The 144,179-nt window shown below is 45.9% G+C and overlaps 1 protein-coding gene across 5 annotated transcripts; it reads right to left on the reverse strand.

Annotated features, from left to right (window-relative positions):
* Nucleotides 1–8,731: 8,731 nt before the first annotated feature.
* On the reverse strand, nucleotides 8,732–82,019 carry LOC140393835 (mitogen-activated protein kinase 14). 5 transcript variants are annotated; one of them, XM_072480347.1, is made up of 13 exons: nucleotides 81,595–82,019; nucleotides 52,370–52,499; nucleotides 50,201–50,259; nucleotides 41,404–41,515; nucleotides 38,043–38,072; nucleotides 37,127–37,201; nucleotides 30,485–30,532; nucleotides 24,798–24,912; nucleotides 22,456–22,527; nucleotides 16,989–17,068; nucleotides 13,421–13,499; nucleotides 11,810–11,983; nucleotides 8,732–9,620 (listed from the first exon to the last, which is right to left on the reverse strand). In XM_072480347.1, exons 1-13 carry the CDS (start codon nucleotides 81,708–81,710, stop codon nucleotides 9,547–9,549), a joined length of 1,164 nt encoding a protein of 387 aa, XP_072336448.1. In that variant the 5' UTR covers nucleotides 81,711–82,019; the 3' UTR covers nucleotides 8,732–9,546. The 5 variants fall into 5 exon arrangements, with proteins under 5 accessions (XP_072336448.1, XP_072336447.1, XP_072336451.1 ...); XM_072480346.1 differs by lacking the exon at nucleotides 16,989–17,068 and adding an exon at nucleotides 17,643–17,722 and having other exon boundaries at nucleotides 81,595–82,017; XM_072480350.1 differs by lacking the exons at nucleotides 16,989–17,068; nucleotides 81,595–82,019 and adding exons at nucleotides 17,643–17,722; nucleotides 80,709–80,729.
* Nucleotides 82,020–144,179: the final 62,160 nt, after the last annotated feature.

Here is a 144,179-nt window from a genome sequence, read left to right on the forward strand (position 1 = left end):
ATCCATACTTCCCGGAGCAAACCGGTGATTATTACAGATTGGGGACCGGACCGATGCTCCCACATGTCTCCTCCATTGCCCCCAGACTCTCAGGGCCACCACCACCACAGGGCTGGTGGAGTACCGTGCCGGCGGTAACTGCAGAGGCGAAGTTACCAAGCCCCCAGACTGGTGCCCTTGCATGAAGCCGCCTCCATACGCTCCCATGCTGACCCCTACTAAGGGCAATTTAGCATGGCCAACCCACCTAACCTGAACATCTTTGGACTGTGGGAGGAAACCGGAGCACCCGGAGGAAACCCACGTCGATGCGGGCAGAACGTGCAGATTCCGCACAGACAGTGACCCAAGCCAGGAATCGAACCTGGGACCCTGGAGCTGTGAAGCAACTGTGCTAAACTGTGCTACCGTGCTGCCAATGAGCTGAGCGGTCACACGAAAGGTGGCTCCTACCAGGAATCTTATTTATTTATTCTTAATTTTAGAGTACCCAATTAATTTTTTCCAATTAAGGGGCAATTTAGCGTGACCAATCCACCCATCCTGCACATCTTTTGGGCTGTGGGGGCGAAACCCAAGCAAACACGGGGAGAATGTGCAAACTCCACACGGACAGTGACCCAGAGCCGGGATCGAACCTGGGACCTCGGCGCCGTGAGGCAGCAGTGCTACCCACTGCCCCACCGTGCTGCCCTGGAAACTTATTTTTTCACCTTTTTAACCCAAGGAACAGGCACCAAACCTGTAAAAAACCAAACCAACTAACCACCCTCATCAACAACTCACCTGATTTGGGATGCCAGTGAACCAACAGACAGGTCGCAAGGGGAGAAAAAACAGAAAGACCCCAACATCAGAGGTGGAGGACCCGTGTGGCAACACAAATCTGAACATGATGGATCCAGCAGTCGCTAATGCTGTCCCAGTCATCGACGGAGTAGCTGATGGAGTTCACCTCTCCAAAAGCATAGAGAGAGGTAATGGATAACCTAATGTTGGTGATGAAGACGGCAATCGAGACCGCACTGGCCCCCTTACACAATGATGGGCAGGGTGGAGCGACAACTGGAGGCCCAAGGAGCGGTGATCCAGAAAGTGGAGAAAGCGGTCACCGAGCAAGACGGACGGATCGCCTCGCTCGAGGCCGAGACAACAAGGATGGCAGCAACCCAAGAGACACCAAAGGCCAAGATAGACAACCAAAAAAACAGGTCCTGGTGCCTAAACCTCTGGATCGTCAGGCTACCAGAGGGCACAGAAGGTAGGAATCCAACCGAGTTTGTATCAAAGGTGATTGGGAAACAAGTCGGGAGGAAGGCTTCACCAAACCCCAGCGGTAGACTGAGCACACAGGCCACTGCACCAAAAGCCAAGACAGTGGGAACCACCATAGGCAATAATCGTAAGACTGCACAATACCAAGATAAAGAACAAATTCTGAGTTAGGCAAAGAACACGCGGTCGTGCAAATGGGAAAGACGCACCATCCTATCTACCAAGACATCGGGGCTGACCTGGCCAAGCGGAGTTCAATGGGGCCAAAGCGGCCCTCTTTTAAAACAAGGTGTGATTTGGCATGCTATACCTGGTGAGACTTTGGGTCACATACAAAGACAGGGATAATTTCTTCACGCCGGAAGAGGCAAATGATTTAGTGCAAAGAAACTAACAGGGAAGAAAAACTGAACAGGATGGCGCAAAACTATGGACCTCTCTGAACGGTGGGGGCGGCGGCGGAAATATACGTCTCACTGATCCCAAAGAAAGACAACGACCCAACAGAGTGTGGGTCATACAGACCCATTTCACTCCTAAACACCTCCACAAAAGTCCTAATGAGACCACTGGAGAGTTGCTTGCCAGAAGATCAGACCAGGTTTGTCAAGGGCAGATAGCAGACGGCAAACATCAGACACCTGCTGAGCGGGGTCATGTCTCGACCCGGGGAGGAGACACCAGCGATGATCATCGCCCTGGATGCAGAGAAGGCATTCAAGCGGGTGGAGTGGAGGTACCTCACAGAGGACCAGGAATGGTTTGGGTTTAAGCTAGTGTTCACCTCGTGGGTGAAATAGCTGTACAGCACTCCCATGGCGAGTGTACGGACGGACGGCACCTGATTACCTCCAGCGGCACAGTCACAAGGCAGGGATGTCCACTGCTCCCCGCTGTTGTTCGCTCTGGCAATTCAGCCACGCTCAGATCAGAGGGGTGCAGAGGCATTCAAAGAGGTGACAGGGAAGTCTCTCTCTCTTTGTGGATGGCCTGCTGCTTTACGTCTCAAACCCCCTAGCCAGCATGGGTAAGATAATGCAACTCCTGAGGGAGTATGGAGCCTTCTCCACTGACTGAATTTCCAATTTCCGAAAAAGCACAGGAAATTTCAGTGGACGTCAGAATGTCAGGAGGCATTGGATAATCTGAAGACTGTTAACCACCACACCAGTGTTGATGATACCTAATTATGCCAAGCCATTTAAGGTGGCAATTGATGCGAGTAATATGGGTGTTGGTGCTGTACAGCTGCAGGAAGACAACAAAAGAAGCAAAAGACCAATTTGTTATTTTTCTCGGAAACTAAATATTCATCAAAAGAAATATTCGACCATCGAGAAGGAGACAGTGTGTTTGGTATTGGCATTACAACATTTTGATATTTATGTTGGTAACAATTCATTGGAGACAATTGCATATACAGGCCATAATCTATTAAAATGTTTGAACAAGTTTAAAAAACAAAATGCAAGACTGCTCAGTTGAAGTTTAGTTTTTAAAAATATATTTTATTCCAAATACAGAAGAGTTCACAAATATGAAACACACTAAAAGATATTACAAACAATTTGCCAGTTTTGTTTTATAAACTAATTATAACCCCAAATAAAACCCCCGGTCCCCACCCCACCCAAACAAACAAATCTTTAAAGCAGCAATGAACGGCCTCCACCTTTAGTGAAACCCTTCCTCCGACCCAAGGGCATGCTTGATTTTTTTCTAGTCGCGGGAACTCGGCCACATCCCCCAAACATGCTGAGGCCTTGGGTGGCACCACCCACTTCCATCCAAGTAGGATTCGTCGCTGGGCAATCAGAGGCGAAGGCCCAAGGTATTGGCTCCCTTCCCCTCCAAAAGCTCCGGCGAATCTGACATCCCAAAAATCACCTATAGCTTGTATGGCTGAGGCTACCTTCTCACAAAGCTGGTCTGCCAGGAGTGCCGTATCTCACCGCCATGGGGGCCACTGGGCTCGACCTGTCTCAGCATCATAGTCACATAATGTGGTGCGTGGTCGGATAACACTATCAGTGCACACTGCCTCCACAATCCCCAGGAGAACCGATTTCCCCAACACAAAGTATATTCAGTATGCCGTGCATGTGGGAGAAGGAAAACTCCGTCTCTCCTGGATGACAAAACCTCCATGGGTCCACCCCCCTCCCTTTTGTTCCATAAACACTACTGCCATCTCCGACGTTACTAAAGACTCGGGCTCAATCTGTCCTTCCTTAGGTCAAACACAGTTAAAATCAGCAGCCCCCCCCCCCCCCAAATCAGTTGATGAGAGTTGTGGTCCGGGATGGCCGGTAACATGTTCTAAATAAATTCCGTGTCATCCCAATTTGGAGCATAAATGTTGACTAAGACTACCAACGCCCCTCCCCAAGATCCCCCTCACTATTTTGTACCAGCCCCCTGGATCCCGGCGCCCCCGCCAAGACCCCCCTGCCCCCCCCCCCCTCGAATCCTGACGCTCCTGCCAAGACCCCACTCACCATTACGTACTGTCCCCCCGGATCCAGCACCATACTGCGTGCCCTAAAGGCCACTCACCTTTTTATTAAACAGGATAGCTGCCCCTCTCTACTTCAAATCAAAATTTCAGTGGAATGCCTGCCCCACCCATCTGATCCCTTACCCTCAAATGTCTCCTGCAAAAAGATAACATCCACTTTCAAGCTCTTCAAATGCACAAATACCATGGATCTTTTGACCAGGCCATTTAACCCCCTCACATTCCAGGTAATCATCCAAACAGGGGCTCTCTGATCCCCCCCCCCCCCTCCCAAATTAGGATTCATGATCCCTACTTTGTGAGGAGATCCAGCCAGATTCAGGCCCACCTGTTTCGGGCCCATTCAAAATGGCCACCACTACCACCCTGTCCCAAGCCTAACCAGATACATGCGCCACTAGCATTCTTCGCTCCCCCCTCAACATCCTAACCACCCCCCTTGAACAACCAACCCACCCAACCAATTCTGACCCCCCCCCCCAATGAGAACCTAACCCAGGCACCCCCACCTGCAGCCCCCTCCCTCACATTGCTCTCTTTTACTAGCTTCCTGACCCCCATTTGGAAAACCTGAGAAAGAACCCCACCCAAACAACCCTTCACCCCACTCCTCCAACCGCAATAGTGCAAACCAGGAAGAACAAACTCAAACTCCCTCTTGCCGAGACCCCATACCCCAAACTCCCAATGAGAAAAACACAGAACTCAAAAATAATCCCAACATCAACCATGGTGAAGAACCAACAGATGAACATGTGTTACACAGAGGTGTCACATGAACGTGCTATTTGAATGTCTGGATCTTTTACATCCGAACTGTACATCACTGCAAACCATGTCACAAAGTTGTTCGCCTCCTCTGGCTTATTAAAATAATTTTCTTTGTTCTTGAACATGACCCAGTTTTACCAGGTACAGCATCCCGAATTGGACTTTGCTCCAAAAGAACGCCGACTTGCCCGTGTTAATTGGCCATGTCGGTTCCAATGTCCTGGTATATGCATATGGAGTGACCCTTCTAGCTCGTCTCTTGTGGACCTCACCCACCTCAAAATCCGCCACTTCTCCAAGTATTTATGTAACTGAATGATTACCGCCTATGGCGGATCCCCGGCTCTCGGCTTCTGACGCAGCTACCAGTGGGCCCGATCCACCTCTGTGGGCTTCTCAAAAGCCCCCTCCAGACCATCTTCGCCACTTTTTCAGCTAGCCCAATCACTATGGCGAGGTCCTCCTGCCGGTGCTTCCTGAATTCACCAACAATAAACAGCATTGGCATTGGCAAGTGCAACAACAACACTGAGGTCCGCCATATTTTCCTTCACTGCGCCACGAGTGTCCTCCAAATCTTTAGCGGGGCTTTGCTCGATTTAAGCTTTGTATTATAACCCGCCGACATCCCACAGTATAGGAAAACGGGATCTCGGAAAGTTCTTGGGAACAAGACTCAAGGACTAAGACCACAATTTAAAGTGAAGGATATCAACAGAAAATAGTAAGTTTAAACAACATTTTTTTCAATAAAAGGGTGATCGTATTGTGGAACAGATTAGCAAAGTGGCGGACCAGGAAAATAGCAGAGGTTTGAAAAAGGACGAGATTAATTTCAGTTAGGAAATGGGATACAAGGCTAGTAATTCTGTAATCAGGTAAGCAATCAGAGGGCAGTGTCAGCTAGATCAGTGTTCTTCAAACTTTTTTTCCGGGGACCCATTTTTACCAAACGGCAACCTTCGGGGCCCAACCTGGCCAACATTCGCGACCCAAGCCGGCCGACCTGCGCGACCCACCATTTTCTCCTGCCTCGTTTACTGCTGACAAAAATGGAGGAAATTATTTTGGGTCCCTTTGGCCCTCGTACACGATCCTCCAATGGAACCTGTTGGATAAAGGTGAAGCCTTCCGGTGTCGGAAAATATGGAGTCTCCACCTGTCCAAAGTTCGGCATTTTTTTCCTGTAAAGTTTTATCAGATAAAACCCCCCCGAACTTGTAAAAACAAAATTAAATGAATAAAATAAATGAATAAAACCCCCCCCGAACTTGTAAAACAAAAACAAAAAGCTGCGACCATTTAAAATAAAAGCGGATGCAGTGCGCATGAGTGCCCGATGATCTTTCACGCATGCGCAGTGCGGCCGTATTTGTTACATGTTCGCGGCCATTCTGAAGGCCACTTGCAGCCGGCGTTATTAACAGCCGCTGCTGCGGCTGTTCCCTGCAGATTTGCACGATCGGGAGCGCCGTGACGGATGGCTCCGCGACCCTCCCGACACCTGCCCGCAACCCACCCATGGGTCAAGCCCCCGAGTTTGACAATGCCTGAGTTAGATGAATTAGTAATCTCTTTGGCTCAAAAACATTTCACAATGTTGGTAACATTTCAGGTTAAACCAAAATTTTCCATATAACTTTATATCTAACATTTGAGTTTTTATTTGTTTACCATTTCTGTGAGCAGTTAAAATGCATTGTAGGGGCAGCACGGTAGCATTGTGGATAGCACAATTGCTTCACAGCTCCAGGGTCCCAGGTTCGATTCCGGCTTGGGTCACTGTCTGTGCGGAGTCTGCACATCCTCCCCGTGTGTGCGTGGGTTTCCTCCGGGTGCTCCGGTTTCCTCCCACAGTCCAAAGATGTGCAGGTTAGGTGGATTGGCCATGATAATTTGCCCTTAGTGCCCAAAATTGCCCTTAGTGTTGGGTGGGGTTACTGGGTTATAGGGATAGGGTGGAGGTGTTGACCTTGGGTAGGGTGCTCTTTCCAAGAGCCGGTGCAGCCTCGATGGGCCGAACGGCCTCCTTCTGTACTGCAAATTCTATGATTTAATGTTTACATTTTTTTAAATTTAGAGTTCCCAATTTTCCCCCCCCAATTCAGGGGCAATTTAGCGTGGCCAATTCACCCAACCTGCACATCTTTGGATTGTGGGGGTGAAACCCACGCAGACACGGGGAGAACGTACAAACTCCACAGGCAATGACCCGGGGCGGGGGTCGGCGGTGGGTCCTCAGCGCCGTAGACAGCAGTGCTAACCACTGCACCAAAATGCAGTTTAAATGAGATGCCATTACACTTTGCCACCTTCACATCAGAGGTAATTTCTAATCTACCATAAAATGAATCAGAGGATTGCATTCATCTTGGTGGTCAGGCACATATTGCTATGTAATTAAACGTACTGGATTAGATTCAGCGGTTTCTTTTTCTTCATGGCTTACCTGATGTGGTTTTCGGTATTAATGAGCCCAAAGAATCAAATGCTGGCGAATGACAAACCACATCTCATCATTAGCTGCCTCTGGTTTTCCCTCCATGACTTGTGGTCAAACAGAACAAACAAATAAATTGAGTTCTTAACCACAAAATTGCACTGGTGATTTGTAGGCTCTTAAAATCTCAAAAATGATGTAATTCAACCATGATTTCTTGATGTTCTCATTTTTCCCCCTTTCAAGTTTGTTTCACACTTCACTGTGGGCCTTGGCCCTACACCGCAGGCAACACATGAAATTTTATTGACAGATTTCATAGATTTAATCAGGCCCTAAATCAATAATATGTATGTAAAGGAGAACTGCTTGCGACCTGATCAATATTTTGGCATGAATAGGTAATTTTAGAAAAATTTTAGAACGCATATGAACAGTAATGAATTTGAACTCTTGCTAGGCAGGTGGTTAACGAGGAATTTCATGGGGGATGGTACAGAACCGGCTTTTTCAGAGTGGGGGTCGCGACCCATGGGTGGGTCGCAGGCAGGTGTAAAAAGGGTGGCGGTGCATGCTGAAATTAACATAAGCATCCCATCTACCGGGTAGCATCAATAGAATGGCGAACAGAGAGTGCCATGAAAATAGCTTTTGTGACAGGGGATACACGAGAATGCATGGCCCAGGAGCAAGAAGCAGAGTGGATTGGTGGACTGACAGACTTCTTAACAGCAAGCCAGGTGGTTAGTTGTAATTTGGAGCCATCACACGGACAAAACTGCTGACTAAAAGGATATCTGATCATCACCAATGAACCGATTCTTCACAGAACTGAAGTCTTTCAATCAACTAATGTTAAATTGAGCAGCTTTTCAGGATCACCAACCAAGAGACTCAGTCCCCAATTCTGTAGCGAAGTTAGCACAGACCCCTTTCCTGCAAGCCTTCCATATACACATTCTTTCTTGGCCCTCTCACTGGATGGAGCTTTTGGGAAGCCAGATACCAGGTTGGAGGGCAGTGACTGTACTTCATTGGCTGAAAATGACTTTTTCAGATAAATGACTATTTTTTTTCCATAATTCACACAGTCAACCTCATGGCTCTCCTCTACACTTTGAGTATCTCTGTTTTCATAGAATCAGAGTTTTACAGATGAATATCTCTCTGCTTTCTTAGAGTCAGAGTTTTACAGATGAATATCTCTCTGCTTTCTTAGAGTCAGAGTTTTACAGTACAGAAAGAGGCCCTTTGGCCCAACGTGGCTGTGCCACCCATCAAGTGGGTCCCAAAGTTGGCAAAAGTGGGCCCTGGGGAAAATAGTTTGAAGAACATTGGCATCGAGGATAATGTTTCCCCCCCACCATTCACTCAAAGGGGATGTTAGTATTTTAACTACCCGCTTATCCAAATTAAGAAGTCAATGAATGTTATTTGACCACCATCCCTTATTTTTCGGTTTTCTCTGTTTTTGGTTTCAAAAGGGTCATCTTGAAATATGGGAAACACACGCTGGTAAAGCCTAAAATCGACTTGAACTATTTCCATATAAAAAAGTCATCAATGTCATTTGCCATAATTAAACTCAGATTCAAGTATGAAAACAGAGTTTCAGAACTTATAAAACAGTTTCCCGTTCCATCCAATCTTTAATGTTTTTATTCAAAGCTAGATTGCCCCGTTTACAGAAAACCTCATCACAATTTGCCAGGCACAACAGCTACTAGTTTTTGAAAAAGCATTTGAATTTATTTCAGAATAGTTTATTGTATGGTCTTACTACAATGTCACACCTGATAAGTCACAGTTACAACAAAGAACTCTACAGGTATATTGGACAGCTGGAGTAGTTATTACAGTATGGAAAATATTTTTCATAATTCTACTTAACCTTACACAAGAGTGGTGAAGCATTTTAATACAAATAAGTAAATTTACCTAAATCTTTGAATTTGTGCTATAACATTCCCGTTCCAATATCTTATAAACAAAGACATGTGTTCGTTCTTTTAGCTTGTAGTAGTATTGCTGAACAGAGTCAAGTAGGTTTTAAAAATGAAATCACAATAAAAACAATCACCCCTTTATGCTGTAAACAGCAAATACATTTATAAATTAATGTACATCCCATTTGTACTTTTTAAAAAAGTAACAATTACTGCCTGCATTTCTTTCAGGTTTGGGTGGTTTTTGTACATGTCATTGAACATTTAAAATAGTATGCAACTTTGAAAATAAGGCATACAAATACACAGAAGTTTACCAGTTCGAATACAAGTGCTTGCAAGGGATTTAGTTAGCAAACAGAGTTCACAGTGGATGATAACGGCAATATACAAAAAGCTGGCAATTGCCCAGGATTTAGCAAAACATGCAGGATGTAGAAGAATTGTTATAAAAGTTCTATTTTGCCCTCACCCACAACCAATCTGTCATCAAGACCACGATAGGCACTTGATAATATTGGAAAGAACCATCAGTCGAACTGGTTAAGTCCTCACAGTGATGCGATTTAAAAGATCTCAATACAGAAGTCAGGTTTTCATGGCTCCAAGTCCATACTCTCGACTTGTAGCTCTGGTGGCTCAAAGCTGATTACTTCTTCATAGGTTAATCCTGAACATGAAAGAGCAACATCTTAAAAGGTCTTTGTATTATTATGTGAATAAAAATATTGAATGAAAATGAGGCCTTTTACATGGCAGATTTGGTACAAGATGAAATACTTGTACCAAACATGAATACAAATTCAATCTTGTTCTTGCAAATAAGCTCCACTCAAAAAGCAAAGGAGGAAATAAATGTCATTATTTTCTACTATAAGTGTCCATTGCTGCATATTTCTATCATAATCAAAGGGTATTCCTCAGATCAATAATAGAAATTCTTACTGCTTTTATTTTTCTCAAGTTCTTTTTACAATTAAGAAAAGTAACCCAGAATCATACATGGCACAAGACAGGGAATGCACACCAGTCCTCATCAATTTGAGTCAAAGGACTCCTTCAATCTGGTTTTGGAAAAGTCACTTTCATAAAGATCACACATTCACTCCGATCAACAACTCACCCTCATAAAGCATAGATTTAAACAATGTTTACACTATTTTGCACATATAAAGTACAGTTATATACACAGGTACACACTGATGAATGTAAATAGATTTGCTGGAAAAATATCACATTGAGGATGAAGGAACCCAGTACCCAGTGAAGTCTATGGTTTACTTGCAGAGTTAAGAATGGTTTGAAAGGGGCGAGACATTTTATTATGAGTAATTTTGAGTGGGCGATTTTTGGCTCAATTGTGACTTTTCACAAAGGATTATTGTTTTTTTTTTAGTTGCCATGGAAGAGCCTTGCTGCACATGAATCGATTGAAAAATGCTCCACTATAGTGAAGATGAAATTAGCACCCAAGGAATTCAGCAACTTCAATCATTTCTATAAACTTGTATGTCCTGAATATTGGTCAAATTGCTGAGACCGTTCTCAGTTCTGGTGTACATGTACCATTCAAAACTACAAATTGATCATTCTATCACTAATAAATCTTCATAATGGCCTCTCAGCTTGGACAAGTAGGATTGTGCTTAGTTGATTGCAGTTCTATGCTAAACACAAAAGAGGCAGTTTTTGCCTTCAGTAATAAATAAACCTGGACTTAATTGCTTTCTGCTTGTGTTATTAATCCTTTAAACAATTCCCTTAGTGTCTTTATCACTGATTTTTCCCTTTTATTCAGTGTTTTCAAGGGTAATTACAGAACAACAATAAATGTTGGCTTAGCCAGCACCACCCTGTGAAAGAATTTTTAATTTTTTTATTAAATCGCTTTTGACATAAACTTCAACTTCAGCATTTCATCCCATCTGAATATACAGCCTGTCAAAACAAATGTTACATTTTTTTTTAAGAATGGGCCAGATTTTAACTGTGCAAGTGAATGGGTTTGACACCTCACCTGCTAAATCATACAATCACATTAAAAATCTGGCAGAATCTCAAAAAATCTGACACACAAAAATGTACAATGGCATTTGTAAAAAAAAAAATCATCCTGTTGATGTGGTTAGAAATCTATTAACCGAAAGCAAATTGCAAACAGTTTGCAATTTTATAAGGACAATTAAAAATATAGCACAACATTCACCTACATTTGTAGATCAGGTTTTTGGATTAGAAACCTAGTAAAAGGCAACTCCCCATCAATCCTCCGATCTCTGCATTTATGCAGAATTTCAGATCCCTTGGATGCAGCAACTTGGTATTATATCATGAGAGAAAATATCTTCCAATATCCCATAGTTGCTTAGCTTGTGATTGGTTGCAGATTTTAAATTAGGTTTTAGTACATTTTACATTACCGTCAAGCCTCTTTCGAATATGTCAACATGCACTAAAGTAATTTGTAAATTCAAAAAGACAACAGGTACTACAGTTAAGTATTCAAATTTTACATTTTAATGCTATTAAATGAGTCAGCTAAATATATAGGTGGTGTACAATTATGCTGAACTGTACAAAAGATTTCTGGATGAACACGGCAATTTTGCATTAGCGGAGTGCAGTCAATCAAAGCTGCACAGTATCCCTGCTTTCAACACCACTATAATATTGAGTGTCATCAAGTCTATCCAAAAGTAGAGCCACCATATCTCCCCATTTTAGTGGTGAATTTGCTATCTCAGCCTGATGAGCAATGATGACAGGAAAGCAATATTAGAGGCAGCACTGCATAAAGTCTTTGATCTTTGAGCACAATTCTGGAATCACTGCACAAGTAAGAAGAATAGCTTCACTTACTTTTCCATTCTTCTATTTCAAGCTCTCGACTTTCAAACGACTGATCATAAGGATCTGCTTCAGGTTCATCATCTGGGTCATGATACTGAGAGAAATATGAATGAGCCAAAGCTTGTGCCGCTGTGATCCTCGTATCTGTGTCCAGCACAAGCATTTTCTCCAAAAGGTCAACTGCTACATGGGGTAATAAAAATGGTTAATACAAAATTGATGAGGGCTTTTCTTTGTAATATTACAACCACTTGTTTCTTATTCATTAACAAAGTTTCATACATTAACACAAAAAATTTAACTGACAGTTAGCAGGTTACAAAAAGCAATTGTGAAAGAGATATATGCTTTTGTCTCTCTTCTCATCCCCTTACTTCAATGCCAAAAACAACTACTTAAGAAAAAAATACACTAATGTCTGCACCTGCTTATAGCAGGCACAGTGTTAGCATAATATGTCCATTTTGAGCACTGGACTGTAAAACCATGAATTTTAAGAATGGAACTTAGCCCCAGATATCCTACAGATGATTTGAAGTGTAAATCATTGGTTTGGGTGTGGGAGGGGACGGGGGGGTTTATAGAAATATTTATTAAACAAAAGTTTTGATGCTTGGGTCATTTGTATCCCTTTACTGATTTAGACTTTTGAAAGAATGACACCCATGTGGCAATGCCAGTTTTGAGAAAGGATTTGCTGTGATAGGAGGAAAATCAGGAAGCTCGTTATTGTAAGAAATCGCTGTTAAAACCTTTCATCAAAAAAGTATTGACACAGCTCGTTCTCTCTCTGAAAGAAGGATATTCCACAACACCCTCCTGGGCTGGCAAATACAGGGCAGCACAAGTTATTTTTGCTGAAGACATGATTCTGGTGCAGGCTCTGAAACAAACATATTCCTAAACCCAATAAGGTTGGATCTCATGATCAATACCCAAATCAACTGTGAGTAAAGGTTAAACAGGATGTCCTAATAAGCGATAAGCCAGAAGATGGGCTTCATGGGCTTTGGAGTGATTACCTTAAATATCTGCCCCCTGTGAATAGGCAACCAAGTAAACGACTGACATGAAACAACCCAAAAATAGGATATAGAAATGGGTTCTCAATAGTGGGTATAAAGCACTTCAGTTAGCAAAGAGCTTTTCGAAGTGGATCTATGCTGGCTCTGATCTAGCATTTTGGCCAGCTCAAGATAACCGAGAAGAGACTGTCATCTCCAATGACGGAGGTCAGCTTCATCAGCCTGTTTGTCCAAACCAGGACCAATAAATTTTCTTTCCTTATACGAGTCGTTATATCTTCCTGCCTATTTAGCGCATCATATCCAAACTGTTGCTTCTTAATAAACTGTTTTTAAAATTACCTATGGTCCCCTTTTTTAGTAATCTGTGACTCCTGGATCAAACTGTACATGATTATATTGTTAGACATGAGGCAATGACTTGCCCAAAATAGCCAACATATTGAACAAAGACCAATACAGCAAGAAAATGTTGACCTGTCCAAAATAGCCAAAATGCTTAATAAGTATAAATGAAGACTTTGTGATGCAGGAATAGAAAGCTAAGTGGATTTATAAAGATAGAAATGAATACACATATTAAAAATGGCATTACCTTGAGGATTAGCTCCAATGAATACATCTTCAAAGCTCTGCTTTGGCATATGCAGTAAGGATTGTATGTAGTTTCTAGCCTGCATAAATAGTTTATATTGATTATTTATCTTCTATTAAGGAGCAGAGATAATGTATCCTCTCAATCCAATCTGTTATCACTTTTCCTAGATATTTTCTTGAGGCATACTGAACACTATAGCTCATATGAAGCATAAACAACAATATAGATCAATTGGGCTGAATTACCAGTTACTGTGTCATACTCTTGACATAACGAGGTTGCATTTATATTTTGGGAAGCTATTTTAGTTCATGATCATCCAACAAAATCTATTTTAAAGATCAGAAGGATCTTGCTACAAGTCTAATCATAATGTTGTTCTTATGTTGAATCAGTGAAATATAAATTTAAAGATCATTTGAAAAGTAATATCACAAGCTAATATCCAAGAAAAATAAAGTTCAAACATTTAAAAGATTTTTGTAAGCTATAAAATTAGACATGCCGCAATGCAGCCTTAAGAAAACAACCACAACACTCCCCTAACTGGACATTGTCATAGAATTTACAGTGCAGAAGGAGGCCATTCGGCCCATCGAGTCTGCACCGGCTCTTTGAAAGAGCACCCTACCCAAGCCCACATCTCCACCCTATCCCCATAACCCAGTAACCCCACCCAACACTAATTTTGAACACTACGGGCAATTTAGCACAGCCAATCCACCTAACCTGCACATCTTTGGACTGTGGGAGGAAACCGGAGCACCCGGAAGAAACCCACGCACACATGGGGAGAACGTGCAGACTTCGCACAGACAGTGAACCAAGCCGGGAATCGAACCTGGGACCCTGGAGCTGTGAAGCAATTGTGCTAACCACCATGTCATGATACAGGTCATGGACCAAAGATTTGAAATACTTTTGTTGTCAAATTTCTGCAAAAGTGGCAATAGTGAGATTTATCTGATGCATATTATTTTCTGGTCAACTTTTTAAAAAATATTTATTTAACCTGACGTTTTCCTCCAACACAATAATAAAAACTCAATTGAGACAAGTAACGTTTTTTACTTTAATTATTCGCAAAACATAATTTTACCATGTCCAATTTGTTGCAAGGCTCTATTTTGATAAGCAATTTGAAGGCATTTGACAATGTGCTCAAAATTCTTACATACCTGTGTTTGACCACAAAAGCCCACTTACTTTGTTCAGAACCAAGTAATTTTGCTGAATAGATACAAACTTCAGTAAATTTTGAATATCAAAATTTCATTGGACACAGAATAAAACTAAACAAAATAATCAACGGCAAAGTGAAACAGAACTAAAATTAAGATTACGAATCTTCGAAAATTACTCTCTTCACTAGCAGATGTCTGCACCAACAAACATCAGATCAAGTCAAGGACAGATAAGGGTATTCTGCAGAATTAAATGCTTATAAACTGAATGAGATAATGAAGTCTTTTAAGGAAGTCATTAACTCATCATTTTGCATCATTGGTAAAACTAATTAACCCACTAATCACTTGGTGTAAAGCACAAGGAAAATTTTCAATTCAAGGTTCAAAAGGAAACAAGACAACACTGAAAAATCATTTGCATTAGCTCACTTAATGGTTCAATGTGTATGACTGCAGACAAGCTAGAAGTTCCAAGGAGAGAAATAAAAGCTGCTGGAAAGCCCAATTTTAAAAATCTTAACCTGGTACTCAGTAAACCTCCTGTGCCTACCTCTTATGCTGATATCTGTATTGCATGCACTTTGGATTGTAAAGAATGACAAATCAGGATTTGAGATTGCAAATCAAGTGGAAAATGCAACAATGTAGTACTTCTTGTTTTAGTGTTTTAGGACACGTTTTGACTGGGTCAGAGAACGTATTATATTGAAGTGATACTACAGGTAATACTTGGTGTCCCAGATGATATAGCACCTTTCATAACCTCAGGATACCCCAACATGCTTTTCAGCCAATTAAATACTTTTAACAGACGCTCAAATCATCATGAGATGTGGAGACAGGCTTGATGGACAAATAAAATGGTAATTCCCTTAATCAGTTCTGTATCTTGAAATAAATTTGATGTAGTACAAAGTCAGTGCACCTTGCTCATCTTTCGACATGAAAGAATTTCTGTTCTATTCCTAAAGGTTTTTAAACAGATGATTGCAGAAAAAAATTAAACCGGAGAAATACTGGTCAAAACTTTTAACAGCATAAGGGAAATTTAAATCAGTTTTTCTTAATTCAAAGGATTGCTAACTGCACGTATATCGGGGTGCTTCATTCACCATGGTGGCACAGTGGTTAGCACTGCTGCATCACAGCACCAGGGACCCAGGTCCGATTTCGACCTCGGGTGACTGTCTGTGTGGAGTTTGCACATTCTTCCCGTGTCTACATGTGTTTTGTCTGTGTGGGTTTCCTTCGGGTGCTCCAGTTTCCTCCCACAGTCCAAAGATGTGCAGGTTAGGTGGATTGGATATGCTAAATTGTCCCTACGTGGGGTTACAAGGATAGGGTGGGAGATTGGGCCTATGTGAATGTGCTCTTTCAGAGGGTCGGCGCACTCAATGGACCGAATGGCCTCCTTCTGCACAGTAGGGATTAAGAGCATAATTGACTTTTAACCTTCTAATGTGCTGGGACAGAAAGAAACCATTCATCATTATGGTTCATCATAGACAATAATTTCATTTTTCACAGTGACATTAATCATGCTTTCCATGAGCTTTTGAACAATGGTAATTGGATTAGTCTTGTGTAGTTAGCAGAGCCTGGCTTTAGTAATCACAAAACCTCCCATCTTCAAAGGAATCAGTAACATTTTAAACATTTTGACACCATAGGTTGCCTGTAAGCACTGTACATTTAAATGGGATTACAGTGATCTATATAATAAACTGCTTCACACTATTTTAGAAATTTACTCCCCTCAATTTCGGGAAACCTTCTCATTGCCCAAGAAAAATGTGAAAGTGACAGCCCATTTTATTAAAGCTAGGTTCTTTGGTTGTAAAAAATAAATAAATTAGCATGTGAAACAATTGAAGTCCACAAAAAAGCCTCCACTCCAAAAGGCTGTAATGTAACACAAATTATCTGAAAAATGAGAGAATAACTACCCGTGTTCCCAAGACTACAGAAATAAATGTAGGAATCTGAAACACCCAAAATGCCTCAAAATTATTGCTTGCCGTTTTCATTTAAAGATGATTCATCCATATAATTGTCCTGACTTAGAAGTAGGTTTTCTATGTGATACATTTCAAAGAAACATTAGTTTATCAGAACACTACACAGATCATAGAAACTCTATATGGATATGTTGACCCAGTTGTTACACTGAAATTTTACTCATTAGTTCAATTTTGTATTTTGCCCATGCAAAAAAAAAAACCAAGGAAACTGAAGACAATTTATCCTAAACAAATGAGCTGGCAGCTAAGGTAACTGGAAAATTGACACCATCAGTTAAGTGGTCCACTGATCCAAATATACAGAAAAACATTGAAGTCTTCCCTACGAGGAGCTCATTGGCAGCCTGTCTGTCTCACCTCGTGGCTGGGCATCCTGTTAATTAAGGATGCAGGAGGGGTTCCTGTCAATCTCATGATCTGCTGAAGCTGGTTAATATCTTAAACGCCCAGGTCAAGGCGTTTATCCAATTTTCAAAGGGTATTCAAATGATTTGAAAAAGTTTTCAACAACTTTCAACAACCATTGTACTGAAATTTGTATGTCGCTGGTTGTCACGTTAGAAAAAGATAGCAAGATTCAATGGAAAAGGAAAGGCACAAACATGCAGAGGAGGGGGAAGGCCATGATCAATGACACAGCATGCTACAGGGTTAGATTGGTTAGTACCAAATTGATGTTACTGTGTTTTAATTTAGCGTACTTAAAATAAGCAAGCTACAAATATTCAATATTTAAATGTTGTCAAACCTCACACTTAAAAACCTTTAAAATCATATAAACTGAGGTACTTGTGTTATTTTAGGCTCATTATGGATTAGGATAAAACATTACCGACATTACTATTTGTGTATTAACCAAAATCACCACAGCAATGATAAGAGCATTTCTAATAGATAACCAAACCGTGCCAATTAATGTTGGTAAATATGTGCTTTAATCTGCAGTGTTGCAAATTACTTACTAGAACGGTCAATAACTATCAGTGGAAAGTACAGGCAATACAAACTCACAGAATCAGATGATATTTTCATCAAAAGTTCTGGCCCTGGTGTTCCGACGAGCTGCATTATTAGCTTCAACTGATCAATATCTAACATTGTAACATAAAGGAAAACATAGGGGAGAGGTTATAACAAAAACGGCCAATGCATTTTAGAGTTGTAACGATAATGGAGTTCAGAGGAATCTTGAGCCATAAGTGAACATAAATGATGAAAGGCTTCAGTTAACTTCTGAAGATCTGAAGATTGTGGCTTCATAAAATGTACTAATGATTGAGACAGTAAGAGAAAATCTATTTTACTCAGCAACACAATTCAACTCGAGCAATACTTATTCTCATGATTTTATGTGACTACTTCACTAAAGAATTTAAAATATAGAAATTTAGTTTCGGCTATTTTAGCCTGACTGCAAATTTCCGGTATTGTTTATCAGCAGTACTGCTACATGTAAAACAAACAATTATTACATTTTTCAGTCTAGTCTCTCCAAAGGCTCTCCTGATTATTTTTCTTTTGAATAAAGTTTACACAATTTAAACACTGAAACCACTTCAGAACAAATGAAGACATGCTGAACTGATGAGTGGAAAACCGAGAAATGTGCAACTTTTAGGCATAGAATTTCATGATTCTTTCAATGCTTTAAATTTGTAAACTTTTGTTTTAGCTTTGCTTATGTAACTTTGTTACATTTGCAAGATACAAAAAATTGTTATATTACCGATACAACTCTAAACCACTGCCAAAATAAAAATACCCTATTCAGACACACATTTTACTTCATTCTTTAGTTTTCTCCATTTCATTCACCTACTATCCAGGGACCCTTCTACTCCATGCATCACAACCAGGACGGCAGTGAAATGTTAAAACCAACCACTAGAAGGGACTAGATAGCAATCATTAACATTTTCCATTTATGATGCCTAATCTAGTGGCTTGGTGGAAATTCATGGCACTTGAAATTCAGAATCTCAAATGAGACTATACAGGATTTAAGGTAAACACACTTCATTTCATCTTTTGATGCTCCAACTGAAATAAATTTCTGAACAATAAAATGTTTAAGCTTTGCACTCCCATACATCCCAGTGCAGTCTATTGATTCCAGAACAATTCATTCAATGACATTTAAGTATTCTCCAAATGTCAATACAATGATCTACAAAAAAATAAATTTCAGAATTCCCGAAAGTACAGTATATTTTCTATGGCTATTTGAAGCCAATCAATTTTTTAAAATTCATGTACTCCAGCAAGAGAGATCGAAAGAGCATTCTGGTGAAACAGCCAATTCAGGAATTCAATCCAAATTTTCACTAAACATAAAAGCAGAGTGAAAGCAAAAGATTTGTCACAGGAAGTTCCACATCAATTTTCAGAAGTTTTACATTTTAAAATCAGCATTTGAAATGCACAGTAATTCTAATCGTATGTCATTGATATTAAAGAAATTCAAACACTTGCAATGCTATTAGTGTCATTTTATGGTTTACGGTTTCTAATATTTATTTTAAAAATCCAAATTTACTTAAGGTGAAAATGGTCAGATTCAGCATCAATTAAGTGTTAGAATAAATGCCATAAATGCTGCTCCTTTCCGGAGACGTTTACTCAAATGTTGGTATACAAGTCCATTGGCACTGATATCACCCAGTATATCACTCAAATGTTTGTTTATTAAGTGAGGAAATTTTGACATGCTTTTTAATCATTAATGGATTCAGAAGCACTCTGGTCTTTTCCTCAACCACTCCCCCTGCAAACTAATTTTCTAGCAGTTTCTGGATTGTTTTCAACAGGCGAAGTACCCAACATGCCACTCTACAACAGTTATCAGCACAGACCAAGAATTGACTTTGGAAACTGCGTCTGAACAGCTGAGTGCTTTGGTGCTGTTACTCACTAAGTTATCAGGAATCTCTGCAAGGTCTTTGGAATCAAATTATTTACACTACTTACCATCTTTATAAATGTATTTAATAACTATAGGTATTGGTCTTTTCAACTGACATACACTCTATAGCATTATGTCAAAAGTCAAATCCTTACATCATAAGGAAGTTTTAAACTTAAATTTGGCTCCTCTGCAATATTCAGTGTGTAAGCTTGGTTAAGACTGCATGCAAAGGTAACCCAGTTAAATTTTCTTGTGACAAGCTTTAAGAGGTCCAACAAGTAATTAAAATGTTTGTCTGAGCAGGATTAGGGTTAGTAAAGACAAAACACAAAGAATGAGAGTAAATACATGAAACTATGGTTCATGCAGATTTCAAGAAACCTCAAGTGCTGGGTTCACTTCCCTACAACCAATTAAGTGACATGCACAGTTGAGGTCACAGCTGTGGTCTTCCTTCTAAGCAAAATAACTGAAGCAGGAGAGAATGTAAGCATTGAAAAAATAAGTTAATTGCAAAACATTCCACAGTAACAAAGCATTAATCCATGCATAGAGTGTTAACAAACCATTGAACAATTTTATGATTGAATTAAATTTTCAAATTATCTTACACAGATCTGGCACAAAAGTTAGCAATCAACAGAAAATGTGCACAGCTCAAAAATGTATTACTCATAAGTTAGGGAATCACTGTAAAAGGCAAGATAAATGTAATTATAGAACAATGCATATATAACAGCAGTGACAATCCATAGGTTATTCAATTCAATAATCCACTAAAACAAAATCACTGTTAAATATATATCCTAGGATGAAAGACTATCTGCTAAAAACAATTCTGCCGATGTATGGGAATGTTCATCACAAAAAGGTATGTACCAGCAGATTGATCAGGACAATAATTTTGTAAATAAATTAAAGTACAAAACATCAAAAATGATATTATATGGGGTTATTTAAAATCATAAAGGGAACATAATATTCATTCCTATACCATGGATAAGTAATCTCTGAAATATTTATGTTGACAGAAGTTGGAACTGAAGTCACTTACATTTTTGGCAAAATGCAGTCATAATGAAAATAATTGATACTGTTTTTGACTTATGTCAATCAGTGTGTAGTTGGCAGGGTCAGAGCCAAGAACAAAGTTTGGAAAGGTAAATAGTTTTGTTTGGAAACAATATCAGAACATAGGTTGCTGAAACGATCACAAAGCAAACTTAGTTGCAATCTCAAAATCTGACCTAGTTGGGTTCTGCACAATTACTGGAAGGAGAAAAACAATTTCCATCTGAAAAACTGGCTGGTTATGAGAGACTGGTAAAGGGAAACATTATGTTAGAAGATAAAAGCCAAAAGAAAGAGCTGGGAATACCATTAAACCAAAAGAAATTATGTGATTTGATGACTGGAAGGATCTTCTAACCAAGGAGAACCAATCCTATTTGTGGGATGAAGCAACTCCGTTTTTAGGCATATTTTAGTAGAATAGCCCTCAGTGTAGTGATATAATAGTAAACTCTGACAAGCAGTGTGCCAGGATGTTAACTGTTTATGCTTAAACATTTGCAAACTTCAAAGTTAGGCATGTAAAAATGGTTAACTAACCAGTTTTCCACATTTTGCTTTGCTCAAAGCTTTTACAAATGTTTGGTCTTAGCTCAAGTTAGTGTATTTCAGGATAAACTGAACTAAAAGGCAAGAATGCAATTAGTAACTTGTCAGACAATTTGTCAAAAGATACAAAAGCACATCCTCAAAAATGACTATTTCATTTTGTTGAAAGTATTGGAATATAGTACTCAGTAATTTAATATAGCATTTTGAACTGGTGCTGCAAAATGTTAGTTTTGAAAACCACCAAGTCTAAAAATGGCAATTATTTACAAATGTAATAATTATTTTGAATTAAGAGTTAACCAGTTCATGTTTGCCAATATGTATAGGATTTTTAACACAAGTTGAAGGCATTACCATATTTTTTTTGAACGAACAGCTTGCTGACTAAAGCTGGAAAAATATTTGTTCACCAAATTCAAGGGAATATATATTTGCCAGATTAGCATTCACATTACCTTTGACAAAACATTCTAGATCCTTTAAACCAGATTGTGATAGGACATGAAGAGAAGTAGGGCTGAAGAAAATTGGGGACATAACCAGAGCGCAATAAGACAGGTCTTAGGGAGCCTTCTGAAGGTGGAGAAAGGTGGTGGCCTAGAATCAGATCTGAAGGTGGGGAAAGGTGGTGGCCAAGAATCAGATAAATGTGGGTGGGGGGAAATGTAGGTTTACAGGAGATTGTAAAGCAAGGAAAGAAGAATGAGAAATCAAGGATGGAGATCTTAGGTCAATTTATTGTGAACTGGTGAGTCAATGTAGGTCGGCAAAAACCAGATTCCTCGGAATGCAGCATTCTCTGTAGAATAGGACGAAGGTGACTGAGCTCTGGATTAAGTGGAGATAAAATAGAAAAGCCAGGCAGATGGTTCTCCATAATGACCACCAAAAAGTATTTTGAACCTTTTGACAAGGTATTACAGTTTTGTAAAAGTATATTTTGAAATGAAAATGCTAATTACTTCAAAGTAATTTTCAGAATTAAGTAGTTATATGCAAATCATTAACAAGAAAGCAGCAAGAAGCTTAGTTCCCAAGGTACCCATTTTGAAAAGGAACATTGCATTGAATAAACTCATGAAAATAGTGAAATCTGGGAAAACCGTGAAAGGATTTTTGATTCAAGTTGATGTGAATCCAACAAGGAGATAGCTTAAGAGAAGTTAATTAACAAATTCAATGAATGTAATGGCGTTTAGATTGAGGTGAAGTTACTATTTTAGTGAACATTTTTTCCCATTTCAAACAAAAAAAAGTGCTGCTAAGACATATTTTTATAAAAGCATTCAAGGATACGGTCTGTGCCTGGAAATAGAGTCTTTCCTGTCAGTAGTTCTGCCATAATGCAGCCAACAGACCAAATATCAACTGAAAATAGAAAAGATAGATATCAATTAGTATTTTAATTTAATCCTGCATGGACTATTTAAGAATGAAAAAAAAATTACAACACCTAAAATTATCATTTACTTGTACAAATAAAAAAGAATTTTTTCAAAACCAGTTGAAGTGTATTATAATTAAATTGGGCAGCACGGTAGCACAAGTGGATAGCACTGTGGCTTCACAGCGCCAGGTCCCACGTTCGATTCCCCGCTGGATTTGTGCGGAGACTGCACGTTCTCCCAGTGTCTGCGTGGGTTTCCTCCGGGTGTTCCGGTTTCCTCCCACAGTCCAAAGACGTGCAGGTTAGGTGGATTGGCCATGATAAATTGCCCTTGGTGACCAAAAAGGTTAGATGGGGTTATTGGGTTACGGTGGAAGTGAGGGCTTAAGTGGGTTGGTGCAGGCTCAATGGGCTGAATGGCCACCTTCCGCATTGTATGTTCTATGTTCTAAATTTTTAGAAAAATTCTATAGTGTGTAAACTATCAATAATAGCAGTGTTGATTTCAATTAAACCAACATTAGAGTTCTCAGAATGCCAATTGCTATACTGCAGTTAATTTTCAAAAGTTGACAGCTTTGAAATCAGTTGCATCTGCTTGCAAATGCTCCCAGTTAATGACTGGTCTTTTCTTAAAAGTTTTAAAATACAGTTCTCCATCTTAATGGGGACATCTGGTTTGCGACTGATGTGCACTAAATACACAAAATTACTGTATCTACTACATTTCCGTCCAAGACATCGCAAATTTCTTTATTCACAAATCAGGTTGAATCAAATTTCATAGAATTTAAACAATAAATCATAACTGAATACGTGGGTAGCAAATCAATAAAGTGGGAACGAAGGAACTTCAACATTCAAAAAGCCACAGAAAAAAGAACATGAAGGATTCATTACCAATTTAAAAATGAAGGCAAATTGTTCCTTTAAAAACCTCTAATATCAGCCTGGGCTCTCCACTAAAATAAAATTTGCAAAACAGACTTTTACAAAAAATGCTCTGAACCTGCCTATACAAAACAGCTGGTTTAAAATGCCTATCTCTTCCATGGTTGCTCTGTGCCTATGTGAAAAGTTTGAACCTCAAATTCATATAGATTTCCAGACTAATCACCATTGAAGAGACATGGGCTAGCAGGTTACAAAACAGAGCAGCTTCTAGAAGACTGAGAATGCAAAATAATGACTTCATTTAAATAAACAGATAGCAACTTGCAGAAATCTGTACAATTGAGTTGAAACAAGTTTCTGAATAAAAGCATCATGTTTAGGATAATTAAAAGGTTCTGCTTAGATAGTATTATTGCAAAGAAATCTGGTAGAAATGAAAACGCAAGATTAAATTATTTCTTGGCTTTCATCATAAAGTCGCATCTTGAACAGGTGCACAATAAATTGTTTCACTAAATTCCAGGTGTACAAATGTAACTACAAATGTAACTTCAAACAATACAAAATAGAACATTACACTTTGGGAATTTAGCAATCCCCTGGCTTTAATTCACTTACACTAAAAATTCAAATTATGAAAGCAATGCTGTAACCCAAGTGTGCTAGCTCTAATTTCTCAAGTTAATGACATGATTCTGGCAACTAGAAAACTTGAAGCTCACTTTTTTTGCTTTGGCACAGGACATCAAAGGAAAACACTTGGATGCAATGGAGATTTGTAATTTTTTTTATCTACATAAAATCAAACCAGAGCACAGAAGATGGAAAAACCACTTTACCAAGAACATGAGCAGTCAGCATAATCCATCAATAAAAAGGGTGCGGAGAACAAATCAAAATATTTTGTGTGTATAAAATGTGTCCAACATCTTGCAAAGCAAGACTCCCAAGGTCCACCTTCATTAGGTTTGCAGTGCTACAACTTGGTCAGTTGTATTTTAAAAAACTCAAAAACTATTACAGCAGGTACCTGTGCAAACACGCACTGGTCGGGACGAAAATAGAAAACATTTACAAAAACAAAAATGACTAACCCAAGCCTCGGGGTTGCCTAACTGCTTATCCCAATGCAGTAGTCAAAGGAATGTTAGTTGGCAGAGGGAAAACAAAATACAGTGGTTTCCCATAATGTAGAAGTAGGAGACTATGTGCAACAACTTAAAATATGTACAACTGAAAAATTTAAACATCTTTCCCCATGCCAGGATCAAAAATGTCAGCTAATATAAACATTTATTGCTAAGATTTAAAAAAAAGTAGAAACTGAATTGTCTATCACATTGTCGATGCACCTCACCTGTTTGATTGTAATGCATCCAATTTAGCATGATCTCTGGAGCTCTGTACCATCTAGTGGCTACATATCCAGTCATCTCATCATCAGTATGACGAGCCAACCCAAAGTCCAAGATCTAAGCATAAAACAATTGTAGAAAGAACATGGAATTTTAAAATAATTGAAAATTAAAAGTCAAAATTATACCTAGTTTATAGGATCCTGAGAGGTAAGGAGGAAAGAAATCTATGATAAATAGGATGATCTGGAAATCCAATCACTTTATTGGCAGAATATTACATTTAGCCCAGTTTTCCATTAGATTCAGGCAGCAAAATAACAAGAACACTGGGACACTATGAGAAGATAGTGGCATATTTGTAATGTCGTTGGACTAAGAAGCCGGGTTAAGCTCTGGGGACCGGGGTTCAAATCCCACCACGGAATTTAAATTCAGTTATTAAAAATCTGGAATACAAGTCTAGCCTAATAATGTGAACTGTAGACATCACCATCTGGCTCACTACTGTCCTTTAGGGAAGGAAATCTGCCAACCGTACCTGATCATGTGACTCCAGACCCACAGCACTGTGGTTTACTCTTAACAGTCCTCTGAAATGGTAATCAAGGATAGGCAACAAATGCTAGTCATCAATGTCCATCCCACAAAAGAATACGAAAAACTGATGACTCAATTCTTTGGCGGGATTTCCCACCCTCTCCATGGCTGTTATGCAGCAGTGGAGGACGGCTCACCAGCGGCCGATGGCAGGATCTTCTGGTCCTGCCGCTGTCAATGGGGTTTGCTGATGAACGCCCCCTTGTCGCTGCGAAACCCGCGGTGGAACTGTGCCGTTGGCGGGACCATAAGCTCCTGTCAGCGTGAATAGCCAAAAAATCCCATCCCTAGTCTCAAATGGGTAAATAAAGTTCAATCTAAGGAGGGAGCACAATGGTCAAAGTATAGTGTGTTTGCTGCACTATTCAAGTATGCCTGCTGAGTTCATTAGAGAGCAACTAAAGATTTTTGGTCGTAAAATACTATTCAAGAATTATTCCCACTGGTTACAACACATTTGAAGCTCCTGTAAAGTGTACATTGCAAAGTAGTGTACAATTATTTCATTTTCCATTTTCAATACATATATTCCACTTTAAGAACAAAAGGATTGTCCTAACATCTAATTGTTAGAGAGGTGTCAGGTGCAAATTCTCATCCAAATTACCAAGCAGGGTCACATAATTGGAGTACTGACGGGAGGCAGGTGGATGGGCGAGCGCAAGAAAGAGAGAACAGTTGATTATTCTACATGTTAACCAGCATGGAAAACAGACCGCAAAGCTTTCTGCCAACTGCTGCGGAGAACTGCTACTTGATGCACTCTATCTAATGCCACAAGGGTGGCAATACCCTCAGGCCCTTACTAAATACAGGGCTATGACAAACAATGCGTATGAGACAAGAGTTGCCAAGGCGCATGGCTATTGTTTAGAGATTCACATCTCCCATCAGGTGCTTTAACTGGAAGGTTGGCATTGTTCACCCAAGGAAAAAGATTAGAAAAGTTATGTAAGGGCAGCACAGTGGGTTAGCACTGCGGCCTCATGGCGCCGAGGTCCCAGGTTCGATCCCGGCTCTGGGTCACTGTCCGTGTGGAGTTTGCACATTCTCCCCATGTTTGCATGGGTTTCGCCCCCACAACCCAAAAGATGTGCAGGGTAGGTGGATTGGCCATGCTAAATTGCCCCTTAATTGGAAAAAAATGAATTGGGTATTCTAAATTTATTTAAAAAAAAGAAAAGTTCTAAGCGGTGACAAGTATCTGTTTTCACAACTGAGGGAGTGGGGGGTGGGAGAAGAGAGAAGAAAGTTACATGGCACAAACATGCAAAGTAAGCGGTAGAGTTGGGGGGTGGGGGAGAAAGAGAAGAGAAGGAGAAGTAGGCCACTCGGCTCTTCAAGTCTGTTCTGCCATTTAATGAGATCGGGGTTGATCTGATTGTGGCCTCAACTTCACTTTCCTGCCTACGCCCAATCACCTTTCACCCGCTTGCTTATCAAGAATCTATCTACCTCTGTGGATCCATGCCATACTTCGCACCATAAACCTTTCTGCATTCTCTCTTTTCCATATGAAACTAGATAGACCAGAATATTTCAAGTGTTAAATGTGCTTTCATCAATAATATTAAAGATCTGTTGCTATTTTGTTAAAAAAAAACAATGAATGAACGCTCGTTTCATCTCCACAGGTTTTCTCTCTCAGACACCTAACATCCCGTAAGAAAGACATTACATATACGCAAGTTAATTAGAGAAGACATTCCCTCATGTCTTTAAACATTAAATAGAGCCTGTTTCAAGCCATACTATTTAATATAGAAGTGATGTGTTATAAAGCTAAAAAATCTACAACAGCCAAAAATATGCTCACACCATCAGAACGCGAAAACTGATTAATGCAACTTCATGTCTTGTCAGAAATGACTGCTTTGATCTGAACTGTCAAGAAATCCTGGAATATACCTTTACAACTGATCCGGGACATTCAGTTATTTATCACCTGTCAGTTTCCGTGTGCCACAGGGAAAGAGTTGAACAGAAATGAACACCATTGCTATATTCAAAGATTGAATGATATTTTCATTTTTACGATAATTTAATATATTGCGCACGTCAATCTCGGAATCACTTTTGTTTTCCTTCTTTGTAATTATAACTCATGTAAATTTGCTATTAGTTTTAGTCTGCTTAATATGGTCAGTTCTTCATTCCGCATCAGTGAAAAGCAGGTGATGGACAGGCCACAACCTCTAACTCGATTAATTATTAGTCAATTGTCCACTGCTGTCTTCAGATTATGCTTAAATTTTCAAGATCGTATCTTTGGATATAAACTTAAGATGTAACCTTATTGCACTGGGAGAGCAAAACATTGTAATGATGTGCTAACTGCATTACACTGTGTTGTGAAACAAAGGACTGGGCGTGTACAAGGCAAATGCCATGCAGTTGGACCAAAGGAAGTTGTGAAGAAGGATGGCATTGCCAGCCATGTCAAGCAGAGGGGGAGGTAATACCTCCCTGGAAGACTTCATTGCCTTGGATAGAATGAAGTCTTCTTAAAAAAGCAAAATACTGTACATGCTGAGAATCTGAAATTTTAAAATGCGGCAAATATGAGAGAGGGCTGGCAGTATCTGTGGAGTGAGAAACTGTTAACTTTTCCGGTTGATGGCCTTTCATCCTCTGATGATCATCAGCTTGAAACATCTTTGCACAAGATACCGACCAAGCCTCATAAAAGTCCAGTTTTGCCACTCACGTGGTAAGTGGCATATAGCTTTAGAGAATGTTCAGAAGGGCCTTTCAGGTTGAAAATTAATATAAATGTTCTCAGCTACAATGATGGGCTGAGAAGCGTAGATCTTTTACTCTGGAGAAGTACTGATTTTAAATCGATGATTCAGAATTTTTATATAATAAATTACACAGCTTTTTGAGTTAGGGGAGAGGGGCTAGAGTATAAATATTGCAAGCATAGAACTAGGTCAGATGGTTGGAGGTGTTTTCTTTCAGTAGCTGACAAGTTTTTGGTTCATCTGTTGAATACAGATTTGTTGCAAAAATTGGAGAGCTGGAGGGTTTATTGAATGTGACTGACATAGCTAAATAAAGAAGAAAAATGGGTATTATAGGGGATTCTCTGCATATCACTAGGTATTTTGAAATGTTTAATTACTTATCAGGAGCTGGAGAAGAATCCCCCAGAGTATTAATTCTAAACCAATCCAAGGGTTTTTCTGGGAGTTTCTTTTGCCTCTCGAATTAGATCTTTTGGGGAAATGGAGGGGTGTGTCTTGCATAACTTACACCATCAGTTAGAAAAGTCTCATTGAAATAACTGAATTGTTTCTGTCCTTTACTTTATACAAAAATATGCAAATTGCAACATTTTATAAAGAAACATTGTTTGTGAAATTATAACATAGCAAGCTATTAGCACCAAGTGGCTCTGTTTAATTACAGAGGTCTCCATATTGTGATCTAACTTTGGGGTAAGAAACTATTTTTAAAAGTTGATTTGAGGATTGCACTATTATGTGCACTGCAGCATCTTCATGAAGCAAACTAGCCCATAAATACCTCTTCGGTTATGAATCCCACTTCAAAGCACCAATCAAATTAATAAACTTTATATGGTCGGTTTTGCATTCCCTGTCAGTGACAAGCAGGTGATGGACAGGCCACAACCTCTAACTCGATTAATTATGTCAATTGTCCACTGCTGTCTTAATATTATGCTTAAATTTTCAAGATCGGGTCTTTGGATATAAACTTAAGGTGTAACCTTGTTGCACTGGGAGAGCAAAACATTGTAATGATTTGGAGGAAAATGTAACTGGTCTGATTAGTAAGTTTGCAGACGACACAAAGGTTGGTGGAATTGCGGATAGCGATGAGGACTGTCTGAGGATACAGCAGGATTTAGATTGTCTGGAGACTTGGGCAGAGAGATGGCAGATGGAGTTTAACCTGGACAAATGTGAGGTAATGCATTTTGGAAGGGCTAATGCAGGTAGGGAATATACAGTGAATGGTAGAACCCTCAAGAGTATTGAAAGTCAAAGAGATCTAGGAGTACAGGTCCACAGATCACTGAAAGGGGCTACACAGGTGGAGAAGGTAGTCAAGAAGGCATACGGCATGCTTGCCTTCATTGGCCGGGGCATTGAGTATAAGAATTGGCAAGTCATGTTGCAGCTGTATAGAACCTTAGTTAGGCCACACTTGGAGTATAGTGTTCAATTCTGGTCGCCACACTACCAGAAGGATGTGGAGGCTTTAGAGAGGGTGCAGAAGAGATTTACCAGAATGTTGCCTGGTATGGAGGGCATAAGCTATGAGGAGCGATTGAATAAACTCGGTTTGTTCTCACTGGAACGAAGGAGGTTGAGGGGCGACCTGATAGAGGTATACAAAATTATGAGGGGCATAGACAGAGTGGATAGTCAGAGGCTTTTCCCCAGGGTAGAGGGGTCAATTACTAGGGGGCATAGGTTTAAGGTGAGAGGGGCAAAGTTTAGAGTAGATGTACGAGGCAAGTTTTTTTACGCAGAGGGTAGTGGGTGCCTGGAACTCACTACCGGAGGAGGTAGTGGAGGCAGGGACGATAGGGACATTTAAGGGGCATCTTGACAAATATATGAATAGGATGGGAATAGAAGGATACGGACCCAGGAAGTGTAGAAGATTGTAGTTTAGTCGGGCAGTATGGTCGGCACGGGCTTGGAGGGCCGAAGGGCCTGTTCCTGTGCTGTACATTTCTTTGTTCTTTGTTCTTTGTATATGTGCTAACTGCGTTGTGAAACAAAGGACTGGGCATGTACAAAGCAAATGCCATGCAATTGGACCAAAGGAAGTTGTGATTAATTTCAACAATCAAACTAAAGCTCAAGTTTCTAAGATGTTAGCATCTCAAGTTACCCATTTAAGAAGATAGCTATTCTTACTAAAATATGGCAGATGATAACCCTGAAATAAGGATCATTTAGACCCAAAACGTCAACTGTGTGGTGAGAAACAGACCTGCTGAGTTTGTCCTGCATTTCCTGTTTTTATATTAGCAGTTTTTGCATTCTGGTCAAGGGATCCTGCAAGCAAATTGGCCAATAATTTAACTGTTAAAGATATTCTGTCTCCTTACCTTTAGCTCACAATCTTCATTCACTGCTAGATTGCTGGGTTTCAAATCCTGCAACAAGGAATAATTGTTTTCAAATGACTTTGATAGGCTTTTTAAAAAAATATAACTGACTCAAATATATTCTGAACCATTCCATTAAGCACAAGCTAAACGCCAACGGTGAAGAAAGAGCCTGCATAAATGTGGTTCAAGACAACATTCTGCTATTTTGGACCATATTGACAGCTTGACACTAATAATGGTCGTCTTCAAGCTGATTGGCCCAAGTAACCAATAAAGCTTACTTTATTTCACACCTAGTCTTCAAGTAGCAATTGCACATACACTATGATACAATAATTAGTCAAAAAAATTGCAAGTTAATTTAATAATTTTTATTGTCACAAGTAGGCTTACATTAACACTGCAATGAGGTTACTGTGAAAAGCTCCTAGTCGCCACATACCAGCGCCTGTTCGGGTACATGGAGGGAGATTTCGGAACATCCAAATTACCTAACAGCACATCTTTCGGGACTTGTGGGAGGAACCGGAAGAAACCCACGCAGACACAGGGAGAACGTGCAGACACTGCACAGACAGTGACCCAAGCTTTCCAGTAAGTTTCATATTTAAACAATTTTCCAGCTGGCACTACTCCTTGACCAAAGGGAATCAAGCTTTCAGACACCAGCCGACCCTCTTATGGACTGACCTTATTAACACTACATCCCTGTATGCTCTACCTGATGCCGGTGTTATCTAGTTACATGGTGTACCTTGTGTTGCCTCATTATGTATTTTCTTTTATTTCCTTTTCTTTTCATATAATTAATGATCTGCTGAGCTGCTTGTAGAAAAATACTTTTCACTGCACCTTGGTACACGTGACAATAAACAAATCCATCCAATCCACCCATCCATCCAATAAATATCCAACGTCCTCCCCTCACCTACAGTAACTGCCAAGAGAACGCTGTCAATTGAGGGGGCAAAAGGGAAGGAAGTGACCTCCTTGCGTACAAGGTTTCGCACCTGGAAGTACTGAAACTCGTTAATTCTCAGAAGCTTGTATTCACCAGCCAACTTCCCATCTACAAACAAGTCATCAAACCACTCTAATCCCTCCCCCCTCCAAGCCCCAACGTATGAATCCTAAACCGCTGGCACAAAACAATGGTTTTCACAAATTGGGGCAAACACCCAGTTTAGAATGTCACCAAACTGTCCCCATGTTCTCAAGGCCCCCATACTCTTAAGGTAGCCACCACCACCCTGCTGCCAGTCCATTTTAGCCGGCAAAACAGAAGGGGAGCCATGACTAATGCTCTCAAACTGCTGCCCTTAGTCGTTCCTCTCCATCGGTCCCCAAAAGACTCCATTCCTTTTCAATATTCGCTGCCCAATAGTAGTACAACAGGTTGGGCACGACTAGGCCCCCTGACTACCAATCCCTTTGTTAAAAAAAACACGGATCCAAGGGGTCCTTCCCGCCCAAATAAAAGACAAAATCATCTTATTGACTCTCATGAAGAAAGATTTTGGAAGGAAAACTGGGAGGCACGGAAAGAAAACTAGAATTTCTGGAAGGATATTAACTTTGACCGACTGAACCCACCCCGCCACTGTCAGCAGGAGGTTATCCCACCTCTTTAGGTCACCCTTCACCACTTTAACCAGGTCCCCGAAATTTAACTTCTGTAGCGAGGCCCAGGTAATGAAAACTAATGGATGACCTCATGCTATGACCAGAGGCTCAATTGCCAAGCAAACAATAGTGTGGTCAGTGGATACCCTTGTCTCACTCCTCTCCTCAGTTGGAAGCATTTTGAACACAAAACATTTGTACGGACGTTCACAGTGGGGGCCCTATATAGGAGCTGGATCCAAGATATAAATCTAGGCTCTAGGCTAAACCTCCACAAAATCTCAAATAAATACAAAACTCAACCCTGTCAAAAGCCTTTTCCACATCTAGTGAGATAATCATCTCCGACTTCGGGGCTGGAACGGGGAACAAAACAACATTAAACAAGTTCCAAACATTGGCCAACAATTGTCTTCCCTTAACAAACCCCGTCTGCTTGATCCCTGGGAGGCAGGGTTCCAAGCGCCGAGCCAAGACCTTCGCCCAAGAACTACACATCTACGTTAATAATGAAATAGGATGGTACGACCTCCACTCTTTGAGCCACAATCCTGATCTCTCGTCATCTCCTGTGGTCTCCTACCAACCACATGCCCCCCCATATACTGAAACGCCACCTCTGCAAACTTAGAAATATTAATTAGATGGCAAATAACGGAGGCCCCAGCACTGGTTTTTGCAGCACTCAGAGACTGTCAACTTGAAAATATCTTGTTTATCCCTTTTCTTTGCTTGATGTTAAAACATAATTTACCCTGGGCAGCACTGTGGTGTAGTGGGTAGCATGGCAGCCTCATGGCGCTGAGGTCCCATGTTCGATCCCGGCTCTCGGTCACTATCCGTGTGGAGCTTACACATTCTCCCCGTGTTTGCGTGGGTTTCTCCCCCACAACCCAAAGATGTGCAGGGTAGGTGGATTGGCCACGTTAAATTGCCCCTTAATTGGAAAAATGTATTGGGTACTCTAAATTTATTTTTAAAAAGCATTATTTCCCTTTTGTAAAACAATGTTGACTTTGCCTCTCATAGCATTTTCTAGGCACATTCAGACTTCCTTAATAGGAGATTTTAGTACTTTCCCAATGACTGATATCAGGCTAACTGGCCTGTAATTCCTCATTTTCTCTTATCCTTTCTTTAATAGCGGTGTTACATTTACTGCCTTCAAATGCACTGGAGAATTTTCCAGAATCTCGAGATCAGTGCAGCCACTGATCCTGCAGCTACCCCTTTTATAATCCTAGGATGGAGGCCATTAGGTCCTGGAGATTTGTCAAAATTTACTCCTCACATTTCTCTCTACTGATATTAATTATCTTATACTCCCTCGGTTCAACGTCTCGACCATGTTATTATCCCCCATAATAATTTCTCCTGTTTCTGCTTTTAAGGGACTAATGTTTACGTTAGAACAAAGAACAAAGAACAAAGAAAAGTGCAGCACAGGAACAGGCCTACGGCCCTCCAAGCCTTCCAAAATGCATTACCTCACATTTGTCCGGATTAAACTCTATGCTGCCCAACTAAACTACAATCTTCTACTCTTCCTGTGTCCGTATCCCTCTATTCATGTATTTGTCAAGATGCCCCCTTAAATGGCACTATCTTCCCAGCTTCCACCACCTCCTCCGGCAGCGAGTTCCAGGCACCCACTACCCTCTATGTAAAAAACTTGCCTCATACATCTACTCTAACCTTTGCCGCTCGCACCTTAAACCTATGCCCCCTAGTAATTGACCCCTCTACCCTGAGGAAAAGCCTCTGACTATCCACTCTGTCTATGCCCCTCATAATCCTGTAGTCTATATCAGGTCGCCCCTCAACCTCCTGCGTTCCAATGAGAACAAACCAAGTTTATTCAACCGCTCCTCATAGCTAATGCCTTCCATACCAGGCAACAGCCTGGTAAATCTCTTCTGCACCCTCTCTAAAGCCTCCATCATCCTTCTGATAGTGTGGCGACCAGAATTGAACACTATATTCCAAGTGTGGCCTAACTAAGGTTCTATACAACTGCAACATGACTTGCCAATTCTTGTACTCAATACCCCGACCAATGAAGGCAAGCATGCCGTATGCCTTCTTGACTACCTTCTCCACCTGTGTTGCCCCTTTCAGTGACCTGTGGACCTGTATACCTAGATCTCTCTGACTTTCAATACTCTTGAGGGTTCTACCATTCACTGTATATTCCCTACCTGCATTAGACCTTCCAAAATGCATTACCTCACATTTGTCCGGATTAAACTCCATCTGCCATCTCTCCGCCCAAGTCTCCAAACAATCAAATCCTGCTGTATCCTCTGACAGTCCTCATTGCTATCCGCAATTACACCAACCTTTGGGTCGTCTGCAAACTTACTAATCAGACCAGTTACATTTTCCTCCAAATCATTTATATATACTACAAACAGCAAAGGTCCCAGCACTGATCCCTGCAGAACACCACTAGTCACAGCCCTCCAATTAGAAAAGCACCCTTCCATTGCTACTCTCTGCCTTCTATGACCTAGCCAGTTCTGTATCCACCTTGCCAGCTCACCCCTGATCCTGTGTGACATCACCTTTTATACTAGTCGACCATGAGGGACCTTGTCAAAGGCCTTACTGAAGTTCATATAGACAACATCCACTTTCCTACCTGCATCAATCATCTTTGTGACCTCTTCGAAAAACTCTATATCAAGTTTGTGAGACACGACCTCCCCTTCACAAAACCATGCTGCCTCTCACTAATACGTCCATTTGCTTCCAAATGGGAGTAGATCCTGTCTCGAAGAATTCTCTCCAGTAATTTCCCTACCACTGATGTAAGGCTCACCGGCCTGTAGTTCCCTGGATTATCCTTGCTACCCTTCTTAAACAAAGGAACAACATTGGCTATTCTCCAGTCCTCCGGGACATCACCTGAAGACAGTGAGGATCCAAAGATTTCTGTCAAGGCCTCAGTAATTTCCTCTCTAGCCTCCTTCAGTATTCTGGGGTAGATCCCAACAGGCCCTGGTGACTTATCTACCTTAATATTTTTCAAGACGCCCAACACCTCATCTTTTTGGATCTCAATGTGACCCAGACACCCTTCTCCAGACTCAACATCCACCAATTCCTTCTCTTTGGTGAATACTGATGCAAAGTATTCATTTAGTACCTCGCCCATTTCCTCTGGCTCCACACATAGATTCCCTTGCCTATCCTTCAGTGGGCCAACCCTTTCCCTGGCTACCCTCTTGCTTTTTATATACGTGTAAAAAGCCTTGGGATTTTCCTTAACCCTATTTGCCAATTACTTTTCGTGACCCCTTCTAGCCCTCCTGACTCCTAGCTTAAGTTCCTTCCTACTTTCCTTATATTCCACACTGGCTTTGTCTGTTCCCAGCCTTCTATCCCTGACAAATGTCTCCTTTTTCTTTTTGACGAGGCCTACAATATCTCTCGTTATCCAAGAGAGCTACTCTCTTTTTGTATATACAGGTCAAGTATCCTTTATCCGAACGGTTGGTGCTGATTCCATTTTGGATTGCAGATTCCGGATACCACATATAAACTTACATTACAACAGCTTAAGCCTAATCTTGCTATAATTTAAAGTAAAATGACTAGAAAAGATACGCTACTGATTAAATACAGGGTACCTTAAAAATGTTTATTTTCGATGTGTTCACCACAAAAAAAATCGCAAGGCAAACAATGCAGCCAAATAAAGGTCAATGGGGTTCAACGGGAGAGATTTTTGGATGGGTTTGGTTTTTGGATTTGCAGATAAAGGATAATTGACCTGTACTTGAAAAGGTCATGTAGTTTGCATATTCTTGGCTGGTTTACTCATTCTCCCCACTAATTACCAACTTTATCGTGGTCCTTTGCAAATTTCGAAAACACACCCAACCCTCAGGCTTACCGCTATTGTTTGCAACGTTATACAGTTCTTTTAATGTAACTAACCTGTCTCATTGCAGAATACAAGATTTAAAATAGCTTTATACCTAGTTTGTGCCACAATATGTTGTTCCAGGAAACTACTGAAAGCATTCAACAAACTTGTCTACCAGACCACATTTAATAATTTGATTGGTTCAGCCTACTCCTCTCAACTATTACACTGCTTTTGTTAAATGTCCCATTGCTTGCTTAATGTCCTGGCCTGTTAAGAGGCTGAAAACTACTCCCCACTAGCATTTTGTGACCCTTATTATTCCTCATTTCCACCCATACTGATTTACTTCCTGATCTTTGAGCCAGGATCTGTTCTCACTACTGTGCTTAGGTCATCTTTCTCTATCAGAGCTAATCGTCCTTTTCCATTCTGTCCGTTTCTCTGAATTGTATACCTTAGACTATTTACTAACCTTGGTCATCTTGCAAACATATCTTTGCGATGACAATTAGATCTAAACTATTCATCTCTAATTTTTGGCACAAGTGCTTATTCAGATGCTTCATGCATTCAGGTGGGCTTTTTATTTATTTATAAATTTAGAGTACCAAATTCATGCAGGTACTGGGTTATGGGGATGGGGTAGATACACGGGTTTGAGTAGGGTGCTCTTTGTAAGGGCCGGTGCAGACTTGATGGACCGAATAGCCTCCTTCTGCACTGTAGATTCTATGGTTTTTCCAATTAAGAGGCAATTTAGCGTGGCCAATCCACCTATCCTGAACATCTTTGGATTGTGGGGGCGAAACCCACGCAAACACGGGGAGAATGTGCAAACTCCACACGAACAGTGACCCAGAGAAGGGATCGAACCTGGGACCTCAACGCCATGAGGCAACAGTGCTACCTACTGTGCCACCGTGCTGCCCACAGGTAGGCTTTTAAAAAAAACTATTTGCAGTGATCTCATTTGCCGATACATTAGTAATCTCCACCCCTTCCTATTCCACTTTGTCTTTGCCTAAATTGCCACATTATTTTATTGTCTCAACTTCTCTTTAAAATTCTAAATCTCATTTCACCGGAACCCTTCCTCCAACAGACTCAATTTAAAGCCCGATCCACAATTTGGTCAACCTTACCATCAACTCCACTTTTAAAATCCTGGTAACACCGATTGATGCTGATCTTCCATCCTTCTTAGCTTTTACACTGCTCTGGTAATGAATGTGCACTTCACAGTCAAACAGAAATCATACATAGATGCAGATTTTTGGAAGCTTAAAATTAAGGTTTTCAACATATGCCAATCCAAAATTAAATGTTGGGGATCCTGAATGTTCCACTAAGAGGAGGCAGGCATTAATTGTAACATTGCTTTTGAAAGCTTTGTAAACTAGATCTATAGGCAGGCAATGAACGCAGGTTTTGTCAGTGGTTCCATATTTTACTTAATTCATTCTCATACTATCAGTATGGAGAAGGAAAACTAAGACGCTTCAGTTTTTCTTTCCTCTTTTGTGCACATGGCCTTGCTTCACAGATGTTAATGTGGACCACAAGAAAAAGGAAATGGGTATCTGTCGAAACCAACTCCCCTTCCTACTATGCGTTGGTCACGAGACATAATAAAATAAGCAACATTTCTTGGTTTAAAATCAAGAAACAAAATGGCACTGCAGCCGTCATACATAGTCAGCTCAGCACCCGTCCCACTAAAGTCTCTTTTTTCAACCTTCCACAGAAAAATCACAACAAAACATGCAGAAGCAAAGCTGCACTATTAGATTTGGTGAAAAATACACGTCACATACAAATATCTGACAAAATGAGCAACCGTTATCAGATCTTAAACTAATTAACTTATTTGCGACCACACTCATGCACAGATAAAACTATTTGCAGCATTTAAGATGCGCACTAAATGTTAAAAGGGTCAAAGGAATCTGCCATACTGCCTACAGAGATTTGGAAAGGGTCAATAGCTACTGTCCTCTCGATGCTTCAATAGATAGCAGTTAATAAAAGTTAACAAAATTCACAATATGAAATACTTACTCTATGTATGATTCCAGCTGAATGAATATACTGTCAAAGAGGAGAGCAAAATTAGAAACTATTGCAGTTCCTAAGTCAAACATAACTCTACAAATTTGGTGTGCATTTTACATACAAAACGTCATTTCTGATGAAGGAACCTGTGTTAACATAGGTCTTTTGGGCTGTTCATAATTATTGAACTGAAAATACTAAAATCAACTACTTGGCTTATTGTGAATATTAGTGTTGATGTGGTACAATCCTTTGATCTTATTTTGCTATTCGGAATCTATAACTAAATCTTGTATTAGCTGGGAATTAGTAATTTTAACATGGTATTCATTCAACATAAATGGTGCCTGAAGATATGATGATATCTTGTGTATTCTTTTTAAAAATGCCTTACAGCATACCATGACTCGTGTTCCTGTCTGAGCAAAATGTAACCAGTTGTGGTGTGGACCAGCGTGCAAAGTTCAGCACCTTGGAACATGGAGGACATCAAGATGAAGGAAGAAGTCAGACCAATAACGACATCGCTGAGGCTAATATTCAACTTACTAAAAAATAAAAATAGTCTCAACTAAACAGGGACACACACCCATATTAAGACACGTCACTGGGGCAGTGGCTACAAAAACAGACCTGGTCAATGGCCTTTGGAGCTTGTGAGAATGGCTTTCGTCCTATCTTACAAGAGAGAGAAATCACATCCATTGCTGGCAGGTACCCGGAGACACCCTCTGCTGAGGGCAGGAAATGACCACGTGCAAGTGATCCTTGCATGGCCCCAGTGGGATTAATAATCCAATCGGATGACACAATTAAGACATTACCCTATATGCCAAGGTACCAGGGTCAGAAAGGTGTATAAAGTCACAACTCTCAAGGACATTGTTGCTGCAGCCAAGCAGTATGACTTGGTCAGTCATGGGATGTCATGCAGACTGACAGCCTGGTAATGAATTTCAGCATGCATGTGTTACAATCCAACTGGTGTTTTAAGTATATATTACTGCTTAGTGGGTTAATAAAGGTTCGTCACAGAGTGGAAATTATACTCAAATTGTTGTTTCATTAATACTCCGTACGGGGTGCAGACAGAAGGCAGTGAGACCCTCTGTTTACCAGCCTTGCAAAATAATCTCATCAGATCAGAATAGTGAAATTATTAGAAAGAAAGGATACAATATATATATTCTCCAATTCACAACTGCATTCAAAGAATCAAAGCACCATAAAACTGATACGTCTACCATAATATGTTCTTGGTACTAATTGCTTTATTTTCAAGGTTTGAAGAAATAAAAGGGGGTTGATGAAGGTAGTGTATTTGGAATCGGAATATGGACTTTCAAAAGGTGCTTTATAAAGTACCACATAACGAGCTGATTAACAAATTGAACCCTGTGGGATTAAGGAAGAAAGGGAACATGGATTTAAAATTAGCTAAATTATTAGAGATTCGTAGTGAATTACTGCTTTTCAGACTGCAAGAATTCAGTGGTGCCCCCCAAGAATCAATTTTGGAATTAATGTTTTTACAGGAATTATCTGGATTTGGGTATCGATGGTGTAATTTCAAAGTTTGCAGCTGACACCAAATTTGGAAATATAGTACCAAGTGAGGATAGTAGCAGCCTCAGAAAGACAGATTGTGAACTGGGAAATCACATGACAGATGCAATTTTATGCAGAGAAGTTTGAAGTAATGAAGGAACAATGAGGAGACAATATAAACTTGTAGTTAAAAAAAGGGGGTGTAAAACTAAGAAATCTGGGGGCGGGGGGGTGGTGTCACATACATAAATATTTGCAAGTGGCAGGACAAGTGATAATACTGTTGCAAAAAGGCAGAGGCAAAAGAATAGGGTGCTTAAGGAACTAAGGAATCTGTACTAAACCATTATAAATTATAGGTTATGCCTCAGGTGGAATACAACATCCAATTTTGGGCACCACACTTGGAAGAATGTCAAGGCCTTGAACAGAGTGAAGGGGAGATTTACTGGAATGGTATCAGGAATGAGGAGTTTCAGTTATATGAAGAAACTAGAGAAGTTGAAATTGTTTTCTTAAAGCAGAGGTGATTAACAGGCAATTTCATAAGAGTTAGGAGGGATTTTAATAGAGTAGCAGGTAAGTCAGTAAATCAGCAATTCAGATTTAAGATAATTGGCAAATGAACCAGAGGGAAGACGAAGAACAATTATCATACATAGCAAGTTGTAGTAACCTAGCACGGCCTAGATTTAGGCCCGATTAAAATTGGGTATTTTAAATTAAAGAATTCATCCGATTAAATTGGATATCCTAAATCAAAGGATTGGGCATTTTAAAATTATACTGTAGTCAAACGTCAAACAGACTGTTGGAAGTCAGACTTGACCAAAGTCAAATGCACATCCAATACACAAACTGCCAGACTATGTCTATCACCCATCAGGAGATCATCACACCCTATTGATATGCACAGGTCTATTTCAGTAGCCCAGATTGAGCCAGACTTCCCATCACCCAGAGTTTCTCCTGTTACCTTATATGGGAACAGGTTATATGCAGCCCACACCACCAGAGATAGGGGACCTGGGGTGGGTTCAGGTGGCCTGTCAAAAGGTCACTAACCGGACCATTGGCTGCTGAGACCCCTCCTGAGGCATCATTGGCAGAAAGCCAGAGGAAACGGCAAAAGGGTGTGAAGGGGGATAAAAACAGGCACTCTCGGACCCCTCAGAAGCAAAGCTTCGTGTGTGATGTGACCTTGATCAGGTTGGAGAAGTGAAGACCAGACCAAACCTTGACAGAAGGAAGAAAGCAAGGAAGAGACTGCCAGCGAGAGCAACCTTTGTGAAGACGGGCCAGAGGAATTCCAGCGGTCAAATCCATAGTCTACCAAGCCATCTTTATGGGTAGTTTACACTGATCTTGGGTACTTCTTGCACTTTGTGGGTAATACAAGGGTTAATTGTGTTAATAAATATTGTTAAATTTTGACCTTGTGTTTGTGGTTTGTTTCCTCTTTAATAAAGACACTCTAGGTAAACCTTTGAATAAGTAAACTGGTCGAAAGTACCTGATATTTTACAGGTACAACAAAATTATGATCTGGAATGCACTGTCTGAAAGTATGGAGAAGATGGTAGATTCAATAACAACTTTCAAAAGGGTTTGGATATATTGTTCGAAAAAGAAACCATTACAAAACTAATATTCAATTCTTTCCCGATGGCATTCTTATGTGCTGCATAATTCTATTAATTTTGTTCATAAATGTCACAAAGCAACAAGTGCTAAAAAAAAAAGCTACCTCTCTATAAACTTAATCAAATCAGCCATACTCCTGCAACAGTGATTAGATCCAGAAAGGGAAAATTCTCACCTTAAGGCCCCGAAGTATCTGATAAATTAGGAACTGTACATGGTCATCTGTGAGCTTCTGACATTTAACTATATTGTTTAGGTCTGCGCCCATTAGGTTCGTCACCAAATACCTGCATAGAAAACACCAAACTCAAAGTAAGTTACACAGTAGAGAAAAGATTAAACCATGCAGCGTTCTCACATATTTACGTAAATATTTTCATTCTGTGCCATGCCTGGTTGAATTCTGGGATACCACTTCTCATAAGGCAACGTACAGTAACAGCAAGCTTGGTCCCTTACCTTGGGATGAGGAAAACACTGGGGTGAGGAAAACACATTTGTCAATGTAAAGCTCAGAAGCAACTCATAGGCGTTAGTACCTAGAATGTGAATTACAACACCAACGGTATAAAAGCAGTTTGGGATAAGGTTACATGCCTGTGGTAATACTAAAAACAAGTTATGTGCAACTTCATTCCAAAATAAACTCCAGCACAATATAATATGCATTGTTAAAAATGATTTTTCCTCAGTTGGTTAAATTTTTAAAAAACATCGAATTTAATATGGAAATTAAAATTGAATTAAATATGCAAATAAATTAGCACTTCAAACAAGTTTTCCCTTTCTATAATTTGCTTGTTTTTCATACCACTACAGAATCACACATTTGCTGCTTTTAGACAATCAAATCTGTTCCAATTCTTCACCTCTCAAACGGTAACTATTCAGATATAGGTTGAGAGGTGGTAGATTTAAAACTGAGATGAGGAGAAACTGCGTCTCCCTGAAGGTGGTGATTTTGTGGAACTCGCTGCCCCATTGTGAGGTGGAGTCTGAATCATTAAATAGTTTCAAGGAGGTAGATATATTTCTGATTTTTAAAATGGGTTAAAGGGATATAGGGAACAGGTAGAGAGATGAATTTGAGACCAGGAAGAGATCAGCCATGATCTGTTTGAATGGCGGAGCAGGCTTGAAAGGTTGAATTGCCTACTTATGCTCTCAATTCTTATGTTCCTTGAGGTTTAGTTAGGAGCAGGCCATCAGAAGTTAAGTTGTCAAAACAGATCATAAGAGGGAATGAAGCACAGGTGGGAATGGAGCAACAGCATTGTAACTATTGGACCAAATGGCCTGTTTTTTGCTGTGCGTTTATATGTCACTAGTTTACTGCCCCACACTCATTTTTCCTCATACTTTTACACATTAGAACTGGTGAGCCTAATGAATCTCAGATAACTGGAGCCAAAATAAATCTCTCCGGGGTCGGCCCTGCCTCCCTCGCCCTGTGATAGCATCAAAGCTCAGTTTCACGGAGCCGGAAGGTTAAAAGGGTGGGAGCGGAGAGACTGATCCCGGTGGGTTCGGCGGGGCAGCTGCACGTGGAGGAGCGGGGATCGCGACTTGTTCCCCAAGGAGCATCCAGAAACATGAATTTGACATCAACTTTCAGCCCACTGACCTCCATGAAGGAATCTCTCATTGAACTTTGATTTTAGACTCTGGAACACGCATGAGCCACTATTTATTTCTATGTAGTCTCTGCATTGTAATACCTTCTTTCTTTTATCCCTTATTCACCGGGAGAACGTGCAAATTCTGCATGGACAGTGACCCGGGGTCAGGATTGAACCCGGATCCTCGGCGCTGAGAGGCAGCAGTGCTAACATTTGCGCCACTGTGCTGCCCTTAACATTCTTCTTTAAAAACTAATCGCCCACGGCAAACTCGGGGAAGTGATTCAAAATATTCCGCTCAACATAACCAACCTGCAATCAAAATAATTAACCTTTTTTTGCAGTAATTGTTTTTAATATCCAAGTGCAAAATAACAAAAATTGGTACAAGTGTTTGAAAAGAGCTTAAACAGTGAAAAGAATGAAACAACCAGTGGCACAATGTAGGGGAAGAAGTGCACAAGGTGCCATGGAGCTTTTATTCTTCAGAAACCCATTCGATTATTGTAAGAGAGGTCTTTTATGACTGAAATGCCCAAAGAAAAAAAATCTAAGAAGGCTGGGAGCAGAAATTCGTCGATGTAGTCTGAGGCCTCGGAGTTCAACAGCAGTCAGTTTTTGGTTCACTGTGCACTCCACTCACGGCCAATGTTCTTTCCAGTACCTTGGCAAAAGAATTTGAAAAGCACCGGCGAATTGTGCCAGAAGACCTCAAGAAATCAATTGAAGAGGCCTTGGTCCCCCATTTTAGCAGCACTGGAGAAAGGTAATCAGACTGTTCAAGTCCAGGGAGGCACTATCAAGGTGGTGATCAAGGGTACAGAGGTGGCCTTATCGGACCGGTGACCTAAACTAATAGATCGTTGAGATCCAAGTTAAATGACCTGGAAAATAGGTCCAGGAAGCAAAATAATCGGCTTATGGGGTTGCTGGAGGGCCCTTTGCCCACGGAGTATCGGGTATGTTCTGCAAGGGCTGATTCACATCCTCTCCTGACTGAGCCCATCGCACACTTTGGCTGAGGCCTCGTCCTGAAGATCCACCACGTGTGGCGATAGTGAGGTTTCATAGCTTCAAGGAAAAGGAGAGGGTTTTGTGATGAGCAAAGGAACACCATGACTTTAAGTGGGAAAGCCACTCATATCAGGTTCTATCAGGACATAGGTGTGGAGCTAGCAAAGAAGAGGGCAACATTCAATGGAGTCAAGGCTACCCTGTATCAAAGTGGAGTTCGGTTCGGTTTGGTCTACCCAGCTCGGCTCAGTGACTTTTGAGGGAAAGTACCATTTCTTTGACATGTCGGGAGAGGCAGACTCCTTCACTAAAAGACAAGTTGGGCATGTTGTAATTGGGTTTTTGTCTCTGTTGGCAGGCATGTTGCATTGTTTCATTGTTCTCGTTTTTTCTTGTTTTTGGTAGCGTTAGCGTTAAGTTCTTGATTAGAATTGGGGTGTTACACTTTGTGGAGTTCTGTTCATTGTGTTAACATATAGCTTTCTTTCAGTGCGCAAGGTAATTAGGGCTTTGGTATTTTGTTGTTTATAGTTATATTTTTGTTTCTCGGGTCAAGAGCCTCCCTGCTAAATAAGGAATTAGGCAACGGGACAGGTTTTGAAGGGTTCGCTGCAGCTTATTTTGCTCTTGTATTAGGTTTTTTTTGTAGATAATGAGCTTAGAGTTCTTGTTTTGTTTGGGTTTGTTGGACATAGGTTTTAATAGTTTTTGTTTGCCTTGCTTCTATTTGTACTTGGTGTGGGTGGATTCAATCGCAATGGCGGGAGGGGTGGGGGGCAGTTCTCGGACGGTGACTGCAGATTTTTCTTTGTCCACTCTACTGACATGGTTTGGTGGCCACCTTGGGTGGATCTGTCGCTTATCATTTTAAGTGTCCTTTGGTTGATCTCTCTTGGTGGAAAAGGCTGACTCTGGAATTTGTGGGTCGGGGGGGAAACGACCTCCAATTCGTTTGGTCACCTGGAACGTAATAGTTTTAAATGGCCAGTGAAAAGATCGAGGAAGTTGCTCATCAGAAGAGTTTAAACTCTGATGTGGCGTTTTTTCAGTAGACACATTTACAGGTCAGACATCAAACTAGGCTGCACAAGGGGTGGGTAGGGCAGATTTTCCATTCGGGTTTTGACGGTAGGGCCAGGGTGTGCGATTTTCATGAACAAAAGGGTTCAATTTTCTGCTTCCAAGATTTTAGCCGGCCCCAACGGTCGATATGTTGTCTGTGGCTCACTTGTGAGTACCCTGGCTGTCATGGTTAAACATTTACGCCCCTGACTGGGACAATACGAATTTCATTATTCCCCTGCCGGCCTCCTCTCTCTCTCTCTCCAACCCGCACCAGCTTATTTATTTGGGGACCTGAATTATGTATTGAACCCTAGATTGGATCGCTTTATACCTAAATTTCTTGCTCCATCGCAGATGGCCAGGGCTTTGTCGTCTTTCATGACGCAGATGGGGGGGTAGATCTTTGGCGCCTTTTTGCATCCAACCGATAAAGGCTTTTCATTTTTTTCACCTGTCCACCAAGTATATTCGCGTGTCGATTTCTTTGTTTTAGATAGGTCTCTCCTCCCCTCTCCTTAGTGGTGAGAACGGAGTACTCAACAATTGCTATTTTGGAACATGCCCTGCCCCTCATTGATTTGTCGTTAGAATCTGGCCCCTCCCAACATCGATGGAGATTAGACACAACACTGTTATCGGACAATAAAATTGTGAGCATATGTCCACTACCTTAGAGGACTGTGAAAAATGTAATAAAACAGAGTCAATTTCACATTCTACATTGTGGGAGGCAAAGGTGATCCTTAGGGGTGAAGTTATCTCCTATAGAGCACATTTGTTGAGGACAACGAGCATGGAGAAGATGTTGGTGGACTTCACTCTTGAGGTGGACCACCAGTACTCACTTGATCCTATGCTGGACGGGTCGGTCCTGTCCGACCGTTTGGACGGCCTACCCATCCTAACTGTTGAGTTGGATGGAGCGGTGCGTTGGAATCCCCGTTACACCCTGATGAAATTTTACAATGTATTGGATTGATGCAATCTGGCAACGCCCCTGGTCTGCATGGCTCTCTGATTGAATTCTGTAAGAAGTTCTCAGAGTAGCTCGTGTCTTTAATTCTAGACATGTTCAATGATTCCTTATCCCGGGGGTCGTTGCCCTCAACCCTCACTCAAGCCTCTATTTCTGCTTCTGAAGAGGGACAAAGACCCTACTAAGTGTGGTTCATAACATCACATTTAGTGTTTGAATGCATCCATCAAGCTACTTGCAGAGGTGCTGGTGCTTCGCCTGGAGCCTTGCCTCCCAAATTTAATCTCAGAGGTTCAAACGGGCTTAGTGTAGGGCTAGCAATTGTCAGCCATATACACCGCCGTTTAATATTGTCCTTTCCCCTGCCTCAGTGCCCAAACCCAAGTTGATAGTATGTCTGCATCCAGAGTGGAGTGGAAGTATTTATTTGAGATTCTTTTTTAAATTAATTTATGGGATGTGGTCATCACTGGTTAGGCCAGCATTTATTACCCATCCTAAGTTGCCCTTCAGAAGGTGGCGGTGAGTTGCATTTTTGAACCGCTGCAGTCTTTGAGGTGTAGGTACACCCACTATTCTATTAGAGAGAGTTCCAGAATTTTGCCCCGGCAACAGTGAAGGAGCGGCGATATATTTCCATTCAGAGGGGTGAGTGACTTGGAGGGGAACCTCCAGGTGGTGGGGTTCCCAGGTATCTGCTGCTCGTCCTTCTAGATGGTAGTGGTCACGGGATTGTCTAAGGAAGCTTGGCGAGTTACTGCAGTGCATCCTGTTGGTACACATGGCTTCCACTGTTTGTCGGTGGTGGAAGGTTTGAATGTTTGTGGAAGGGGAGCAATCAAGCGGGCTTTGTCCTGGATGGTGTAGAGCTTCTTGAGTGTTACAAAGAACAAAGAACAACGAAATGTACAGCACAGGAACAGGCCCTTCGGCCCTCCAAGCCCGTGCCGACCATGCTGCCCGACTAGACTACAATCTTCTACACTTCCTGGGTCCGTATCCCTCTATTCCCATCCTATTCATGTATTTGTCAAGATGCCCCTTAAATGTCACTATCGTCCCTGCTTCCACCACCTCCTCCGGTAGCGAGTTCCAGGCACCCACTTGCCTCGTACATCTACTCTAAACCTTGCCCCTCTCACCTTAAACCTATGCCCCCTAGTACTTGACCCCTCTACCCTGGGGAAAAGTTGTTGGAGCTGCACTCATCCAGGCAAGTGGAGAGTATACCATTCACTCCTGACTTGTGTCTTGTCGATAATGGACAGGCTTGGGGTGAGTTACTCACCGTAGGATTCCTAGACTTTGACCTGCCCTGGTAGCCACAGTATTAATGTGGCTAGTCCAGTTCAGTTTCTCTTGGGAGGGTTAGTTTTGGCCACAAATGTATTTATTTATTGAATTAGTCTGTTGTATAAGACCCCCACTGCCAGTGTTTGTACGAACATCTTGAACTCTACTTCCCTTTAAACAGGGGCACACGGCAGGGCTGGCCACTGTCCCTACTCTTGTTTGCTCTGGCAATACTGCCGCTTGCAAAATCGTTGAGGTCTTCTGTTAAGTGGAGGGGGATTATCGCTTCTCGGCCTTTTGGCTAAGATGACCGCGAAGTCAGGTGTAATGCCTGGATCTGGTATGTCTCTCTTGTGGGGACCATGAATTGGATTCAATTTAAATTGTTTTTTGGAGCAGGTAAGGAGCTGGATTAGGGGTTAAGCCACTTTATTATGTTGTGGTGCGGCATGATGGTGCAGTGGTAGGGACTGCTGCCTCACGGCGCCGAGGACCCGGGTTCGATCACTGCCCGGGTCACTGTCCACATGGAGCTCTGGCTTTGTAACTCTGATAAAGTAATTTTAAAAAATTCGAAGGGAATTGATCAGGGAGGGGTGGAGCACCAGACGTTCCTTTACGTGGACGACCTACTTCTTTATATTACGGATCCAGCACCCTCCATAGATGACATAATGTGTTTTTTTTTCCCCAATTAAGGGGCAATTTAGCATGCCCAATCCACTTACCCTGCACATCTTTGGGTTGTGGGGTGAGACCCACGCAAATACGGGGAGAACGTGCAAACTCCACGTGGACAGTGACCCAGGGCAGTGATCGAACCCGGGTCCTCGGCGCCGTGGTGCCTACCACTGCACCATCATGCCGCACCACAACATAATAAAGTGGCTTAACCTTTGGCACCTTCTCTGGGTACAAGTTGAACTTAGTTTAGAGTGAATATTTCCCGGTCAACACCTCTGGGAGGAGAGCCCAACCGGGGATGTTACCTCCTTGCCTTGCTAAGACAAGCTTTCGCTATTTGGGAGTCCTAGTGACCCACAGCTGGCCTCACTTCACAAGTTAAGTTACATCAACCTGGTTAGCAGTAGAAAAGCCTAGCCAGAGACAGAAACCCCATCAACAGGAAAGAGGATGGCGCCAAAGGAAAGGAGGGAAACGTTCAATAAGTGGAAAAACCTAAACCGACTGGAATTGGGCAACTGGAATTTCTCAGCTAACTCCTTAAAACTGGCAAAGCTCCCCGCCATGAAGAGGTCACCAAACCGCTCCAGATACGTCGCCTCCCAAGATTTAAATGTCAAATCCAAACCAAGAAAGAAGAGGTAATTATTTCAATAGCGGCTAGCTAACACAAGGAAAGGAGCTTGAAATGCTGTCTATACTACACCCAAATTCTCAGGGAGGAGACCCCCTCTGAATTTGAGGAGAATTTTATTGTTATTATTATTGTCACAAGTAGGCTTACATTAACACTGCAATGAAGTTACTGTGAAAATCCCCCAGTTGCCACATCGCCCGTTCAGGTACACAAGAGGGAGAATTCTGAATGTCCAATTCACCTAACAAGCATGTCTTTTGGGATTTAAGGGAGGAAACTGGAGCACCCGGAGGAAACACATACAGACACGGGGAGAATGTGCAGACTCCGCACAAATAGTGACCCAAGCGGGAATCTAACCCGGGACCCTGGCGCTGTGAAGCAACAGTGCTAACCACTGTGCTACTGTACCGTACAGGTACTAATGGGGGGGGGGGGGGGGGGGGGGGGACGTTAACGGTCAGTAATTATTGCAAGAAGAGTAGAATTAGCGTATGAGCGAGCTTCCATTTGTCCCCAAATGGATCCAGGGTCGCTAAACCACAACAATATATTTTGAATATTGGCTGCCCAGTAATAAAACAATAAGTTGGGGAGGGCTAGGCCCCTGACTGTCTGTCCCTATGGAGCAGAACACTACAGATTCTAGGAGGGTAGGGTTCAAATTATTGGAAAGTGTGAATTGGATCTCATTCTTAATGGTGAGGTGTGGAGTGAGGCCCTCCATAGGGCAAATGCCACATCTTCATGTGCTCGGTTGAGCCAGATTCAGTTTAAGGTCTTGCATGGCATGTCCGACTTGACCAGGGCAAGGATGAGTGGTATCTTCCCCGGTGTTGGGGGAAAGTGCTAGCGCTGTTCTCTTGGGCAGGCATATATATGTAGTGGTCTTGTCTCAAACTGGGAGGCCTTTGGGTTTTATTCTTTGATACCATGTCAGAGATACTCTGTAGATTTGGATCTGTGTCCGCTGGTGGCCATGGTCAGGGCGTCAGATTCACTGGTGATATAGCAGAGGTGAAGGCGGTCTGGGGTGAAAGTGGATGTCCTTGTCTTTGTCTTGTTGATAGCCTGGAGGTGAATTTTGCTGGGGTAGATGTTTTCCACTCCGCCTAATGCCTCTGCTTGGCTTGGTGACTTAATGTTGTGTCTGCATTTGGAGAAGGTCAAGTTTACCATCATGGGGTCAGTGGAGAGGTTCTACCCAAGTTGGCAACCATTTATTTCCTTTTTTAAGAAGTTTTCCACCGTCAGTTGTTTAGGTTAGTTTTTGTTTTGAAGTTAATTGGGTGTTGTGAGATTGTTCCCTTCTTTTGTTTGTTTCCAGGTGCATTGATTATGAAAAATAATTTAAGAAACAGATTTAATTTTTTTTTTTTTTTTAAATGTGAAGAGAATACAGTTTTTACAAGGCTACGAACAGCCACAGATAAAATTCAATTGATAACTTAGTCATGTCCTCCATGATTTCCAGGATAATTTATCAAGTGGTTACTCATAACTAGTGTTGCATAGGAAGCCACTTTCATCTGAGGGAAGGGTGGTTGATTTAAAGTAGCTGGTAACCAAGCAATTTTTTTTGGAGGAACGGGAAGAAACAGGAATTTGCTGTGATGCACAAAATATTGGCTTTGCAAAACAAATTTCAGAAAAACAACACAAATTTATAAAGTGGCATACTTACACATCTGTAAAATCTTCCAAAGTTGTTGCTGGTGTGAAAACATCCAATAGGCCAATTACCTATGAAAACAAAAATTTAAGTCAAGGGATAACGTTCATAATATAGAGGGTTAACAATCTTAATTTTACAGGTGTTTCAAAACCCTTTTGCACCTTTAGTTGGGATGAAACATATTTTTTCTGCTAGTTATACAGGCACTAGAGACATCTTTTTGGAAAAATCATCTGGAGATTACAAACAAAGGCAAGTGTATATAAACTAATCTTTTCCTGCAACAATGATGTAAAGTAAATATGGTTAAATAGTAATGAGGGACCATTCCCTCTGCTGATCACTCCAGTCACCCCTAAACCGACGACAGGTAGGATCCATGAAGCATATTTTCAAATAAAATTTTATGCAAGTTTAGTTTTCCCCACCTCAAGAGAAAAGCAAAGGTTCTCAAACCAACATGGGTTAATGGAGTATTCAGCAACATGAAATTGCACAATTCAGGTTGGGTTTAACGATGAAGAAATGCTTAATTTCAAACCTAGCTGAATAAATATGAGGCAACTCTGCTTATATGGAAGCAAAATTTCCATATAGAAAGTCAACACGTGACAAAGTATAAAAACAATTACTGCGGATACTGGAATCTGAAACCAAAAGAGAAAATGCTGGAAAATCTCAGGTCTGGCAGCATCTGTAAGGAGAGAAGAGCTAACGTTTCGAGTCCAGATGAGCTTTGACAAAGGGTCATCTGGACTGGAAACAGCAGCTCTTTTCTCTCCTTACATTTGACAAAGTGCCCAAATAAACCAATTTTTTAAATCTTGAGGCTGTGAACCACAAATTCAGCCAAACAACAAGTGTTAAGTACAATGAATTGTAAAGGAAGTCTATAACAGTCCATACCCCTTCTGATTCACTTGCTAAGACAGAACAAAATAGGTCTTTCTTTGAAAGACCACAATGTTCTTAGACTACAGGAAGACATTGGGAGCCATTCAATACGTCCAATATAGGAAAAGAGGCTTTAGCATACTGACACATTTGTACAATTTTTTTTGCTTAATTTGTTCTATAATTAACTTTTCCAGTAGAGCCAGAGGTGGACATGTGTATACATGCATTGCAAAACAGAGCTGATATAAAGGGCATTAAGGTAATGCAAGAATTTGGAAGAATGGTTTAACAACTGTAGAGGAAAAGTACTCTTGGGGAATAGGAAGGCTGTGCGGAGAGCTCCAAAATTTGAAAGCAGTTGGTGGTGCATACTAGAGTCTGAGAATAGAGAAAGCTGCGTTTGAAGATGAGATTATTGGTGAGGGAGGTTTATAGGATTTGAAAGTGGTACAAGTGGGAGCGAGATTTAGGAGTAGCAATGGTTACTTCTGTGTGTGGGAAAATGAGTGGAGATTTGGGATGAAAGAGTGTGTTGGGCACAGTATAGCGTCATGGGATATGCAACAAGTTATGCAGGTAGGTAAGAGTTCCCAAATTAGGAAATGTGGGATGGCAGAATACTGAACACTGCAAGAGGGTTTTAACAACAGGAAACAGACAGGAGAATTGGTAACCAAAAGACAATTGACAAAAGAATCAGGGAGGTGTTTTTCTTTTAAATGTAACTATGATCTGGAATGCACTATCATACAGGGTTTTGGTAGCAGATTCAACAGTAATTTTAAGGGAATGGGATATATTTTCAAAGGAAACATCTGCAGGGATGAGAGATTAATGGGATAACTCTCAAGAGCCAGGACATGCACAATGTGGCGAATAGTCTCCTTCTGTGATGGATAATTTTATTATAAATCTGGAGAAAATTTAAAGAAACTGTATGAGATGACAAGTGCTACTAAACTGGCATCACCAAAACACTTCTACTCTTAAGCCACAATTTGAGCTATAGCAAATTCACATAATCCCTACTAATTAACATGTCAGCTTTGCTGCAAGGATATTAAGGTAATCAAATAAAAAGGGCCTACTTGTAAAGAAAATATGCAAATTTTCATGTCCAGTAGTGCAAAATCTTACTCCCATTTATAAAAACAAAATATTTACAATGTTATTTTAGGATGAAATTCCATACCACATTGATAATTGTAACTTTCAATACTTACAAAAAATGGTCATTTTGAATATCAGAATAATTCAAACTCGAGTACATAGAGTACTTACATTTTCATGTTTCATATGTTTTAACAATCGTAGCTCTCTGTATGTTCGTTTTGCATGAATGATGGATTGAAAGGGTCTGGAAAGTTTTTTTACTGCCACGCGAACAGTTGATATTGTGTCAAAAGAAGAGCTATAAAATAGAACGAGAGCTCATTAATGTTCAGCTATCACTGTTGTCAATGTAATTGCATTGCACTGTGAACTCAAATGAAATTGAAGAATAAGCCATTCAACATTTAACACTTGGGCCCTTCCAAGTGGTGTTTGACACTCAGTATTAACTTCATGATCGAGCTTGTGTTTCCCTCAAAAAATCACTCCACATCAATATCCTCAAAAATATTTTAGAAAATAGGTATATTAATATATATAAATATATATTATTGTAATAAAATGAAAATGAAAGACCTCTCTCAATAGATCATTTAACCTACATTCAGTCACTCCACATCTGAGCTCAGCAAGTGCAATATCCCTCACTACAACTGCAACTGCTCACGACCAATCTTGGAATGTTTAAAATTAATGCTGACGATGCTACCACGATAAAGCTTGCTTTAGCAATCAGAAAACAGGGCATAAACACACCATGCATCACAGGTCACTGTGAAGTCAACAGGAATAGAAGATTACCCAGAAGTGCAGTTTGCATTCAAAGATTGGTTGAGCAATTTGTTCCAAAATCAAATTGATTGATTTTTTAACTACAGAGAGCCATACTGATATAAATATCAGAGGTTTCAAGCCACTAAAAATCTATTGCCAAGACTTCCACTTGTGACCATGGAGTGATTGGTCACCTAAAGAGCTGTTCCTGTTTAAAGTCACAGAAAAGGGCTCTTTTTACCCAGATCTGGGTGGAATCTTGATGAAAAGGCGTAGGTGAATGTTAGAGGAGTAGTTTACCCCTGCAATGGTATGTCTTCTGATCACCGGACCCGGCAGAAAAGTGAGAGGTTTGGCTGGAAAGTTGAAACAGTCTTGTGCTTCAGTCTCTTCCAGCATGCAGGCGGGGAGGGGCAAGCTGTAAGGCCCCAGATACAGGAACTGATGACTTTTATCAAGGAGGAATTCCATAAAGAGAGAAAAGAAATGCATGAGGATTATGCAAAAGCCATTGCAGAAGTTGTGGCACCTACAAGGGTACTTTGGAACGGATGGAGAGGTGTTTGGAGGTGCAGGGGTCACAGATTCGGGAAATTGAACGTGAGATCTCGGACCACAGCTATCGTGTGGTGGCTCTGGAGGTGGGGCTCCTAGAAGACCTCTGTAAAACATTGACGGCAAAGGTGGAGGAGCAGGAGAATGCCTCGAGAAGGCAGAACCTGTGAATAGTGGGCCTGCCTGATGTAGTGGAAGATGTGAGTGCCACGAGGTATGACTTGAGGATGCTGGCGGGACTGGTGGCAGAAGGGGTGCTAGATAAGGCACCCTAAATGGACTGAGCGCATAGGTCTCGACAAGAGCTGGGGAGCTGCCGCAGGCGGTGACCGTGAGACTCCATAAATTTGTGGAGAGAGAGAAAATTCTGCGGTGGGCCAGGGAGAAGCGTAGCTGCGACTGGGAGGGAAATAACGCCCGGATTTATCAGGACATCGGAGCAGAGTTGGCAAGACGGCGGGCAGGTTTCAACAAGGTCAAGGCGCTGCTGTATCGGCGGCAGATCAAGATTGGGGTGCTCTACCCGGCAAAATTATATGTGACGTTCGGAAGCCGGGAGTATTATTTTGAGACCCCAGAAGCGGCCGAAGACTTCATGAAGGAGCATAAACTGGGAGAGAACTGAGTGGACAATGCTTGGGAACCGGATTGGGGGATTTCTGCCCTTTTTTGTAGGGGGAGGGGTTTCTGTTCAATGTTGAGATTGTAAGGAGTTGTAGGGGTGTAATGTTTCTGTGGCGATGGATGTTCCCATCCCCCCTCCTGTTTTATGGGACTGTTTGTTTGCTTTTGGAGAAGGCTACCTGGAGTTCAGGAGAAGTCATTGTTTGGGTGGGGGAGGGCAAGGCCAGCAGGAGGCCTTCTTCTTGGAGCTGAGTGGGGAGAGGAGAGGGAGGGGGAGGTCATTAGGATGTGCTTTTGGGCAGGGGCAGCTGCGCTAGCAGGTTATGCTGGTGAACGGAAGTGAGGTGGTGGGGGACAAGGTCAAGAAGGGTGGCTGGGGGGAAGGGGGAAAGGGGAAGTGGGGGGGAGGAAGAAGGGAAGGGGAAAGCAGGGGGGGGGGGTTCTGCGACGCGGCAGGGTGTGAGAGATAACATGGTCAAGGGCGAAGAAATGGGCCATCTGGGATGGGCTAGGTACAGAGTGGAATTAAAGGGGCAGGAGTTAAGTGGGGAAGATGACGGACGGTAGAGGGGATTGGAGACACAAGCCTCCGGTAAGGTTGGTAACGTGGAACGCCCGGGGACTGAATGGGCCGATTAAAAGGTCGCGGGTGTTCGCGCACCTCAGGAGCTTGAAAGCGGGGGTTGTCTTTTTGCAGAAGACACACCTCCGTGTGAAGGACCAGGTTAGGTTAAGGGAGGGGTGGGTCAGGCAGGTTTTTCACTCGGGGTCTGATTTGAAATCGAGGGGTGTGGCGATTTTAATGAGCAAAAAAAATGGGATTAGTGAGTGCGAAGGAGGTGAGGGATCCAGGTGGGAGATATGTGATTGCGAGTGGGGTATTGGAAGGGGGACCGGTAGTGTTCGTAAATGTGCATGCCCCAAATTGGGATGACGTGGGTTTTATGAGGGGGTTGCTGGCAGCAGTCCCGGATTTGGCCACATACCAGTTGATCATGGGAGGAGATTTTAACTTGTTTCCTGGAGCCGAGAGATAGATCGAGCCCCAGGTCGATGGGTAGGGTACGAATGGCAAGGGAGCTGGGGGGGTGGGGGGGGGGGGGGTTGGAGAGGATGCATATGGTGGATCCATGGCGCTTTCAGAACCCAGGGGGGAAGGGAGTATTCCTTCTTTTCACACGTCTATAAGGTGTATTCGAGGATTGATTACTTTGTAGTGAGTCGGGAGATTTTGGTTGGGGTGGAGGGGGCAGAGTATGCGGGGATAGTTATCTCAGATCATGCACCCCACTGGCTGGATATTCGTTCAGTACAGGACGAGAGCAGAGGCCGGGGTTAAGGTTTGACTCGGGGTTGTTGGCGGTGGGAGGTTTTTGTGATGAGGTGCGATTGGCGATTAGGGATTATGTGGAGTTCAATCAGAATGGGGAGGTGTCGACGGGCATTTTTTGGTAAGCGCTGAAGGCAGTGGTCCGGGGAGAAATTATCTCATTTACGGTTCGTGTGATTAAGGAAAGGAGGGCAGAACATGACCGTCTAGTGAGCGAGATAGTGGAGGTGAAGAGGGAATATTTGAGGGTGCCCACCGTGAAGGGATTGATGAGGAGGAAAAAAGTTGCAGGGGCAATTTGACAGGCCGACAACAGGGAGGGCGGTAGGGCAAGAGGGGTGCAATAAGAGTATGGGGTGAAGGCGAGCCGCATGCTGGCGCACCAGCTGCGGAGGCAGGCTGCGTCTAGGGAAATATTGAAGTTCCGGACTGGGGCTGGGGATGTGGTGTCAGAGCCAGGGAAGATAAATGAGGCATTTAGACAGTATTACCAGGGACTTTATGAGGCAGACCCAGGAGAGAAGGCGGACATGTGGTGGTTTCTGGAGAGCTGGAATTTCCCCAAGTGGAGGAAACACAGAGGCAGGCTTCGGAGAAGCCCCTGGGGCTGAGGGAGGTGCTGGATAGTATCAGGGGTATGAAGTCGGAGAAGTCCCTTGGGCCAGATGGGTACCCGGCAGCATTTTAGAAGGAATTTGCGGCGGACCTGGCACCACATCTGTTGGAGGCGTTTAATGAAGCACTAGAGAGGGGGGAGTTGCCGGAGACGATGAAGCAGGCAGTAATCACACTAATCCCAAAAAAGGGAAGGATCAGGTGGAATGTGGGTTGTAGAGACCCATATCACTATTGAACACGATGTGGAGATGCCGGCGTTGGACTGGGGTGAGCACAGTAAGACGTTTTACAACACCAGGTTAAAGTCCAATAGGTTTGTTTCGATGTCACTAGCTTTCGGAGCGCTGCTCCTTTTTATATATATATATATATATATATATATATATATATATATACAGACAGATTCAAAGATGCCAGACAATGCTTGGAATGCGAGCATTAGCAGGTGATTAAATCTTTACAGATCCAGAGATGGGGTAACCCCAGGTTAAAATGTACATCTTTCTAATTTAAGATTTTAACAAATGATAAAACTAACTGCTGTTTAAAACAATGAATGGATAAGATGTAGCTTGTGAATGAAATCACTCAATATATCAAAGATTTTAAATCACCATGGGGGGGCGGGTGGAAGAAACAACAGAACGAGGAGAGGCTTTGACGTAGTAATTTTGACTGATCACACCAGTGGGAACTCACTTATGCCTGCATGCATCGGCCTCAATGTTTTGTCCTAGAATCACTACAGTGCAAAACGCAGCCATTTGGCCCATCACATCTGCACCGACCCTCCAAAGAGCGCACCACCTAGGCCCATGCCCCCATCCTATCCCTGTAATTAAGTAACCCCATCTAACCTTTCGGTCATTAAGGGGCAATTTAGCATGGCCAATCCACATCTTTGGACTGTGGGAGAAAACCGGAGCACCCGGAGGAAACCCATGCAGACACGGGAGGGGGGATAACCAAGGTCGGAATCGAACATCGGTCCCTGGCATGGTGAGACAGCAGTGCTAACCACTGTGCCACCTTGCCATATTTGTTTATGTTAGTGCCATGTTTTTGTTGCCATGTTTAGTAGTTAAGTATCTAAACTTCACACCTTTGCACTGATTTCAATACATACTGTAGCCATCTGGGATGGCCACTTACAAAGAATCCCAGGAAATAGGGCCAGCTGCAAAGGACCATGGGAAATATGGTCAACCCAGGACTCAAGATGCTCAGAGCTTATGTATATTGGCAATTCAGATAACTGGACGCTATAGAAACCCCCAGCTACTTTGCATTCCAATGGCCCATTTCACCAGAACAAATGACCTGTACTCAGGTAACAGATACAGAAACAGACTCATCGGCGCCACTCCCTTTGCTCAGGGAGCCCAAAAAGCCACGGTCAATGACCGCTCAGGACACACCCCGCCATCAAGGCACCCGCCCATTTATTGGCCAAAATCGAAGGCAGTAATCGAAGCCTGCCGAATTATTGGGTCCAAAGCTAAGGACCGCCCAAAAGAGCGTGATACCCCAGAAGGATAAAGAGAGAGACTGCCATGTGTTCAGTCTCTCTTGGCCCCGGCGCTCGGTCTCTCTTGGCCCCGACCTACGCCTAAAACCAACTGCAGCATCACAACCAGAAGACAAGTTCAAGACCAACGATCGCTACCAGACGGATGAGCCCAGCAGAAACAAAGTCACTTCTCCAGACCCACCACGCAAGATCCGAACAAAGGCCTTGCTCCTCTGCATAAAGCCAGGTGCCTGAAGACAAGTACAGGTTGTTGTAGTTTTAGGTGTAATTTAGCTTGTTGTGTTTTATGTTGCACGTCGAAGTAATTCTTGTGTGTAAATATCATTGAACTTGAACTAACTAACTGGTTGGTTTTTGATCGATATCCAGTAAAACCTTGTGGTGGTATCATTTGATACCTAGCGACTCTGAAAAGCAATATCATTAATAACTGTCATATCAGTATCCAGTTAAAAAGAGCAACATTATTGGTGTCTCCGGTGCGAATTGGCAACAATACTTAATCATCAAAGTACTGTTATGCATGTAGAGGAGCTAGTTAACTCAGGCCATAATTAAAAGTTTTTCACAATTAAATGCACATGCATACTCTGGAGATTGCTGACCAATTTTCTCAACAATAACCCAAAGCACTGTTAGCCTCATTGTTCTCAATGAAAAAAATTGAGGAAATGTTTTATAGCAACAGGATAGGGCATGTTCATTCACTGGTGAACATTGCTGGACTAGTAATCCAAAGCATGCAAATTCAATTATCACGACAGTTTAGGAATCTGAATTCAGTTATGGAAGCCGTCAGATTTTCATAAAAACATCCATTGTCCTTTAGGGGAGAAAACTGGCTGTCTTTAACCATCTTGGTTCTATGTGACTTCAGTATCATATAAACACAATTGACCAACTCCCTTAGTTGTACCAAATCTGCAGCATTTTTGGACAAACGATCACCACTCTTTTATTAGCAACTAGGAATGGGCAACAAAAGCCAAATAAGAATGGATATTTGAACTTGCTTTGTTATAAAACTGTACAATCAAAATTAAATATAGCTTATACAATGTTTCCAATTTATAATCTGCAGAAAGTGCACCCAACTGGAGCTCCTCACAGACCGCATGGTTCGGTTGGAGCAGCAATTGGATGCACTTAGGAGTATGCAGGTGGCGGAAAGCGTCATAGATCGCAGTTATATAAATGTGGTCACACCCAAGGTGCAGGCAGAGAAATGGGTGACCACCAGAAAGGGCAGGCAGTCAGTGCAGGAATCCCCTGTGGTTGTCCCCCTCTCGAACAGGTATACCACTTTGGATACTGTCGGGGGGGGATAGCCTATCAGGGGAAAACAGCAGCAGCCAGAGCAGTGGCACCACGGCTGGCTCTGATGGTCAGAAGGGAGGGTCAAAGCGCAGAAGAGCAATAGTAATAGGGGACTCTATAGTCGGGGGCACAGATAGGCGCTTCTGTGGACGTGAAACAGACTCCAGGATGGTATGTTTCAGTAAGTTTTAAAGTACTGGTTGACAAGGATAAGAGTGGTCCTAGGATGAATGTGCTAAATTGGGGGAAGACTAATTATAACAATATTAGGCGGGAACTGAAGAACATAGATTGGGGGCGGATGTTTGAGGGCAAATCAACATCTGCCATGTGGGAGGCTTTCAAGTGTCAGTTGAAAGGAATTCAGGACCGGCATGTTCCTGTGAGGAAGAAGGATAAATACGGCAATTTTCGGGAACCTTCGATAACGAGAGATATTGTAGGCCTCGTCAAAAAGAAAAAGGAGGCATTTGTCAGGGCTAAAAGGCTGGGAACAGACGAAGCCTGCGTGGAATATAAGGAAAGTAGGAAGGAACTTAAGCAAGGAGTCAGGAGGGCTAGAAGGGGTCACAAAAAGTCATTGGCAAATAGGGTTAAGGAAAATCCCAAGGCTTTTTACACGTACATAAAAAGCAAGAGGGTAACCAGGGAAAGGGTTGGCCCACTGAAGGATAGGCAAGGGAATCTATGTGTGGAGCCAGAGGAAATGGGTGAGGTACTAAATGAATACTTTGCATCAGTATTCACCAAAGAGAAGAAATTGGTAGATGTTGAGTCTGGAGAAGGGTGTGTAGATAGCCTGGGTCACATTGAGATCCAAAAAGACGAGGTGTTGGGTGTCTTAATAAATATTAAGGTAGGTAAGTCCCCAGGGCCTGATGGGATCTACCCCAGAATACTGAAGGAGGCTGGAGAGGAAATTGCTGAGGCCTTGACAGAAATCTTTGGATCCTCACTGTCTTCAGGGGATGTCCCGGAGGACTGGAGAATAGCCAATGTTGTTCCTCTGTTTAAGAAGGGTAGCAAGGATAATCCAGGGAACTACAGGCCGGTGAGCCTTACTTCAGTGGTAGGGAAATTACTGGAGAGAATTCTTCGAGACAGGATCTACTCCCATTTGGAAGCAAATGGACGTATTCATGAGAGGCAGCATGGTTTTGTGAAGGGGAGGTCGTGTCTCACTAACTTGATAGAGTTTTTCGAGGTCACGAAGATGATTGCTGCAGGTAGGGCAGTGGATGTTGTCTATATGGACTTCAGTAAGGCCTTTGACAAGGTCCGTCATGGTAGACTAGTACAAAAGGTGAAGTCACACGGGATCAGGGGTGAGCTGGCAAGGTGGATACAGAACTGGCTAGGTCATAGAGGCAGATAAGGAAGGATGCTTTTCTAGTTGGAGGGCTGTGACCAGTGGTGTTCCACAGGGATCAGTGCTGGGACCTTTGCGGTTTGTAGTATATATAAATGATTTGGAGGAAAATGTACCTGGTCCGATTAGTAAGTTTGCAGACGACACAAAGGTTGGTGGAATTGCGGATAGCGATGAGGACTGTCAGAGGATACAGCAGGATTTAGATTGTTTGGAGAGTTGGGCGGAGAGATGGCAGATGGAGTTTAATCCGGACAAATGTGAGGTAATGCATTTTGGAAGGTCTAATGCAGGTAGGGAATATACAGTGAATGGTAGAACCCTCAAGAGTATTGATAGTCAAAGAGATCTAGGAGTACAGGTCCACAGGTCACTGAAAGGGGCAACACAGGTGGAGGAGGTAGTCAAGAAGGCATACGGCATGCTTGCCTTCATTGGCCGGGGCACTGAGTAGAAGAATTGGCAAGTCATGTTGCAGCTGTTTAGAACTTTAGTTAGGCCACACTTGGAGTATAGTGTTCAATTCTGGTCGTCACACTACCAGAAGGATGTGGAGGCTTTAGAGAGGGTGCAGAAGAGATTTACCAGAATGTTGCCTGGTATGGAGGGCATTAGCTATGAGGAGCGGTTGAATAAACTCGGTTTGTTCTCACTGGAACGAAGGAGGTTGAGGGGCAACTTGATAGAGGTCTACAAAATTATGAGGGGCATAGACAAAGTGGATAGTCAGAGGCTTTTCCCCGGGGTAGAGGGGTCAATTACTAGGGGGCATAGATTTAAGGTGAGAGGGGCAAGGTTTAGAGTAGATGTACGAGGCAAGTTTTTTTACGCAGAGGGTAGTGGGTGCCTGGAACTCGCTACCGGAGGTGGTGGTGGAAGCAGGGACGATAGTGACATTTAAGGGGCATCTTGACAAATACATGAATAGGATGGGAATAGAGGGATACGGACCCAGGAAGTGTAGAAGATTGTAGTTTAGTCGGGCAGCATGGTCGGCACGGGCTTGGAGGGCCGAAGGGCCTGTTCCTGTGCTGTACATTTCTTTGTTCTTTGTTTAAGTGGAGCAATAAAATATTTCTATTCTTGGAATGGATCTGCAGTAGTACCTATGGTGTGTATCATGTGTATAATGCAAATACACATTTCTCAAGGCACTGTCGCTGAAATTTCAATTTTATATACAAAGCAATTCATTTTAGCAGGACACAGATCTAATCCATAACAAAACTACTAATAACAGATAAGCATAAGTGAAACATTGTGTGGTAAATAAAAATTCAAGATGAATTTACGAAATTAAATGGTGCTGTTCATTACTTCTGTTGGCCAATAACAGCAGCGTCACATTCAGGTCATAAATATCTCAATGCTTATAGCAGTAATTTAAGAAAGATGTAAATCAGGAAGGAATGTGGTTTCCAATCTGATGAAATAAATGGTTAAATTTCTTTCCTGCTCTCATAATAATTATTGTATGTGAACACAGTTGGCTGTGTATACTATTTCTTAGCTTTACTGTTACATTAAGAGAAAAAACATTTAAGAATTTGTGGAATTACTTTTAAGCAAATTATATCGCAGGAAAAGAGGTGGACATTCAAGTGGTGCCCCTAAACCAAATCTTCAACATGCATACAGAACCTTAATGTACAGAATGCATCTCCCACCTCTCTCTCTCCCCAAATGAAGTTACAATTAACATTTCCAACAGTTTAATTATTATTCATATGACCTGTGTTCTACTGATAGCAACTAATGCTTCACCTGCTCAGCTACATGTTGGAATTCAGAAAACCTTCTTCCCATGCTAATATTTTAATAGACTACAAGTTGTCATTTGCCTCCCCCACCCCCCAAACTTTAGGAAGATGCCCGGCCTCCATTAGAGGAGTCATATTTGAAATTGAGCTCCATGAATGGAAAATGAGGCACAAATGAAGGTTCAAACTCATCCACATGATGTAGTTTTGCACAATGTAACTCAACAATTGAATATTTTTAAATTTGTAAGCTAGACTCGGCGCCCTAAAATCTGGACAATTTGTGAAAGATCAAACAGATATTGTTGTGTTTTTGTAAATTGCAACAGGCAAATTGAAAATTATTTTGTTGAATAGAGAAGGAACTACAAATTCTTCAGAATGAGATTTTCCCACTTCGAAGGGATTATTGTATTTCAAAACCATAGGGTTAGACGTTCCTTTAAATAATATGGGGTAGGAAGAGGGGACAGTTTATGAAAACACTAATAGATCTCTTTGAATTCCCACGTGATAGTTTCAGTAGTTTCACTAGCAACTTTGAGATTACAAAGAAGTAAAACATCTAACTAGTAAGTGATGAAGCCTAAGCTTCATCCCAATCCCCAAAAGGTAATCAATTGGAATATTCAAGGCTATCAATGTAAAACTACTCATTCAAGGCAGGAACCACAATCAGCTTTCGTGGAGTGGGAAAACAAGGCAAAACATGAATTTACTGTGAAACTCAGCTGAGCTTTCAGCCCATTTCCTTTCTATCACCAAGACCAACTATACCCCCCTCTATCATTCCAAAGCTTGCAGAGAGAGAGAGCGCCAGGCGATTGCACTGGCGAGATCGGTTCAATTCCCACCACAGCAGATAGTGGAATTTAAATTCAATAAATAAATCTGGAATTACAAAGCTAGTCACTGTAGTAGTGACCATGACAACTGCCATGGATTGTGGTAAAAACACATTTAGTTCACTGATATATTTTAGGGAAGGATATCTGCCATCCTTACCCGGTCTAGCCTACATGGGAGTCCAGACCCACAGCAACGTAGTTGACTCTCAACAGCCCTCTGGAATGGCCCAGCAAGTTATTCAGTTCAAGAAAAAAAATGTTTAAAAATCCTGCTTCAAGTTAATTGCAGCTGAAACACCATCCATGCCTTCGTCATCTCTTGACTAGAATATTCTTATGCTCTCTTTGCTAGCCTCCCACCATGCACCCTCCGGAAAACTGAACTTAGCCAAAACAGTGTTTTACAACTGTTTCCCTAAAGCTTTCATGTAATTGTCAATCATTAGAAAATTACACCAAAACAATTTTCAAAACTTTGTGCAAAAATCTAAAATGAAATAAGATATGCTGGTCTCATACAATCCAAACTAGTAGATTGCAAATATGCAATTTTTAAATATAGTTTAATTTTTCATTTTTTAATTTGAAAAGAGATTTGTAATATGCGACAAATTATATACATGTTACCTGGACACAATGGTTAGGACTTCACAAAAGTTTAGATCATAAGGTTCCTTAACCAAAAGAAATGTTGAAAACCACTGGTCTATAGGTTACCTCACACCAAGATATGTTCACCTACCACATCTGTGCTTGATGACCTACTTTCATAGTCAGTGCCACAATACCTTGTTATGAAAATTCTCAGCAACATTTTCAAATCTCACCTCATACTTCCACCAACTCTCTGTATATATGTAATTTCCCACACCCTACGATCCAAAATCACTGGTCTCTCCTGGATTTCATCATTCCACTAACCACATCTTCAACTATCTGAGATTGTAGAATTTTCTCCCTAAATGTTTCTGCCTCTCTCTTCTTTCAAAGGATTCCTCAAATTCTACCTCCCCTATTTTAATCTCTTTACCTTGGATGTCGAATTTAAAACAATAATGCTCCTGCATAGCCCTTGGGACATTTCTATATTAAATGCATTTTTGATCCAAGTTGCTGAAGAGTGGAAAGGTAAACGTTTTGAGAGTATAAATTCAAATGTAAGTGCTTTGGAGGATTAAACATGTGGGTAGCAAGTTCACAATATCCTTAAATATGGGAGCAGGCAGATAATGCTATTAAAAAGGGACCAAAAGTATCTCTGGTTATATATATATATCAATCAGTTTGTGGGGCACTGGCATCAGTACCTGGGAAAGTGGGGACTGTACCGTATGGAAGGCCTACATCTGAACTGTGCTGGGACCAGCTGCAAACTACATCAGGAGGAAAATAGAGGACTTTAAACTAAAGAGAGGGGATATGTAGGCTTACAAAGCACAAGGATTTAACAGCATTACAAGGCAGCTATTTAGATAATAATACCAGAGTGTGACAGAAAGGGACAGTGTACAAACATAAAAAGACAATAGGATCAAAAAGGGAAAAAATGGTAATGCAAAATTAATGGTTCTTTACTTAAATACATGCAACATTTGGCGCAACATAAATGAATTAACAGCACAAATTGAGGTTAATGGGTATGATCTTGAGATGTGGTTGTAGGGAGATCAAAACTGGGGACTAAATATTCAGGGTTATATGACTTTTCATAAGGACAGACAGGTAGGAAAGTGTGGTGGGGTAGCTTTATTAGTACAAGATGGAATCAGTACAATACCAAGAAGATATCTTGGATTGGAAGATGTAGAATACATGTGGGTGGAGGCAAGAAATAACAAGAGGAAGGTGACACTGGCGGGAGTAGACTATAGGCCCCCAAATAGTATTTATGCCGTAGGATGGAAAATAAATCAGAACAGCAGCACAAAAGGCAGTGCGCTTTAATCATGGATGACTTTAATCTTCATGCAGATTGGGAAAATCAAGTTGGCAGAGGTAGCCATGAGCAAGAATTCCTAAAGTGTATTTGGGAGTTTCTTAGAACAATCTCGAACATAGAATCCCTACAGTTCAGAAGGAGGCCACACGGCCCATCACGTCCAAACACCATAACCCCACCTAACCTACACATCCATGATCAAAAAGGGGTAATTTTATTATGGCCAATTAACGTAACCGACACATCTTTGGATTGTGGGAGGAAACCCCGGCATCCGGAGGAAACCCATACAGATACGGGGGATAAAGTGCAAACCACACACGATCACCCAAGGCCAGAATATGTTGTGGATCCAACCAGGAACAGGCTATTTTGGATTTGGTAATGGGTAATGAGACAGATTTAATAAACAATCTGAAGAGCACAAGATCCCCTAGAAATCAGTGACCATAACATGGTAAAATTTAGCATTCAATTTGAGAGAGAAACTTGGGTCAGAAACAACTGTGCCATACTTAAAGAAGGGTAATTAAAAAAGGAAGGAGGGGAGAGTTGGCTGGAGTGTACTGAAACCGGAGTTTAGCAGAAAGACGGTTAATCAGCAATGACAGACATTTCTGAAAATAGTTCATGACTCAACTAAAATATATCCCAATGAGGAAGGAGGGTTCTAGGAAGGAGATAAATCAACCATGGTTAACCGAGTGAAGGATAACATTAAGCTGAAAGAAAAAATATAATGTGGCAAACTTTAGTGATGAGCCAGAGGATTGGGCAAGTTTTAAAAACCAAAAGATTACCAAAAAAATAATAATGAGGGAAAAGATAATCCGAGGGCAAACTAGCAAGATAATATAAAAATGGACAGCAAAGGCTTCTTTAAATATATAAAAAGAGAGGTCAAAGTAAACATTAGAGAATGAGACTGGGGGAAAAATAATGGAGAACCAGGAAATGGCAGAGAAGTTAAACAAATACGCTGTGTCAGTCTTCACGGTGGAAGACACTAATAACACTCCAAAAATAAATAATCAAGGGATAAAGGGGGAGAAAATTAATACAATAACTAGGGAAAAGGTACTGGGGAAACTAATGGGATTAAAGGCCGATAAATCCCCCGGATCTGATGGGCTGCATCCCAGGATATTAAAGGAAGTCACTACAGAGTAAGTGGATGCACTGGTAGTAATCTTCCAAGAATCTTTAAATTCTAGAAAAGTCCCAGAGGAATGGAAAACTGCCAACGTAACACCTTTATTCAAAAAAGGAGACAGATAAAAAACAAGCAACTATATGCTTAACATCTGCCATTAGGAAAATGTTAGCATCCATTATAAAGGATGTAATAGCAGAGCATTTATAAATGCATAATATAATTGAATATAATTTGTCACATGTACTGAGGTACAGTGGAAAGGTGTACAGTCTAGACAGATTGTTTCATACATGAAAAACATGTATAATGTTACATGTACATATAACATGTAAAACATGGATATGCATAAATACACAACGTAAATACATGGGCATAGGCATCGGTCGAGCATAGAGTGTAGTATTACTCAGTAGAAAAGGTGCGCGAAGAAATCAGTTGAGTCCACAACAGGGTCATTCAGGAGTCTGGTAACAGCTGTTTTTGAACCCACTAGTGCATGCTCAGACTTTTGTATCTCCTGCCGGATGGAAGAAGTTGGAAGAGAATAACCCGGGTGGGAAGGGTCTTTGATTACGCTGCCCGCTTTCCAAAGGCAGCAGCAGGAGGTGCAGACAGAGACAATGGATGGGAGGCGGGTTCGCGTGATGGACTGGGCTGTGTTCACGACTCTTGTCGTTTCTTATGGTCTTGGGCCGAGCAGTTGCCATACCAGGCTGTGATGCAGCCAGATAGAATGCTTTCCATGGTGCATCTGTAAAAATTGCTAAGAGTCAATATGGACGTGCCGAATTTCCTCATTAAGTATAGGAGCTGTTGTGCTTTCTTGGTCGGAGTGTCGACATGGGTGGACCAGGACAGATTGTTAGTGACCTGCACACCTAGGAATTTGAAGTTGTCAACCATCCCCATCACGGCACCATGGATGCAGACAGGGGTGCTTATGATACTTTGCTTCCTGAAGTCAATGACCAGCTCTTTAGTTTTGTTGACGTTGAGGGAGACATTGTAGTTGTCGTTACACCACGCCACTAGGTTTTCTATCTCCCTCCTGTATTCTGACTCATCATTGTTAGAGATCCAACCCACTAAGGTTATGTCATCAGCAAACATGTAGATGGAGTTGGAACCAAATTTTGCCACATGCCGTGTGTATAGAAAGTATAGTAGGGGGCTAAGTACGCAGCCTTGCGGGGCCCCGGTATTGAGGACTATCGTGGATATGTCGTTGTTTATCCCTGATTGTGTTCTATTAGTCAGGAAGTTGAGAATCTGGTTGCAGAGGGAGAAGCCAAGTCCTAAGTTTTGCAGTTTTGATATGAGCTTGACTAGGATTATGGTGTTGAAGACAGAGCTGTAGTCAATGAATAGGAGTCCGACGTAGGTGTCCTTATTATCGAGATGTTCCAGAGATGAGTGTACGGCCCCAGAGATGAGTGTACGGCCACGGAGATGGCGTCCGCTGTGGACCGGTTGTGGCGGAGTCAAGCAGAGTCAATGTGGCTTCATGAAGGAAAAATCATTCCTGACAAAAATTCTTTCAGGTGGTGACAAGTCGGGTAAATGAAGGGGAACCAGTAAATGCAATATACTTGGATTTCCAAAAAGTGTTCAATAAAGTACCATACAAAAGGCTATTTAATAAGAGTCCATGGTGTTGGGGGTAGTATATTAGCATGGATGGAAGATTGGCTAACTGATAGAAGACAGAGTTAGGATAAGAGCAGCATTTTCAGTATGGCAACCTCAACTTGCGGAGTGCCACAGAGATCCGTGCTGGGGCAACAATTATTTACAATATATATTAATGACCTGGACAAGGGAAATGAATGAACTGTTGCCAAGTTTGCCAATGGCACAAAAATAGGTGGAATGGCAAGTGGTGAGAATTACATGAAGGGTTGACAGAGGGATAGAGACAGGTTAGGTGAGTGGGCAAAAATTTGGCAGATGGAATATAATGTAGGAAAATGTGAAGTTATGCACTGTGGTAGGAAGAATAAAGGAGCTGAATATTATTTAAATTAAGACTGCAGAAAACTGCAGCACAGAGGGTTTTGGGGGTCTCCGTCCATACAAAGCTAGCATGCAAGTTCAGCAGGTAACTGGGAAGGCAAATGGAATGCTGGCCTTTATTTCAAAGGGAATGGAGTAGAAAATAGGGAAGTCCTGCTAAAACTATACAAAGCCGGGTGTTTAAGTACGCTCTTCTGCTGCACACTTAATTTTAGCATTTACGGGCGGCACGGTGGTTAGCACTGTTGCTTCACAGCACCAGGGATCCGGGTTCGATTCCCGGCTTGTGTCACTGTCTGTGCGGAGTCTGCACGTTTTCCCAGTGTCTGAGTGGGTTTCTTCCGGGCGCTCCAGTTTCCTTCCACAAGTCCCGAAAGATGCACTTGTTAGGTGACTTGGACATTCTGAATTCTACCTCAGTTTACCCGAACAGACACTGGAGTGTGGCGACTAGAGGATTTTCACAGTAACTTCATTGCAGTGTTAATGTAAGTCTACTTGCGACACTAATAAAGATTATTTCTACACAGGCATTCTAGTTACTGTATATACAGATATTAGGAGGAAAATTGCAAGACGAACCTAATAGGCATTTTGATATGATGGAGTTTCATCTAGTTTACATCCAAATTTTAACATACACACTTGCAAATGCACAAAGGGACTTTAACTGAAAACTTGGGTATGCAACTGAGGTACCATTAGTTGCATTAGGATTTTGAATAAGTACTAATTTATTACCGTTATCAAAATAGTGCTTTCTCTATTCTATTCAAAGACTAAATTAGGTTATACAAACAAGCTCATTATAAAAACGTAGTTACCTATTTGCCAAGCTTAACCATGAACCAACATGTTCGTCAAAACCCTCTTAGGACATGATACCTGGAGAAAGAATGAATGACCTGAAATATTAATCCCACCAAGGCTCTTTCATTCCATTTTGAGTATCTTCCCCCTCTCGTAAAGTGCCAATTATTGCCAGTGTTCTAGTAGGCAACAGCTGGACCATACTACACTCAACCTTGACACACTGTCTTGCAGTGGTCACTGGACATCAAAAAGCAGAAAACCTTAGCAGATGTTTTCTTTAGCTCAGGGGTGTAGTCACCTTATACCATTCTCAATTCCCATTGCCCCTATATACACAGTTGGTTGAAGTCAAGATTGAATAGATTTTCTGGTCATCAATCCATTCCCAATGACCAGGGAATTTCAGAGTAGGTTGCAATGGGAAAGCCAGATTACTCGTCAACAAGAACATACCACATCCTCAAAGTCAACCAGGGCGGAAAGAATGGCACAAGTGTCATGGGGGAAAAGAAATCAACAGTACAGACGAACATTAACACCTCCAAGGTAAAGCTCGGGCAACTATTGTCAGCACTGTAAAACAAAGGTAACATTAAATACAGCTTACATTTCCATTGCGACTAATTACTACATACAGATTAATCTCAAGAATATTTTACTAGGCAATGACTGGTACGTTAACATCCAGTCAAGGGGAGGAGGAAAAGATGGGCTGGAATTGATAAAGATGATTAAAGTATAACAACGGAGTTGTTCAGATTTTGTAAACAGAAAGGTGTTAACGCAGGGATGGATAATCAGATATTCTCCTTTTTCTTTCCCTGCATAAATCAGCCCCCACAGAAATGTTCTTCCAAAATACACTAGGTTCTGGGCAGAACAATTTCACAAATGCTAGCTCTTTTTGTTCTTGCATACAAGTCTTAACCTTGGCTCAGTGCTACACCACGCCAAGGCAGAACAAGGTTTCAAAGCCCACTCCAGAGACTTGAGCATTGACATTTAAATTACGTTCTGAGTGTTGGAGTAAGAGGTTCCTTAGATCAGATATTAAACCAAGGCATCAGAGGAACTTCCCCTGCTCTTCTTCGAGTAGTGCCATGATTGTAAAGGATCTTGTGGTACCACTTGAAGAGGAGCAGTGCCTTGGATGATATTTATTCAGCAATAACCATCAAAACATTTCATCATTTGCTGTTTGTGGAATCCTACCATGTACAGTTTAGCTGCCTTATTGACCTGCATTAAAACAGTGACTACAGTCATCAGTTCAACAACTACTTGGCACAGAAGAGGCTCTGTATAAATTTAGTATTGGCATTCATTTCTAATGGAAGAGAGCATAAAAGTAGGGAGGTGATGTTACAACAGTATAGGGCATTGGTGAGACCGCATCTGGAGTACTACGGACATTTTAGGCCAACTGACTTGAAGAACGTAAATACATTCAGAGAAGGTTCACTAGATTGATTCCAGGAATGAAGGACTTGTCTTAGAAAGAGAGATTGAGCAGTTTAGGCCTATACTTGGGAGGTTAGATGAATGAGATCTAATTGAGGTATACGGGGGTATACTGAGGTATACTGAAATTTACTGACCCACCCTTCAACTCCCTCATCCAAGTCATTAATGAAAATCACAAACAGCAGAGGACCCAGAACTGATCCCTGCGGTACGCCACTGGTAACTGGGATCCAGGCTGAATATTTGCCATCTACCACCACTCTCTGACTTCTATCGGTTAGCCAGTTCATTATCCAACTGGCCAAATTTCCCACTATCCCATGCCTCCTTACTTTCTGCAGAAGTCTACCATGGGGAACCTTAACAATTGCCTTACTAAAATCCATGTACACTACATCCACTGCTTTACCTTCATCCACATGCTTGGTCACCTCCTCAAAGAATTCAATAAGACTTGTAAGGCAAGACCTACCCCTCACAAATCCATGCTGACTATCCCTAATCAAGCAGTGTCTTTCCAGATGCTCAGAAATCCTATCCTTCAGTACCCTTTCCATTACTTTGCCTACCACCGAAGTAAGACTAACTGGCCTGTAATTCCCAGGGTTATCCCTAGTTCCTTTTTTGAACAGGGGCACGACATTCGCCACTCTCCAATCCCCTGGTACCACCCCTGTTGACAGTGAGGACGAAAAGATCATTGCCAACGGCTCTGCAATTTCATCTCTTGCTTCCCATAGAATCCTTGGATATATCCCGTCAGGCCCGGGGGACTTGTCTATCCTCAAGTTTTTCAAAATGCCCAACACACCTTCCTTCCTGACAAGTATTTCCTCGAGCTTACCAATCTGTTTCACACTGTCCTCTCCAACAATATCGCCCCTCTCATTTGTAAATACAGAAGAAAAATACTCATTCAAGACCTCTCCTATCTCTTCAGACTCAATACACAATCTCCCGCTACGGTCCTTGATCGGACCTACCCTCGCTCTAGTCATTCTCATATTTCTCACATATGTGTAAAAGGCCTTGGGGTTTTCCTTGATCCTACCCGCCAAAGATTGTTCATGCCATCTCTTAGCTCTCCTAATCCCTTTCTTCAGTTCCCTCCTGGCTATCTTGTATCCCTCCAATGCCCTGTCTGAACCTTGTTTCCTCAGCCTTACATAAGTCACCTTTTTCCTCTTAACAAGACATTCAACCTCTCTTGTCAACCATGGTTCCCTCACTCGACCATCTCTTCCCTGCCTGACAGGGACATACATATCAAGGACACGTAGCACCTGTTCCTTGATTCACCTAACAGCAGGTCTTTCAGGACATGTGGAAGGTAACCGGAGCACCCGGAGGAAACCCACGCAGACACAAGGAGAATGTGCAGACTCTGCAGACAGTGACCCAAGCCGGGAATCGAACCTAGGACAGTGCCACCCACTGTGCTACCGTGCTGAGTATCCACAAGTCTCTGGGTAGAGAATTCTAAAGATTCTCAACCCTTTGAGTCTTTTATTGGAGATGTTTCGCATCTTTCCTAAATAGCCCCTTATCTGGCCAGTGAGACTGGGTGTTCTAGATTCTCCAGCCTGTCAAATCCCTTATGAACTTATTATGTTCCAATTAGATTGCCCCTGTTCTTCTAAACGCCAAGGAATACAGGCCTAGCTGGTCTACTCAAACTTTCATCATCGTAGCATAGCAGGCCATAGTAGCAAGAGGTGCATTATTACCACATTCGGATTTTCAGAATTGAACAGAGGTTTTATTATATTTTACAGGACTTTGATTGAAATACAATAAATGCGCTTGCTGATTAACATGCATAACAGGGACAATATAGTACTACAAAAAACATGATTTCACAATGTTGAATTTAACATTATGGAAGTTCATTTTCAGAATGTTCCTAATTTTATGTACATGACCATGTTAGTTACAGTCACCAATTTGTTTGGATAGTCTCATCAACAGCACCAATAACAAAAATTGCAAAATACTTATAAAATATTAAATGTTTAAGACTTTACTGGATTTGTTTAGGGGCTGGTTTAGCACATTGGGCTAAATAGCTGGCTTTTAAAGCAGACCAAGGCAGGCCAGCAGCATTGTTCAATTCCTGTACCAGCCTCCCCGAACAGGCGCCGGAATGTGGCGACTAGGGGCTTTTTACAGTAACTTCATTGAAGCCTACTTGTGACAATAAGCGATTTTCTTTCTTTCTTCTTCTTTAGGATCATTACGGAGTCCAGCAGTAACAGAAAATGAATTAGCATGCATAACTTACAATGGATCATCCATATTAACATGTGCAGAGGCAGATTCTGGACAGCTATTTTAATGTTTAAATAACGAGTCTAATGATAGTATGCCTTTTTCTGAAGTGGCTTTGAAAATGTGTTGAAACAATTTTACATTCACAGGAAACCATCCAATGGTGATGCCATTTTGTAATAAACTGAAGAGAAACAGTTATTGCTTAATTGATTGCTCTGGATTAAACACTGCTATTTAACAGTCAATTCGAAGACTTACTACTGATCACAGTATGTTATTTCAATTATTTTTGCTGAGAAAAAGAATTATGAAAATTATTGAGTTAAGCAAATTGAACAGCATTTTTCAAGACAATTTTTTTTTAAACTGAGGGTTGAAGTATGGATTCAACATTTCATTTTGATTTCAAAAATAATTTCAAACATGTTAGTATTTAAAATGAGCACATATCAAAATTCAGAGAGTACAAAACTAAGACTGACTGGTACATCTCAACCTTATTCCCCCAACTTCTTCTCACCTTTAATCTGCACTTTGCACTAACAAGTTGTCTTGAAACAGGACTGCAAAGGTTCAGAAATCACAGGTTTAAACACAAATCATTATCCATCATGAATTTTATAATGTAACTGCATTTAATATTTCAATTGAATTGCTGTATTGCCAAATGTGCTCATTTATATGGTTTTTTAAAAATAAATTTAGAGTACCCAATATTTTTTTCCCCCCAATTAAGGGGCAATTTAGCATGGCCAATCCACCTAACCTGCACATCTTTGGGTTGTGGGGGGGTGAAACCCACGCAGACGAGGAGAATGTGCAATCTCCACACAACTCATTTATATTGTTAAGGAGTATACACCACATGCAAACAATTTTTTAAAAATATATATATTTATTAAAGTTTTTTAACACAATTTTTCTCCCTTACAAACAATACCACCCCCCGCCCCCCGTAACAAAAAAAAAACAAGAAATTGCGCAGAGCAAGATATATACATGGCAAAATGATATATTTACACAGCTTTGTACACTGGCCCTCACCCGTACGTGCCAGTTTCCCCAACCCTTCATGTTATCTCTTGCTCATCCACCCTCCCAGGCAGTCCCCCCCCCTCCCAGGACGTCCCCTCCACCCCACCGCCACCCCACCCCCCCTCCCCCACCAAGGCTGCTGCTGACCGACCTTCATCTAACGCTCTGCGGGATAGTCTAGGAACGGTTGCCACCGCCTGTAGAACCCCTGCGCAGACCCTCTCATGGCGAACTTAATCCTCTCCAACTTTATAAACCCAGCCATATCATTTATCCAGGCCTCCAGGCTGGGGGGCTTTGCCTCCTTCTACATTAGCAAGATCCTTCGCCGGGCTACTAGGGACGCAAAGGCCAGAATGCCGGCCTCTTTCGCCTCCTGCACTCCCGGTTCATCCACTACTCCAAATATTGCTAGCCCCCCCGCTTGGCTTGACCCAGACTTTCACCACCTGAGATATTGCTCCCGCCACTCCTCTCCAGAACCCCTCCAGTGCCGGGCATGACCAATACATATGGACATGGTTCGCCAGGCTCCCTGAGCACCTTCCACATCTGTCCTCTACCCCAAAGAACCTACTCAACCTCGCCCCTGTGTGCTCTGTGGACCACCTTAAATTGTATCAGGCTGAGCCTGGCACACGAGGAGGAGGAATTAACCCTAACTAGGGCATCAGCCCACAGACCTTCCTCGATCTCCTCCCATTTACCCTTCAACTCTTCTACCAGCGCTTCCCCCTCTTCTTTCAACTCCTGGTGTATTTCCGACACCTTGCCCTCCCCGACCCATACACCCGAGATCACCCTATCTTGAACTTCTTGTGCCGGGAGCAACGGGAATTCCCTCACCTGTCGCCTCACAAAAGCCCTCACCTACATATATCTGATGGCATTTCCCGGGGGTAACTCGAACTTCTCCTCCAGTGCCCCTAGGCTCGCAAACATCCCGTCGATGAACAGGTACCCCATTCTTCCAATCCCCGCCCAATGCCAGCTCTGGAACCCCCCGTCCATCTTCCCCGGGACAAACCGGTGGTTACCCCTGATCGGGGACCACACCGATGCTCCCATTGCACCCCGGTGCCGTCTCCACGGGCCCCAGATCCTTAGCATTGCCGCCACCACCGGGCTCGTGGTATACTTTGTCGGCGAGAGCAACAGCGGTGCCGTCACCAACGCCCCCAGGCTTGTTCCTTTACAGGACGCCATCTCCATCCTCTTCCATGCCGCCCCCTCTCCCTCCATAACCCACTTGCGGATCATCGCCACATTTGCTGCCCAGTAGTAGCTCCCCAGGTTTGGCAGCGCCAACCCTCCTCGGTCCCTACTGCGTTCCAGGAACCCTCTCCTTACTCTCGGGGTCTTATTCGCCCACACAAACCCCATAATACTCCTGCCTACTCTCTTAAAAAAGGCCTTCGTGATCACGATGGGAAGGCACTGAAACACAAACAGAAACCTCGGAAGGACCACCATTTTGACCGACTGCACTCTACCCGCCAGCGAGAGCGGTAACATGTCCCATCTTTTGAAATCCTCTTCCATTTGCTCCACCAACCTCGTCAGATTCAGTTTATGTAGGGTCCCCAACTCCTGGCTATCTGGATCCCCAGATACCGAAAGTTCCCCTCCGCCCTCCTCAGCGGTAGGTCCCCTATCCCTCTTTCTTGGTTCCCCGCCTGTAATACAAAGAGCTCACTCTTCCCTACATTGAGCTTATAGCCCGAAAACTCCCCAAACTCCCTTAGTGTCTCCATGACCTCCACCATCCCCTCCAATGGATCCGCCACGTACAGCAACAGGTCATCCGCATATAGCGACACCCGATGCTCTGCTCCCCCTCGGACCACCCCCCTCCATTTATTAGACTCCCTCAATGACATGGCCAATGGTTCGATCGCCAAAGCGAACAACAGGGGGCACCCCTGCCTCGTCCCTCGGTACAGTCGAAAGCACTCCGACCTCCGCCGGTTCGTCACTCCACTCGCCATCGGGGCTCTGTAAAGGAGCTTAACCAAATTGATAAACCCTACCCCGAACCCAAACCTACGCAGCATCTCCCAGAGGTACTCCCACTCTACTCGGTCAAAGGCCTTCTCCGCGTCCATAGCTGCCACTATCTCCGCCTCTCCCTCCTCCGATGGCATCATTATCACGTTTAAGAGCCGCCGCACATTGGTGTTTAGTTGCCTGCCCTTTACAAATCCAGTCTGGTCCTCGTGGATTACCCCCGGGACACAGTCCTCGATCCTCGTGGCCAGTACTTTTGCCAGCAAATTTGCATCCACATTGAGGAGCGAGATCGGCCTGTACGATCCACATTGCAGTGGGTCCTTGTCCCGCTTTAGGATCAAAGAAATTGTCGCTTCCGACATTGTCGGGGGCAGGGTCCCCTCCTCTCTTGCCTCATTAAAGGTCCACACCAGTAGCGGGGCCAACAGGTCTGCGTACTTCCTGTAGCACTCCACCGGGAATCCATCCGGTCCCGGGGCCTTCCCCGCCTGCATGCTCCCCAAACCCTTGCTCAGCTCCTCCAACCCAATTGGTGCCCCCAAACCAGCCACCTCTTGCTCCTCCACCCTCGGGAATCTCAGCTGATCTAGGAATCGTCTCATATTCTCTTCCCCCGCTGGGGGCTGGGATCTGTACAGCACTTCATAAAAGGCCTTGAATACCTCGTTTATTTTCGTCGCACTCCGAACCGCGGCTCCCCTTCCATCATTAACTCCTCCTATTTCCCTCGCTGCCATCCTCTTACGGAGTTGGTGTGCCAGCATCCGACTAGCCTTTGCCCCATACTCGTAGGTCGCCCCCTGCGCTTTCCTCCACTGTGCCTCCGTCTTCCCTGTGGTCAATAGGTCAAACTCTGTCTGGAGCCGTCGTCTTTCCCAAAGTAATCTTTCCTCCGGGGCCTCTGCGTATCTCCTGTCCACTCAAAATCTCCCCCACTAACCTCTCCCTTTCCATACCCTCGATCTTCTCCCGATGAGCCCTAATGGAAATTAGCTCTCCCCTGATCACCGCCTTCAACGCCTCCCATACCACCCCCACCCGCACCTCCCTGTTGTCGTTGGCCTCCAAGTACCTTTCGATACACCCCCTCACCTTCCCACACACCACCTCGTCCGCCAGCAGTCCCACATCCAGCCGCCACAATGGGCGTTGGTCCCTCTCCTCTCCCAGCTCCAGTTCCACCCAGTGCGGGGCATGGTCCGAAACGGCTATAGCCGAATACTCCGTCCCCTCCCCCCTCGGGATGAGCGCCCTACCCAGAACAAAGAAATCTATCCGGGAGTAGGCTTTGTGTACATGGGAGAAGAAAGAAAATTCCCTGGCCTGCGGCCTTGCAAACCGCCATGGGTCCACTCCCCCCATCTGATCCATAAACCCCCTAAGCACCTTGGCCACCGCCGGCCTCTTTCCAGTCCTTGATTTGGAGCGGTCCAGTGCTGGATCCAACACTGTATTGAAGTCCCCTCCCATTATCAGGCCTCCTATCTCCAGGTCCGGAATGCGCCCCAACATGCGCTTCATGAATCCTGACCATCATCCCAGTTCGGGGCGTATACGTTTACCAACACCACCCATGTCCCTTGCAGCCTACCGCTCACCATTACATATCGCCCTCCATTGTCCGCTACAATAGTCTTGGCCTCAAATGACTCCCGCTTTCCCACCAATATTGCCACCCCTCTATTCTTCGCGTCCAGTCCCGAGTGGAATACCTGTCCTACCCATCCCTTTCTTAGCCTGACCTGGTCCGCCACCTTCAGGTGTGTCTCTTGGAGCATGGCCACGTCCAGTCCCTTTAAGTGCGCGAACACCAGCCCATTCAGACCCCTCACATTCGACGTTATCAGCCGGATTGGAGGGGCTCTCACCACCACCACCACCCCCCCCCCCCACGCCCCGCCGACTAGCCATCTCCTTTTCTGGGCCAGTCCCGTGTCCACGCCTCCCTCACCCTCCAGTCCCCCAGAGGGGGGACCCCCGTCCCGACCACCTCTTCTGTGTCCCATTCCCTTTCGGCCAGTGCAGCAGCAACCCTTTCCCCCCCCTCTCCCCCCCCCCCCCCCCCCTCCGCTAGACCCGTCTAGCTTTTTTGCTCCCCCCCATGTCACTCCCGTAAGTCAGCTGACGCCTGCTGACCCCGGCTTCCCCCCCCGTCCCATTGACCTCCCCGCGTGGGAGTCTCCCAATCCATATGCATTCCTTCGTTCCCCTTCCCGCCTTTCTTCTCGAGCGCGGGAAAACACCCCGCACTTTCCAAAGCCCGCTCCGCCCCCTCTGGCGCAGCTCCTGTCGCGGCCTTGTCTCTCTCCCCCAGCCTATGTAACATTTCCTGCACGTGATTGACCCCCTATATACAACAACCATCACCCATCAAACCCCAAAACATCCCCCCCACCCTCACAAACCCTCAGTTAGAGTCCAACTTTTGGGCTTGTACAAAGGTTCACGCCTCTTCAGGCGTTTCGAAGTAATAGTGTTGGCCCTTTTATGTGACCCACAGTCGCGCTGGCTGCAGCATTCCGAATTTCACTTCTTTCCGGTACAACGCCGCTTTGGCCCAGTTGAAACCCGCTCTCCGCTTTGCAACCTCCGTGCTCCAGTCCGGGTATATTCGGATCTCTGCATTGTCCCACTTACTGCTCCGCTCCTTCTTGGCCCATCTCAGGACCCACTCTCTGTCCGTGAACTGGTGGAACCTCACCACCATCGCCCTTAGCGGCTCATATGCCTGGGGCTTCTTCGCCAGCCCCCGATGTGCCCCGTCCAACTCCAGCGGCCTCAAAGGGGCCTTCATGCCCATCATCGCCTCGAGCATCGTGCTCGCGTATGCCCCGGCATCAGCCCCCTCCACTCCCTCAGGGAAACCCAGGATTCGCAGATTCTTTCTCCTCAACCTGTTCTCCAGGTCTTCGAGTCTTCCCGCCCACCTCTTGTGTAGCACCTCGTTCTGCTCCACTCTCACCGCCAAGCCCACGAGCTCGTCCTCGTTCTGACTCTTTTCTGTACCTCCTGGATCTTAGCTTCGTGGGCCTTCTGGGTGATCCCGAGCCCTTCAATTGCCGAAAGCATAGGAGCCAACATCTCCTTGCGCATCTCCTCGAATCAGCGCTTGATGAACTCCTGCAGCTCCCCTTTGTCCCTGGCCCCCGCCATAGCCTCAATCCGAAGTCGAGAGGGAATCCTTTTGGCAGTGTTCGCTTCACCAGTCTGCCCGAAAAAGTCTATGGAAACTCCTGAAAAAGGTCTGAGAGTCCGTTCCAGACGGGAGCTGCCAAATGCGCGACCGACTCCTCCATGGCCGCCACCGGAAGCCTCGTCCCTGCTTCTTCAATGGCCTTGGTAGATCTTTTCACAGTTGTTCCCTCTGCTGCTAGAATACACCTTTGATAGAGTCAAGTCAGATTGCAGCTTTAAGCTTGCCCTTCCCCCGCCTGCATGCTGGAAGAGGCCCTTGTCTATTCCTGCAGCTCAAGCCAAATCTTTTACTGTTTCTGCCGGGTCTGGTAGCCAAAAGACATAACATTCCTGGGGGACACTGTCAGGGGAATGCTGCAGTCTTCTTCCCATACCGGGAAATGTCAAACAAATGCCGTGGGGGGCCTGTAAAAGAGCCCAAAAGTCCATTCCAAGCGGGAGCTACCGAATATGCGACCTAGCTCTGCATAGCCGCACCCAGAAGTCCCACATGAAAACAATTACACATGCACTCAGTTTCGCCACACTGATCATAGCATTCCTAGGCAGAGAAGATTGCTGATTGTAAAACAACATTGCTGGACTGTAGAAGTGAGCCAAGAAATTAGTTTGTCTGTAGCTCAACCAATTTGCCTGCCAATGTGACCCAAGAGTCACAATTGACACATGATGGGGTGCCAGGAAATCCCCTCCCAAAATGTTTTTTTGTTCTTTTAGCCACACCATAATCACTTCAGTTGGTGCCCATCATTGTAGTACATTTCGTAAAAAAAAATGAATGCATGACTAATGTAAATGAGATGTTATGTAAGAGTGAAGTTGGGTTATAAGCATTTTCAAAAAATTTGTAATTTGCAGGAACTTTAGAAACAAATTTGTCATATCCTTCAGTTCAGTGGGGTGAAGCAATTCATTGCTTGCCTGCAAATAACTTCCCTACAAATAACTTCTCAGCAACATTGCAAGTTACTCAAGAGCAAGCAAATAATTGTTTTAAGTTTTCCTAGCATCTCCAAAAGTCAAGGAGTAGTGACTTGCTTTAGAACAGCTATAAGTTTAAAGAACACTTTATTGGCACCCAGACTTCTCAAATCAGTTAAATGCTGGGAAAACTCAGCAGGCTTGACAGTATCTGTGCAGAGAGAAGCAGAGTTAACATTTTGAATCGAGATAACTTCTTCTGAACCACAAGGATTCAAAACATTAGCGGTTTCTCTCTCCACAGATGCTGCCAGCCCTGCTGGGTTTTTCCAGCATTTTGTTTTTATTTCAGCCAGCATCTGCAGCATTTTACTTTTCAAATCAGTATTGTGGTGGAGCAGCAGTCCAGGCATTCAGCCTGGGAGCAGAGATATTTCTTTGCAACCTCTGCTTCTACCTGCATTTATATTGTAGGCAATGGGGCAACCACTGGAAGCACACTGAAATCAATGTCTATGCTGCTCCACAGTTCTGGAATTTTTATATACAGTGCACATCTGCTGCATACTCCATTTGCACTTGTGTTCATTGGCCTTAAATTCCACCTAAACAATCTCCAACTTGACCAACGTTCGGCCACTCATTTTTCCTCATCCTTTCAACTGGCTCCATATCTCCCAAAACATCAAATTCCTCAGTCTCATTTACAAGTTTCTTGGCAGCCTTACCCCATCCTATCTTTTTAAACAACTTCTAACACTACATTCCAGGCTTCAATGCTGCAACTTTAGTCTCCAATTCATTTCACTTCTCCATTTATGGCAGCGCTCAATCCTAAATAATGGAGGGGATTCTATTCAGTTGAAAGTAGTTTGCGGTGGATGTGAATGAGGCTCATGTTAAGATTGAGCAGAACCCAGAGATTTACATACAACACTTATGTACAAAAATAAGCCACACTTACCAAATTGCTCAAATCAGCAAGTTCTAAAATTCTGCCAAACTACTCCTCTAATTATTCGGATATTTTCCCAATTTGTAAAATAACACCCAGCAGGTGAAATCAATGCCACTCTTACGGCTGGTTCCCACAGTATTGTTAACACTGCGCAATTTGCTCATTTTGTGCCGATGGAAATAAAACTCGCAATCATAAATGCAATAACAAACAGCGCTGAACCAAACAAAATGCAACTAAATTAACCAAACAAATACAATCAGAGGATTACGCAAGCTTTCACCATTCCAAAACGCTTTGGAACAAAATCACAAGGCAAACTCTGGTGGATCAAGGTCCAACGTGGGTCCACAGATGCTGCCAGCCCCGCTGAGTTTACCCAGCATCTTCTTGTTTGTCAATCCAACACTGGTGATGTTAGAAAACAGGGGGGAGGGGAGGGCGACAGTGCCCAATAAACTTCCACTGTCACTTCACCCTTTTGTTGCACACGATATGTGATTTCGGCACAAGACAAAACCAAATGCACCCCTGCAACAAGTTGCAGAGGAATCTATATTTGATCAGCGCGATGACTTTTTAAAAAGACTCTCTTCTAACGAAATACAATTTGCAAAGAGTCAAAGAATTATAAAGGTGCAACCTGTGCACCCCGATTAGACGCCAAACACCGCCATCCCGGGCCTAACGAGGCCTGTTAGCGGGGGAAGTGCAAAACCGAGAAGAGCTGCTGGTGCTGGGCTTTGCAAGCCTCTCTCTCTCTCTCTCACGCACACACAACCAACTAACTTTCTCACAACTTGTGCAAAAAAAACCAAACAGGTGTGCGGCTCCACTTAAAATCAGCAAACGAACAAATAAAGTAAAGCAGGCGGTGAGCCGAGGCACGTACCAGACAGAGCCGTAAGCCCCCGAGCCGACGGGGGAGAGGGTCTGGTATCTCTCCGGCACTTCCCAGATTGTCTTATTCAACTCCTGTTTGTAAAAGTGCGGCCTGACTTCTGACATTGTGCACAGAGGCTGCTCTCCTCCTGCAAAGGCAGGCGGGCGGGGGGGGGGGGGGGGAAGGGAGTTGCTGCAAAAGAATTTAAAATTTTAAAAGAAACCGCCCCTTTTGTATTTAAATGGAGTTAAGGTTAAAACGGCCGACTTGAATTGCGAGTGAGGGGGGGGGGTGGCGTTGACAAGTTGTCGCCTCTTTTCCAGTCACGATGTGAAGGTGATACCCAATATGCAGGGGCAGGCTCTCCTGAGGAGGGGGCGGCCGCGGGCCGGTGAAGAGCGGCGGCTCCCGATTGACATGGGACACCCGCGCGCGCGGGGGGGGGGGGGGGGGGGGGGCTCAAGCTCCCGCACTTCCCCCTCCTTTGACTGCAGTGACGTCAACACCCCGCCCACAGAGCGCGCCGCCGCCAGATTGTTCGACCATTGCGTCATGCTTCCCGGCATTGACGTCGCTCCCAGCCGCTCGGGCGCACGCGCACACGCGACGGACTTCTGGGAAGGGGCTGGGGCGCGCGGAGAGGAGGGAGCGGCGCGCGCGCGTGCGCAGGAAGGGCCGGCAGGGTGCGCATGCGCAAATCGGGCTGGCCCGCCTGCGCGGGGCCGCGCGCGCGCGCGCGCACACGCCCTCCCGCCACTCGACCAGCTTCCGTCACCCGCCCGATTCTGCTCTCCCACCACCTCCAGGTGCAGGTGGACCGCAGGCCAAGACATAAATTCTGCTGGAAATTTAGATTTTTTTCTTAAATGCTCCGAACATTCAACGGATATGGCCTTAACCTTATTTACTTGACGGATTTTATGCCCGACAGGCAGTGTCCCACTCGTACTTTTGGATATGGGGCTGGTTTAGCACACTGGGCTAAATCGCTGGCTTTTAAAACAGACCAAGGCAAGCCAGCAGCACGGTTCAATTCCCGTACCAGCCTCTCCAAACAGGCCCCGGAATGTGGCGACTAGGGGCTTAGTAACTTCATTGATGCCTACTCGTGACAAGCGATTTGCATTTCATTTCATGTGCTGTGCCATCGGCAGGACAGACCCATCAAAGGTGGCGGCAGGGTGGCACACAGCAGCATGTTGCCTCATTACATCATGCTTCCCGACATTTAGATCCCAGCCGTGCGATCAGCACATCTATGCAGGAGGGGCACGGGCACACGTGCCCAACACTTGAACATTTTCTGTCATCCTTGCCTCGCCGGTTGCTGGAAATTAGAAACTTATTTTTAAAAAAATTAATTGATTGATTAGATTTATTGTACATGTACCAAAATACAGTGAAGAGTATTGTTCTGCGGCCAAGGGAACGTACACAGTACGCACATAGTAGACAAAAAAAAATAATTGACAGTACATTGACAAACTGATTGGTTACAGTGCGGACCAAAGCAAATACATGAGCAAGAGCAGCATAGGACACCGTGAAAAGTATTCTTACAGGGAACAGATCAGTCCGAGGGATAGCACTGTAGCACAGTGGTTAGCACTGTGGCTTCAGAGCGCCCGGGTCCCAGGTTCGATTCCCCGCTGATTCACTGCGGAGTCTGCACGTTCTCCCTGTGTCTACCTGGGTTTCCTCCCACAGTCCAAAGACGTGCAGGTTAGGTGGATTGGCCATGCTAAATTGCCCTTAGTGTCCAAAAAGGTTAGGAGAGGTTATTGGGTTATGGGGATAGGGTGGAAGTCAGGACTTAAAGTGGGTCGGTGCAGACAAAATGGGCCGAATTGCCTCCTGCACTGTATGTTCTATGTTCCCTATGAGAGTCATTGAGGAGTCTAGTAGCTGTGGGGAAGAAGCTTTTCCAATGTTTGCATGTGCGGCTCTTCAGATTTCTGTACCTTCTGCCTGATGGAAGGGTTTGGAAGAAGGCAAAGTCTGGGTGGCAGGGGAGATAGTAAACTATCTCCTAGAAAATGCTGCAAACATCCAGCGGATTTTGCCTTCATATAATTTACTGGACGCCTCTTGTACCAACAGACAATTTCCCAGCATCCCTGGGTATGCGCTGTCCCACCAGTGGTACAGAATGACCAGAGGCAGCGGTAGGATGGGAGCATCAGGACGGAGTTGCCCTGGGGATCCTCAACAGTGATTTCAGACTCCATGAGTCTCATGGCACAAAGTCAAACATGGGCAAGGAAACCTCCTGCTGACTACCACCTACTACCCCCTCCCTTGACCCACTCAGCTGATGAATCAGTACTCATCCATGTTGAATACCAATAAGAAGAAGCACTGAGGGTGGCAAGGGTGCAGAATATACTTTGGATGGGAGACATCAAAATTCTATTTCCAAGAGTGGCTCAGTAGTACCATTACTGAGCGAGCTGACAGTGTCCTAAAGGACATAACTGCTAGACTAGGTCTCCAGCTGGTAGTGAAGGAACAAACAAGGGGGGAAAACCTGCTTGACTCGTCCTCACCAATTTAACTGTTGCAGACGCATCTGTCCATGACCACGACACAGTCCTCAAAGAGACAAAAGTCCCGTCTTCACAATAAGGATTCCCTCCATTGTGTTGTGTGGGATTACCACTACTAAATGGGACAGATTTTGATCAGATACAGCAAAGCAAAACTGCGCACCCATGAGGCGCTGTAGGCCAGCAGCAGCAGAATTGTATACAACCACAATCTGATATACAGTTTGGGTTCTGCCAGGGCCTTTCAACTCCTGATCTCATTACAGCCTCAGTTCAAATATGGACAAAAGAGCTGAACTCAAGAGATGAGGTGAGAATGACCACCCTTGACAACAAGGCAGCCTTTGACCGAGTGTGGCATAAAGGAATCCTAGCAAAATCGGCGAAGAGCTCTCTGCTGGTTACTGCCATACCCAGCATAAAGGAAGATGGTTGTGGTTTTTAAAAAATTTATTTTTATTGGTGTGCTCCAGTTTTTACAGAGTAACAGCTCATGTGTATCTGGTATTTACAAACAAGTTTGTGTCTAACTTACAACGGTTTTTACATGATGTTCCCCTTCCTCCGCCTCCCATCCCCTAACCTCGTGGGTAGTTTAGTTCCCCTCTTAGTGTTGCCGTCACCTCGTGGGTAGTTTAGTTTCGCTCTTAGTGTTGCCGTCTAGCTTAGGTGCCCCGTATTGTGCTCCGTGCTCTGCTGGGGCTTTTAGTTTTTACTGTTGGGAGGGGGAGGGGGGTGTAGCCTGTGTGGCCCTCCCCTCCTCCCCTTGTCATTGTGCTTCGTTTTGTGCTTCCCTTGGGTTCCCTTCCCTTCCCAACCCCCCTCTGCCCCTTTATCTTGTGTGTGCCTTCCCTTGTCTTCCTCCCTCTCTGCCCCACCCCCTCTCTTGCTAGTCACTGTTGGCCTCAAACAGGTCTTGAAACAGGCTGATGAATGACCCCCATGCTTTGTGGAAGCCCACATCTGACCCTCAGATGGTGTACTTGAACTTTCCAGGTAGAGAAAGTCTGCCAGCCAGTCTGCAGCTGTGGGTGGTGCTGCTGATCGGCAACCGAGCATGATTCTCTGGCCTCTGATTAGAGATGCAAAAGCCAGGGCATTGGCCCTCTTCCCCATATGAAGATCTGGCAGGTCCAATACCCCGAAGACTGCCACTCTCGGGCACGGCTCCATCCTCACGCCCACAACCTTGGTCATCGCCTCGAAGAAGGCTGTCCAGAACCCGACAAGTCTGGGCAGGCCCAGAACATGTGGGCGTGGTTGGTTGGGCCTCCCTGGCACCGTTCACATTTGTCCTCCACCTCCGGGAAGAACCTGCTCATTCGGGTTCTGGTCAGGTGAGCTCTGTGCATGAGGCATAGCCTAGCGCAGGTGGAGGTGGAATTGGCCCTGCTCAGTGCTTTGCTCCAGAGTCCCCAACCCATTTCCGTCCCCAATTCGTCCTCTTATGTCCATCTAGCTTTGTCTAGTGATAGTCTTGCCCTGTCCAGCAACCGTCCGTATATGTTCCCACAGTTCCCCCCCTCCTGTGTTGATTAGTTCTCTAGTAGAGTGTCTCTCTGGACCCTGGGGTACTTTGCCGTCTCCTTGCAGGGAAAGTGTTTAATTTGGAGGTCCTGTTCCATCAGCAGGTCCTCCATCCAAGGTCACGAGTCTGTCCCCTATGTAAAGATCCCTAACTTAGTGACCCCCCGTCCCGTCCTGTCTCCATTTTGTAAAGGTGGTGTCAAGCATGGCTGAAGGGAATTTGTGGTTACCGCAGATGGGAGCCACGGTTAGTCCAAAATGCTGCCGCATTTGGTTCCACATCTTCAGTGTGGCTACCACCACTGGGCTGGATTTACTTTGATGGGGAAGTATTGCCGTAATGAGCGCTCGGAGGGGCATACCCTTGCAGGACTTCTCTAGCCTCACCAATTCCATGTTCGGTTCTTGTTTCCATCCCCTCCCTCTCGGCTGTGGCCGCCCAGTGGTAGTAGTGTATATTTGGCAGCGCTAGACCGCCCATGTTTTTCCTCCTTTGCACCCCCCCCAAACACAAACACCATAATCATTTTGTCAGTTTGTGGAAATATGACATGGAGATGTGGGCGTTGGACTGGGGTGGACACAGTAAACAGTCTTACAACACCAGGTTAAAGCCCAACAGGTTTATTTGGAATCACTAGCTTTTGGAGCATAGCTCCTTCATCAAGTGAGTCCTGTGGAAATAAGCCTTGGGGATGAAGATCAGTGTTATGGGCCAGGGTTTAGAGAACCCCAAAGTGTATAATGGAGTTCACCTGACCCACAACTTTTAATAGATTGTGGTATGGGGAGCACACGGCCCACTCTACAGGTGTGGTACAGCAGAAATGGAAAAGTATTTTTTTAAAGCAAAACAATGTTTATTCTATGAACTCAAGTTAACCTTTTTAAAACATACAGTGAACATCTTAGCAACCATTAATTCAAATACAACCCCCAAAGAATACAACACTAAGTCATGCCAAATAACTTCCCAAAAAGAAGACAAAAGAAACACCTTTCAACAGAAGCACATTAGGTTAAAGTCATTACTGTTCTTAGTTTTAAATCACCAGGATCGATTTACAGTCTTTAGATTACAGAGAGATTCATACACCTTCTGGCTGTGACTGCAGCTATCCAGCTCTGAAAACGAAACTAAAACACACCTTGCAGCCTGCTCAAAAACGAAAGTAAAAAGCTGATAGGACAGCCCAGCTCCACCCACACTCTGACATCACTGCAGTAATATGAGCAGCCAAATATTTCTTAAAGCGACATTCTCATGACAATCAGTATGGATCTCAACAGGAAGATGAACCTCGGCAGTACCTTCATTTTGATCGCCAGGGGAAGCCGGAGTGTATCCCATCTCTGTAGGTCCTTTTTTACTTCCTCCGCCAGACTGGTCAGATTCCAGGATTTCAGGATCAATGGTCTATCTGGATCCTCAGGTAGCGGAATTTGTTTACGGCTGGTTTGAATGGTAGTCCCTCCAGTTCTCTCCCTCCCCCATTCAGGTTCAATGGGAATGCTTTGCTCTTGCCCAGGTTGGGTTTGTAGCCCGAGAAGGCTCCAAACTCTCTCAGAAGTTGCATGATTGCTTTCAGGCTGGGCAGCACGGTGGCACAGTGAGTAGCACTGCTGCCTCATGGCGCCGAGGTCCCAGGTTCGATCCTGGTTCTGGGTCACTGTCCATGTGGAGTTTGCACATTCTCCCCGTGTATGTGTGGGTTTTGCTCCTACAGCCCAAAGATGTGCAGGCTAGGTGGATTGACCATGCTAAATTGCCCCTTAATTGGAAAAAATGAATTGGATGCTCTAAATTTATTTGAAAAAAAAATGATTGCTTTCAGGCCGTTCTGTGGGTTTGAGTAGAGGAGCAGGTCATCCGCATAGAGCGACACTCTGTGCTCTCTGCCCCCTCTTTGGATACCCTTCCAGCTTTTCGCGTCTCGCAGAGTGATCGCCAGTGGTTCGATTGCCAGGGCGAACAAGAGCGAGGACAGTAGGCATCCCTGCGATGTGCCTCTGTGCAGCTGGAAGTGTTCAGAGCTGGTGGTGTTGGTCTGAACACTCGCCGTGGGGGCGTTTTACATGAATTCCACCCACGAGGTGTATTCTGTCCCTAGCCCAAACCACTCTAATACCTCGATGAGGTACCTCCATTCAACTCTGTCGAAGGCCTTTTCTGAATCCAGGGAGACAATCACCTCTGGTTTCTCTCCCCAGAGGGGTCATTATTACATTCAGCAGCCGCCTGATGTTCGCAGTTAGCTGCCTAGCCTTGACAAAGCCCGCCTGGTCCTCTGCGACCGGCTCTGGTACACAGTTCTCCAGTCTGTTGCCCAGGACTTTCGCAAGTATCTCCGCTTCTACATTAAGCAGCGAAATGGGTCTGTATGATCAACATTCCGTCGAGTCCTGGTCTTTTTTGGGTATCAGCGATATCGTGGCCGGTGTTAGTGTAGGAGGCAGGGTGCCCCTCACCAGTGAGTCTGCGAACATGTCCCGTAGGTGTGGGGCCTAGGCTGATGCGAATTTCTTATAGAAATCCGCCAGGAATCCGTCAGATCCCAGCGCCTTCCCCATCTGCATGGAGCTGATAATCTCCATGATCTCTCCCAGTGCTATTGGTGCTTTCAGTTCCACCCACCTATCGTCCTCCATGACAGGCATGTCCAGTCCATCGAGGACCCGTTTTATTTCCGCATCACATCGGGGGTTTCAGAGGTGTACAACCCTTGGTAGATGGTCTCAAATGCTCGGTTGACCTCTTTTGGCTCGATTACTAGTCTGCCTCTGCTATCCTTCACTTGTGCTATCTCCCTCATGGCTGCCTGCTTTATCAGCTGGTGAGCCAGTAGACCTTTTCCCCGTGTTCGTAGAAGGTCCTCCGTGTCTGATGAAGGTGGTACACTTCTTTCCTGGTGGATAGCAGGTTAAAGTCCATCTGTAGCTTTTTCCTCTCTGCCAGAAGCTCTACGATCAGGGCCTGAGAATATTTTCTGTTGGCCTCTAGAATGGAGTCGATCGGTTGTCTGGCCGCCCTCTTCCCTATCACTTTGTGCCTTGTAGGCTATAATCTCTTCCCTAATCACCGCCTTCAATGCCTCTTAGAACGTGGAAGGTGCGACTTCCCTGATCCGGTTATTTGTAACATACTCGCCTATGGCTTATGACGCCATGTGGGTGCGCCCCTGCACTCCGGGGTCTCCCTTTGTACGGGACCCTTCGAAGTGGCTGCTTGCGGTGCCATCTTGTTTCTTCAGCCTGTACGAAACCCAGCTCATTTTTCCTGCTCTGTTCCTTTTGTGTTCCTTTCCCCCTTACCTCCCTTGTCTCCCCCCCATCCCTGCGTTGCCCTATCCCCATCTCCCCCTGTGTTTTCCCCTCCCCATCCCAGTGCCCCCCCCCCCCCCCCAACCAGACGCTCCCTCCCTACCAGCAGGTGTGCCGCAGTCCCCCTTGCTTTCTGTCTTGCTGTGCTAGCTATTTCTGCTAGACCCTCCCGGGGCTGGTCTAGCCCATTCCTAATGCCCGCTGACTGCCCGTTTTCCCTGTTTAAACCCTCACCTGCCTTCCCCAATCCTCGCTTCTTTCTATGACCCAGTTGTCCTTTTATGGTCGGAATGAGGCAGCGCAGTCCCACACACAAATGGTCACTGTCCAATGAGTCTTTTGCTCTTTCAGTCTTTCCCTGCATAGCTCTCATGGTTGCGGTGCCTGTCCCTTGTCCAGGCCGTTTGTTCTGACGAATGAATTTGCTTCCTCCAGGGAGTTAAAGTAGTGGGGGGTTTTTGGTACATGACCCAGAGCCTAGCTGGAACAACATGCGGAAATGTACCCCGTTCTTGTACAGGGCCGATTTTGCCTGGTTAAACTCGGCCCTGCGTTTTGCTAGATCTGCCCCAGTGTACTGGTAGATTCTGATTTTATGTCCTTCCCAGGTGCTCGCTTTCATCTTGCGCGCCCAGCGCAGTGTCCTCTAAAGGTCCTGATAGCGGTGAAGCGTTGCGATAATCGCCCACGGCTGCTCTCTGGCCTTAGGTTTCGGTCTGAATGACCTGTGTGCTCTGTCGAACTGTAGGGGTTTGAGGAAGCTGTCTTCCTAGGTTGTCAACTAGGTTGCCCAGCATTCGGTATTCTCTCTCTCTCTCTTGCCACCGCCACAAACCCCCGGTTCCCAATCGGCGGGCCCCACTCCTCACCCTGAGCCTCGCAGCCTCCTGCCATGGTTGTGATTTTTGGAGGTCAAGGCCAGCACCAGGACACAAATGCAGGTGTTCCTCAGGGTAGTGTCCTAGGCCCAACCACCTTCGGTTGCTTCATCAGTGACCTTCCCTCTATCATAAGGTCAGAGTGGGGATGTTTGCTGCTGATTGCACAACATTCGGCACCATTCGCAGCTCCTCATATACTGTAGCAGGCAGTGTCCATATGCAGCAAGAACTCGACAATATTGACTTCCGGTTACGGCCATGCCCAGGTAGGTCCCACGTTCGGCAGCTCCCGCCTAGATGGGACATTTGGGCCCATTAACAGACCATTAGCGGCACTTTGGCGGCGATCCCCGAAGGGGCAGTAAACGCTGGTGAGGCTCCCCCAGCGCTGTATGGAGAGGACCAGGAGTGGGGCAGTAAAGAAGGCTGGATCGGTGAAACGGGGGAACGGGCGCGGAATGACAAAATGGCGGCCGGCACGGACCAGGAGGCATGGGCACAGTGGTCGCGGGAGCAGCAGGAGTTCTTGAGAAGCTGCTTCACAGAGCTCAAGACGGAGATGATGGCCCCTATGAAGGCTTCCATGGAAAGGATGGTGGAGACTCAGAAGATGCAGGAGAAGGCAATCAAAGAGGTGGAAAAAAAGGTCTCTGAAAATGAGGATGAGATCTTGGGCCTGGCGGTCAGGGTGGAGGCGCACGAGGCCCTGCACAAAAGATGGCAGGAGAAACTGGAAGACCTTGAAAATAGGTCGAGGAGCCAGAACCTGCGAATCCTGGGCCTCCCCGAAGGTGCGGAGGGGTCGGATGCGAGCGCATTTGTGACCACGATGCTGGGGTCGCTGATGGGCGTGGGGGCTTTCCCGCGGCCCCTCAAACTGGACGGGGCACACAGAGTCCTGGCAAGGAAGCCTAGACCGAACGAACCGCCGAGGGCTATGGTGATGAGATTCCACCGCTTCACAGGCAAAGAATATGTCCTGCGGTGGGCAAAGAAGGAGCGAAGCAGTAAATGGAAGAACTGTGAGATTCAAATTTACCAGGACTGGAGAGCAGATCAGGCTAAGAGGCGTGTGGGATTCAACCGGGCCAAGACGACCCTCCACAACAAAGGGGTGAAGTTCGGGCTGCTACATCCGGCAAGGCTATGGGTCATGTACCAAGGCCGGCACCACTACTTTCATACGCCGGACGAGGCATGGACATTCATTAAGAATGAGAAGTTGGACTTGAACTAATGGGCAGCTGCACGTTGTTGGAATGCCCGGGTGAAGAGGTGTAACCGGGTGCTGTCCTAATGTAAGATTGGAAGCAGAGTGTAAGTTGTATGGGGGCTAGGGAGATGGCTGGAGGGGGCTATGTTATGTTGATTTGCCCCGTTCTCTCTTTGTTTTTGCCCTCGGGGTCCTTTGCCAGCTCTCTGCTTTCGCGGAGCCACACCGCAGAAGGGGGAGATGGGCCCACCAATAAGGGCAGCTCGCCAGGTGGGGGGGGGGGGTTGTTCGTTGTTCGGGACAACGCCCTGAGTTTGTTCGTTGTTTTCTTTTTTCTTCCTTTTGTTTTTTTTTTCCTTGTTAGAAGAATGGAGTGGCTCTCTCTCTCTTGCCCTGTGGGGGAGGGAGGTTGGAGGCCAGAAGTAGGATTGGAGGTAGAGGCGGGAGAGGCCGGGGTCAGCATGGGTCAGCTGACTTACGGAAGTGCAATGGGGGAGAGTTAGTGTTAAGCGGGGGCTTGACATGGGGAATTGGGATTGAGGGGTGGGGGGGGGTGGAGGGACGGGATGCTGCTTTGCTGGCTGAAGGGGAGTCAACTTTCTGGAACAGACGGAGAATCGGGACGGAGAGCCTCCGGCGGGAGGGCTTGAGTGAGCAGGGGGCTCACTCAAGTGTGGCTGGGCGAAAAAAGGAGATGGCTAGTTGGCAGGGGGGGGGGTCAACACCCCGACCAGGCTGATCACGTGGAATGTAAGGGGCCTAAACGGGCCGGTCAAAAGGGCCCACCTGTTCTCGCACTTAAAGGGATTAAAGGCAGACGTAGCCATGTTACAGGAGACGCACTTAAAACTCGCTGACCAAACTAGACTGAGGAAGGGATGGATGGGCCAGGTGTTCCAGTTGCACGCAAAGACCAGGGGGTCGCAATCCTGGTAAGCAAACAGGTGACATTTGAGGTGGGAAGTATTGTGGCGGACAAAGGGGGCAGGTACATTATGGTGAGTGGTAAGCTACGTTTATGCCCCGAATTGGGATGTCGCGGAATTCATGAAGCGCATGCTGAGTAAAATGCCGGACTTGGAGTCAAACAACTTGATAATGGGGGGGGGGGGGGGGGGGGGGGACTTCAACACAGTCCTGGATCCAGCTCTGGACCGGTCTAAGTCAAGGTCGGGGAAGAGGCCGGCAGCGGCCAAGGTCCTGAGGGGTTTCATGGACCAGAGGGGGGGAGTGAATCTGTGGCGATTCGCTCGGCCAAGGGCGAAGGAGTTCTCTTTCTTCTCCCATGTGCATAAAGTGTACTCTCGGATTGATTTTTTCGTGTTGAGCAGGGCGTTAATCCCAGGGGTTGAGGGGGTAGAGTACTCAGCCATTGCAGTCTCGGACCATGCTCTGCACTGGGCGGACTTGAGACTGGGGGCGGAGAGAGGGCAGAGCCCTCTCTGGAGATTGGACGTGGGACTGTTGGCGGATGAGGAGGTCTGTGGGCGGATTAGGAGGAGCATCCAAAACTATGTGACAACAAACGATACGGGAGAGGTAACAGTGACTATGGTCTGGGAGGCCTTGAAGGCAGTTATTAGAGGGGAGTTAATCTCTATCAGGTCCCACAGAGAGAAGAAGGATAGGGTGGAGAGGGAGAGGTTAGTGGGAGAGATACTCAGGGTAGACAGGAGGTATGCGGAGACCCCCGAGGAGGGGTTGCTAAAGGAGCGCCGGAGTTTGCAGGCGGAGTTTGACCTGCTGACCACAGGGAAAGCAGAGGTACAGCTGAGGAAGGTGAAAGGGGCAGTATATGAGTATGGGGAGAAAGCGAGTAGGATGCTGGCGCACCAAATTCGAAGGAGGGAGGCGGCCAGGAAAATTGGGGGAGTTAGGGATAAGGGGGGTAACATGGTAGAATTCAGTCTGCAATTTGAAAGAAAGAAGGTAGAATCAGATGTAAAGGTGTTACAGTTAAATAAAGGTAACTACAGGGGCATGAGGGAGGAACTGACGAAAATCGACTGGGAGCAGAGCATAGAAGGAAAGACAGTAGAACAGCAATGGCAGGAGTTTCTGGGAGTAATTGAGGACACAGTACAGAGGTTCATCCCAAAGAAAAGAAAGGTTATCAGAGGGGGGATTAGGCAGCCATGGCTGACAAAGGAAGTCAGGGAATGCATCAAAGCAAAAGAGAAAGCCTATAATGTGGCAAAGAGTAGTGGGAAGTCAGAAGATTGGGAAGGCTACAAAAACAAACAGAAGATAACAAAGAGAGAAATAAGGAAAGAGAGGATCAAATATGAAGGTAGGCTAGCCAGTAACATTAGGAATGATAGTAAAAGTTTCTTTAAATACATTAAAAACAAACGGGAGGCAAAAGTAGACATTGGGCCACTCCAAAATGACGCTGGTAATCTAGTGATGGGAGACAAGGAAATAGCTGAGGAACTAAATAAGTACTTTGCGTCAGTCTTCACAGTAGAAGACATGAGTAATATCCCAACAATTCAGGAGAGTCAGGGGGCAGAGTTGAATATGGTAGCCATCACAAAGGAGAAAGTGCTAGAGAAACTAAGAGGTCTAAGAATTGATAAATCTCCGGGCCCAGATGGGCTATATCCTAGAGTTCTAAAGGAGATAGCTGAAGAAATATTGGAGGCGTTAGTTATGATCTTTCAAAAGTCACTGGAGTCAGGGAAAGTCCCAGAGGATTGGAAAATCGCTGTTGTAACCCCCCTGTTCAAGAAGGGAACAAGAAAAAAGATAGAAAATTATAGGCCAATTAGCCTAACCTCGGTTGTTGGCAAGATTCTAGAATCCATCATTAAGGATGAGATTTCTAAAATCTTGGACGTGCAGGGTCGGATTAGGGCAAGTCAGCATGGATTTAGTAAGGGGAGGTCGTGCCTGACAAACCTGTTAGAGTTCTTTGAAGAGGTAACAAATAGGTTAGACCAAGGAGAGTCAATGGATGTTATCTATCTTGACTTCCAAAAGGCCTTTGATAAGGTGCCTCACGGGAGACTGCTGAGTAAAATAAGGGCCCATGGTATTCAAGGCAAGGTACTAACATGGATTGACAATTGGCTGTCAGGCAGAAGGCAGAGAGTTGGGATAAAAGGTTCTTTTTCGGAATGGCAACCGGTGACAAGTGGTGTCCCGCAGGGTTCAGTTTTGGGGCCACAGCTGTTCTCTTTATATATTAACGATCTAGATGATGGGACTGGGGGCATTCTGGCTAAGTTTTCCGATGATACAAACATACGTGGAGGGGCAGGTAGTATTGAGGAGGTGGGGAGGCTGCAGAAAGATTTAGACAGTTTAGGAGAGTGGTCCAAGAAATGGCTGATGAAATTCAACGTGGGCAAGTGCGAGGTCTTGCACTTTGGAAAAAAGAATAGAGGCATGGACTATTTTCTAAACGGTAACAAAATTCATAATGCTGAAGTGCTAAGGGACTTGGGAGTCCTAGTCCAGGATTCTCTAAAGGTAAACTTGCAGGTTGAGTCCGTAATTAAGAAAGCAAATGCAATGTTGTCATTTATCTCAAGAGGCTTGGAATATAAAAGCAGGGATGTACTTCTGAAGCTTTATAAAGCACTAGTTAGGCCCCATTTAGAATACTGCGAGCAATTTTGGGCCCCACACCTCAGGAAGGGCATACTGGCACTGGAGCGGGTCCAGCGGAGATTCACACGGATGATCCCAGGAATGGTAGGCCTAACATACGATGAACGTCTGAGGATCCTGGGATTATATTCTTTGGAGTTTAGGAGGTTGAGGGGAGATCTAATAGAAACTTACAAGATAATGAATGGCTTTGATAGGGTGGACGTAGGGAAGTTGTTTCCATTAGCAGGGGAGACAAGGACCCGGGGGCACAGCCTTAGAATAAAAGGGAGTCACTTTAGAACAGAGATGAGGAGAAATTTCTTCAGCCAGAGAGTGGTGGGTCTGTGGAATTCATTGCCACAGAGGGCGGTGGAGGCCGGGACGTTGAGTGTCTTTAAGACAGAAGTTGATAAATTCTTGATTTCTCGAGGAATTAAGGGCTATGGAGAGAGAGCGGGTAAATGGAGTTAAAATCAGCCATGATTGAATGGTGGAGTGGACTCGATGGGCCGAACTGTGTATAATAAATGTGCTTTGATTTGAATCTTACTAATTGGTGTATTGAGTTATTGATCATTACTTCAACTTGAACCTCGTGGTGGTATCATAAAGATACCTGGCGACTAGAGAGCAAAGGTTATAAAACAGAGCCAATTGAACCAACCAAAAGTTAGCAACACCGCTAGATAAATGAAGAGAAGTGTCCAAGAGCTCTGGAGTTAAGTGAACAGAGACCAAAGTATTGTTCAGAAGAATTCAAGGAAGTGTAAACTAAGTGTTCTGAGTTAAAGAGACAATTGCAGGAGCCAGATTTAAAGCGGGACAGCAGACTTCAAAGTTAAACAAACATCTGACGCCATTTTAATACAATTTGTGAATCGAGAGTTAAAGCAATTGTGAGCAGTTTGCACAGCAGCCAAGATAAATAAATCATAAAGGGGTTGGTGTGAAATCCTGGACTGGTTTCGCAATTAAAAGTGCAGCAGAAGGTTTGTTTAAAAGAGTCATTTGGAAAACCTGGTCTGGATTTTGTAATGGCTAAGAGAAAGCATACATATGAGAGAAGATTTTAAAGAGTGTCTTTGGGAGTGGAGTTTGGAAACTCTCACGGGGCAATCATCTGGTGAGATTCTGAGGAGACATCCACAAACATTCACTTGGGGCTCAGAGTAGAGAGTGTATTTGCCCACAGTTATCTTGAATGTTTAAGAGGGCCTTTCTGTTAATGGGTCCATTGTATTTTAAGATGTACTTTGTAATCCATGTTAATCTTAAAGTCTGTGTGTATTTGTGAAGCTAAAGGGAAGTAAAGGAGGATTGTATTATAATCCAATTTTTTCATGTTTAATAACTTTTTTCTTGTTGTTAAAACTAATTAGCGATCCTATGACCCTGTTCTTCCATTTTATGTTAAAAAAATAAGTTATGGTCTTTTGCGCCAGGGTTCTATTCTGGGATTCCCATCCAGTTATAATATCAACTGGGATTGTAACAATTCTCAAGGAAAATTAGGGATGGGCAATAAATGCTGGCCTAGCCAGCAATGCCCATAACCTGTGAATAAATAAATAAAAAGTGTGGGGTGAAGGAGAACACACAAAAAAGTGCATAAATTATTTCTCACAAATGGACAATGGATAGCAAATGAATTGCAAGTTTTTAACCTGAGGTCGATAGGTTTTCATTAGCCAAAGTTATAAGCATATTCCGTTAGTCAATGGAGTTCAGTCACTGATCAGCCATGATTCATTGAATGACAGCACAAGCTGGAGGGACTAAATCGCCTTCTCCTGTTCCTATGTACCTCTTACATTCTCATTTTGCAACGATCAGTAATTATAATTAGTATATGTGTATGCAAGTGCTACCATATAATGTACGATTGTTACCGCTCCAGAGGCCATAATTTAACTACTACTACTGATGACTCAGATTCATGTCAAGGAAGTTGTAAGGCTGAGAATAAGTACAGTAAGGCGTGTGCCTCTTATTGAGACACTTTTGATGGACCTGGTGCCTTGAAAGTTGGGGAAACTGGCTGTCATTGGTGTAGGTGGAATCATTTTGCTGGAGATATTCAAATATAATTGGTTTGATTTTAAAATATTTAAAAGATCTATATCCTTTTATTGTAAATTCATATATAACCTATTTTCCTGTGTTATATTTTGACAATGTTATCTCCAAGTTAAATTGTGTAACTCCAAGTCAAAAGATTTTTGTGGACGTTAGAATAGCGTGGATTTCAAAATTTGAAACAATGGGGCAGGGTATAACGAACCAGGCTTCCTAAAAATTAAGGGACCAGCAACGCGTGGTCATAAATACATGTAAGAGAGCTTTAGAAGAGGACAAAGCTTTCTTTGTATCATGAGGCTGTCCAAGGTCAGTTTGTTGAGGCAGAAATGAGAGGTTGAATTTCCTGCTGCCCAAGATGTGTTGGCAGAGGGGTGGGGGGCATAAATTTGCATGTAATGCCGTGGGTGCCATTCCTGGTGCCGAGCCGTCCATCCTGACACCATCATAATTTTATGCGAGACAGGGGAGGCAATAGGCAGTCCACCCATGGGCCCATTGAGGCATTGAAGTGGCCAATTAGTGGACACTTAAGGACCTTTCCCAGGCACCCCACCAGCTGCAATTTTTCCCATGCCGGGTGGAGGCCAACGACAAGTGGGAAGTTCGGAAGCTCCCAGTGCTCATGCTGCCGGCAGGCAAGGTGGGTAGGTAACTCTTTTACTGATTTCCTTACCCCTCGGAGCTTTCCCACGGTCTTCTCCCTTCCACCCTCCCTCAGGTTTCCCATTCCCTACCCTGATCCACCAGCCTGTCCGCCCTGTCACCCTATCCTGCTTGTGAGACTCTGCTACCATGGCCTACTGACACCCTCCAGCCCCTGCCCACATACATACCACCCCATCCATCTCCAACAAATATCTCTGCTGGTGCCTGGGTGCAGTCCCAGCAGTGGCCATTGCTAGTGCCATTGCTGGGACCAGAGAGCCTCCATCCATTTTATTGGCTGGCCATTCTTGGAGGTGGGGAATTCCAGTTGGGGCAGAAGTCTGGCCTTGAGGTAATTAATGTCTACTGAGCAGTAAATGGCCATGAGCAATCTACCGGAGGGGGGGTGTTTACCACTGAAAGTTATGCCACAGGGTGTCATGACCCCCAGCACAATGTAAAATCCTGCCCTGTGTCAACATCCAAGATTAGATTGGATATGTGGATGAAGTAAAAGGGTTTGAAGGGATGTGGGAACAATGTGGGTAAATGTGATTAAATCTATTTACTTGTATTTTTAATAAACAACGTAAACTGGTTGGGCTCAATGACATGTTTTCATGTTGTATCTTTAATGCGTGCCACTATCTGAAAATCTCACTACAATGGGCCTTTACAAATGTGTTGTTTTGTGTTTGATTATACACAGAAAAAACAAGTTGTATTTATATGACAGTAAAACGTCTCAAGACACTTCACATGAACATTATCAAACAATATTTTATACTAAATCACAGAAGAATATATTAGGGCAGCTGATTAAAAGTTTGGTCAAAAAGCTAAGGATTTAAGGAGCATTTTAAAGGAGAGAAAGAGGTCTCGAGACTATGGACGTGATTTAATGGCCAAGATGTGCCCAAAAAGCAGAGCACCAGTAGCTTGGCTGCTAAAAGCCGGGAGATCCCTCTCCTGGGATCTACCCAGCTTGCAACACCTCACGAGATCTAACGCGATCTCGCGAGACCTTGCAATGTTAATCCTGCCCATTCTGGGCGGGATCACTTTTTAGCAAATCTGCATATTAAAGGAAGACGGCTAATCTCACTTTAATGTGCAGATTCGTGAATTACCCAAGACTTGGGATCAGTCTTCCTTGCTTTGGAGATCTTGGGTGAGTGCCATTCAGTGAGTGTCTCCACAAATGGGGACCAGAAAGACTGGCACTCATGGAGGTCTCCCAGGGTATTGGAGGCCCCCAGCTGCATGCCCTGTGGGCAGGGTGGTGCCACCATGGCCCTGCCAAGGTACCCTGGTGGCACTGCCAAGTTGGTGGTGCCAAGCTGGCATTTTTTGCATGGGTGCAATTGGTCTTGGGGTTATTGGGGGGGGGGGGTGGGGTGGCTTCAGGGGCCTCAGAGATCAGGGCACCATTTAAAGATGGCATCCTGATCTTTTGTTACACTGAGGAGCTCCGCTTGCTGGAACTCCTCACTGTACTAAACGGGGCTCTGTGCAACCTCGTCTGCATGTTCCCTGTTGAGGCCCCTTATAAACATGAGTCGTGTTTTATAGCCTTCTCTATAAAACACTTTTATAGTGTTTCTCGGCGCTGCACTTTTTCTAATAATGAAGTTGTTGTATCTGTCCAATTCAGATACTTTCGACCAGTTCACTTAATCAAAGGTTTTACTGATGTGTGTTTTAATAGCGAGGAGACCAAAAGCCAAACACGAATACAAGTTCAATAATCTTTATTAAACCAAGTTGACCTGTAAATTTACCCAAGTATATATGCAAGAAACACCCAAGATTCAGTTATACTACCCGCAAAGATGGTCGGGTTGAGGAGTAGGTCTGATTCCTGAGTCCCTCTGGTCTGACGTCAAGAAGGTGGGTCCTGCTGGCAGCTACTTCCTTCCTTTCTTCTCTGGTCAGTCTTCGGATGGCCAAGTTCACCTCCCATGTCGAATCTTCGCTCTCGATGTGCCCCGTGTCTATTTTTATCCCATTTTTCTTTGTGTCTTTTACCACTTTCCTTGGCCTCCTGCCAATGAAGCCTCGGGAGGGGGTCCCAGCACCCAATGGTCCGGCTAATGACCTGTTGACAGGAAATGTGGGCCCGCCCCATGCATCCACTTTCGATAGTGTGGCCTGCATGTAGCCCTTGCCAAATAAGGTAATGGCGGGAACTTGGGGGCCCAGGAATCTGGCTTGATCTAGACTGTGGATAATAGAACGGTGCATATCAATAGGGTGTGATGATCCCTTGATGGGCAAGTCTGAATTCCCAGCGGGCTGTTTGCTGGAGCTGACTAGTTTAATTTAAAGTGTCCAATTCTTTAATTTAGGATATCCAACTTTATTCGGTCTCAAAACTAGATTTGCTAGGTCACGACAAATTACAACTAATTGAGACACTAAAATCTGTTCTCTAGCCCTCCCTATAGTTTAATCTAATTTTAATATTTTAACATGGTGCAATATATTGGAATTCACCGCAACCATTGCTAAATTCAAAATTAGGCACATATGCAATCTGAATTGATACGAATAGTTGCTTGTCTTATGTTTTCTCACTTCTCCTTTCAACCCCTGCAAAAAGAATCGTCATGTTTGTTTTACTTCAACATCTAAAATGTACCTTTGCATTCATTGGACAATTTTCTCTTTTCAGAAACTTTCAGGGGAAAAGGCAGGAGAATGGGGATGAGAAAATATCAGCCATGATTGAATGGCGGAGCAGACTCGATGGGCCGAGTGGCCTAATTCTGCTCCTATGTCTTATGGTCTTATGTTTTTGGACTTACGCCGTTCATGACCTTTCACCCTTCTTAAAAAGTGGAGTGACATGTGCAATTTTCCAATCCAGAGGAACTACTCCTGAACCTAGGGAACTCTGGAAGATTATAGTTAGGACATCTACAATGTGCTCCCCTATTTCCTCAACACCCGCAGATGGAAACTGTCAGGTCCTGCGGATTAGGGCGGCATGGTAGCACAGTGATTAGCACAGTTGCTTCACAGCTCCAGGGTCCCAGGTTCAATTCCCGGCTTGGGTCACTGTCTATGCAGAGTCTGGACGTTCTCCTCGTGTCCACGTGGGTTTCCTCCGGGTACTCTGGTTTCCTCCCACAGTCCAAAGATGTACAGGTTAGGTGGATTGGCCATACTAAATTGCCCTTTGTGTCCAAAAAGGTTAGATGGGGTTACTGGGTTACGGGGATAGGGTGGAGGTGTGAGCTTGTGTAGGATGATCTTTCCAGGGACCAGTGCCGACTCAATAGGCCAAATGGCCTCCTTCTGCACTGTAAATTCTATGATATCATTTGTTGCTCTTTGGTTCCATCAATTTCCTAGTTATTGATGCTGTACAGCCCCTGTCCTCTATCGACGCTTAATTGTTTCAGGACTTGCGGTAAGTTATCCTCCTTTTCAGCTGTAAATACTGAGGCAAAGTAATTGTTCACCATGTCTGCCCCATTATCGATGACAATATCTCAATTGTCAGCTTTTAATGGGCCTACATTGCTCTTGACCATCCGCTTTCTCTTTACGTGGATTTTCTTATGGATTTTGATATCCCTTGCAAGTTTCCTTTCAGAATCTCTTCTAGTAGCTCTTATAAGCTGCTTTGTGACCCTTTGCTGGTATTTGTATCTATCCCATTCATCCAAATCTGTGCTATGTTTTGTCCCTAACCTCTTAAGTTGTCCAAGATTGTATTTTTGTGAAGTGTAGCCTTTTCCTCTCAGGGGTATACACTCCCTCTGTAGCTCAATGAATGTTTCTTTAAATATTCTCAACTGATTTCAGAATCATTGATATGCCTTCAATAAGCACACAACGAGTGATGAATGTAACTGAGGCTTTAATACGTTAAACAGCTAGCCTCCTGGCCTCTGGTCCCGAACTAGGGCGGAGGCAGAGACTAGCCACCTTTATACATGAGCCCGGGGGGAGGGGCCACAGGGGGAGCCAGCTGGGACAAGTCCAGGCATGTACAACACAACACAATGCAACACAGTGGTTTACCACATTCTCCCCCTGTTTAAAAAAGAGTCCGGCAGGGGTGAAGTGCAGAAGGAGACCATTTGACCAATCAAATCATCACCAACCCTAGGCCCAACCTTACCTAGGCCCAACCCCCCCACCCCGCACACCTTTGGACACTAAGGGCCAATTTTGGTATGGCCAGTCCACCCAACTTGCACATCTTTGGACTGTGGGAGGAAATCGGAGAACCAGGAGGAAACCCATACAGACATGGGGAGAATGTGCAAACTCCACACAAGCAGTCCCCAAGGTCGGAATCGAACCGGGGTCCTTGGAGCTGTGAGGCAGCAATGCTAACCACTATGCCACCGTGCCACATTTTGATCTTCAGTAGTTTGATCCATTAACAGAACTTCCCAGTTTACCGTGGACAGTCTCTGTCTCATCCCATTAATGCCAGCCTTACCCAAGTCTAAAATTCTAGTATCTGAATCGTGCTTTTCACTTTCAAACGATACACCCAAATTCAATCATGTTGTGATCACCATTTGATAAATGTTCGTGCACAGTTAGGCTATTAATTACATTTGGTTCATTGCTCAAAACTAAATCTAATATTGCCTGCCCACTTGTTGCATCTAGAACATATTACTGCAAGAAACTATCCCAGACACATTCCAGATGCTTGCCTGCCTCTCCCAATCTATGTGTCAGTTAAAATCCCCCATTAATACTACTATGCCTCTGTGAGACGCTTGCCTCATTTCTGTATTTATACAATGTCACACCTCAGAACTGCTACCAGGGGGTCGATACACAACACGCATTACAGTTTTAGATCCTATTTTGTTCCTCAGTTCCACCCATGTGGTCTCTACTGGATGCTTTCTCCTCATTATATCCTTCCTCACCATTGAGGTGATAGTATTTCTAATCTGTAAGGCTACTCTACCCTCTGCCATATTCTCTGTTCCTCCTGTAAACTTGATAACCAAGTATATTTTGTTCCCAGTCCCAACCATCCTGCAGCCATGTCTCTGTAATAGCTGCTACATCCTAATCTTCAATTTGAATTTGCTCCTGCAGCTCATCTAGTTTATCCCTTACTCTCCTTGCATCAGTACATAGAACTCTTAATTGGGTTATCCCCCTGACCTGACCCTCAGCAATGATGCTTTATTCACTTGTTTAATATTTTTTTCTTCAAAATTTGGTTCTTCAAATATTCTTGTTCATGGGTTTTAATTAAATATTGTGATACATTTTATACTATATATGTTTTATAAATATCCAGAGGATTTATTTTGTAAAGCATTTTGACAACATGTGAGAAGGTGCTAAATCAATCAAGATTTTTTAAAATTTCCATTAAATGTTAAAATTACAACAGGAATTGCTGCTTTGTATCCACAAGTACTTTGTTGCAACAAATAATTGGAAATGACTTCTATCTTAAATTCTTTCACCATTCCAAATCCATGAACATTCTTCAACTCCATAGGTTAGGTCATCTTGTCTCTGGATTTCCTGTCCTTTTCCAGTCAGCAATGCAAATCAGCAAAACATTGCCCCATTTGCAAACTACTTTATATTTTGCATATGGAAAGATGTTGACAATTGAGCCTCAAAGAAAGCAGGACAATCGAAGGAATTTAAAATACATCTACAAAAAATTGAGATCTGTAAGAGGAAGCAGAAGAAGGCATTGTCAAATTGAGTTGATGAGAGAAAAACTAAGTTGAAAGGCAGAAACGAGAAGTAGTGGTCAAGTTCGTTTTTAAATGGGGAGCTGGTAGTAGGGCTGGGGGCCCCGATCGGGCTGGAGGAGATAGTGGAGGGTCTGAAGGACATGCAGTCCGGCAAGGTCCCGGGACCAGACAGGTACCCAGCCGAGTTCTATAAAAAGTTCTCCAGAATATTGGGGCCGGTGCTGATGAGGGTCTTTAACGAGGCTAAGGAAAGAGGGGCTCTGCCCCAGACGATGTCACAGGCCATGATCTCGCTCATTCTGAAAAGGGACAAGGACCCTTTGGTCTTTAAGACCTATGTGGGTCTTACAGGCCGATTTCCTTGCTGAACGTAGATGCCAAACTTCTGGCCAAAATGTTGTCCTCCAGGATTGACGACTGTGTACCGGACATTATAGTGGAGGATCAGACTGGGTTCGTTCAGTGCAGGCAGCTGGTGGCCAATGTAAGAAGGCTGCTAAACGTGGTCGTGATGCCCCCGGAAGGTAGGGAAGTTGAAGTGGTGGTCGCGATGGACGCGGAAAAAACCTTTGACCGGGTCGAGTGGGATTACTTATGGGAGGTGCTGGAGCGGTTCGGGTTTGGAAGGGGCTTTGCTGACTGGGTTAGGTTGCTCTACCGGGCTCCGGCTGCAAGTGTACGGACAAACAGAACAGGATGACTTTGGACTATTTCAGGCTGCACCGGGGGACGAGACAGGGATGCCCCCTCTCCCCACTGCTGTTTGTGCTGGCGATTGAGCCGCTGGCAATTGCTCTGAGGGTCTCAAGGGGCTGGAAGGGGCTGGCCCGGGGGGTGGGGGGAGAGCACAGAGTCTCGCTGTATGCGGATGACCTATTGCTGTATGTCTCAGACCCAATGGAGGGGATGGAAGAAATTATGGGAATTTTAGGGGAATTTGGCCGGTGTTCGGGGTATAAACTCAATATGGGGAAAAGCGAGATGTTTATGATCCAGGCGAGAGGTCAGGAGAGGCGACTGGGGGAACTGCCGTTCAGAGTGGTAGAGGACAGTTCCAGCTACCTGAGTATCCAAGTGGCGAGGGATTGGGACAGGCTACATAAATTGAACTTGGCCCGGTTGGTGGATCAGATGAAGGAGGATTTCAGGAGATGGGATGCGCTCCCGTTGTCTCTGGCGAGCAGAGTGCAGTCGGTAAAAATGACAGTCCTCCCGAGATTCCTATTCGTCTTCCAATGCCTCCCCATCTTCATCCCACGGTCCTTTGTTAAGCGGATCAATAAGATTATCGTAGGCTTTGTGTGGCGGGAGGCAAGTCCCCGCGTGTGAAGAGGGCAATGCTCGAGCGGAGTTGGGGGGATGAAGGGCGGGCGCTGCCAAATTTCAGCAATTATTACTGGGCGGCTAATATAGCCATGGTGAGGAGGTGGCTGGTGGGGGGTGAGCCGGCGTGGGTGCGCATGGAGGCGGCTTCTTGTAAGGGCACAAGTCTGGGGGCGTTGGTTACGGCATCCCTGCCATTCCCGCCTGCGCGGTACTCCACCAGTTCAGTGGCGGTGGCGGCCCTGAGAGTTTGGGGGCAGTGGAGGAGACATGTGGCAGCAGAGGGGGTATCGGTGTGGTCCCCAATCTGCAATAACCATCGGTTTGCCCCGGGGAGGATGGATGGGGGCTTAGAATTTGGCGGTGAGCGGGGATTGAGAGGATGGGGGACCTGTTTATAGAAGGAAGCTTCCCGAGTATGAGGGCGCTGGAGGAGAAGTTTGCATTGGCGGGGGGGAAATGAATTCCGATATTTACAGGTACGGGACTTTCTGCGGAAGCAGATACCAACCTTCCCACTCCTGCCGCTAAAGGGGATTCAGGACAGGGTGTTTTCTAGAGGATGGATAGGAGAGGGAGCGTCTTGGACACATATAAAGAGCTTATGGGTTCGGAGGAGACACAGACCGAGGAGCTGAAGCAAAAGTGGGAGGAGGAGCTGGGGGGAGAGATAGAGGAGGGCCTTTGGGCGGACGCGTTGGGTCGGGTCAACGTGACAGCAACTTGTGCCAGGCTCAGCCTGATCCAATTTAAGGTTGTTCACCGGGCTCAGATGACAGTGGCCCGGATGAGCAGATTCTTTGGGGTGGGGGACAGGTGTGCGAAGTGCGCGGGGGAGCCAGCGAACCATGTCCATATGTTCTGGGCATGTCCAAAACTGAGGGGGTTTTGGCAGGGATTTGCCGACGCCATGTCCATGGTATTAAATGCGAGGGTGGCAATGAGTCCAGAGGTGGCGGTTTTTGGGACATCGCAGGATCCGGGAATCCAGGAGGAGAAAGTGGCGGACGTTCTGGCCTTTGCTTCCCTGGTAGCCCGGAGACGTATATTACTAGCATGGAGGGACTCAAAGCCCCCAAAATTGGCAAGTGTACTGTGAAAAGTATTTTTCTGCGAGCAGCTCAACAGATCATTAAGTACATGGGAAGAAAAGGGAATAAAAGAAAATACATAATAGGGCAACACAAGGTATACAATGTAACTACATAAGCACCAGCATCGGATGAAGCATACACGGTGTAGTGTTAATGAGGTCAGTCCATAAGAGGGTCATTTAGGAGTCTGGTGACAGCAGGGAAGAAGCTGTTTTTGAGCTTGCTTGTGGGTGTTCTCAGACCTCTGTATCTCCTGCCTGATGGAAGAAGTTGGCAGAGTGAGTAAGCCGGGTGGGAGGGGTCTTTGATCATGCTGCCCACTTTCCCCAGGAAGCGGGAGGTGTAAATGGAGTCAGTGGATGGGAGGCAGGTTTGTGTGATGGACTGGGCTGTATTCACGACTCCCTGAAGTTTCTTGCGGTCCTGGGCCGAGCAGTTGCCATACCAGGCTGTGATGCAGCCAGATAGGATGCTTTCTATGGTGCATCTGTAAAAGTTGGTAAGGGTTAATGTGGAGATGCTGAATTTCCTTAGTTTCCTGAGGAAGTATAGGCGCTGTTGTGCTTTTTTGGTGGTAGCGTCGACGTCGATGGACCAGGACAAATTTTTGGAGATGTGCACCCCTAGGAATTTGAAACTACTAACCATCTCCACCTCGGCCCAGTTGATGCTGACAGGGGTGTGTACAGTACTTTGCTTCCTGAAGTCAATTACCAGCTCTTTAGTTTTGCTGGCATTGAGGGAGAGATTGTTGTCGCTGCACCACTCCACTAGGTTCTCTATCGCCATCCTGTATTCTGACTCGTCGATATTCGAGATCTGGCTCACTATGGTCGTATCGTTAGCAAACTTGTAGATGGAGTTGGAACCAAATTTTGCCACTCAGTCGTGTGTGTTGTGGTATTATAGGTATTACGGTACCTGACAGGCTAAAGCACCATTGGTGGAAACTGTATGCTTTCTATTGGTAGAATGTATAATAGCTCCGCCCTGATAGGTGGGGTATAAGAACCCGTGCCGCCCCAGCAGCCTTCATTCTGTACCTGAGCTGCTGGGGGAAACATCTAGCTTATTAAAGCCTTCAGTTGGACTACAACCTCACTTTAGTGGTCATAGATTGTGCATCAATTTAATAAGCTAGTTTTTTAAGAAGAAAGGATGGAGCTCCGAATCAAGCCGGAGTGTCTGCAACTTAGCCCCCACGCGGCGAACTCAGCGGCAATCTTTAAGCACTGGCTGGCGTGCTTTAAAGGGTATCTCGAGACGGCCGAAAACGCACCCACGGGAGAGCAGAAACTGCACGTCCTGCACTCAAGGGTGAGCCCGGAGATTTACCCCCTCATCGAGGAAGCGGAAGACTTCGATGCAGCAATAGAGCTGCTAAAAGGACACTATATTCGTAGGGTAAACCAGGTCTACACCTGGCACCTGCTTGCAACTAGGCGACAAACCCCTGGGGAATCGCTGGAGGAATTCTTTTTTTAATAAAAATATATTTATTAAAGTTTTTTAACACAATTTTTCTCCCTTACAAACAACAACCCCCCCCCGTAACAAAAAAAAAGAGAAATCGCGCAAAGCAAGATATATATATGTCAAAATGATATATTTACACAGCTTTGTACACTGGCTCTCACCCGTACGTGCCAGTTTCCCCAACCCGTCATGTTATCTCTTGCTCATCCACCCTCCCAGGCAGTCCCCCATTTCCCCCCCCCTCCCCCCCTCCCAGGACGTCCCCTCCACCCCCCTCCCCCCCCCCCCCCCAAGGTTGCTGCTGCTGCTGACCGACCTTCCTCTAACGCTCCGCGAGATAGTCTAGGAACGGTTGCCACCGCCTGTAGAACCCCTGCGCAGACCCTCTCATGGCGAACTTAATCCTCTCCAACTTTATGAACCCAGCCATATCATTTATCCAGGCCTCCAAGCTGGGGGGCTTCGCCTCCTTCCACATTAGCAAGATCCTTTAGCCGGGCTACTAGGGACGCAAAGGCCAGAATGCTGGCCTCTTTCACCTACTGCACTCCCGGTTCATCCACTACTTCAAATATTGCTAACCCCCCAGCTTGGCTTGACCCGGACTTTCACCACCTGAGATATTGCTCCCGCCACTCCTCTCCAGAACCCCTCCAGTGCCGGGCATGACCAAAACATATGGACATGGTTCGCCGGGCTCCCTGAGCACCTTCCACATCTGTCCTCTACCCCAAAGAACCTACTCAACCTCGCCCCCGTCAAGTGCGCTCTGTGGACCACCTTAAATTGGATCAGGCTGAGCCTGGCACACGAGGAGGAGGAATTAACCCTACCTAGGGCATCAGCCCACAGACCTTCCTCGAACTCCTCCCCCAGCTCCTCCTCCCATTTACCCTTCAACTCTTCTACCAGCGCTTCCCCCTCTTCTTTCAACTCCTGGTGTATTTCTGACACCTTTCCCTCCCCGACCCATACACCCGAGATCACCCTATCTTGAAATTCTTGTGCCAGGAGCAACGGGAATTCCCTCACCTGTCGCCTCACAAAAGCCCTTACCTGCATATATCGAAAGGCATTTCCCGGGGGTAACTCAAACTTCTCCTCCAGTGCCCCTAGGCTCGCAAACGTCCTGTCAATGAACAGGTCCCCCATTCTTCCAATCCCCGCCCGATGCTAGCTCTGGAACCCCCCGTCCATCTTCCCCGGGACAAACCGGTGGTTACCCCTGATCGGGGACCACACCGATGCTCCCATTGCACCCCGGTGCCGTCTCCACTGGCCCCAGATCCTTAGCGTTGCCGCCACCACCGGGCTCGTGGTATACTTTGTCGGCGAGAGCGGCAGCGGTGCCGTCACCAATGCCCCCAGGCTCGTTCCTTTACAGGACGCCATCTCCATCCTCTTCCATGCCGCCCCCTCTCCCTCCATAACCCACTTGCGGATCATCGCCACATTTGCTGCCCAGTAGTAGCTCCCCAGGTTTGGCAGCGCCAACCCTCCTAGCTCCCCAGGTTTGGCAGCACCAACCCTCCTCGCTGGAGGAATTCTACCGTGCACTCCTGGTGTTGGGCAGAAGCTGTGGCTGCCCGCAAATTTTGGCGAGCGAACACATGGAACTCTTAGTCCGGTACTCTTTCGTGGCAGGTATGCTATCGTCACAAATCCGCCAGCGCCTGTTAGAAAAGGACACCCTGGGTCTCAGGGAGGCACGGGCCCTTGCAGGCTCCCTGGATGTGGCCTCCAGGAACGCCCGCGCTTACGTTCCCGACCGCGCGGCAGCCCCGTGGGCAGCGTGGAACCCCTCCGCGGCCGACCCCGAGACTTCCCCCATTCCCCCACAGGCCTACGCTGCAAGACGGCCTGGCAACCCCGAGGGGCCCCGCTGCTACTTTTGCGGGCAGGCAAAGCACCCCCGCCAGTGCTGTGCGGCCCGCGCATCCACCTGCAAGGGATGAGGCAAAAAGGGCCATTTCGTGGGGGTATGCCAGGCCCGGGCGGTTGCCGCGGTCTCCGGCGGCGAATGCGGACCACAACCACTAACTTCTCGATGGGCCCCGTGCGGCGAGCGGTCGCCACCATCTTCATATCCTAGGGCCACGTGCGGACCCCGGACGCCGCCATCTTGTTCCGTGGACGCCACGTTGGAGGGATGGGCGCCGCCATTTTGTCCACCCCCAGCCATGTGAGACCAATGTGAGATGCCATCTTGGATGAACCCCAAGGACCCCAGCTCGGTTGACCACGCTCTGCCCGAAGAGAACTCTCAACTGCTGCGACTAGCCTCGGTGACTCTGGATCAGTCTCGGCCTCGACCACTTTCAACTGCTACGACGACCGTATTCAACAACGGACACGAGACATCCTGCCTAATCGACTCTGGGAGCACGGAGCGCTTCATACACCCTGACACGGTTATGCGTTGTTCTCTCCTCATCCCCCCCATTAATCAAAAAATCTCCCTGGCTTCCGGTTCACACTCAGTGGAGATAAAGGGGTTTTGTGTAGCAAACCTCACAGTACAGGGAAGAGAGTTCAAAAATTTCCATCTCTACGTCCTTCCCCACCTCTGCGCGGCTACACTCCTGGGTCTAGACTAGACTTCCAGTGTAACCTTCAAAGTCTGACCTTCGAATTCGGTGGCCCTATACCCCCCCTTACTGTCTGCGGCCTCGCGACCCTTAAGGTCGACCCGCCTTCCCTGTTTGCGAACCTCACCCCGGATTGCAAACCCGTCGCCATCAGGAGCAGATGCTACAGTGCCTAGGACCGGTTCTTTATTAGGTCAGAGGTCCAAAGGCTACTGAGGGAAGCGGTCATTGAAGCTAGCAACAGCCCCTGGAGAGCTCACGTAGTGGTGGTAAAGACCGGGGAGAAGCATAGGATGGTCATCGACTACAGTTAGACCATCAACAGGTTTACGCAGCTGGACGCGTACCCTCTCCCCAGCGTATACGACCTGGTAAACAGGATCGCGCATTATAAGGTCTTCTCCACGGTGGACCTCACATCCGCCTACCACTAGCTCCCCATCTGCACTAGTGACCGCAAATACACTGCCTTCGAGGCAGATGGGCGGCTCTATCACTTCTTAAGGGTTCCCTTCGGTGTCACTAATGGGGTCTCGGTCTTCCAGCACGAGATGGACCGAATGGTTGACCGGTACGGTTTACGGGCAACATTTCCGTATCTCAATAATGTCACCATCTGCAGCCATGACCAGCAGGACCACGACACCAACCTCCGAAAATTTCTCCAGACCGCTAAAATCCTTAACATTACATACAACAAGGATAAATGCGTGTTTAGCACCGACTGTCTAGCCATCCTCGGCTACGCAGTGCGAAATGGAGTTATAGGCCCCGACCCTGAATGCATGCGCCCCCTTATGGAGTTCCCCCTCCCTCACTGCCCCAAGGCCCTGAAACGTTGCCTGGGGTTTTTTAGCTACTACGCCCAGTGGGTCCCCAACTACGCGGACAAGGCCTGTCCCCTGATCCAATCCACAGTTTTTCCCCTGTCGATAGAGCTCCACCAGGCCTTCAGCCGCATCAAAGCAGACATTGCAAAGGCCACGATGCACGCCATCGACGAGCCCTCCCCTTCCAGGTCGAGAGCGATGCGTCCGATGTAGCTCTGGCGGCCACCCTCAATCAAGCAGGCAGACCCGTGACCTTCTTCTCTCGTACCCTCCATGCTCCCGAAATCCGCCACTCCTCAGTCGAAAAGGAGGCCCAGGCCATAGTAGAAGCTGTGCGACATTGGAGGCATTACCTGGCCGGGAGGAGATTCACTCTCCTCACTGGCCAACGGTCGGTTGCTTTCATGTTTGATAATGCACAGCGGGGCAAGATAAAAAACGACAAGATCTTGCGGTGGAGGATCGAACTCTCCACCTACAACTACGAAATCTTGTATCGTCCCAGGAAGCTAAAGGAGCCTCCTGACGTCCTGTCCCGCGGCACATGTGCCACCGCACACAAGTGGACCGCCTCCGAGCCCTCCACGAGGACCTCTGCCACCTGAGGGTCACTCGCTTTTCCCATTTTGTCAAAACCCGCAACCTGCCCTACTCCATCGAGGAGGTCAGGACAGCCACCAGCGACTGCCAAATCTGCACGGAGTGCAAACCGCACTTCTACCGACCAGAGAAAGCGCACCTGATAAATGCTTCCAGTCCCTTTGAACGCCTCAGTATGGACTTCAAAGGCCCCCTCCCCGCCACCGACCGCAACACCTACTTCCTGAACGTGATTGACGAGTACTCCCGGTTCCCATTCGCCATCCCCTGCCCCGACATGACCGCAACCACCGTCATCAAGGCCCTCCATAGCATCTTTGCACTGTTCGGGTTCCCTGCTTACATACACAGTGATAGGGGGTCCTCCTTTATGAGCGACGAACTGCGTCAATTCCTGCTGAGCAAGGGCATCGCCTCGAGCAGGACGACCAGTTACAACCCCTGGGGTAACGGACAGGTAGAGAGGGAGAACGGAACGGTCTGGAAGACCGTCCTACTGGCCTTACGGTCCAGGAACCTCCCAGTCTCCCGCTGGTAAGAAGTCCTCCCGGATGCCCTCCACTCCATCCGGTCACTGCTTTGTACGACCACCAATCAGACACCTCACAAACGTCTCCTTGTCTTCCCCAGGAAGTCCTCCTCTGGGACCTCGCTCCTAACCTGGCTGGCAGCTCCCGGACCCATCCTGCTCCGAAAACACGTGCGGGCGCACAAGTCGGACCCGTTGGTCGAGAGGGTCCATCTGCTCCATGTTAACCCCCAGTACGCCTACGTGGTGTACCCCAAGGGCCGACAAGATACGGTCTCCCTACGGGACCTGGCACCCGCCGGAACCCCACACACATTCCAGCCGCCAGTCCCACCCTCCCCTCCACCGCAGCACCTTACAGGAGGATCGGTCCTTCCGCCAGCCCCGTCTAGGCCCCCCCACCCACCGACGCCCCCTGCAGGCGCTCCCTTCCCAGGCCAACTGTTTTCCCCACCAGCGCCGTCTAGGGGTGCCAAAACTGCCATGGAGATCGAAGCCATGCTCCCGGAGTCACAGACGCCCGAGCCTCCACCGGAATCACCCCCGAAGCTCTGACGATCGCAGAGGACGACCAGGGCCCCCGATCGACTGATTGCTTTATTTTAATTGTAATCTGTAAATATAAACCATAAAATGTACATAGCTTTCAGAATTGTAAATAGTTACTAAACACTGTACAGAGGTATTACTGTACCTCCAAAACTAATTATACCATGTTGCTTTGTAGTTTCAGGCCACCACCCCCGCCGGACTCTTTTTTAACAGGGGGTGACTGTGGTCTTATAGATATTACCGTACCTGACAGGCTAAAGCACCATTGGTGGAAACGGTATGCTTTCTATTGGTAGACTGTATGATAGCTCCGCCCTGATAGGCGGGGTATAAGAACCCATGCCGCCCCAGCTGCCTTCATTCTGTACCTGAGCTGCTGGGGGGGAAACATCTAGCTTATTAAAGCCTTCAGTTGGACTACAACCTCACTTTAGTGGTCATTGATCGTGCATCATGTGTACAGGGAGTAGAGTAGGAGGCTAAGTACGCAGCCCTGCGGGGCCCCGGTATTGAGGACTATTGTGGAAGAGGTGTTGTTGTTCATTCTTACTGATTGTGGTCTGTGGGTCAGAAAATCGGGGATCCAGTTGCAGAATGAGGAGCCAAGTCCTAGGTTTTGGAGCTTTGATATGAGCTTGGCTGGGATTATGGTGTTGAAGGCGGAGCTGACGTCAATAAATAGGAGTCTGACTTAGGAGTCCTTGTTGTCGAGATGCTCTAGGGATGAGTGTAGGGCCAGGGAAATGGCGTCTGCTGTGGATTGGTTGCCACGGTCTGCGAATTGCATTGTGCATTTATCTAAGCCTTTCGCTTCTGCAAGAATCAGCACAAGAGATAACCGCTCATGATAATTATTAAGGTGAGGCATTGAGCACCTTCGAGAATCAGAACGCAAGAGAGGAATGTGTTCCTCTACAAAAAGGGGAGAAAGTATTGTTTCTGAAGAACCAAGACACGCAGATCTCAGGGTTTGAAAGTGCAATAATTGCAGAGCATTGATCTGCAGCCAGTGAGGACAGTTTCGACGCATGCGGTTGTGATGAAAGACAAGTGGAAAGTGTTCACCACTCATAGTGCAATACATTACAGGAAGTTTTTTTCATAATGTGCAGAACACCCTGGTGACAGTGACAGCCCAGGAAATAGTTGAAAAATAATCAAGATGCTGTGAAGACATTTTAATACTAGCTGATGTTTTGTGGCATTTGTGGCTTACAGCTTCGCTACTACCTATCCTTCAGCAGGCACTTCGAACAGAACACTTTCACAAGGATGCCAATAACAATTTTGGAGTACTAGATCTACGATGACGCTGACAGTGTATGTAAGCTGTGCCCAGGATCAGAAGGTCTCACAGATCACTACCCAGAGAATTGCAATGTACCCGCTCCTTCAAAGCCTCCCCCCGTCACCAATGCCTTCATGAGAGGGTTCCAGGCATACGCCCCGCACCTTGCCATGATTGCCAGGCTGCTCGAAACTGACCCCTCTTGTACAGGAGCCACCCTGACACAGGACTATCTCAGGTTTCTAAGGTTCTGGGTGGACCTCCCACCCTCATGCCACTCATTGGGCGGAATCTTACCAAAAATTGGCAAAGTGTCAATTCCGGCTAGAAAAACAGAATGAATCCTGCCAATGGAGTCAATGGGATTTTTCATGCAATGTTGAGCCTCTTGGCTCAGCCGAACAGACCCCAGGCCACATCTCGGAGGTCTCGGGGTTCTCTTCTCCAATAGTCATCCACAGCATGTGCCTCTAGCCCCCCCCCCCTCCCCCATGGGGCTATCCTTACCTCTGCGCTCCCAGAGAGATCGCCTTGACTACCTCACACCTGACCAGACTTTGTATAAATGACGCCGGCATGACATCACGGTGGGGCTGGGTCAAGATTCCGTAAGGGGAGAAGTTCTGTAGAGAGTGCTCACTAATTATATGATAATGTATTAAAATAAAGTTCTTGGCCTCCTGCAACACGGCTCTCACGACTCACTGGAGGGTGAGGGAGGGGCGCGGGAATTCCAAAACCAGATCATGCCAGAGAGAATCACGTTTCTCGATTCTCTCTGGATTTTGAGCCTGCGCCAAGTTTCTGACTGAGAGAGCACTCAAATCCCCCGCATTGAATAATTTGTAGGTATAGTAGATTAGAAACTAAAATGAGGGAAGTATCTGGCACAAAGTACAGTCACAGTATTAAGGCATAGCTGTAAGTAAGCAAAATAGATTTTTCTGATACTTCCCAGGAAAAGTTATTGGTTAAAGTAAATCCACTTGTTGTGGATTAATGTCTGTGTCTGTTTTCAATTTTTCAATTTTGGATAATAGCTGAGGAAATGTAATTTTCTGTTTTCTGAGAACTTGGGAAAAGTCTAGTAAAGTGAGAGACGTGTGAGAGCATGAAGGTGAACAGGTAAGTGTGAAATACTTTATGTTGGTGAGTCAACCTTTACTAATTCAAAATTCTGACTCATTTGGGTTCTCCTTGCTCTGGGAGCTGGTTACTTCCCCCTCATGTTTCACTCCGTCATTTTTGTGCTTTTTGGCTGTAGTTAATGGGTATGATCTACCGACTGCGTTACGCCCAAAAGGCAGTGAAGCCGGTAGATCCCTCAACCGGGATCTACCCGGCTCACCACGCCTCACGAGATCTAATGCGATCACGCAAGACGTTGGGATGTGAACCCCGCCCATTGTGGGCGGATCACATTTTGGCAAATATGCATGTTAGAGTGAGACAGCTAGTTTCACTCCCACGATATACCCAAGGGACCTAACCCCCTCACCTTGGAGATCTCGATCGTGCACTGTTCAGTGCTGGTCCCCACAAACGGGTTCCTGACGGAATGGCGCTCGTGGGGGTCTCCCAAGGGATTGGAGGCCCCCATGTGCTTGCCCTCTGGGCAGGGTGGTGATGCGACAATCAATTCGCACGAGACGATTAGTAGAAGTGAACAGTGGTTTTAATAAGCTAGATCTGTGCCTGACTGATCTGTACTGAGTGCCGCCTACAGGCTGCAGATCTAAATACCACCCCTGAGGGAGTGGAGCCACAGGCGGAGCCCACAAGGGCATCAACATAATACAGTACAATGCAGTGGTGAATTGTAGCAGCAATACGTTCACCACATTCACCCCCTGTTAAAAATTGAAGTTCAGCGGGGGTGAAGTGGGCTCACAGATCAAGTCTGTCCAGCGCCTTGATCGTTCTCTGTAATCGCCTCAGCTCCGGCTTCGCTGCGGGCACGGGTGTTGGGCTCATTGACTCCGGGAGCGTGTCGTCTGGGGCTTCATCATGGTGGGTCGGCGATGGAGGGAGGGGGCGGAGTAGGCCGTGTAGGGGCAGGGGCGGTGTTCAGTGGAGGGGAGGGGGCAAAGGTGATGGTCGCTGGGGAACTGGCAGGTGCCAGATATCGGAGGGAGACTGTATCTTGTCGGCCATCGCGGTGTGCCACGTAGGCATACTGAGGGTTGGCATGTAGGAGCTGGACCCTCTCGACCAGGGGGTCGGACTTATGGCTCCTCACGTGCTTCCGGAGGAGGATAGGCCCTGGTGTTGTCAGCCAGGACGGAAGCGAGACCCCGGAGGTGGATTTTCTGGGGAAGACAAATAGACGGTCGTGGGGGGTTTCCTTCGTGGCTGTGCAGCGGAGCGACCGAATGGAGTGGAGTGCGTCGGGGAGGACTTCCTGCCAGCGGGAAACCGGGAGACTTCTAGACCGTAGGGCCAGAAGGATGGCCTTCCATACCGTCGCGTTCTCCCTCTCCACCTGTCCCTTTCCCCGGGGGTTTTAGCTGGTAGTCCTGCTCGAGGCAATGCCCTTACCGAGCAGGTACTGACGCAGCTCATTGCTCATAAACGAGGAGCCCCGGTCACTGTGGACGTAAGTGGGGAAACCGAACAGGGTGAAGATGCTGTGCAGGGCCTTAATGACAGTGGCCGAGGTCATGTCGGGGCATGGGATGGCAAAGGGGAAATGGGAGTACTCGTCAACGACGTTGAGAAAATACGCATTGCGGTTGGTAGAGGGGAGGGGCCCTTTGAAATCGACGCTGAGGCGCTCAAAGGGGTAGGATGCCTTCACCAGGTGGGCCTTGTCTGGCCGATAGAAGTGAGCGTTTCGTGCCCATTGAGCCGGATGGTCATCATGGAGTTCTTGGGCCGTGACTGGTTGAGAATGACAGCGCCAAGCTGCGGGTAGCCGGCGTGGTCGGTGGTAGCGGGGTGGTCCCAAGATAGCGGCCCCCATCGGTCGCACGTGTCGGGCGGCGTTGAAGATGGTGGCCAAGATGGCTGCCCCCGTCAGTCGCACGTGTCGGGTGGCATTGAAGATGGCGGCCCCCATGAGTCGTACGTGTCGGGTAGGATTAAAGATGGCGGCCCCCATGGATAGCACGAGGCAGGTGACGCGTCAGAAGGGGGCGTTATCGGCAGGCACGCAGCCACGCTGCGGGGTCTGCGGGCCTGTGAATCTGTGAGTCGGGCCTGCGATTTTGGAACTTTGGGTCGAGCCAAGCAGAATGTCTTTTCTTGCAGGTCGCGTTCCGAGCTGGGCAACGCTGCCTGGGGTGCTGGTTCTGACCGCAGAAATTGCAAGGCGGCCCCCCAGTTTGGCCGCGCAGCTGCGCGGCACAGGCCTGGGACACCCTCGGGTCAGGTGATGGTCGCGCCTCTGGCACCCACGAGGAAATCGGGTGGTTGGAGGGGAAAGCATTTAGGCTCTGGAAGGCTACCTCTAATGAGGTGGATAGTTTTACCGTCTCTTCTAGGTCGAGGATGCCCTTTTCGAGCAGGCGCTGTTTGACATAGTTGGACTGGACTCCAGCCACATAGTTGTCCTGGATGGCGAGTTCCATGTGCTGCGAGGCCGTGACGTCCTTGCAGTTGCAGTTTTGAGCGAGTACCCTCAGGTCGCTTAGATATTCCTCCAGCTATTCCCCAGGGCATTGACGACGTGTGGTGAGGAGATGATTCGCGAACACTTTGTTCACCGGCCTCACGTAATGTCTTTTCAGGATCGCGACCGCGTCTGCGTACGTGGTCGCGTCTTCGATTAGTACAGAGATTCTGTGGCTCACCCGGGCATGGAGGAGACTCAGCTTCTGTGCCTCAGTGATGGCAGGCGAGGAAGAGGCGGCGAGGTAGGCCTCAAAGCAGCGGAGCCAGTGTGAAAAGATTCCTTTTGCTTCAGCTGCCTGTGGGTCGAGTTCCAGTCGATCAGGTTTGAGGGCGGCTTCCATTGCGATATCTCAGCTTATTAAATTGATGCGACCATCAACACGAGACGATTAGTAGAAGTGAACAGTGGTTTTAATAAGCTAGACCTGTGCCTGCCTGCGACTGCTCTGTACTGAGTGCCTCCTGCAGGCTGCAGATCTATATACCACCCCCCAGGGGGCGGAGCCACAGGCGGAGCCCACAAGGGCATCAACATAATACAATACAGTACAGTGGTGAATTGTAGCAGCAATATGTTCACCACAGATGGCACCCAGGAACTGCTCGTCCCACCCAGGCACCCTGGCAGTGCCAGCTGATGGGGGTGCCAGGCTGGCATTTGCCAAGTTTCGGACCGGGCCCTGGGGTAAACCTTACATATGCAGGGAGGGGGGGGCTGAGGACCCATTATTGGTGTATTGGGGAGTTGTGTCAAGGGGTCGAGAGATCGGGACACCATTTTTTCTCCTTCTACACTGAGGAGCTCCGGCGAGCGGAGATCCCCAGGGCAGAAAACGTTATTAAGTGCCAGCTCGTTGGGGCTTTCCCCGCTGAGGCCCCATGTCGACCTGAATAGGAGTTAAATAGTGTGGTATTGACTTCTGGTTGCGGCTATGCCTAGGTAGGTCGCTTGGTCGGCAGTTCCTGTCGATAACGGACTTTAGGCCCTTTTACGGAGCTCCAGCGGCACTTTGACGGCGATTCCCGGTGTGGGAAGGAAACAGTGAGGGTCCCCCAGTGCTGTATGGAATGGACCAGGAGTGGGGCGATCAAAAAAGCGGCTTTGGAGAAGAGAGGCGAATGGGCGCGAAAAAACAAGATGGCGGCTGGTGGGGATCAGGCAGCGTGGGCCCAGTGGTCACAGGAGCAGCAGGAGTTTTTGAGAAGCTGCCTGGCGGAGTTAAAGGCAGAGATGTTGGCCCCCTATGAAGGCATTGATTGAAAGGTTGGTGGAGACCCAGAAAATGCAGGGGACGGCGATAAAGGAGGTGCAGCAGAAGGCCTCTGATAACGAGGACGAGATTTTGGGCCTGGCGGTTAGAGTGGAGGCGCACGAGGTGCTGCACAAAAAATGGCAGGAGAAGCTGGAAGACCTGGAGGATAGGTCAAGGAGGCAGAACCTGCGGATTCTGGGTCTCCCTGAAGGCGTGGAAGGGTCGGAGGTGGGGCGTATGTGACCACGATGCTGGGTACGCTGATGGGCGCGGGGGTTTTCCCGCAGCCCCTGGAGCTGGATGGGGCGCGCAGAGTCCTGGCAAGGAGGCCTAGTGCGAACGAGCCGCCGAGAGCTATGGTGGTAAGATTCCACCGCTTCACCGATAAGGAGTGTGACCTGCGATGGGCGAAGAAGGAGCAGAGCAGCAAGTGGGAGAACACCGAGATCTGTATCTATCAGGACTGGAGTGCAGAGCTGGCCAAGAAGCATGCGGGATTCAACTGGGCCAAGGCGGTCCTCCACAGCAAAGGGGTGAAGTTCTGGCTGTTAAAACCGGCGAGGATGTGGGTTACATGTCAGGACTGGCACCACTATTTAGATACGCCGGACGAGGCGTGGACTTTTATCAGGAATGAGAAGCTGGACTCGAGCTAATGGACTGTAGTATGTTGTGGGGGTTGCTGGTGGGGTGGTGGGGGCTGGGGGTGGGGCGGTGTTATGTTGAGGTTTTCCGCGTGTTCTCTTGTGTTTTTGTTGCCCCCTTTGCTCTGGGCCCTCGAGGCTTTGGGCGAGGTCGCAGTTGGGAAGAGCTGCGTCACACGTGGTGGGGTTGGCCCAGACAGGAAGAGCGGTTTATCCGCTCAATGGTGGGGGCAGTACCCGAAGCTAGGGGGTTTGAGAGTATTGTGCCTTGTTTTTTTTCTTCTTTCTCTGTACACACGGGGTGTGGGGGGGTGGGGGGGGGGGTGGTGACTCTCTTTACCTCACTTAGGTGAGGGGGGGGATGGGGGTTGGAGACTCGTAAGGGGAACCGACAGTGAGATTGGAGGTGGAGGCGGGAGTGGCCGGGGCCAGCATGAGTCAGCTGACTTGCGGAAGTGAAATGGGGGGGGGGGGGGGGGGGGCGGCGCTAGGGGGGTTAAGCGGAAGCTTGACTGGGGTGGGGGGGGGGGCTGGGATGCTGCTTTGCTGACTGAAGGAGAATCAATTTTAAAGGGGAGAGTCGGGACGGGGAGCCTCCGGCTGGGGGGTTGGAGTGTGCGGGAGGCGCGGGAATGTGGCTGGCCTAAAAAAGGAGATGGCTAGTCGGCAGGGGTGGGGGGGGGGGTAATTAGCCCCCAGACCAGGCTGATCACGTGGAATGTGAGAGGCCTGAATGGGCCGGTCAAGGGGGCCCGTGTGTTTTCGCACTTAAGGGGGCTAAAGGCAGACGGAGCCATGCTACAAGAAATGCATCTGAAGATCGCGCATCAAACCAGGCTGAGGAAGGGATTGGATGGGGCAGGTTTTCCACTCAGGGCTGGATGCGAGGGGTCGCAATTTTGGTGAGCATGCGGGTGGCATTTGAGGCGGCGGGTATTGTGGCGGATAAAGAGGGTAGATATATTATGTTGAGTGGCAAGTTGCAGGGAGCCCTGGTGGTGCTAGTGAATGTGTATGCTCCGAACTGGGACGATGCAGGGTTCATGAAGCGGATGTTGAGTAGGATTCCGGATTTGGAGTCAAGCAGTTTGGTAATTGGGGGGGACTTCAATACGGTCCTGGACCCGGCACTGGACCGGTCTAGGTCGAGATCGGGTAAGAGGCAATCAGCGGCCAAGGTCCTGAGGGAATTCATGGACCAGATGGGGGGAGTGGACCCGTGGAGATTTGCCAGGCCAAGGGCGAAGGAGTTTTCTTTCTTCTCCCATGTACACAAGGCTTGCTCGCGGATAGATTTTTTTCGTGGTAAGTAGGGTGCTAATCCCGAGAATGGAGGGGGTGGAGTATTCGGCCATTGCAATCTCGGCCCATGCCCCGCACTGAGTGGAGTTGGGGCTGGGGGAGGAGACTGGACGTAGGACTATTGGCGGATGAGGTGGTCTGTGGGCAGATTTGGCGGTGTATCCAAAGCTACGTGGAGACTCAGTGAGTGTGGTCTGGGAGGCATTGAAGGCAGTTATCAGGGGGGAGCTAATTTCAGTCAGCACCCACAGGGAGACGAGGGACAGGATGGAGAGGGAGAGGTTGGTGGGGGAGATACTTAGGGTGGACAGGAGGTATGCGGTATCCCCCGAGGAGGGGTTGTTAAAGATGCGCTGGAGTCTGCAGGCGGAGTTTGACCTGCTTACCACGGGGAAGGCTGAGACTCAGTTAAGGAAGGTACAAGGAGCGGTGTATTAGTATGGGGAGAAGGCGAGCAGGATGCTGGCGCATCAACTGCGGAAGAGAGAGGCGGCCAGGAAGATTGGGGGAATTAGGGATGGGGGGTAACACAGTGCTGAGCTTGGCAAGGATCAACGAGGTCTTCAAGGACTTTTATGGCAAGTTGTATGAGTCAGAACCCCCGGAGGTGGGGGGGAGGGGGGGGGAGGATGGAGCAATTGCTGGACCAACTGAGGTTCCCTAACGTGGAGGAGGGGTGGGTAGAGGGATTGGGGGCCCCGATTGAGATGAAGGAATTGGTTAAGGGGTTGGAGGGTATGCAGTCGGGCAAGGCCCCGGGACCGGATGTGTATCCCGTAGAATTTTACAGGAAATCCTCAGAGCTGTTGGGTCCGCTATTGTTGAGAACTTTTAACGAGGCTCAGGAAAAGGGAACTCTTCCCCCGACAATGTCGCAGGCTCTGATCTCGCTCATCCTTAAGCGAGATAAGGACCCGTTGCAATGTGGCTCCTATAGGCCGATTTCACTCCTTAATGTAGATGCCAAACTGTTGGCCAAGATCTTGGCCACCAGAATTGAGGGCTGTGTCCCGGGAGTGATCAATGAGGATCAGACGGGGTTTGTGAAGGGCAGGCAGTTGAACACGAATGTGCGGAGGCTCCTGAATGTTATTATGATGCCCTCGGAAGGGGGGATGCAGAAGTGGTGGCGGCAATGGACGCGGAGAAAGCCTTTGATCGGGTGGAGTGGGAGTACCTGTGGGAAGTGGCTGGCTCAGGGGCTGGTTTAGCACTGGGCTAAATCAATGGCTTTGAAAGCAGACCAAGGCAGGCCAGCAGCACGGTTCAAATACCAGACCCGCCTCCCCGAACAGGCGCTGGAATGTGGCGACTAGGGGCTTTTCACAGTAACTTCATTTGAAGCCTACTTGTGACAATAAGCGATTTTCATTTTCATTTTTCAAGTGTTAGGCAGGTTTGGGTTTGGAGAGGAATTTATAGGGTGGGTTAAATTGTTGTGTCAGGCCCCGGTAGCGAGTGTGTCGACGAACCGGCTGCGGTCGGAGTACTTTAGGTTACATGGAGGAACGAGGCAGGGGTGCCCCTTGTCCCCCCTGCTGTTTGCCCTGGCAATCGAGCCACTGGCCATGGTGTTGAGGGAGTTCAGAAACTGGAGGGGGCTAGTTCGGGGGGGGGGGGCATCGGGTTTCACTGTATGTGGATGACCTGCTCCTGTACATTGCGGATCCGGTGGAAGGGATGGGGGAGGTCATGCGGATCCTTAGAGATTTTGGGGACTTTTCGGGGTATAAGCTGAATGTTGGGAAAAGCGAGCTTTTTGTGATACATGCGAGGGGCCAGGAAAAGAGACTGAGATGGTGGAGAGGAGCTTTCGCTACTTGGGCATTCAGGTGGCTAAGAGTTGGGGTACCCTGCACAAGCTCAATTTAGCGTGGCTGGTGGATCAGATGGAGGAGGACTTTAAGAGGTGGGACATGCTGCTGCTTTCCCTGGCGGGCAGGGTGCAGTCCGTGAAGATGACGGTCCTCCCCAGGTTCTTTTTCGTCTTCCAGTGCCTTCCCATCCTCATCCCCAAGTCCTTTTTTAAGCAGGTAAACAGGAGTATTAGGAGATTTGTGTGGGCAAACAAGACCCCACGTGTTAAGAGACTGTTCTTAGAGCGCAGTCGGGGTGGAGGTGGGCTGGCGCAGTCGAACTTTTGCAGCTATTATTGGGCAGCGAATATATCCATTATTCGGAAGTGGGTATTAGTGGATGGGGGGGACAGCATGGAAGCGGTTGGAGGTGGCGTCTTGCAGGGATACTAGCCTAGGGGCATTGATAACGGCTACGCTGCCGCTTCCGCAGACACGGTACACTACGAGCACGGTGGTGGTGGCGACATTGAGGATCTGGGGTCAGTGGAGACGGCACAGGGGGGAGGCAAGGGCTTCAGTCTGGACCCTGATATGGAACAATCACAGGTTTGTTCCAGGTAGAATAGATGGTGGGTTCCTAAGCTGGCACAGAGCGGGTATCAAAAGAATGGGGGACTTGTTTATTGATGGAACTTTTGCTAGTCTGAGGGCGCTGGAGGAGAAATTTGGGTTGCCTCCGGGGAATACCTTTAGGTACATGCAGGTTCGGGCGTTTGTGAAAAAGCAGGTGGGGGAATTGCCATTGTTACCTGCCCGGAGGATACAGGGCAGGGTGGTCTCGGGCGTGTGGGTAGGGGATGGCAAGGTATCGGACATATACCAGGAGCTGCAGGAGGCGGAGGAGGCCTCGGTGGAAGAGCTGAAGGGCAAGTGGGAGGAGGAGCTGGGTGAGGAGCTAGATGAGGGCTTGTGGGCTGACGCCCTGGGCAGGGTCAATTCCTCCTCACTTTGCACCAGGCTTAGCCTGATTCAGTTTAAGGTGGTGCACCGGGCGCATATGACAGTGGCGAGAATGAGTAAGTTCTTTAGGTGGAGGACAGGTGTGTGAGGTGTTCAGGGGGCCCAGCAAACCATGTCCATATGTTTTGGGCATGCCTAGCACTTACAGAATTTTGGAAAGATTTTATTTGTAAAGGGCAGATACCCCACCTTGTTTTGCTAATTTGTTAAGTTGTTTTCTTAATTGTTACTATGCTTTTTGTTGTTTTCTTTTTGTAGTGGTTTGTAAAAATTATTGAAAAATTTTGAATAAAAACAAACAAACAAAAAAAATAGCATGGTATTTCTCAGGGCTCCAGGTGCCGGATAACAACCGGCTAAAAGCGGTTGCTATGGGACTCTGTTCCCATTCCGGTAGGTCACGCCCAATATCTTTGAAGAGTGAGAGTGTATTTACATGGAAGGAAAGAGCTACCTTCAGTGATATCTGAACATGCAAACCTCCAGCCTAACTTCCTCCGAATGTTCATCCTTCCCCTCTTTATGGCCTTAAAATAAATCTATTTTCATTGAGATATCCATGGTTAGGATGTTAAATTATATTGTGAACAGAGCTGAATAAAAACAACTCCAAAACGTCCTGGTTCAACCCCAACGGGAAAAGGAACACCAACCACCAGTAGCAGCACAAAGTTGTACTGTTGCAATGCCTCACTGAGACCTAACAGAAACTCTTACTACCCTAGGCCTAATTATTTGGAGGTTTGTAGGAAGACAGGGTGTGAGGTTGGCCATGTCTTCTTGAAACTATCCAATAGCCGCGCTGTGCCCGAAAAGCAGCTTGCCATGGTGCAGCGTGGCCGATAAATGCCGGAGACCCCGCTCCTGGGATCTACCCGGCTCGTGTTAGACCTCGCGAGACGCTGCAATGTAAATCCCGCCCATTGTGGGCAGGATCACTCTTTAGCAAATCTGCATATTAAAGCGAGACAGCTAGTCAACCTTTAATGTGCAGATTCTTGAGTTACCTGAGGCATGGGATCAATCCCCTTCGCCTCTGAGACTCTGCTGAGTGCCATTCAGCACTGGTCCCCTCAAACGGGGTGCAGATGGAACAGCACTGGTGGGGGTCTCCCAGGGGATTGGAGGAGAGAGCAGGTGCATGCCCTTTGGGCAGGGTTGCACATCTGGTGCCATCTGGGCATGTGGGCAGTGCCATATGGGTGCAAGCCTGGTATTGCCAAGGTACACAGGTGGCATTGCCAGCTAGCGGGGGTACTGGTGGAATGCTGGGCTGGCACTGTCAAGGGCTGGGGGGTGCCCTGTGTGGGTTTTGGCGGGGGCAGTGGGAGGGGGAAACCTTCCCATTGTACGTTGGGGGATGGGGAGTTGTGTCGTGGGCCTCGGAAATTGGGACACCATTTTAAAATGGCGTTGTGATCTCTCGCTTTACTGAGGTGTTCCGGCGAGCGGAGCTCCTCAATGTAGAAAACGGGACTATGTGCGGCCTCGACCGTGCATTTCCCACTGAGACCCCTTATTTAACTCGAATGACATTGCATAGCCATGTGTTTATCAGCGCTGCGAGCACCAGGAAACACGCAGCTAAATGTGCTCGCTCTGGGACTTTGTTCCCCTTTAGTTGAATCGCGCCCCATGGATTCAGAAACTTTGATATAGTTGAAAGAGAACTCTCAGTTTCATTTGGAGTCGAATATAGAAACAGTTTGTTGTGGTGCATTTGAGACAGTCGCCTTTAAGAATGGATCCTCCATTTCCTGCTGCAACCAAACATTGAATTAGACATTTAAGGGAAAGTCCAGATCGTGGTCTTTTGGTTAAAACTTTAAATTCAAGCCTTATCTGCCTGTGCAGGTGAATGTAAAAGATTCTCTAGCAGACTAACAGGGGCCTTCTCCCTGACCTGATCCACATTTCCCTCAATGAAAGCTACCAATAATAGATTATCTGCTTATTAATTTGCCCGCCTGCTTTTAGTGGATATAGGGGGTGGAGAATTTGTGGCAGCAATGGTATTGCACTTAAACTGTGAATAAAAATGAGATATTTCAATATAATTGGTTGCTTTATAAATGTGAGTATTATTATATCGGCTAATTTCCTGTAACATTACTTACAGATTGTCTAAAGTGTCGCCTTGTCTGCAGTGGTATTGTGGATTTATCTAATTAGATGGAGATCCTATAATTTAGTCTGTTTGCTTCAAAGTCACTGTTGAACTTCTTCCAGTGGGAAAGTGGCCTAAATAAGAAGATTGTGTCATTGCTGTTACTAAAATGAATTTCTTCAAATTGCGAGCTCTTTGATTTATTTCCTTGGAGACACTCAGGTTATTTTGACATTAGGAATGGATGAAAATAAATGTGTGTGTTTCATGTTATAGCTGTATGTTTTTCCTAGGAGCGCGATTTTTCCCGTCCCGTTGCGCCCATGCCAATCCTGTTGTGCCGGGTGCACAGCAGGAGAGAGCCAAAAAGGGTTTCGCGCCGGGCACTGATCCGACCGCGATGCACCCAACGTGCTATGCCCGGCGTGATCTGGATCATGCCCTCATTGGGTGTGATCCAGAGGATCATATTTAGCTATTAGGCTCATTTAAATATATGCAGCCCGTTCTCCTAGCTCCCGGCAGTCACCGGCCGCACCGACGACGCCTCACTCTGGTGCAGATTAGTATACAAATGGAGACCAGGGATGATGGCCATGCAGGGGGCTAGGAGGCCATTGGATCCCCCCCGGGTAGTTGGAGACAGGGCAGAGCAGGGTTAGAGGTGTTGCCCATATTTCGCGATGTCCATGGATGGGAGCGTGTGGGGGACCATCAACCTCACTTTGAGATCTGGGCACCCTTTAAAAACGGCGCCCTGATCTCTGAGGAGCCAGTCTTGTCAGCGATCTTAGTTCCCCACTGCAAAAAATAAATTCTAAGTGGGAAACTCCCCAAGCGCCAATAAAATGAATACTGGTGTGGGTGAATACTGGTCTGGAATGCACCCAAACACCCAACACGAATCACCCTGCCAAACCCAAAATGTCACTTAGTCATTTTTTAGGAGAATCGCGTCCTAGAATGAGATTTGTTTGTTGTTATTAATTGATATTTCATTCAAAGTGGCATCTATATCTGATGTATCATGGATGCACTGGACAATAGACTCGTACTCGCATATTACATCTGGTCTTTTGCCACCGGGTGTGAAGGGGCTGCTGAACCAGTCAGAGGACTTCCTCATGGGTCTGCTCCTGTGCTTGGCTAAGGGGGAGGGTGGACACAGCACATAGGAGTCACTCTGGCTCCTTGCCTCTCTTCTATGGTCTACTGGAGCAGAGTCATGCGATGTCCACCATTCACCTGTGAGAGCTGGCATTAATTGAATTATTCAGGCACGGTCTGGAAGGAATGGCACTGGCTCTGTTGCATAATCCTGTCGTCCTTGTTGTGTTTGGTCCTTTGTATCTTACGAAGGAATCCACCAAACACATTGACTTGTCCAAACCAGAATCTTTTATTGAGTCTCATGTGGTAAGATAGCAATCTGATACAGAGCACGTTATCATGGAATCTGCTAACTACTCCTCTGGAACTTGCAACTAGCACTGACCGTTCACATGTATGTCTTATTACCCTCTCAATCTTCTTCTGAAGATGGCCGGATGTGTCTCCCCTAATATCGGCGTCACAGGTCACATGACCTGGAGACCGCAAGGGGTGCCTGTACCGCCACCTGCTGGTTGGAGATCGGACACCATCCATCTATGATATAGTCCATTAGGCATTCACAACACCACATTCCTCTCTCAGGATGTCAGTGTTTTGTGCCTACACTCCTGTACTCTGCCAGTGCCCCTTGCTATTTCCCATCAACCAGCTAATCCAGACTGCTGCCGCCTAATGCTGAAACTTTGCAGTCAGAGCTGAACCTTCAAGGATCAGAGCAGCACAAAGGTGTCCTGCAAGATGTTGCTCTTTTTAGCCTTAGTTCATTAGCTCTGATTACGTCACCTTTGCTCACGAGTCGCCAGGTATCTTTCTGATACCGCCACGTGGTTCAAGCTCAAGTTATGATTAATAAGTCAGCACACCACTTAGTAAGATTGAAATCAACGGTCATTTATTATATACAACAATTAATGCTTACACAATAATCCTACTATCTATATCGAAACCTACCACTACTGGCCAATGCTTAACTTTAGGAAGGGCCCACCAGGTCAGGGAAACGAATGGCTTATCGAATTGGATCTGGCCTGCGGGATTCAAAAGGCTGATACGGAGTGGCTAGGAGTCTCTATCTGGTAGCGATCGCTGGAGTCAAACTTACGGTTCTTTGCTGAAGGTTCTTGCGAAGGCTGCGAGCAGGTGAAGAAGGGAGAGAGAGAGCGATCTGAACTTGGCCCCTCACTTTATAGGGCCCAGGGGCTTCCCGCCTCTCGGGGCGGCCCTTGACCCTGAGTCCTAAGTGATTGGACTTGTTCCCAATCACTGGGTTCGATATGTCCAATAACGGGGCGATTCCTCGATCGGGGGGTGGTCGTTCACCTGTCTTTGTTTTGGCCACTGCAGGCGCCGACAGGTCTGGCCCAGCATTCAATTGCTAATATGTTGCAATTGTTCCCGGGGATAGCCGATTAAACTACAGATGTCTGGGTTGATGTGCTGCTAATAGTCTTGAGTATCGATCTGGGCCGACTTCCCCAGAGCCGAATACGCTATTCTGTCTGCAGCTGTCCGTTTGTGTCCTGTTGGCTGCTTTTCCCATCAGCCTTTTGGGTTAGCCATTTTAAATCGGGTTTTGGCCAAATTAACAGGGAATCAGCCATTTTAGGTGGCTACAAAGAGCTCTGTAATAATAATAATAATTGCTTATTGTCACAAGTAGGCTTCAAATGAAGTTACTGTGAAAAGTCCTTAGTCATCACATTCCAGCGCCTGTTCGGGGAGGCCGATAGGGGAATTTAGCCCACTGTGCTAAACCAGCCCTGTAGACCCCCCACTGAAAGTCATCAGTCTTCCATTAGCAGCTGCACCAACAGGGGTGGCACTATGCAGGAACACTAGATCAGACAAAGGGACCCTCAAGACAGGCACTAAGAGAATGCAAAAGACTGGTTAGTTGAGTATTGGATGTGTTGTTGGATAAGGCTAGAATAGCACAATTGTCTGTGGTTTTTACTTGAGGTTTTAGTTGAGGAAACTGTGACAGTCTGTCATAGAGTGATGGTAAGGTGGGGAACAATTGAATAATGGGGACCTGGGGTTTCATTCAAGGTAACTGGAGTGTCACGATGCACTCACGGACAGCCCATTCAGAACATGGATGTGCCTGCTGCCTGGTGTCTTCCTCTTCCTCTTTTTCCTGCTGTTGAGGTGATGTTAAGTCCATGGATGACAAGAGCAGTTCCTTCTTGGTGGCCAGGTTGTGGAGGATATGGCAGACCACCTAGAATCGGGACAGCTGCTTCAACAGGACCTGAAGCAGCACAACCATTACTTTAGCACCCTGATATTCCTTGAGACAGTATGAGTGTTGGCCACTTGTGGTGGTGTTACAGAGGGTATCCATCAGTCAGGAAGGCTTTAGATTGGATAGCCCTAGTCTATGGGAAACCACCCTCAGGTTTAATGTGGTGACTGTGGAAGACAGGCAAAACAGTTGACTGGCACAAGATGAGCAAATCATGACTGCTGCCAAGATAATGGGTTTCACAAGCATGATTTGCTCGGAGTGGTCACACATCAATTGCACCATGAGTGGGCGATAGTCTTTGCAGTTTTGTTACATCTCACTATTGAGATGTGGCACCTACAAAACTACATGTATGCAGCTGATGATCCCCAACTCCCTGGGGAAGCTCAAGTGGCCTGGCAAATCCAACTTTGCACTTGTCCTTCTTGAGACAATGAAGTCTCCTCTCTTTCTATACAGAGTCTATATGACCAGTGGAAGTGAGGAGTGATGAATTACAAGGCATTAACTATTTTATCTTTTCCAGCCTTGAAGGATCTGCTGGAGAATAATTATTAGGGAGAATATTAGTTTAATGCCAAAAATGTCAGGTTGGGAGTAAACTTAGCTGACTCACACCATGATCTGCCTATTCTACATCCTGCCAGAGCACACACATAACACCAATGATCACACCCTCAATAATATCTTTGGATCCTCACTGTCTTCAGGTGATGTCCCGGAGGACTGGAGAATAGCCAATGTTGTTCCTTTGTTTAAGAAGGGTAGCAAGGATAATCCAGGGAACTACAGGCCGGTGAGCCTTACGTGAGTGGTAGGGAAATTACTGGAGAGAATTCTTCGAGACAGGATCTACTCCCATTTGGAAGCAAATGGACATATTAGTGAGAGGCAGCGTGGTTTTGTGAAGGGGAGGTTGTGTCTCACTAACTTGATAGAGTTTTTCAAAAGGTCACCAAGATGATTGATGCAGGTAGGGCAGTGGATGTTATCTATATGGACTTCAGTAAGGCCTTTGACAAGGTCCCTCATGGTAGACTGATACAAAAGATGAAGTCACATGGGATCAGGGGTGAGCTGGCAAGGTGGATACAGAACTGGCTAGGTCATAGAAGGCAGAGAGTAGCAATGGAAGGGTGCTTTTCTAATTGGAGGGCTGTGACTAGTGGTGTTCTGCAGGGATCAGTAATGGGACCTTTGCTGTTCGTAGTATATATAAATGATTTGGAGGAAAATGTAACTGGTCAGATTAGTAAGTTTTCAGACGACACAAAGGTTGGTGGAATTGCAGATAGCGATGAGGACTGTCAGAGGATACAGCAGGATTTGGACCATTTGGAGACTTGGGTGGAGAGATGGCAGATGGAGTTTAATCCGGACAAATGTGAGGTAATGCATTTTGGAAGGTCTAATGCAGGTTGGGAATATACAGCGATTGGTAGAACCCTCAAGAGTATTGAAAGTCAGAGAGATCTAGGTGTACAGGTCCACAGGTTACTGAAAGGGGCAACACAGGTGGATAAGGTAGTCAAGAAAGTATACGGCATGTTTGCCTTCATTGGCCGGGGCATTGAGTATAAGAATTGGCTAGTCATGTTGCAACTGTATAGAATCTTAGTTAGGCCACACTTGGAGTATAGTGTTCAATTCTGGTCGCCACACTACCAGAAGGATGTGGAGGCTTTAGAGAGGGTGCAGAAGAGATTTACCAGAATGTTGCCTGGTATGGAGGGCATTAGCTATGAGGAGCGGTTGAATAAACTTGGTTTGTTCTCACTGGAACGAAGGAGGTTGAGGGGCGACTTGATAGAGATCTACAAAATTATGAGGGGCATAGACAGAGTGGATAGTCAGAGGCTTTTCCCCAGGGTAGAGGGGTCAATTACTAGGGGGCATAGGTTTAAGGTGAAAGGGGCAAGGTTTAGAGTCGATGTACGAGGCAAGTTTTTTACACAGAGGGTAGTGGGTGCCTGGAACTCGCTGCCGGAGGAGGTGGTGGAAGCAGGGACGATGGTGACATTTAAGGGGCATCTTGACAAATACATGAATAGGATGGGAATAGCGGGATACGGACCCAGGAAGTGTAGAAGATTGTAGTTTAGTTGGGCAGCATGGTCGGCACGGGCTTGGAGGGCCGAAGGGCCTGTTCCTGTGCTGTACTTTTCTTTGTTCTTTCTTCCAATATTGTGTTCAGTGCGAGGTGCGCTGAAAGTGTTTGTGAACAGTGCAGGTGACATTTTCCTTCTACACCAGCATCGATGGCACCAAAACTACCAGCGCTATGCTTTTGAGCTGATAGGTCATTCATAATTGATGTTTAGTCAGGGAACTGTACAGGCTACAATGTGTTTATGAGTTTCTGACTGCAGATGACAAGCATTTAGTATCTTCAGGTTGTTTTTCATCTGTAAACATGTGACATTTGGAGTGTGATGTTTTGTTTTTAATACGTTAGTGATGGAAACCACTCGATTGGAAGGTGATATTATAAACAGCTGCTGCTCCAATGTTTGCAATATTTTAATTGACCGAGGATGCTTGATTCAGAAAGCTTATGCATCCTGGTCCAAATATTCAACCACTGTTCTTACAAAATGACTGTGGCAGCCACAAGTTAACCTGGACATCAAGAGATCTGACACAAAATGTCCTCCTGATTTTGACTTGGGGGCCTATAAACTCATTCATTTGCAATTCTTAAGGAGGCCAAAGATCTTCAGACCAGTTCTATAACTGTACGTATGCATGAGCAGGATTAGGGTGGCATGGTGGCACAGTGGTTAGTCCTGCTGCCTCACAGCGCCAGGGTCCTGGTTTCGATTCTGGCTTCGGGTGACTGCCTGTGTGGAGTTTGCACATTCTCTCTGTGTTTGTGTGGATTTCCTCTGGGTGCTCCGGTTTCCTCCCACAGTCCAAAGACGTGCAGGTTAGGTTGATTGGATATGCTAAATTGCCCCTAGGAGGGGTTACTGGTATAGGGATTGAGCCGAGGTAGGTTGCGCTTTCAGAGGGTCGGTGCAGACTCGATGGGTCAAATGGCCTCCTTCTGTACAGTAGGAATTCTATGTTCTATGAATGCCAATGTGACAGTGACCTCTTCTCTTGACCCTGCTGGAGTAATGCGGGACAGAATGTGATTAGTTAATTTGAGGACTTTTGGTAGTCAGTGTGGGCCTATTTTGAATTAAGCCCTATTTTTTCTTTTAGTCCACTTAATTTATATCTGTGGTAAAGAATAATGATCTCAAAACTGACTCCTGGACAACTCCATTGTTTATATCCCTCCAACTCATAAAATACCTATTAATCACAATGCAATGTGCTTTCTATATTTTAACCAACTTCCCATCCAGTTGCCACAGTCAATTATTTTATATTCAGTTTAAAAAAAACTTTTGAATAATTTTTGACGTTTAAGGAATGGATCCCTGCTGCGGAAAGAGGGTTCCCAAACATGATGTGCACCAGGCATGGAGAGAGGTAGCAGAGGTTGTATGCTTTGGGAGTGGAACACTCAGGAAGATAGGAACAGTGTTATGATCTCCATAGAGACCAATAACTTTTAAAAGAAGTATTTTGAACTTACAATACAAAGCTGAAAGTACAACACAAGATTCATGTTTTTAGACTTTGACCGTGACACTAACTAAACACTATTTTTGCAGGCAATTTATACTTTAAACCACAGAACAGAACTTTTCCTTCTTTACTTTTAGCACTACAAAAAAAGCACACGTCACAGATAATTTACTGTTCTTTATTCAACATTCAATTCTCCCAGTCCAAATGATTCATAGCTCCTGAAGATTTCCCAACCTGAAAACCTTTAACTATCTTTCACGGTGGTTTTCTTGATGAATTCACCCTCTAACAAAAGTTAGGCAAATCCTCCAGCCTCGTTCTAACTCCCCACAAATAGTAGTCTTTCTAATCTGAGTGTGAGCGTACACTACAAGCCTGCATGGTGAACCACAGCATCTTGATGCCTATAGCTGATCTCCTTCTCCCAGATCCTGGCAGTCTGTGATATTCAGTGAAATCTTAGGAAAGCCTGTAACCCAATATTGCAGTGGCGTCCTCTGTGCTGTTCCCCACTCAAAGCCTTGTGTGCAAGTAGAAATGATGATTAGCTATTTTGAGAGCCCAACTATCTATTATCTTGGAAGTAAATGGACAGTTTAAAGCACAACAATCCAACATTAGAATCATAGAATTTACAATGCAGAAGGAGGCCATTCGGCCCATTGAGTCTGCACTGCTCTTGAAAAGAGCACCCTACCCAAGCCCACACCTCCACCCTATCCCCATAACCCAGTAACCCCACCCAGCACTAAGGGCAATTTTGGATACTCAGGGCAATTTAGCATGGCTAATCCACCTAACCTGCACATCTTTGGACAGTGGGAGGAAACCGGAGCACCTGGAGGAAACCCACGCACACACGGGGAGAACGTGCAGACTCTGCACAGGCAGTGACCCAAGCCAGGAATCGAACCTGGGACCCTGGAGCTGTGAAGCATAACCACTATGCTACCGTGCTGCCCTCAACACATTTTCATTGCTTTTCTGGGACTTTGCAGAATCATAGTCTATCCACTGTTATCACACAGGCTGCTGCCATTGTCTCCCAGCGCACACACTTTGTAATTTCTTCCCAGTAAAACAATCTGGGCCCTCTTTAATTTATAAGAATCAAACCACCCAGGCCTGCTGTCAGACAGACTTCAGAACAGGTCACATGGCCCCCTCCAATCTACATTAAGTTAAAGACACAGTAAGAGCAGCACGGTGGCGCAATGGGTTAGCCCTGATGCCTCACGGCGCCAAGATCCCAGGTTCGATCCCGGCTCTGGTTCACTGACCATGTGGAGTTTGCACATTCTTCCCATGTTTGTGTTGGTTTCGCCCCCACAACCCAAAAGATGTGCATGGTAGGTGGATTGGCCATGCTAAATTGCCCCTTAATTGGAAAAATGAATTGGGTATTCTAAATTTATTTTAGAAAAATAAGTTAAAGGCACAAAAATAGCACTTGGGGCCCCCCCAGAGTTGGCTGGCTGCCGCACGGCGCAGGCTTGCGGTGAGCTGGAGTCGGCAGCTGGTGGGGCCCACAATGCCCACGAGGGTGCCGCGCGGTCGGGGGCATAGGGCTGGACATTACGGGAGGCCAGTTCTAACGAATTAGCGAGCTGCCTAGTTCCCGCAAGATCAAGCGTACCCCCTTCCAATAGCCGCTGGTGGACGTACGCAGACTTCATGCCCGTAACGTAAGCGTCTCTAATTAAAAGTTTGGTGTGCTGGACTGCCGAAACTGCCTGGCAGTCACAGCTCCTACCAAGGATGTGCAGGGCACGCCAGGAATCATCCAGAGACTCCCCAGGGAGTTGCTGTCTCGTGGCCAGGAGGTGCCTGGCGTATACTTAATTGACTGGTCGAACGTAGTGTCCCTTCAGCAGCTCCATCACTTCGGAGTAAGTGGGTACATCCCAGATGAGAGGAAAAATGTCAGGGCTCACCGTTGTATAGAGGACTTGGAGCTTCTGCGAGTCCGAGGGTTCCTCAGCGGATGTTCGGAGGTAGCTTTCGAAGCAGGATAGCCAGTGGTCAAAGGCAGACGTAGCGTTGGCTGCTTGAGGGCTCAGCTGCAGGCGATCAGGCTTGATGCGGAGATCCATCGTTTTAAAAATCTTTGCTCAAAAAATTGATGCACTATCAATGACCGCAAAGACGAGAGTAGTGGAATAATCGAGGCTTAATTGAGCAAAGATGTTGTGCCTCCTGTAGCTGGAACCAGAATGGCTGCAGCACCGGCGAGCACGCACATTTATACGCCGCCTACTGGGCGGAGCCAGCAGGCAGGGTTTTACCCTTGGACCTCTACTATACGGGCAGTGCCGTAATACATGTAAAAGAACTAGTGGTGACTACCACACAAGCCTCCGGTAAGGTTCGGAACATGGAATGTACGGGGAGTGAAGGGGCCAGTGAAGAGGTCTCGGGCCTTCACGCACTTGAGGAGCTTGAAGGTGGGGGGTGATCTTTCTGCAGGAGACGCACCTCCGGGTGAAGGATCAGGTTATGTTTAGAAAGGGATGGGTGGGTCAGGTATTTCACTCGGGGTTTGATTCAAAGTCACAGGGGTTGACCATCCTGCTGAGCAAAAGGATGGGGTTTGTAGGGGCCAAGGAAGTGCGGGACCTGGGTGGGAGGTATGTGATAGTGAGTGGGGTGTTGGAGGAGACACCGGTGGTGATAGTGAATGTTTATGCACCAAATTGGGACGACGTGGGATTTGTGAAGGGAATGATTCTGGACCTGGACACACATCAGTTGATTATGGGGGGTGATTTTAATTGTTTGCTGGAACCGAGGGTGGATAGGTCGAGCCCTAAGTCAATGGGAAGGTTGAGGATGTTAAAGGAGCTGGGAGGGTTTATGGAAAGGATGGGAATGGTGGATCCGTGGAGGTTTAGGAACCTGAGGGAGAGGGAGTACTCCTTCTTCTCGCACATGGACAAGGTATACTCCAGAACTGACTTTTTCGTAATGAGCCGAGCAATGTTGGTGGGGGTGGAGTACACGGAATCGTGATCTCAGATCATGCACCGCACTGGCTGGAGGTTAGACTTAGCTTGAGGCAGGAGCAGAGGCTGGGATGGAGGTTAGATTTGGGATTTTTAGCAGAAAAGGGGTTCTATGAGAAGGTGCAGTCGATGATCAGAGACTATGTGGAGTTGAATCAGAATGGGGAGGTATCGATAGCCACGTTTTGGGAGATGGTGGTTCATTGGGAGGTTATATTGTTCAAGGCGGACAATGATAGGAGAAGAGGGAGAATATGGACGTTTGTTGGGTGGTTGGTGGAGAGGAAATATTCGAATGCCCCCAACAAGGAGGGGTTGGTGGAGAGAAAGAGGCAGTTTGACAGGATGATAACCGGAAAGGCAGTGGGGCAGCTTTGGAAGGAAAGGGGGGGCTGCAGTATGAATATGGACTGCCCTATGCTGGCCCAGCAGCTACAGAGGGAGGCTACATCCAGGGAAATTTTGAGGGTACGTACAGGGAAGGGGGAGGTTGTGTCGGAGCCGGGTAAGGTTAATGAGACATTTAGGGAGTATTATGAGAAGTTATATAGGGCCGAACCTGGTGATGCCGAAGGGGATATGTGGTGGTTTTTGGATGAGCTGGAATTCCCGAGACTGAATGAGGAGAGGAGGCAGCTCGCCAGAGGAGCCATTAGGGCTGAGAGAGGTGATGAATAGCATAAAAGGGATGAAGTCGGGGAAGACCACGGGGCCGGACAGTTACCCGTCGGAGTTCTATAAGGAGTTTGTGACAGAGTTAGCACCACATTTACAGGGATGTTTAGCGAGATGCTGGAGAAGGGGGAGCTACCGGAGACACTGACCCAGGTGTCGATCACGCTACTGCCGAAGAAGGGGAAGGACCCTTTGGACTGTGGGTCATACAGGCCCATATCACTGTTGAAAATGGATGTGGAAGTGTTGGCTAAGTTAGTGGCAGGGAGGTTGGAAAGATGCAGTCCGTAGGGTGGCTGCAGAGGACCAACCGAGTTTCGTAAAGGACAGGCAACTTTCCAGTAACATAAGGCAGTCATTAAATGTGATCATGACCCCGTCGAAGGGAGGTTGTGTTCTCTATGGACGCGGAGAAGGCTTTCGACTGGGTAGAGTGGCAGTACCTATTGGAGATTTTGGGATGCTTTGGGTTTGGGCCGAAGTTTGTGGCTAGCGTGCGTCTGTTGTACGCGGCCCTGTTGGCATGTATGGACAAATGAAATGAGTTCAGGGAGCTTTGGGTTGCATAGCGGAATGAGGAAGGGTTGTCCGCTGTAGCCGCTGCTATTCGCGCTGGCGATAGAGCCTTTGGCAATGGCCCTTAGTGAATCAGTAGAGTGGCAGGGGTTTGCGAGGGGGAGCAGGGAACACCAGGTGTCACCGTACGCAGACGACCTGGTGTTGTTCGTGTCGGACCCATTGGAGAGTTGGGGAGAATTATGGACATACTAGAGAGGTTTGTGGTGACTGCGGCACTTCCGCTGGTGCTGAGGAGGTACACGGTGAGCCTGATGGTACAGTCCACGATTAAGGTATGGAACCAGCTTAGGAGACACTTTAGGAAGGAGGGGCAGTCGGTGCTAACACCGCTGTGTGGGAAACATGGGTTTAAGTCGGGTGAGACGGATTGCATGTATAGAAGGTGGAGAGAGGTGGGGTTGGCGAGGGTGAGGGATTTATATCTGCAGGAGAGGTTTCCTAGCCTGCCTGAGCTGCAGGAGAGGGTGGAGTTGCCAAAGGGAAGCGAGTTCAGGTATAAACAAGTGAGGAACTTTGCGTGGAAAGAATGGAGAGGCTTTCCCAAGCTGCCAGAGTATACCCAGTTGGAGCGGTTGTTGCTCCCGGACGTAGAAGGAGAGGGTCGGATTGGGGATTTATACGGGCGTCTGGGGGAGCAGGAGGAGGGGAAGTCTTGAGGATTAAGGGGAAATGGGAGGAGGAAATAAGGGGGGGGGGGGGTTAGGATGGGCTGTGTAGAGTGAGGCGATGTGTCGGGTAAATTCAACCTCCTCGTGTGCGAGGATGAGATTAATCTTTATTATTGACATAAGTAGGCTTACATTAACACTGCAATGAAGTTACTGTGAAAATCCCCTAGTCGTCACACTCCGGCAACTGTTCGGGTACACAGAGGGAGAATTCAGAATGTCAAATTCACCTAACGGCACATCTTTCGGGACTAGTGGGAGAAAACTGGAGCACCCGGGGAGAACGTGCAGACTCTGCACAGGCAATGACCCAAGCTGGGAATCGAACCTGGGACCGTGGTGCTGTGAAGCAACAGTGCTAACCACTGAGCTACCGTACCACCCAATTCAGTTTGATTCAGTTTAAGGTGGTGCAGAGGGTGGATATGACTCAAGCGGGGAGCGTGTTCTTCCAGGGGGTGGCAGACGAGTGTGAGAAGTGGGGAAGAGGACCAGCAAATCATGCGCATATGTTCTGGGGCTGTGAGAAGCTGGAGAGATCCTGGGAAGGGGTGCTTGGGACGCTATCAAAGATTGTGGGGGGAGAGGCCGGGCCGGACGCTATGGTGGCAATTTGTGGAGTGTCGGAAATGACAGAGCTGATGGAGGGAAGAGGGCCGACGTTGTGGCCTTCGCCCTCTCTTGTTGCCCGTGAAGGTTTCTGTTGGAATGGTGATAGACAACACCACCAGGGGTGGCGGCCAGGCTGGGGGATCTGTATGACTTTCTCCGGCTGGAAAATTGAATTGAAGGGATCAGCGAAGGGCTTTGAGATATGGCGGGGACTGTTCATGACCAGGTTTGAGGAACTGTCCGCCACGGGGAGGGTGGGGGGGGAGGAGGGAATCATAGATTCATAGAATTTACAATGTAGGAGGAGGCCATTCGGCCCATCGAGTCTGCACCGGCCCTTGGAAAGAGCACCCCACTTAAGTCCACACCTCCACCTTATCCCCGTAACCCAGTAACCCCACCTATCCTTTTTGGACACGAAGGGCAATTCAGCATGGCCAATCCACCTAACCTGCCCAGCTTTGGACTGTGGGAGGAAACCCACGCAGACACGGGGAGAACGTGCAGACGCCGCACAGACAGTGACCCAAACCGGGAATCAAGCCTGGGACCCTGGAGCTGTGAAACAACTGTGCTATCGTGCTGCCCACGGGAGGGGAGGGGGGGTGAAAAGTGGGGATAAACTGAACTGTGAGATGTGGAGAATGTTTTCTGATTTATTTATGATTTTGTACCTTTGAATATGTTTGGAGTAAAATACATTTTTAAAAATCGTTATTATTAACCTCCTTGCTTTCGTCATCGATTTCAACAAAATTCATTTTCAAAACTGCTTGCACTCTACAAAGCAGCTCCTACTATTGTCCCAGATGCTGCCTTGCCATTTTGTACCAATGATTTCATTTCATTTCATTCAGCAGCCGATAGAAATGAATCGGCCCTGCAAAGAAAGAAATTAAGTGGCAACAATCGTAAATCTGGGAAACAGCTGCATCTCCTCCTCCAGTAAGCTGCTTTCATTGCAAGCTGAAAACGTGAGCATGAATTCTTCCAACTTAATATCAAGGGGATAGTAAAAGGCAAATACATTTTGAAAGTTTTAGAACACTTTCCAGCACTCATGAGATTTGGTATTCAAACCCTGTTCTCCTCCCACTAACAAAAGTACTGAAGGATTTGTGAGAAGATCATTGTCATGATATTCAAACACACACATCATGATAGACACACCAACAGACAAATCAGAACACACAACACCACAACCAATGACAGAAAGATATAAAAGCACAGACACGTCCTCCGGTGGTCAGTATTAGCTGCAGAGGAGAACCAGGACACATCTGTTACCAAACACACTCAGGGAGACAGCACGTGCAGAGTATCCAGAACAAACTGTATTATAAGAGTTATAATAAAATAGAGTTGTACCACATACAACTGTGTTGGCTCATCTGTGCACCAGAGCACCCAACACCACATGGTACAGGAGTGGATCGATACCTGCCGGCATACCTCAGTGTACAGAGACAACCAGCAGTGCCCAGGCAAAATGATAGAGCTCCCGGTTCCCCAGCCGCTCCAGTGCCACGGCGATCTCCGCGAAAACTGGCGGCGATTCCGGCAAATGTTCGAATTGTTCCTGGTGGCAGCTGAACTCCAAGACCTGGATGATAGCGAAAAAATTGAATTTCTCCTCACCATCGCCGGTGCAAGGGCAAGAGAAATATTCACAAGGTTCAGGTTCTTCAGGAGGCAGCAAAGGTACGATTACCAGGCAGTCCTGGACAAATTCTCCAAGTACTGTGAAGAAAACGCAATCCAATCGGCAAATAAAGGTAAGAAAAGCTGCAGTACTCACCTCGTGGCTGGGATCCCGGAGCCCGAATTCCCAGAAGGCAAAATCCCGGGCCTGAGAGAAGGCTGGGTCGAGGTCGGCGGCCATCTTGCTAAAGGTATAACGCTAGCACAGTTGCGCGAGCAGTGCGCAGAACCGGAAGTTTCGTTTGCGCATGCGCGAGATGCTGCGCATGCGCAGTCCAGAAAACGGCCATCGGTAAAGGAACAGCGATCTGAGCATGCGCAGTCGCTTCCTACGTGCTACATACCGAGCGTCAGGATGTCAGAGGCCCCAGACTGCACCAATTTAAAAGGGAAATGTCCCAAATCCAATTTAAAAGGGAAACGTCCCAAATCAAAAAAACAAAAATCTGTTAAAGCTGTAAAACAACCTTCCCTCACCTGGAATGACAGCACAGTGCCGCAAATTGACCCAGGAGATGAATTTGACCTCCGAAGAACCCTCCGACAAGCAGTTACCTACGCACAAGCCGATGATTCCGACCTTGAATACTTCGATGACGATCTTTACAGTGTTTCCGTACCTCGCGAGCCCAATGATAGCTCCGTGGTCCTATATGACTATGACTCGGACGAACCTTTCGTGTTGCACATTGGCGGCCCCCACATTGAATCCGACGCAGATGCGGATTCATTTTTCGGATTTGAGGATCTTCAATCCAGCAGATATGACGTTCCAACTTATCAGTACCGGATGATGCTGCAGCCTGACATTAACAGACAGGGAGCGGTGCAAGCACACGGAGAGTGCCCTGCTGCCACACAGAGCGTGGTCCACGTCCCGCTCAACGTTCCCGACTCTATGAAAGAAGACATGCAAGACTCCAGAGTGCAGTCCTCGCATGAACCAGAAGTGACTCCAGTGTCACAAGCTTCCACAGCAAGCTCGTGGACAGACTCCACAATTGCAGAAATGCAAGACTCCAGAGCGCAGTCCTTGCACGGACAAGAAGTGACTCCAGTGTCACAAGCCTCCACAGAGAGCTCGTGGACAGCCTCCACGATAGAAGCAACGCAAGACTCCAGAGCGCAGTCCTTGCACGAACAAGAAGTGACTCCAGTGTCACAAGCCTCCACAGAGAGCTCGTGGACAGCCTCCACGATAGAAGCAACGCAAGACTCCAGAGCGCAGTCCTTGCACGAACAAGAAGTGACTCCAGTGTCACAAGCCTCCACAGAGAGCTCGTGGACGGACTCCACGATGGAAGGAACGCAAGACTCCATAGCACAGTCCTTGCAGGAACAAGACCATGAGGGTCTAGCAACCTCTCCTGACCAACCAGCGGCAGACGATGCAAGTCTGCCATGCTCACGTGAACAGCAAGAAGGCTATAACAGCCTACCATGCTCCACTACACAGCAGCATGAACATGACGGTCTCTCATGCTACAATGAAGGGCACAGCGCTGAAGACTGTTCAAGCCCAACTGAAGACAAGCCAAAGGAATCGCCTCGTCCAAGCCCGAAGAAAAAAGGTTTATGCGCTGACCTTCAGGATCATTATAGCCGAACAGAGATTAATAATGCTGCACGGCCACAGAAGGATGCTGAGGATTTGCTAACGAAATTAATTGAATGTTTAACTTGCAAGGAGCAGACTGAGAATTGCCAGTGTTTTAGTACGGATCGAAAAAATGGACAAGACATTGATCCTCAGGTAATGGAAATAACACAACCTGAATCATATCTACAGCAGGGACAAATGTCTCCCTTCAACACAACACCGCAAAATCCCAACTTCGGAGACCAGCAGTTAGTCAGTAATGACTCTTCAAACTTTGAGGGGAACATTAATTGCATTGAACCTATACACGCTCCACTGATTATTGAGCAGAACATTGGAGCAAGAATCCTGAGGACACCGACATCGAGTAGCCAGATAACGAATTTAAAACCCACAGCAGTTTCAAGTGAACCAAGTGTGCTTTCCACTAATGGTGAAGATGCAGATAAGGTCGACCCGATTATCCATTGTACCACACTAACCCCAGTGATTAAGCAGTTATGTATGGGGAGTATAATGTGGGCAATTGAGAACAGTAAAAGAGAGACTGTGACCATGCCAGTCCCAGCAAAATCAGACCCAGAGACCATGAAGGCATGTACATTAGACAAAGATACATATGAGGCACCTGAGAAGCAAAGTGAAACGGAATGTTCTTTGGAAAATAGTACAATGTCGATAGAAACATTGGATCCTATATTCGAGACCATATCTATGGGAGAATTTGGGGGTAATAAACAAGGTTCTGCAATGTCTGGGGGAAGATTTAAAATTCCAAAGAAGAAAAGCCCAAATGAAGGACAACGGCAAGACAATGACAGTCCACCGACATGGTGTGCACCACCAGATGAAAACTCTGACAATTTACCCAACCTTAGTGAACAGCAAGCTGCTAATGAGGATCTATCCACGGGATGTGAGACGAGTGACGACAGCATCCCACTTCCCATGCAAAAGGTGCAAGGTGACAGACCTCGCCTAGTGCGTACCGAGGCACTCGACGATCACGGTGGGACCACTGACGACTGCGGTGGCAGCGCACCGCTTCCACCCTCGATGGCTCGACCCTCTCCACTGGTTGGTGCATTCCTGCATGTTCCGACTCCAGAAGTGCAGCTTCAGGGAATCTCGGCTGCCTCCAGTGAACCTGTTGGGACTCCGGACGGGGGGCATCGACGGAAGGCAGACCGGACTCCAGATGGGGAGCAGCCAAGCGCCGACTCTGATTCGCGCACGCCAGACCTTGCTCCGGACGGGCGGTGTCGTGGCCTCGGTGATGGCACGCTCAGGGTGACGGCGGATGCCACGGCGACAGGGAATGGATCGCGTGGCAGTCCCACTGGGTCGGCAGTGGCAACCAGCACCGGCGGTCCAAGATGGACACACCAATTCGCGCCATCGCCAGACGTTGATGCGAGCAACAATTCTCTCTCCAAGGCGACATGCTTCGACGTTTCTCTGCGGAGTCGCCCTTCCGGCACAGCAGGTGGCCGGAACCAGCGTACACGGTCTCGGCCAACTTCCACATCTGGCACAGTCATCGCCTTGCATGATATTAGTGATGGTGCTACTTCGATGGCAACGACCCATCGGCTATAAGATGCCGTCCACCACAAACATAAAAAGAAAAAGACTCCACCTTGTTCCTGGCATGCAGGGCGGATGGATTGGTGCGTAGGCGCAATCAGCGAGCTTTGCGCCGCCTTCCACGCTCGCAACTGAACCGTACGCACACGCCGGATCCTCCACTGGTTCCCAAGGATGACTTCGTGGAGATGCCACGGATCATGCCCCTTCCATCGCCACCAGAACCAAACCACAGCCAAGGCACCACTAACAAAGATGTTGAATGTTATATTTGCACGAATGAAAAAACCAAGCACTGCACGAAGTACAACAAATGGTAAAGTAGAGACTTCGGCAACAGCATCACCTCCAACAGTCCAAGGTGAACCAGCGTGACCCCAAATCTCCACAGCTGAACCGGCTTGAGGACCAGCCCATTCTTGAGGCGGTCACCCATTAGACTGGACTTATAACGCTGTTCATACGTTCAAAAAGTCAAACACTTCTGTATTATAACCTGTTGTTGTTTATTGTTCCAGATATCGTCTGACCAGACCAATGTTCAAGTTTTTTTTTTCTCTCGCATCCAAGTTTTGTTATGGTACAACCTTGTTAGTGTGACGCACCCGACATCGCCCCATGTAAATAGTTACGTCATATACACACGCTGTACATAACACACACACACTCTTCGATGCACTCACGACACAATTATATTTATAACCACGTAGGCACATATCTTTGTAAAAAGGGGGGATGTCATGATATTCAAACACACACATCATGATAGACACACCAACAGACAAATCAGAACACACAACACCACAACCAATGACAGAAAGATATAAAAGCACAGACACGACCCCCGGTGGTCAGTATTAGCTGCAGAGGAGAACCAGGACACATCTGTTACCAAACACACTCAGGGAGACAGCACGTGCAGAGTATCCAGAACGAACTGTATTATAAGAGTTATAATAAAATAGAGTTGTACCACATACAACTGTGTTGGCTCATCTGTGCACCAGAGCACCCAACACCACAATCATTTCTCGTGCAAAAGAGTCAACTCTCTTATTTTCTTATAACAGGCTGCAGATTTTTGAGATTCTAAGCACCTCTCAGCAGCTGTGGGATTTCCAGCTTCATTATGAATGTAAAACCCAAGAGCTTATTAAGCACCAGTTAAGATCGTAGGAACATAAAATAAATAGAAGCAGGAGTAGACCCTCGCGTCTGCTCAAATTCAATGAGTGGATTCAACATGCCCCCATCGGGTGTGTTTCCCACCACCTTCCCATCACCCGCGAGATCACCCCCATAATCAGGATGGATTGGGGGGGGGGATTACCAAAATTGGCAGCCCACCCATCATATCTAAATAAAGAATCAAGGGTCAATTAGGCTTACTATCAAGCCTGTTGATCCTTATAATGCACTGCCCATGCCATAAATCATTGACAGCAGGGTTGGAACAGGAAGCCATTGACTCCTTCATGACGCTGCTGTGACTGATGGATCTGACGGCCAATCGGATTGGCTGGCATTTCCATAGCCCCCCCGACCCCACCATGTTATTCAACACAATAAAACCATACCTAATCTTTGATTTTAACTCAACCTTGCCCCCGATCCAGATATCCCTTGATCCCCTGCAGTCCAGGGATCTATCTATCTCTGTCTTTAATTACATCAATGTCTGAGTATCCACTACCCTCTG

This window comes from Scyliorhinus torazame, chromosome 17 (assembly GCF_047496885.1).
Source record: "Scyliorhinus torazame isolate Kashiwa2021f chromosome 17, sScyTor2.1, whole genome shotgun sequence".
NCBI lineage: Eukaryota > Metazoa > Chordata > Chondrichthyes > Carcharhiniformes > Scyliorhinidae > Scyliorhinus > Scyliorhinus torazame.

Excerpts from the sequence above, each read along its gene's own strand:
- LOC140393835 (XM_072480347.1), bottom strand. The coding sequence starts at position 81,710 with ATGTCAGAAGTCAGGCCGCACTTTTACAAACAGGAGTTGAATAAGACA. Across the intron at positions 38,073-41,403 it reads AGATACTTCGGGGCCTTAAG|TATATTCATTCAGCTGGAAT; the intron begins GTGAGAATTTTC and ends CCTCTTTGACAG. Across the intron at positions 11,984-13,420 it reads CATTGGAGCTAATCCTCAAG|CAGTTGACCTTTTGGAGAAA; the intron begins GTAATGCCATTT and ends TACCCCATGTAG.